This window comes from Ambystoma mexicanum, chromosome 11 (assembly GCF_040938575.1).
Source record: "Ambystoma mexicanum isolate Mex_15411 chromosome 11, UKY_AmexF1_1, whole genome shotgun sequence".
In the NCBI taxonomy this organism is placed as follows: Eukaryota; Metazoa; Chordata; class Amphibia; order Caudata; family Ambystomatidae; genus Ambystoma; species Ambystoma mexicanum.
In genome coordinates, this window is record NC_090934.1 from 160,620,916 (window position 1) to 160,765,094 (window position 144,179).

At 45.7% G+C, this 144,179-nt stretch overlaps 1 protein-coding gene across 1 annotated transcript; it reads left to right on the forward strand.

Moving 5' to 3' along the window:
* Positions 1-21,520: 21,520 nt before the first annotated feature.
* On the forward strand, positions 21,521-107,002 carry GRHL3 (grainyhead like transcription factor 3). The gene is made up of 16 exons (XM_069622686.1): positions 21,521-21,685; positions 50,084-50,270; positions 53,917-53,981; positions 56,331-56,670; positions 58,290-58,369; positions 58,604-58,757; positions 61,491-61,602; positions 64,562-64,656; positions 70,156-70,314; positions 78,446-78,524; positions 82,025-82,158; positions 84,329-84,360; positions 87,055-87,143; positions 91,408-91,493; positions 93,696-93,760; positions 105,519-107,002. The coding sequence occupies exons 1-16, from the start codon at positions 21,657-21,659 to the stop codon at positions 105,631-105,633; spliced, it is 1,821 nt and encodes a 606-aa protein (XP_069478787.1). The 5' UTR covers positions 21,521-21,656; the 3' UTR covers positions 105,634-107,002.
* The last annotated feature ends 37,177 nt before the right edge of the window (positions 107,003-144,179 follow it).

The following is a 144,179-nucleotide window of genomic DNA, read 5'->3' on the forward strand; positions in this document are numbered from 1 at the left end:
CAAATTAGTCAAATTGTGACTTGAACGGAAGACCGAGAGATTCTCCGTCGGGAGGAAGTCAGAAGGTGTCGTCAGCCAGAGGCCTCGAGGAAGTCTGAGGCCAACAAGCTGAAGGGAATCAAACCCCCCAAAAATGAGAAGCAGGCAAGAGCAGTGGTGTGACCCTGGAGGGGTGGACTGGTGAGTATGACAACTACGCTGTGACTGTTGGCGACTTGAAGCCGCGGTGAAGAGTCCAAAGCAGGCAGAATGAGAAATAAATCTGTCTTGACAATGAATGAAGTTGCGCTCCTGCAAACAGATTTCCAAAGCCAACCCTCAAAAAGCAAGATAACGGGGACGACGGGAGACCCGGGAGGGAACACGGCAATAACAAATATTGTCAGCCTACTTGTCACAGTGAATGGCCCGAAGTTAAGAAGAGTGACAAACACTCAGGGACTCATCATACTCGTCCCAGTGAGTGGTCAGAAGAGAAAAACCATTGTGAAACCCATCCTACTTGTCTCAGTCAGATACGAACTGGACAAGAGAATTACTACTAGGTCTACAATATGAATAGCAAGGAGGACGACAATGAGTCAGAAAAGGGGGAGTATGATATCAGCTATAAAGTGCAAAAAGAGTTGAAGAACTGTAGCAACATATAAAATTACGACCATACAAAGAGGGAATCAGTCTCCCGAGTGGAACCAGGAAGAGAGAGACTTTTAGAGACACCGGAGACAGATCTTTCTCCAGGATTTCCAAAGCTAACAAAGTCTGCAATACGATTGGCCTGCGATTGATGATTGACAGCATGGGGAACCAAGCAGAAAGTCCAAGTTTTCCATTTTTTTCCCCATTTATATAGATAAATACAGACAGAAAGCAGACTGATTTCTGTCTGTGATCATGTGTAAAAACCAGTAAAAACAGAAAACGGACAAACTTAATTATAAGTCACCCCTCCTCTGCCACTGACTGAAAACTCTGCATAGCCTTTGAGCTCAATTGCACTATTTGTGTCACATCGCACCCGTCTGTCTCCATGCTACCAACACCGCCAAAATACTGTAACTCAATGATTGAAGAGTCATTGCTATAAACGTCCCCTGCGCCCCCAAAGGCCATACATTCAAATCCTGACAGCACGGACTCATCCCCTAGTCCTTACAATAGCTACATATTCCGCACCATTGACTTCGGGAGGAATTTCATCTGTTATTGCATGGACAACATTGCCACAACATGTTTGTTTTTTTTTAATGTTGGGAGCAGGAGCATCAGTACACCTGGAAATGTGTAGGTCGTTTTTCGAAAGCTAAAACAAAACGAGAAATAGTAAAATCGTGACTTTAAATAAACCAACATGTCACAGTTCATTAATGATTGCTTCCCCTTTTCCCGCCTGCTCACAGATATATTAAAGGCATACTCTAGTAAAAAATGTTATTGTCCCTATGGGTCGGCCATGTTTTTTTAAGGCTAAGTGGGTCGATTTTAGAAAACTTTCCTATGGACCATACTCGAGTTTTCGTCCATTAAACGCACGCGAAAACAAGCACCTGGGAGCCGCCATTTCCTGATAATCCTATCTTTTCCCCGATCGCCCTGGCAGACCTGCTTTTGCGGCACTAAATCAATTCCCCCGCCCCTGAGCCTGACATTATCAAAACATTCATATTCCCCGCCTCTCTCTGTGACGTTACTGTGCTGCGTAGGCAAACGCGCCCAGTCGTCTTCTGCGCGACCCCACACAGAACCCGGAAACCAACACAGATCAACTCACAACACAGCGCGCCACAATTCGGAATATGAAACTGTACTTTAAAATGAAACGGCAACACGGTACATTTGGTAAAGTACATTTATTTGACATTAAATGTTTAGAGAATATTCATCAATTGGCATATGAACTCCGAAAGCCATTTATTTTCTTTTATCTGTATCCGCAATAACTGTTCCGTTTAATCTTGAGTTACGCGCTGTTCCATTATGGCACACAGGGTGTTCATTTTCGTAAAAAGAATCACTTTGTAAGCACGGTGAACCGCAAGGCTGTTCCATCAACTAGGCACTAGTCCAGCCTAAAGTTCGTTATGTTACTTCTAGCCACTAGTACAGCGTAAGGGCATGTGGGCCCTTGGCGATCATTCCCATAATATGGTGATCGTGCTCCAGTTGTTGACACGAAGCTGCAGGTGTCTGCTGAAGAATCCGTCCGCCGGTGTCTCAAACAGGTGGCAGTTGCAGAACGGGATCAAATACCTGTTAAGAAAACAAATAAAAGATAATTAGTCTCGCTAGCCGAACTTCATTAATATTACTCATTTCATTTATTACTGCCGATCAGAAACTATTTGCTTGCAAGGGTAGTTCAATGGAGTATGTCGTTCTCTAACATAAATGCGAAAAGTAACGAGATAAATCGAGGGCAACACACAATGATAAACGACACTCTACATGCATGAGGAATGATATGATATATGATATGGCATTTTTTAACGCGCGTATACTCAAGTGTTTCTAGGCGTGACAAGGCAGGTGGGGAACAAGGGCAGACAGACAACGATCCTACTGGGACAGGTGTCTTTCTGATTGCGCATGGGGAAGGGCTGTACATGGTTAGTTGAATACAATTTAAATAATTGGGCCAGCTGTTGGCAAGTGCAAGGTAAATGCCGGGACAAGGGGCTGAAGGGTACAGAGACAGTCCCGTGGTGCAGGGAAAAGTGGCTGGGCCAAGGAGCGAGATCGGTGACACCAGTGATCATGCATGCCCATGTGCCCACTACGAATAGTTTTAACATCTTTTACAGTCTTCATTCATTCATTTATTCATGCATCCATTCATTAAATCTTCATTCTGGTATAAAAGCGTGTAAAGATTTACTTACATTATATTTGAAATTTCCATTGTGTCTCTTCGTAATGCAGTCTGTAAAACGGACCGTGCTCTTGACAATGATTTTTCGTATACTGACCTAAAACTGAAACTCCGTCTAGTTTCTGAATTTTCTGCCTTATCGTCTCTTACGTTATTGCGCACTCCCTTCAAATGTATTTCTTTCTGCATGGTCCCTGTCTCAAGGTCAAAAAACAATAGACCCTTATACTTCCAGTGCGACTTGTGGGCCTCATCTGTGCACTGTCCTTCGCATTCTTTATTTGCAACATCACGTAGTATAGGCATCTATGAGAACTTGGTTTTGAACCCGTCTATGTAGTGCGCCTCAATGTGCAAATGCGAACTGGCTTCTCTCCCAAATGCCACGGCCTGCTTGGCTGGCGCGTTCTAAGTGCCCCAATTTTTTCCCGGTTGTCTGCGAGCTTTGCAGCCCAAATTGAGACATTTAATTTTTTGCGGAAGGTCAGGGAACGTATAAAGTACCACAGGAGTTGAGTTAAAAGTGAGATTTATTGCTTGTTTGTTTTATTTTTTGCAATACGCAAGCCTCCCCTCCGCTAACAGTGCGCAGCATTTACATTTACATGAGATGAGACATGAGAAAAATATATACATACACATATGTGAGGTGAATAGAGAGAATTCAAAGATGACACCCAGCTTAGGTTTACAGGTACACTGTACAATAACATTTATTTACATTTATTATTCCTGCTGGTGAGGAACATCTAGAAACGTTGTAGATGTGGCGGACGCTTCAGCATCTCCCTGAAAGACAGTACTTGCATTAGTATGGATAACACTAATTATAACTGAAAACAAACACCAGTGGACGATAACTAAGGTGTATATTAATTGGAAAGCAGTAACCAAACATTCGGTAAAATAATTACACGATAGAATAAAACTATTACTTGACATGCATAACACAAGTATGTAGCGGATGGGGGGCGTGGCTTGGATGCCATGTGAAAGGACGTGCCTGAACGGGAGCTCCCGCTGATCCGAACATCATCCGGCTGAATCCGCGCAACGGCCGCTACGATGTGGCATAGACGGTGATGACTGTATATGTGAAGCTCGGCTACACATGTGGATGCATTTTTACACGGGATTGTGCAGCGCTTGTGTACTTAGGAGCCGCGAGAAGTTTTGGTGCCGGAGCTTCGCCGGCAGACAAAATGGCTGCCGCCGCTTGATGTTGGGACAAAGGATCGGGGACCGGGATTCTGGTGGCGATTCCCTCAGTTCACGTTCAGTGCGATCCAGCGAGAGCAAGCCTGACTGGAGGTGGCCGAAACTGTTGAGCCCGAGAGAAGATCTTCGAAATAGAGTGGCGGCGGGGGGACACACTGCCCCCAGGCCTGGGGCCTAAGCGAGATCGAAGGGACGCTCCTGATCGAAGATATGTCGAGCAAGCTCCTGAGGGCGAAGAATAAACAGCCCACGCTCGACGAATTTGCCAAGACGTCGCCTGGCACCGAGGGGACCAGGAGCAAAGAGAAGGCCCAGCCCAAGGAGATGGCCGCAGGAGGAACGAACCAGGAGGTCCTGGCAGCAATCGCAGATCTGAAGGCGACATGGGAGACCAAGCTCCAACTTGCGGTGGCCGAATTGAAAACTGCGATGGAACTGCAGGTTGGGGCGGTACAGGAGGACGTGAACCTCCTGAGGCAAGATGTGCGAACCCTGGCCGAGCGCACAGAGACCCTGGAGAAGGAGATGGGCCCGACTGTGGCGGAATGCACCGCGCACAAACGAGAGATCCATGCCCTGGTGCAGAGGGTAGGCAACCTGGAGAGCAGGGCTGAAGAGGCAGAAGGTCGGGCCCGCAGAAACAACATCCGGATTGTGGGCCTACCGGAGGGAGCTGAGGGCCAGAATCCCACAGATTTTATTGAGACCTTGCTGCTGCAGGAGATCACTGGAGGTGCCCTAACGCAGGGATTTGCAGTGGAGAGGGCACATAGGGCCCTGATCAGAAGGCCACCGCCGGGTAATCCGCCCAGGCCCGTGATCGCCAAGATCCTCAACTACAAAGATCGGGAGAAGATCCTGGAACATTTTCGTAAAGGGGGCACCATACGGCGAGGGGAGGCAACCATCACTGCTTACCCCGACTACACTCTACAAGTGCAGCGCAGTCGGATGAACTTTGGGGCGGTCAAGAGGCGCCTGCGGACGGCCGGTTTCAAGTATATGTTACTCTACCCAGCCAAACTTAAGGTCTTCTTCAAGGCTAAGACGCTGTTTTTCGACACCCCTGAGGAGGCCATGGAATGGCTCGATGTGCAGAACTGCCCTCAGGAGCCCGATGAGCAGATGGCGGACGGAGCAGGGAGAGTTAAGTGAAACAGTGGGCCTGGCTGACTTTCAACATTTGGACTGGAATATAGTCTTTGCCACTTTGTTATGGGGATGCACTTTTTAACTGTTCTGAACATGGTCCGCGAGCGCGGATACAGATGTGTAGGGGGCGTCCGGGGGCCGTTTTATTCGTACTCCAGTGTGTGTTTAGGTTAGTCACTGTGTGGGGTGTGACACCCTGTCGGGTTCTCTACACGGGCTTCCGAGGAGAACCGAACACGGGGATGCCTGAGATCCAGGGATGGAGCTGGGCAGTTGGTTGGGTTAGGGGGGTGGGGGGTGTTAGCTGTTATGTGAGCCTGGGGAAGAAACTGAGAAGGGAAGTAGTCGGGACTGGGGGGAGGCGATCAGACCAGAGGGGGAAGTGGGAACTACGGATAAATCATGGGAGACCTTAAGGTATTAACATGGAATGTTAGAGGGTTGAATAGCTACCTGAAGCGTAATAAGGTCATGTTGTATTTGAAGAGGCAGAGGATAGACGTGGCCTTGTTACAGGAGACGCATTTGACACGGGATAAACTTGAAATGGTGCGGAGAAAATGGAGGGGGACAGTGGTTGGATCCACATTCTCTGCGTATGCTAGGGGTGTGCTGGTTTGGGTTGCACCACATGTCCCGTTCAAGCTCTTGGGGGAGGGTGTGGAGGCGGACGGGCGGCTGGCCATGGTACGGGGGATTGTGGAAGGTAGAGTTGTCTGTATCATAAATACTTATGCGCCCAACCAGGACACAGCGACTTACTTTAGGACACTGTGCGCGAGGCTCGGTGAAGGGATGGGGAGCACAGTAATCTGGGGTGGAGACTTTAATTGTGTGCTTAACCCCAGGGAGGACAGGTCGGACGACAAAATGGTAAGGCCCAGCCCAGCGGCCAAGGTATTGCAGTCGCTGCTAACGGATTTAGGCCTGGTAGACTTGTGGAGAGTGAGACACCCGGGTGGGAGGCAGTATTCACACTATTCGGCTCCGCACCAACTGCACACGAGGCTCGACTACTTTTTTGCCACTCCAGACATTCTTACGGAGTGTGAACAGATTGACTATAGGGCGAGGGTCCTCTCGGACCACTCACCCCTAATCATGCAATGGCAGCTGCGCCCCCCACGTGCGCGGATTCCAACATGGCGCCTTCGGGCGGAAGCGCTACGGGATCCAGTGTTCAAGGAGGACATGAGGGAGGAGATAGTCGCGTACTTTGAGTCGAACACAGGGAGTGTCAAGTCGGCTGGTACTTTGTGGGAGGCTTTTAAGGTGGTGATGAGGGGAGTTGCTATCGCGAAGTCCAAGGGATTAATGGGCGGAATCCTGACTGACCTGCGAGGGGCCGAGATCGAGCTGGAAAAAGAGTTGGAGAAGGGTGGGACTGATATGGAAGTAGTTACTGAACTGCAGCAGCGGTGCTCAGAGCATTGGGACAGACTTTGTAACCTGAATTATACGAAGTACATCGAGAGGTTGCATGCGGGTGGGGACAAGACAGGCAGGCTCCTCGCTTGGCTATATAAGAGCGAAACCCCTAGGGCTCCGATCCGATCGGTCATCACCGAAGGGGGTGCGGAGATCGATACGCAAGAAGGGGTAAATGGGGCATTCGCAGAATACTACCAAACATTGTATGAGGATCGGGAAGGGGGGAGCCGAGAGGAGATAGATGAAGTACTCGTGGATATAGGCCTGCCCAGAATCAGCAATGAAGAGCGAGAGGAGATGGATGCTCCGATCACTCTGGAAGAGCTCAGAGAGATAGTGCGACAGCTGCCCACTTGCAAGGCCCCGGGGGCGGACGGGTTCCCCAGTGAGTTTTATAAGGCGTATGGGGAGGAGGTACTCCCACCCATGCTGGACATGTTTAATGAGGCGTTTGAGCTGGGACAGCTACCAGAATCACTCAGGGAGGCGGTCATAGTGCCACTCCCCAAGCACAATACACCGGGACACGGTTGCGGCTCCTATCGACCCTTGTCGATGCTGAACCAGGACAGCAAGATCCTCACAGCCGTCTTGGCGGCTAGAATGAGGAGAGTGATAGGCAAGCTGATTCATCCCGACCAGACGGGCTATGTCCCGGACAGGAACATTACCCACAACCACAGACGCCTACACAGGGTGGTCGAATGGGGATGTAGCAAAGATGGCGAAATGGCGATAGTGGCGCTGGATGCGGTCAAGGCGTTCGACTCTGTCCGTTGGCCGTGGCTGTTGGCGGCACTGGATCACTTCGGAATGGGGCCAGGGTACAGGAGGTGGGCCGAATTATTATACAGCGCGCCTCTAGCCAGAGTTCGTACGGGGGCAGTAGTGTCGGACAGATGGCAGTTGGGTAGGGGCACCAGACAGGGATGTCCTTGGTCCCCAATGTTGTATATCCTAGCCCTCGAGCCCTTGGCAATTTACCTCCGGCAACAGTATGACCCGGTGGGCATAGAGGTGGGGGGGAGAGCCATCTGATATCCCTGTATGCTGACGATATGTTGTTGTACCTCCAATACCCTGAAGAGAACTTGCAATATGTCTTGGAGGTGATGGAGAGGTTTGCTTGGCTTTCTGGCATAGCGGTCAATCCTCGGAAATCCACTCTGTTCCCGCTGGGCGGCTATGTGGGGATACCGGCTGAGAGGTTGCCAGTATTGCGGATCCCATGGGCGACAAGCACCTTTCGGTACCTTGGCATAGACGTATACCACACAACCGGGGAGGAACACAGGCACAATACTGAATTGGCAGTGGGGAGGATTGAGAAGTGCATGAGGTTTTGGGAGAAACTACCCTTAGCGATGATGGGCCGGGGTGCTATGCTTAAGATGGTCGTGCTACCTAGGCTGCTGCATTATTTCAATAACATTCCATACATGATACCCAAGGGGTTTTTTGCTAGACTACATAGTGTATGTAGAGATTTCTTATGGCAGGGCACGCGTAACAGGGTCGCATTGTGGAAATTGCAGAATGCTTATGAGAAAGGCGGAGTGAGGCTGCCGAACTTTGAGGCCTATTACGTGGCAGCGCAGCTGCAGTATGTGGCCAAGTGGCTTTCGGACGACGAAACCCCGGAACACAGACTGTTGGGAAAGGACTGCTCCCCCTTCTACCTGCGAGAGATTATTTGGGTATCCAGCACATGGATGAGGGGGCGTCCTAAGATGCTAGCGCTGGGCAGGAACATGTGGCGGAGAGCCTGCCGGATGATGGGGGATCCCCTGCCGTGCATGCCACAGCTGCCGCTGGTTGCCTTGGCAAGGGAAGACGGACAGCTTAGGGCCATCCTGCGAACATACTGGGAGTCAGTGGGGCTGGTCACTTTGGGTGACATTTGGCAGGATGGGGCCTTGGCGGAATTTGCAGACCTAGAGGCGGGGGCGGGGCTGCATGCGGGGCAATACATGACGTTCCACAGAGTGGTCCGGGAGGTCCGGAGCACTTGGCCCGAGACCACATTGGCTGACGAGCCGGATGCGACGCTGGAGATTATGTATGACGCATCCGAGGGCGGGCATGAGGTCTCCAGGTTGTACGAGATGCTGATGGCAAAGGGTGGGAAGGATTTGGGGTACCTGAGGTTGGAATGGGAAACAGAGATGGGGGCCCCGATGGCGGATGGGCAGTGGGAGCGCGCCCTGGGGTACCACAAAAAAGTATCGAGGAATGCCAGGTTTAAACAGATACAACTATATATCACGCATAGGGCATACATGACCCCCCTGAGAATTTCCAGATTTCGAGACACTGGGCGCCAGGCGTGTCCCAAGTGTAACGCAGAGAACGCTGACATGATTCACATGTTCTGGGCCTGCCCTGTGATTGCAACCTACTGGAGTGAAGTGGCGCGGAAGCTGGCAGGGAGGGGCATCGTACTTAAGATAGATTCGGCCTGGGCCTGCTTGCTTGGAGGGTACCCCAGGGCACGCAAGCTTCGGCACGTGGAGAAGCTTAAAGATTTGGTTTATGTGCTTGCCAAACGCAGAATAGCCATGGGATGGAAGAATTGTCAGAGGCCACGGGTGGAGGTATGGTGGCGTGACCTCCAAAAATGGGCTGCCGCCGAGACGGCAGCATGGTGGGAGGCCAGCAGGGCGGGAGGGGAGGAAGAGGTGAGCTCCCTCACGGCATGGAAGGTACTATTGGCTGAACTGTTTAGCACGGGGTCGACCTCGGCTGGATCTGAGAGCGACGAAACCCCACCACACGGAACGGACAATGATGGTGGACACCCCACAGGCTCATAGGGGGGAGGGAAGGGGTTTGTTAAGTTAATTCTGTTCTGTTTTTTCTTTCTTTTCTTTTTCATATTTGTTGTTTGGCCTTTGTTGTGGCTTGATGTGTCTATTTATGTCTTGTTGCATTGTGTGGTCGTTACAAAATAAAATATATTTTAAAAAAAAAAGTATGTAGCGGATTAGCCTAGTAAGATTACCTGATACGCGCTAGAAGTGGTTGATAACTGCGACCACGTCAAGGATGTAGAATGTTCTTGCTTCAGATTCAAGGGATAGTCAAGAAGTTGTAAAGGTCAATCAATGATTAATAATGAAATGCCAATATAAAAAATAGCCACGTAAGCAGACAGAATACTTGAAAAATGCTCAATACAGCACAGTTCCCTGTTCCCATATATATACATTGCGTTTGTGGGTTATGAAATCGAAAAAGAATATATTGATAAATGTCATTATTCAAAAAACTATACACTCATATCAATATCGAAATTATTACAAGGGATAGAACACCTACAATATCTATTAGTCCATTCGACTACACACTACCGCAAGGCCTAAAGCTAAATCCGGACACTTGACTCACCGGTGGCGGAATGTGGACGAATAGAGTGGGAATAGCGTTTTCGAGCAATTTCCGTGTAGTTCGCCGTTTATTCTTCTTTGTTACCCAAGAAGTTGTGTACATGTCCAAGTAAAAGTGTCGGCTGCAGATGCGGTATCGATCGCCCCTCTTGTCCTCTAAGACTTGTTGGACTCTACTTTCCAGCTCATCCAGTGGATATCCGCAATGTCTGACCCATTCTCTTATTTGATCAACAGTTTTCGGGAATACATGCATTGTAGTTCCTTCAGATTTCGCATGGGTCTTCGAAGGGCAACCGCTAATCGAACAGGCAGGCATTGTTGATGAATCTGAAAAGTAAATATCGACATTATTATACAATCTTCAAGAATAAAGATTTGATACAAAAGTAAATGAATCATACAATGATCAATGCAAGGTTTGTTTTGGTCGCAGGAACTGTACCAGTTCATTATGTGCGGCTTAGTATTTGCATAAATTGCAGAAATGTATAAATGATGTGACTAAAATCTGAACATGTGACTCATCCCTTGGCTGTTCTGTATTGCACGAGAATGAAACATGCTTACATTATAGACTGGACCCCCAAAGGATGCCATTCGATGACAATAGACACAGAGGAAAATAAATAGATCTATTGATAGCATAGCAATGGAAACTCTAGTCAATAGCAATGAGACCAATGAACATAGCACTATTGTGTACTCTACTCGCAAATAGATAGAAATTTAAAAATCTGCGAAATATGACTAGGATACATGGCCTTACCTTGACCAACAAACAGTTGGATTCAGCAAGCAGAGCAGTATGTTGCAGGAGAATAGGTGGATGGCCACAGGTAGCACACTGATGGGTTTGCTTTAAGCGGTCACAGAAGTTCACGGATAGCACGACGACGACCAGATTAGCGTTGATCTCAGTGGTTCCAGGTAACACGTTCAGGAGTTGACTTGCAAAGCACAAGGATGTTCTCATGAGACATATCAAGTGGTTTATAAAGTATTTGGAACAGGGGTGTGTTGAATGACGTATGTATGTCGTGGTCTTAGGGGGGTGGCCTGCTTCAAGGGGAGGCCTGGCTGGAGACACGGGGTCTGAGGAGGCCATGTGAACGATGGCCCCTTGGCGTGGGACACCTTTTGAAGTGTACATGTGGTTTGGCACCTTAGCCGTTTGCGCCCCGGACAGCCCCCCATGCCAGCGAGCATCCACCGGCGCGAACCGCCTTTGATAGAGGGGGGTGGGATGGATGGGCCTGGGGCGTGCAGATAAGGCACAGGAAGACTGCTGAATGGAGACACACTTATGTGGATTGCAGGTGGGCGGCCTGCTTCAAGGGGAGGCCTGTCTGGAGACACGGGGTCTGAGGAGGCCATGTGAACGATGGCCCCTTGGCGTGGGACACCTTTTGAAGTGTACATGTAGTTTGGCACCTTGGCCGTTTGCGCCCCGGACAGCCCCCCATGCCAGCGCTCATCTCCGGGTGCAAACCGCCTTTGATAGAGGGGGGTGGGATGGATGGGCCTGGGGCGTGCAGATAAGGCACAGGAAGACTGCTGAATGGAGACACACTTATGTGGATTGCAGGGGGGCGGCCTGCTTCAAGGGGAGGCCTGGCTGGAGACACGGGGTCTGTGGAGGCCATGTGAACGATGGCCCCTTGGCGTGGGACACCTTTTGAAGTGTACATGTGGTTTGGCACCTTGGCCGTTTTTCGCCCCGGACAGCCCCCCATGCCAGCGCTCATCCCCGGGTGCGAACCGCCTTTGATAGAGGGGGGTGGGATGGATGTGCCTGGGGCGTGCAGATAAGGCACAGGAAGACTGCTGAATGGAGACACACTTATGTGGATTGCAGGGGGGGCGGCCTGCTTCAAGGGGAGGCCTGGCTGGAGACACGGGGTCTGAGGAGGCCATGTGAACGATGGCCCCTTGGCGTGGGACACCTTTTGAAGTGTACATGTGGTTTGGCACCTTGGCCGTTTGCGCCCCGGACAGCCCCCCATGCCAGCGAGCATCCACCGGCGCGAATCGCCTTTATATGAATATACAGTATATCGCCTTTATATGAATGATAGTATATCGTTGCTTATCAATAACAAATGCCACATAACGCAGATTCTTGTGAGCACAGACCCACACTTCAACCAGTGTATTATAGTGGCCAAGACCCGAATGCCTGTATAATCCAATGGTAATTGATAGTATAGATATATGTGATTCATTTAAAAAATCGAGACAAACGTTGTTAAAATAAATGTGGTGTTTTATTTTGAATCTTATTTTCATGAAAAAAAAAAATTTGAAGACTTTAAAGGTTATACAGGTCAGGTTGCAGCACAGCGAGAGAAAATCCCCTGTACTGACCGCTGTCACTCGGGAACGTGTCTCTAATGGCACGAACGGCACAGGCGGGTATCACTCGTCGAACGCGGTGTCCAAGCCTCCCGTGAAGCCACCATGTGTAGGAACGATAGGCCACCAGCCTGTACCACCTGTGAAAAGGAATGAAACAAACTGTTTTTAAATGACCCAGATAAGTTTAATAAATGTTTGTTGTCAATGACAATTCTTGTAACTAATGGCTTTTTACACGGACAAATGCTATCTAGACAATGCACACTATTCAACGCCTTACATGCGTTACAATGATATGTAGATGTAATTTTGGATATAGTAGAAGAACATGAAATAGGAGTGGCATGACAAGCAGAGTATACTTACTCGTTACTCGGATTACGAGGACGAACAGTTGCTCGAAGTTCGTGCATCAGCACCATCAAGATTCTCAACACGGCCCGTGTGAGGCAGGCTGCCCTGAAGTCTGGCAGCTCGGTGATGCATTGCGGGCGTGGCTCGCCTTCCGAAATGTAGGCCAGGCATCCCGAGTTTTCTCGGCAGCAGCAGTTATCGTCCTCGGTTGGCATTAGCTCGCACCGATTGCATGTGCACCAGGTGGAGACGCCGTCCATGCGACTAGGCCCAGGCTCTTCATCTGTTGAATCGTCCTCCCAACTGCCGTCCGAATCCCCATCGTTTTCGCGTGCTTCCCTTTCCAGTAGTTCCTCCTCGGTATACTCGGGCTCGTACATGTAGGGCATTATTGTAGCCATTGTGTGGTAAACAGAGTAAAATAATTTAGCGAGATGGTACAGGTGTTCACACGGGCTACAAGCGGCGAAGGTAGCTGACCAGAGCACTGAAACGAGTCACAGAATACTCAAAGTAACACAGAGAGAGGAATGGAATCGAAAATCTGCTGCTGTGTGTTGTGAAACGGTCTGTTTATACTTATTGAGGAGAGAGGCGTCCTGCCATTTCCATGGCGACACGTCATTAGCTGAAGCGCAGCGAATGTTGACACGAGACGTGCTTTGGCGTTGGGAAATGGGCGGTACGAGTCTGCTGATGTCAGGCTCAGGGGCGGGGGAATTGATTTAGTGCCGCAAAAGCAGGTCAGCCAGGGCGATCGGGGAAAAGATAGGATTATCAGGAAATGGCGGCTCCCAGGTGCTTGTTTTCGCGTGCGTTTAATGGACGAAAACTCGAGTATGGTCCATAGGAAAGTTTTCTAAAATCGACCCACTTAGCCTTAAAAAAACATGGCCGACCTATAGGGACAATAAAAATTTTTACTAGAGTATGCCTTTAACGCTGACATTCTCCCTGCTTATGTTTCTACGGAACTTCTGTGCTTTGCGGAAAGGGCCAGCTTTAAAAATGACTATTTCCATAGAGCACACATGAACTGAACTGTCTGTCTCTTGGCGCTTCGTCATTATTACCTAAATCAAGTGTGCACATGTTATCGAATTCTGAAGGAAGAAAGGCTGTTTCAATTCATTAGAGATCCCCCCACCCCATTCTAAACCTTCAAGTTACACAACAAACACTGGCATCAACCTTCTGTGCTATCCTATTGGCCAATACAGTGGGCCTCCTTACGAGTCCGGCGGTAACTGAGACGGTAAAACCGCCTGGTTACCGCCGGACTCGTATTACCATTCCGCCTCCGTGATTCCCGGAATTACCGGGGCATTACAACCCCAGTTTTCCGGGAATCACGGAGGCGGAATGGTGTTAATCCCCATTCCCATTGAGTCCTAGAGGACTCAATGGGAATGGGGATCATGGAAACACCGGCAGCATCTCGTAATGCTGCCGGTGTTTCCTCGTCCGCCTGCAGGCGTGGGGTGTTAAACTAGCCAGGTCAAACCTGGCGGGAACATCACCTCCTGCCTGCAGGAGTCGGGATCAGGCGGTCCGGAAACAACGGTGGCGGCGGGTTTACCGCCGCCGTTATTTCCGGACCGCCTTATTTGTAATGAGGCCCAGTGTCTGCAAACTGAACTCAGAAATGGCCGCCGAGCACACCGCAGAAAACATCAGCGGCAAGAGCACATACATTACAGAGGTGCTGGGAAATTTTGCACCAGTGCAGGGATTTTGGGGTGCGTTTGCACCAATCAACTAGAGCAGCAATGACTAGTGCAAAGGTGATATTTTACACGCTTTCATTCTGTAGAAATGCTCGGCACTGATGCAAGTTTCCTGTCACTGGAGCATCTAGCCCCCCCTATAAGTAACAATCTTCTCAAATGGCTGTTCACTTGGATAGGGAGGTGCATATACCTCAATACTATAGCGTTAACCACCCGTTCCAAGGGCTGGAACGGGTGGTTATGTCCCGAGGCCCAAGTTAAAGGCCTGCAAGGGCTTTTAACGGGTGGTTATGTCCTGGGGCCGAGTTAAAGGCCTGCAAGGGCTTTTAACGAGGACCCTGGGACGTGACCACTCGTGCCTAGGGTGGCTAACTCTTTGATGGTCTTTCACGTGACACTTGTCCACAAAGTTGTGATGACGTCACGTCATTCACATTTGGCCCGCCCCTTTTTTAATGTAATTTTTTTTAATGGATCTTAATTCCTGGTTTAATTGAAATGCAAATGGTTTGTCCTTGGGAGGTGATGGTCACGTTTTTTAACGGCAAACATGACCATCAAGACCCCAGGAACAAGGCTTTAGCATTTCAATTAAGCCAGGTGTCGGAGCGTTACAGCTCGACCTGCAGGCTCAAAAGGAGCCAGGGCCGCAGAGCTGCCCAGGGAAAGAAAGCAGCGGGCGGCAGCGCCATGCCGTGTAAATGGTCTCTTCAGTTTGCAGAGTGACTGTGCTGGAGGCAAGTTGTTCTGAAGCAAGTCGGGACAACCTGCGTCCCGCACAGCCACGCTGCAAACTGCGGCACAGAGTCCCTAATTGCGGGACAATCCCGCGAAATCCGGGACAGGTGACCACCCTACTCGTGCCAGCCCTTGTAACGGGTGGTTAACGCTATTAGTGCCCATACCGTAGGCTGGGACAGGGCTAATGTAAAGTATTTTCTTTTCGTGAACATGTCTCCTCACGGTGTCCCGTTCATGGAAAGAAAATTCTTTACTAAAACGGCCACCATGGATTGGGAAGACGGGGCTCCGTATGGAGCCCCTCTTCCATTTCCATTGTACCTAAAATAGACATGCGGAGAGGAAGCAGCAGCTATTGCAGTGGCCAGAGGCAAGTGGGGATGGGGGAAAATAGGGACCGCTGATGGGGAGAAGATGGCGGGCAGGGGAACCAGCCATCAGGTGGCTTGGAACGCAGGCTAGATTGGTAGATTCAGGCAGAGTGTTCTACCTCCTGATTGGCTAACCCCCTCCCCGCAGGGTGCTAATATACAGTATTATATCACAACCAACTTAAAAAAGACATTTCTGTCTGATCTAGCCATCCCTTAAGCAGCATCTTTTTAATCATCAAAATCCACATTTCCCCCACTTTTGTTTCTCAGCACTTCGACCAGTGTGGGCAAAGCTTTTGCAGTTTTATACTCTATGCAGCCTGGTGTGAGGCATTCATTGTTTTCTTCATTCCGCTGCAGGGTGGTCGAGCGCTCCTGGTGTGGGTCGCCAGGGGAATGGTACCCATTACCACGCCTCCATTTTCCTGTTAGGGAAAGGGGAGGGGTAGGCGTTAGTGTACGTTGTTGGCAGCACTGGTGGTGGGCTGGGGAGCTCTCAGCTCCACGCTGGGGACATGGTTGGTGTTAGTGTGTAGCATTGTGTGTGCATTGTGTGTTGTAGGGTGGTACCGCTTTCCTTGCCGGGGGGCTGGTGTTTCCCCTTATGTCGGGGCTCAGGCAGTATTGGAGGCAGTAGGGGGCTTTTTCCTGCTGCCTCCCACACTGTGCTCTTCAGGGAGTTTGGTTTTCTGATGATGATGGGGCTGCCACATTGGGTCCCAGGAATGGCGGAAGGTGGGGCAGAACAGGAAAAGGACCTTCGCGAAGCCCTGGAGGTCATCAGCCCAGTTAGGGCAGGCGGCCTGAGGGGGTTTGTGGGTAGCATGGAACAAAATTCAAGGAGGGAGGTCAGGAAAGCGGAGAGGAGAGTGAAGGGATAAGGCAGAGAGAGATGAAGGCCCGTGCGGTGGGCGTCTGCAAATGGGGTTACGCTGCAGTCCTGGCGGCTTCCGATGGTAACGAAAAGAGTGGAGTCAGAGAGCGAGTGGACAATGGGTCGGTGAGCTAGGCCTCCCCCACTTAAAGTGATGGTGCCCAGGGATATAGCCCTGAGTGACACTGCCTGCCTGAAATGAGCGGTTATAGGAGAAAGGAAGGGAGTAAAACAAGGGGAGAGAGTGGAGGTGGGGTCCAGGGGTGTGGAATGTCCCCCACGGGACAACTTCGGGGAGCAGAGGCATTAGCAAGGTTGCGGGGGCAGGGAATGGGTGGGGCTGTTACCTTACTACCAGAAGGACCCTCCTCACCAGGACAAGGAGCAGCCAGGGATCTAAGTGTATTGAGAGTGGGCTCCGGCTATGTTTTGGAACGGGGCGTGGGAGGCTCAAAGGGGAATTTGGGACATAGTTGACCACCACATGCGAGTGTTGAGGGCAAAGAAGACTGGCCAGGGATGGCAAAGTCAAAGGGGTCCAAGATGGCTCCTTGCTGGAGAAGTAGGACGACTGAGAATGAAGGTACGAGTGTACGGCTGACGATTTGGGGGTGTAGGCTTGACTCCGTAAGCTCATGGGTCTATTGAGGAAGATGGCCGCAGCCCAGAATGTGGGGCTGTGGCTTAAGCTGACCTTTGTGTGGAAGCTGATCATTCCTGGGAGGACTTTCTGTGGGAGATTGGCATGGGTGAGGGTGAGGGCCAGCGAGCTGCATCACAGGAGTAGGGTTACAGCGGCCTTGAAGGAATACCTGAGAGTGTGGATGTCCTTTATGAGGGAGTAGAATGGTGTGCTATCTGGCGCAATGAGGCCCCTAGGGAGTGAAGGGAACAGATGTTTGCAGATGAGTCTGGTGCGGGGGGTTGGATTGTACTGGCAAGGAAGCTGGTGTGGCCAGAGGGCTGGTGGGCCTAGAAATTGAGTATTGCTTTCCTTGAGTTTTTCCCATTGGTGGTGGTGCTGGCAGTAAAGGAGAAGGAGTCGGAAAATAAAAGGCTAAACCTCCACACTGGCAACAGGGCGGTAGTGGCAGTGATGAAGATGTAGCGAAGGAGGAACGGGTGTTGAGGTTCCTGCAAGAGGTTGCCAGTCCGAGAACATTGTGCTCAGAGCTAAGCAGGTTCCTGGACTGGACAAGAGAGGAGCAGGTGCTTTGTCTCATTTGCGGTGGCAGTGGTTCCGTGGTCTGGTGGCTGATGTGGGGGAATTGCTGTAGGAGGGAGCACTAGGAGACTGAGGGCGTGGACGCTCATTGAGGGGCTGTTGGTCTAGTCACCCGTGGCGGCCTAACCATGGACGGGCTATAGCAATGCGAGGATTAGGAAAGGTAAGGGTGTGGTAACATTTCTGTTGGAGTTGATGGACAGGGAGATGTTGAGGTCTTCCATAGCGGGGAAGATGGCGGTGGTCCCCTATTACAGGAAATTCTGTTGGAGTTGATGGACAGGGAGCTGTTGAGGTGTACCATAGCGGGGGAAGGTGGCGGTGCTCACTTATTACAGGAAATGGTTTGGGGGTTTCTGTTGGAGTTGATGGACAGGGAGCTGTCGAGGTCTACCGTAGCGGGGGAAGGTGGCGGTGGTCGCCTATTACAGGAAATGGTTTGGGGGTTTCTGTTGGAGTTGATGGACAGGGAGCTGTCGAGGTCTACCGTAGCGGGGGAAGGTGGTGGTGGTCGCCTATTACAGGAAATGGTTTGGGGGTTTCTGTTGGAGTTGATGGACAGGGAGCTGTCGAGGTCTACCGTAGCGGGGGAAGGTGGTGGTGGTCGCCTATTACAGGAAATGGTTTGGGGGTTTCTGTTGGAGTTGATGGACAGGGAGCTGTCGAAGTCTACCATAGCGGGGGAAGGTGGCGGTGGTCGCCTTTTACAGGAAATGGTTTGGGGGTTTCTGTTGGAGTTGATGGACAGGGAGCTGTCCATGTCTACCATAGCGGGGGAAGGTGGCGGTGGTCGCCTGTTACAGGAAATGGTTTGGGGGTTTTAGGCCGCCATCTGGGGAAATGGGTTGGAGAATGTTGGATGGAGGGGCCAAGGACAAAATGGCAGGCAATATGCAGAAGACGCTGATAATGACGGTATCCGTATAAATGATCGACTATAAAAAATCGTAAAGAGAAATTACCGAATTGTTTTACCTATATTTTTCAAAATTTTGGGTCGTTTTGGTTCAAATATAGGTGTAGAGTGGGGCAAGGGTGTTAGTTAAGGTAGTGGGGTGAGAAGGGTGCGGGTGGGGTCTGGGCGGTTAGAAAAAAAAACAATGTGGTCATTTCTACGATTTTTGACATTCGATCATTTAATGGACATGTGATAATGACTGGTTACTCAAGGGGCTGGGATGCTGAGGGCTGTTGTCTGTCGGATTGGGAGTGACATGGGGGCGGCTGGGAAGCTGAGGGCTGTTGTCTGTCGGAATGGGAGTGATAGGTGCTCAAGGTGTATTTCTTATGGAGGATTTTTGGGGCATTCCGGGTGTCTGGATTGGTCGGGGCGAAGGGGATTGGTAAACTCCAGTGATCCGAAGGGGGGACGTGGAAGTAGGGGTGGACACAAGACAGGGAAGCGGGAACGGGGATCGGAAGGGCAAAGGGGCATGGGTTGGGTGACTCTGGAGCTGGGGCAGTGTGCCCAATTAGCGTGTTTCAAAGGGGGATCAGATTAAGGGGTACCGTGGTTGTTTTAAGGTAAGCACATGGGGGGGGGGGGTAAAAGGGTAGCAGCAGGTGAAAGGTGTAATGAGGAAGGTGCTGGGGATGGTCGGTCTGGCGGGGAAAGGTTGTGGGAACCATTCATTTCAAGGGTGGTTGGTGTCAGAAGGGAATAGGATGGGGTTGTGGGGGGGGGACTTCTAGAAGCTGGGTTGGGGGGTGAAAGTTCAGAGCCTACAAGGGGGAGCTGGGCGGGTAAAAAGGGGTCGGATTATTCATACCGCCCTGGTTGGTTTTTTTCTCCGCTTTTTGTTTGATTTGCAAGTGCAGCCATAAGCAGGGAAGTGGGTGTCCCGAAGATCTGAATTGGGCGGAAGCCATGGTTTAAGTGGCAGGAAACCAGTCTAAAAATGCGGGCAGCAGCTGAGGGCAGCTACAGGGGTTGCATGGTGAGGTGATCGGGAAAGGGGAGAAGGTGTTGGGGCAGCGGGGGTGTGGGTTAGGCAAGCAACCTCGAGCCAGGGCAGAGGGATAATGTAAGCGATCCCTACCCCAGGCTGTGAACTACCACGGAATGGGGGGTTATTAAGCTCCATATGGCGCAAACGCTGTCATTCTCATGCAAAAACGCACGATGGCACATCATATTTAATAATAATAATTTTGCATTTATATAGTGGGACTGGGTATCTGAGAGCTGCTTAGCATTAGCCACGGTTTGTGGTGATCATTTATCGACCTTGGAAAGATGAAAGGCTGAGTTTGGCCCTGCCGGGCTTCGAACCTGCGTCAGCAGACTCTGCACAGATATCAAAGCGAGCGCTCGCTGTGCTATTGGACCCGCTAAGAAAATATACATATCTTGTTGTCTGAAAGAGCATGCGATGAAGCAAATTATAAAAGAAAGACATTACTGGTAATAATGCACTTTTTGCAAATGTATGCTTCCTATAGAAAGACACAATAACTAGTATTTATTTTCTGATTGGACATGGGACGGACCTGAGTCTGAAATCACCCTGTGCAATGGGATCCAGTAATGAAAGTGTGTAAAGAAAGGATAACTAATCGTTGATATGATATCAGCGCTCAATACCCTGAGGTTTCTAAGCGTGGACCCGGGAAGGGAACCTGTTTCGTTCCGTGTCGTCTTGTTTCCAAGGCGTTCACGTTGACCCTGAGCTATCCTCCCGAGGCTACGGTAGGGTTGATCACCGATTGCTCATTTGACCATATTGTGTGCTCCTGGGAAACTATAGCTTTTGGCTCTTTGTGCTTGAAAGAGGAAGGAAGGAAGGAAGGAAGGAAGGAAGGAAGGAAGGAAGGAAGGAAGGAAGGAAGGAAGGAAGGAAGGAAGGAAGGAAGGAAGGAAGGAAGGAAGGAAGGAAGGAAGGAAGGAAGGAAGGAAGGAAGGAAGGGAGGGAGGGAGGGAGGGAGGGAGGGAGGGAGGAGGGAGGGAGGGAGGGAGGGAGGGAGAAGGAAGGAAGGAAGGAAGGAAGGAAGGAAGGAAGGAAGGAAGGAAGGAAGGAAGGAAGGGAGGGAGGGAGGGAGCAAGGGAGGGAGGGAGGAAAGGAGGGGGAGGGGTGGGAGGAGGAAGGAATGGAGTGAAGGAAGGAAGGAAGGAAGGAAGGAAGGAAGGAAGGAAGGAAGGAAGGAAGGAAGGAAGGAAGGAAGGAAGGAAGGAAGGAAGGAAGGAAGGAAGGAAGGAAGGAAGGAAGGAAGGAAGGGAGAGAGGGAGGGAGGGGTGGGTGGAGGAAGGAAGGAAGGAAGGAAGGAAGGAAGGAAGGAAGGAAGGAAGGAAGGAAGGAAGGAAGGAAGGAAGGAAGGAAGGAAGGAAGGAAGAGAGGGAGGGAGGGAGGGTGGAGGAAGGAAGGAAGGAAGGAAGGAAGGAAGGAAGGAAGGAAGGAAGGAAGGAAGGAAGGAAGGAAGGAAGGAAGGAAGGAAGGAAGGAAGGAAGGAAGGAAGGAAGATAGATTTGATCTGGGACTTACGGAGTCCTTTTGTCATATGATTTTAATTTAGTTCAATAAAAAGTTTCAAGAGCGGGAGTGTTTGCATTACGCAACCTCGAAACCCGAGCAAGACAGCACTTGCTTAATAAATGCAGTCCCAGTTCACTGGTCTCGTCTCCCCATGTCTCCCGGCTCTGTTGCGGATTTTTTTCTTCAAACTCTCCTCTCCTTTTTTGTGTTTCCCTCCTCCTGCGGAAGGGCTTGTCCCCTCCACCCTCCCCCAGGCACGGGTCGGCGGCACACCAAGGGTTAAAGGCTGCACCTGCTACGGTGTACCTGTCTCGCGGCACCTGTCCCCTCAGCCAATCAGCGGCCGAGCTCCAGGGCAGCAACCTGTCAGCAGAATACCTGTACACAAACCCCGACAGGAGCCCAGCTAATGTCTGTGCTCTGCTGGAATTAGAGGAGAGAGGTCGCCGCTGTTAAGGTCTCTGTCGCCGTGGGATGCCTGGGAACATGTCAAATGAACTGGAGTGAGTAAAGGCCGCTCTCATTCCCGCCTAGCGCCTAGAAACGCTCGTCTACCTCTAGGTCTGTGTATATGTGGGCAGGTGGGAGTTACATATCGGTTATGTTCTTACATAGTGCTACATGCCGGATTCCATCCGCTTCTAAGCGCTTGGGAACTAGTGACAGTCAGTCACTGTTTATTTTAAACCAGTTTTTGCTGTACCCCGGACGGCTACAACCCTGTTTTGGACTAGCATACGGACCCGTGAGGGAGACGGTCTTCATGTGTGAAATGGTGTTCGCGTGTGTTTCGGGCGCCCCCCGGTTCAAGGGAGTGCACGGCGGAGCACCTGCTGCTGATGACGCGCACCTGCTCAGGGCTTCTCGAGGGGGTCTCCGCTCCGCCTTTTCTCCGAGGCAGGCGCCGCTCCCGGCCGCATTTTTCAGGTTTCCTGTCGCCACTTGCCGCATCCTGCCGGTGGATCCCGGATCACGTGCAACAGCTGGAGTCCCGGCCAGGTGTGGGGAGTGCGGCTAGGCTGGAAAAGCGCGTTTTTCTTTATTTTTTTTCTGCATTTTTGCAGGAGGGGCTGGGCCAATGTTCTGGGGCCGTGGAGGGATGCAGATGAAGTCACTCCTTGGTAACCACGAGAGTCACTTATTGCCTTCACTATTTTAGGGTTTTTAAATGTGTAGCAGGGCCCGCATTCAGCTCTGCGGGTTAAGGCACCCAATATCTTCTGGAACCTACATGCCCTGGGTTAAAAATGCCTGTGAGTGGGCAGCTTCGTGCATCCGTGGTGGGTTAAATTAAAATGCGTGTGTGTGGAAGCCTGCCATCAGCGCCTAGAAACAATTGAATTACTTGCGTGCGCTATAGAAACGAGCGTTTTCTTGAGTGATGTACACCAGTGTTTTCGAAGCTTCTGTTTCGCCCCTTTCTGCCCTCGCTGCCACATCTCTCCATTTGAAACATATCTGCGTGTACCACACTTTAAGAGCAGGCGCCGCTACTCAAGCACACGCTGCTTGTGAGCCACCCCGTGTGTTTGTGTGTCTGCAAGTATGCCATTGAGCCCTGCACGCGTGTGTCTCTGAACACACATGCCATAGTCTGTGTGTGACATTGTTTATTCTATTTCCTGATTTAATATATATCGGAGGGCAGGGGGTGACCTGATTGCACATGTATATTTAAGGAGTATGCCGGTGTGTGTACTAGTCTGCCGTTGAGTATTCCTTGTGTGCAGGATTGAACCCTTTGTACATGTAATGCATACAGGGTGTTCCTAGGTGTGTACTAGCCTGCCACTGAGTATTCCCCTTGTGCAGCATTAACCCTTTGTACATGTAATGCGTATGGGGTGTTCCTAGGTGTGTACTAGCCTGCCACTGAGTATTCCCTGTGTGCAGCATTCACCTTCATTGTACATGTAATGCGTATGGGGTGTTCCTAGGTGTGTACTAGCCTGCCACTGAGTATTCCCTGTGTGCATCATTCACCTTCATTGTACATGTGATGCACATGGGGTGCTCCTGTGCGTGTACTAGCCTGCCACTGAGTATTCCCTGTGTGCAGCATTCACTGTCATTGTACATGTAATGCGTATGGGGTGTTCCTAGGTGTGTACTAGCCTGCCACTGAGTATTCCCTGTGTGCAGCATTCACTGTCATTGTACATGTAATGCGTATGGGGTGTTCCTAGGTGTGTACTAGCCTGCCACTGAGTATTCCCTGTGTGCAGCATTCACCTTCATTGTACATGTAATGCGTATGGGGTGTTCCTAGGTGTGTACTAGCCTGCCACTGAGTATTCCCTGTGTGCAGCATTCACTGTCATTGTACATGTAATGCGTATGGGGTGTTCCTAGGTGTGTACTAGCCTGCCACTGAGTATTCCCTGTGTGCAGCATTCACCTTCATTGTACATGTAATGCGTATGGGGTGTTCCTAGGTGTGTACTAGCCTGCCACTGAGTATTCCCTGTGTGCAGCATTCACCTTCATTGTACATGTAATGCGCATGGGGTGTTCCTAGATGTGTACTAGCCTGCCACTGAGTATTCCCTGTGTGCATCATTCACCTTTATTGTACATGTGATGCAAACGGGGTGCTCCTGTGCGTGTACTAGCCTGCCACTGAGTATTCCCTGTGTGCAGCATTCACCTTCATTGTACATGTAATGCGTATGGGGTGTTCCTAAGTGTGTACTAGCCTGCCACTGAGTATTCCCTGTGTGCAGCATTCACCCTCATTGTACATGTAATGCATATAGGGGGGTTCCTGTGTGTGTACTAGCCTGCCACTGAGCATTCCCTGTGTGCAGCATGCACCTACATGTAATGTACATGGGGTGTACCTATGTATGTACCATCACGCCATGGAATGTTCTGTGTGCGTGGCAGTGTCATTTCTTGCACATGTATCTTACACGCAGTGTCCATGTACTGGCTTCCCGTCAATGTTCTCGCTGTACAGCCCTGCTAGTGATTGTGTGTGGGCGTGTGTTGACATGTAGATCACTCTCCCCGGTGTGCCGTAGTGCCTTTTATTGCACATAGGTCACGCATGCACCGCCTGTGGCCCGGTGTGTCATGGAGTGCACCCTGTGTGTGGCAGTGTGTTCGAATGCCCGTGTATCGGCATGTATGATGTACTGGCATTTCGTATCTTTGAGGAGTGTGCGTGCAGCGGGGGCATTATAGCGTGCGTGCAGCAGGGAATGTGTTTGCCCGTGTGTTGTGCATGCAATGACTGGGCACCTTCCTGTCCGTGGGTACACCCGCAGTGCCACTGTACACATTGCATTGTAGGCGTGTACCAGTTCGTATACTGTGGATTTTCGAACCCATATTAACACCCTTGCCCCGCCCTCTGTTGGCACACATGGGTCCCAGGCTCCGGTGTGGGGTGGGTGAGCGCCAGGAGAGGGCGGGAGGCGCCCACTCTCCGCCGCGCTGAATCCGGCGTCTTCTGGGCGCTACATTTAGATAGATTTCGCTTGTGCCCCTGAAGTGTCCTGAGACTTTGCGCTGCAAACCTCCATGGACCCACGAGAACCGTCTGCCAGCGAACTCCACGTGCCAGGCGAGAAGGGGCGTGTTGCCATGCGTTTTACCACACGTGTATAATTTGGTGAGCATTAGAAACAGGGCGGTTTCGTGTAATGACGGGGTGACTGTAGGCGCTTTGCCCACGTTGTTTCTAGCTTTGTTTCAAAAGGCATAAGCCGGCTGATTAAACCCCTTGTCACCTGTGACAGAAACATGAACTTTTTAAACTGGATGGGGTGTGACTCGGGGGCAAGTTGCAGTAGGTCAAGCGGACAGGAGAGGACGTGAGACTTCTAGGCGCTGCCTTTAAAACGAATGCAAATTGTTTTGTCCTTAAAAATCCTGCCTGAACAAACGCTGCCTTTGAACACACTGCGCTGGGCGTGAACACCAATGCTGTTGGTATATGAAAACACGCAAACTTACAAAAAAATGGAATTCAAATCGTAGAAAATTACAATTATTTTGTGGGAGTTGCGAATCGACGCACCAACAACGAAACATCACATAAGAAATGATGGCATTACATGAACAAGTGTAACAACATATCCCACCACAGCGCCACGATGCCCTACGGCTGCTTTGTGCGCTTTATAAATGTAAAAAACAACATAGCCTGAGACCGCATACCATAACCTAGTGTAGCATAACAAAACACAGCATGACAGCCCAGCACTGCACAGCACAAAGCATATCAAGGTATAACAGCAGAGCACATCGCGTGTAACAGCATACTGTAGCGTCACGGAAATACCATAACGTGGCATAGCACCATTGCATGGAATTGCATAGCCAGCATAACAGCCCAGAACTGCACAGCACAAAGCATAGCAATGTATAGCAGCAGACCACATCACGTGTAACAGCATACTATAACTTCACAGAAATAGCATAATATGGCATAGCACCATTGCATGGAATTGCATAGCCAGCATAACAGCCCAGAACTGCACAGCACAAAGCATAGCAATGTATAGCAGCAGACCACATCACGTGTAATAGCATAATATGGCATAGCACCAATGCATGGCATTGCATAGCCAGCATAACACAGCATGACAGCCCAGCACTGCACAGCACAAAGCATAGCAAGGTATAGCAGCACAGCACATTACGTGCAACAGCCTAATATAGCCTCACGGAAATGGTATAACGTGGCATAGAATCATTGCATGGCATTGCATAGCCAGCATAACAGCCCAGCACTGCACAGCACAAAGCATAGCAATGTATAGCAGCAGACCACATCACGTGTAACAGCATACTATAACTTCACGGAAATAGCATAATATGGCATAGCACCATTGCATGGCATTGCATAGCCAGCATAACACAGCACAACAGCCCAGCACTGCACAGCACAAAGCATAGCAAGGTATAGCAGCACAGCACATCACGTGTAACAGCCTAATATAGCTTCACGGAAATGGCATAATGTGGCATAGCACCATTGCATGGCATTGCATAGCCAGCATAATATAGCATGGCACGGGGCGACCCGCCAGAACCCTCCTGCTGTTTTCATCGGCACAGTCACTGGGAAGTTGGCAGTGCCACGGCCAGTCAGATTTCTCAGGATATAACTCATACATGCTGGCATTAGACTGTCTTCCCGAATAGACCAATCGTACAACGCACTGGCAGAGGGGAAGCCGCTGCAGGGGGGAGATGGAGATTGGCAAGTGCCAACACTGGGCCACCCATGTGCCAGTCGGTAACGCTAGTGTATACCCCTTACTCCCATGTTACCCCTTCAAGGTCCCTTACACTGGGAAATGACACATATCCTGCGTCATCGCTTTCTCCTCTGCGCCGAGGGCCACTAACTGGGATTATTGACCGGCTCCGCAGTCATTAATGCCACGCAGTGTCGCCAGGCGGCTGGAGTGTCCCCCCCTATCGCGCAATCGGTTGAAAGGTGAAGCTTTGTTGCCAGGAGGAACACGCCGCCGCTGGAGGCGAAACAGTGTGAGAAACGGTTATTCTTTGCAAGCGCGGTAATTGCAGGCCACAGCGGAGGCAGCGAGAGATTACAGTCGACAGTCGCGGGGGGAGGGGGGGGGTGAGAGCTTCAAAGGGAGCAGCACCCCGAGAGCGAGGGCAGACGAGACCGAGGCGATAAGTGTAGCCACTTGCACAAAAAGCTAATCCGACAGCCCGACTTAATGAGAAGACCCTCCCAGCAACCAGCACGCGGACAAAGGAGAGGCGAGAGCCCCTCAATTAAAGGGATGCCCCTATAACGCGCCCTATCGGAGAATTCCACGTGGGAACCGGCTTCCAATCGTTCCTCCTTTTCGCCTGCTTTTTAATGGACTATAAATTAGTGTTTTTCTTTTGTTTTAATTGGTAGGAGGGGCGATGGGGTCATCACTCACCGGGCTACCCTTGGGCCCCTGAGTGAAGTTATAATCTCACACCGGACTCCACAGTATGCAAATGCGCCTCATGATGGAGACTGCAACGCGCGCGCTCTGTAAAGCGCTCTACTGCTCTGCGGGGCTTGGGAGGCGCTATATATATATATATATATATATCAAATGGCTGCAAAAAATAGGAACACCAAAAATAAAATGCGCTGTGAGGAAAAGATACTGAAATCCGAAACTCGCAGGGAGCAATTTATGTAGATTTCCCAAATCCATTGTAATGGCAAGCCAACGTTTCTATCATGTCTTTATTTATTTGTAGTTCTTATATAGCGCTTCTCGTCCATGGGCCTCAAAACTCACGATTAGACATGTGTGTCTAATTACCCAAGTAAAACATTTGTTTGTCTTTTTACTTTAGCAACGTCTTAACTTTTCTTTTTGATCTTACGGTAGACTTCCAGTATAAGACTTACTTAGGAACAGCTAGAAAATTAGAAGATTTCAAGAAGTACGCAACCAACCTCTCTCAACTCACCAGAAAAATACCCGCCCCTGATCTGAGCGCATGGCTGCTTCAGTCAAAAAGAAGTGATGGATGATTGAAGGAATGAATGAATGAGACGCCGGGTGCATTATATAACAGCATGCCTAAAATGAGCTCATAAATACGGGCGTTTTAAACCAAGCCGAAGACCCCTCCCGTCCCAATACTGACCAAAGAAGGGGTGTCCCCCGCCCCCTCCCCCCTGTACTCCTCCTCGTACACCCCGCTGAAACTCTCTTGCCCTTCTGAACCTGCTGTACTAATGTAAACATGTATATGTCCAATGGTGCTTGTGGCACCCCAACACCCAACAGTACGGCGTATTTAGGTATGTCATTGTCCTCCCCCATAAAAAAAAAAACACTGGGCCGTTACTATCCTCACACTGTCATTGCTCTGTAAAGGCGCCCTGAAATCTGGCTCTGCTGCCTGCTGCTATGCAATGCACTTCCGGTTCAAGCGCCAACCCCACCACTCTAAAAATGCATACACATATAATAACTTGGGGCCATTGTGCATAACCTGGTGCCCCCCTGTGCCGTTAGGAGACAGCGGAGTATGCCTTCCAAAAAGTAGCCCCCTTTCTCTAGTGCCCTCAGTGTAGTGATTCCCCTCCCTCTTGGGGAGCACCCCAGCATGAAGAGGGAATGAATGGACAGATGTGTGTAGCGCTACACTGCAAACCCTATCATCTCCAAGAGCTGCTCCGGTTTTGATGGATGTATTGGGCTTCATTTCAATGTTACAGCCTCTTTCGAACACCTGCCTTTTTTCTTTTTTACAGGAGAGGGACGTGAGGTAGAGGGCGGTGAAGTGACTTCTCCAGAATCATATGCATTTGGTGAATTCATGGAGGGTGGGTTTGCAGAGGCGTAGACAGGGTAGGGCCTGAGCAGGCAAGAGCCACCCAAAATTAGTAAATTCCCACCAATCAGTACTGAGTGGACTTTTACAGATGTTAATGTGACTGCGATGGGCCCACTACACTATCTTCAAGCCCCACTTGTTAGACAATCCTGGCTACGCCCCTGTGTGTTTGCAATCCATAGTAAGCAATTGAACGAGCAGCCCGGACGCAGACCCCTGTCCCCTCTGCCCCCAGGCATGCCGAGTGCCCGATACACCAGGCTGCTCCGAGTCTGCCCAGAATGAGAACCAGTATGGGACGATCCTGTAGGGAACTCAGGAGGTGTTTTGGAAGGCCCCTAAATCTGAAGGTCGGTCTGGGCTTCCCTCTGGAGAAAGGCCCCAGTTTTCCTTCCGGCCAGACTTTATATGTCAGACACCCCTCTTCTAGGTTGCATGCACTTTATATGTCAGACACCCCTCTTCTAGGTTGCATGCACTTTATGTCAGACACCCCTCTTCTAGGTTGCATGCACTTGGCATGTCAGACACCCCTCTTCTAGGTTGCATGCACTTTGTATGTCAGACACCCCTCTTCTAGGTTGCATGCACTTGGAATGTCAGACACCCCTCTTCTAGGTTGCATGCACTTTCTATGTCAGACACCCCTCTTGTAGGTTGCATGCACTTTATATGTCAGACACCCCTCTTCTAGGTTGCATGCACTTGGCATGTCAGACACCCCTCTTCTAGGTTGCATGCACTTTCTATGTCAGACACCCCTCTTCTAGGTTGCATGCACTTGGCATGTCAGACCCCCCTTTTCTCGATTGCAAGCACTTGGCATGTCAGACACCCCTCTTCAAGGTTGCATGCACTTTATGTCAGACACCCCTCTTCTAGGTTGCATGCACTTGGCATGTCAGACACCCCTCTTCTAGGTTGCATGCACTTTGTATGTCAGACACCCCTCTTCTAGGTTGCATGCACTTGGAATGTCAGACACCCCTCTTCTAGGTTGCATGCACTTTCTATGTCAGACACCCCTCTTGTAGGTTGCATGCACTTTATATGTCAGACACCCCTCTTCTAGGTTGCATGCACTTGGCATGTCAGACACCCCTCTTCTAGGTTGCATGCACTTTCTATGTCAGACACCCCTCTTCTAGGTTGCATGCACTTGGCATGTCAGACACCCCTCTTCAAGGTTGCATGCACTTTATATGTCAGACACCCCTCTTCTAGGTTGCATGCACTTGGCATGTCAGACACCCCTCTTCTAGGTTGCATGCACTTGGAATGTCAGACACCCCTCTTCTAGGTTGCATGCACTTGGTATGTCAGACACCCCTCTTCTAGGTTGCATGCACTTAGCATGTGGGCAGCAGGTGTTTATCTTGCTTCCATCCTCGCCGGCGCTGTAACTCAGTTGGCGGCATGGCTGCAGTCTCTATGTGTTTGCCTGTGGGTCGCGCGGCTCAGTTTTTTGGCATGCATTGAAAGCGCTTCCCATATCTTAGCGATTGGTCTGGTTCCAATCCAAGTCTCTTACGACAAGAGGAGGCGGCTGCCGGGCGTGCATTGGGGGTTCCTTTAAAGTGGGTTGTGTGTTCAGCCAAGGCCGCCATTGAGTGGGCGTCAACATCTGAGGGGTTGCCATCATGAGTGGAAACACTTGGTTTGTTATTGGGTGACGCATATTCTCAAATATTCTAGGGCACCTCAGCTACGGTCTCAAGCTCATTTTTTTCCGGACGCGACCCCAAGCATAAATGGTGGGCCAAAAGTGCGAAGCAATGAACTCAAATTCAAAACATCTCACCTCTGCTGGAAGAAGCAGCGGGGAGTCTCAGAAAAAAACATCCCAGGAAGAATCAGGTCTTGAGGAGGGGAGGAATCCTGGACTGGTAGGAATCTGGATCCACCTAGTCAATTTCTGCATCCAGTGGTTTTTTAGAAAGGAATGCATCTGTTTTCCTGGGCCTTTGCAGCCTTCTTCTCCTGCATGCCACCTTGCCTGCCTTCTCATCCTCAGTGCCAGGATGACTTCTTGGAGTAGCCTTGGTGTGCATTTCAGTGCATTGCAGTAATACCGTGCTGGCCCGGTCACCGGTGATACTAGCACACTGCCGTAGGATTGCAGTACTTTCCCACCTCTCTGTTCCTAGTAATGCAGTGCCGTGAATATCATAGCATCAGCACTTTGATGTAGCCCTGGTGTGCATTTCAGTGCATTGCAGTAATATAGTGCTGGCCCGGTCACTGGTGATACAAGCACACTGCTGCAGGATTGCAGTACTCTTCCACCTCCCTGGAGATAAGAATGTAGTGCTGGCACTTCATGGCATCAGCACTGTTGTGAAGCACTACACTGCATTTCAAGCAATTCTACTAATGCAGTGCTGGTCATGTTATTTATGTATGTGTGTATCGGATTTAAGAAGCGTGAAGCTAGCTGGGACCCAACACAGTGCTTTACAAAGGAGTCGCATCCAAGGGGTCACAAGTGGGGTACAGGTGTAACCGAAGAGCTGGGATGGGCAGGAGGAGCAAGGGGGAGCAAGGGAGAGGGAGAACTCCAGAGGGGAAGAAATAGAATTGAGTGGAGGGATCGGCGATTGGTGGGATGTCCTTTGAAGAGTAGGGTTTTCAGGTCCTTCCTAAAGTGCACTCTTTTTCAGTGGGATGCTTTAGCACATTGCTGCAGGACTGCAATGGTTCCCAGTTCTCTGGAGATAGTAATGCTGTGCTGGGCATGTCCTGGCACCCACAATTTTCTGACGCACTGCATTGCATTTCAATGCATTGCAGTAATATAGTTCTGGCCATGTCATAACAAGCGCTGCATCGGGTTTCAAGAGGTTGCAATTGCACATTGCTGCATGACTCCAATGCTTGCCACCTCTGTGCTGGAATGCTGTGCTGGGCATGTCCTGGCATCCACATTTTTCTGAAGTACTGCATTGCATTTCAATGCATTGCTGTATTATAGTTCTAGCAATGCCACAACAAGCGCTGCATTGGGTTTCAAAAGGTTGTGTTTGCACGTTGCTGCATGACTGCAATGCTTTCCACCTCTCTGGAGGTATTAATGAAGTGCTGGGCCCATAATAGCATCGTACTTTTCTGCACAATTCGATTGCATTTCTACGGATTGCAATAATATAACGATCTCATAACAAGCACTGCATTGGATCTCAAGAGGTTGAACTTGCACATTGCTGCAGGACTGCAATACTTTCCACCATTCTGCACAGCGTAACGAAGTGCTGGGCACATAATAGTATCAGCACTTTTCTGAACAGCTGTATTGCATTTCAATGCATTGCAATACTAGTGTGCCGGACATGTCATTGCATTTACACTTAACTATAATGCTGCATTGCATTTTAATGAATTGTACCAGTTCATTGGACTGTGACACTAGTCGTGCAACACCACCAGCACTTCCCTTTTTGCACTGACTTACTTGTAAGCAATTTAGCAAGTACCTTTCTGTAGGACTGCATAACTTTTCATAATGCAGCACTGGCTTCTCTGCGGAGAGCTAGACACTGTTCATGCAAGAGAACCATTATGCCTTTGCAGAACTGCACTGCCTTTTGAGGGGTCATTGCAGCACTTCTCTGTAGCACTGCATCACCTCTCATGTCATATCACCAGCCCTCCTCCGTAGCACTGCATCCCTTCTCATGTCATATCACCAGCACTTCTCCGTAGCACTGCATCACTTCTCATGTCATATCACCAGCCCTTCTCATGTCATATCACCAGCCCTTCTCCGTAGCACTGCATCACTTCTCATGTCATATCACCAGCCCTTCTCATGTCATATCACCAGCCCTTCTCCGTAGCACTGCATCACTTCTCATGTCATATCACCAGCCCTTCTCATGTCATATCACCAGCCCTCCTCCGTAGCACTGCATCACTTCTCATGTCATATCACCAGCCCTTCTCATGTCATATCACCAGCCCTCCTCCGTAGCACTGCATCACTTCTCATGTCATATCACCAGCCCTTCTCATGTCATATCACCAGCCCTCCTCCGTAGCTCTGCATCACTTCTCATGTCATATCACCAGCCCTTCTCATGTCATATCACCAGCCCTTCTCATGTCATATCACCAGCCCTTCTCCGTAGCACTGCATCACTTCTCATGTCATATCACCAGCACTTCTCCGTAGCACTGCATCACTTCTCATGCCATATCACCAGCATTTTTGTCCGGAAAGGCACTTGCCCATCCTCTGTCTCCGCTGGCACTTCTCACAAATGCCAGCAGTAACTTTAATGGCGCTGCTCAGAAGGATTGGTGTAGCAGAAAGATACCTAGGCTGTGTCAGGGTGGTTACCAAAAACAGATAGCATAACTTACGGTGATGGTAGTGGCATGTCTCTGGAGCACTGCATTCCTTAAAACAGCGAGGACACACCTGGAGCAGTGAAACATTCTGGCAATACTTACTACCACTGTGGAACTTATGGCCCACAATTCGTTCTCGACCTCCTTACTACTGGTTTGTTGACTGTAAGTGGCATCACTTGTGATCATTTAATCACATTATGTGTGGCATAAAAAAAAAGTGCGTATGCCGCTTCAGAGTGCGCAACAGTAGGCACCAGACGACCAAGGAAGTGGCCCTTAAAAGGCGGGCCCGGGTGGGGGATCCGCAACACGGTGATCACAGTGCAAGTTGAACTAGGTGAGATTTTAGGAGAAGTGGCTTCCATCGGCACGTAAGTGGGTCCGGGGAAGTCTTGGAACTTGCACGACAAAATGGGTGCCCCAAAGGTGTCCTTGGGGCGGCATTTAATATCTGGGGCTTCAATGTTGCATCAGTGCAAATGCAATTTTCACCAAGCAATAGCTGTAGGCCAACAATGTCCCTAGTGCAAGTTTGTATTCTTTCAATGCATTTTTGCACCAGTGAAGTATTTGCCCTAAATCTAATCCCCTACCCTGTTGGCACCAGTGCATAGTGCAAAAATGCATTGGAAGAATACATATTTTTGCACCAGATACATTTCTGTCCTAGTACTAATTCAGTTCAAAACTGAATTTGAACTAGTACACGTTTTCTGCAATGGGGCCCCAGGTTGTGTAATGGCGGTTTGTACCCCCCTAAGTGGGAAACATAGACTAAAGCTACAGTAGCCATCATTAGTGGAATGGTTGCTTACAACTGTGAGGAGCAGCTGCTGGCCAACCAGAGCACGGCACTGGGTGGCGTGGAGAGGGGGTGATTCCGCAAGAAAATATGAGTAATTGTCTTACTCCTGACTTAATCCTGGTGAGGACTACTCGATTCACAATGGAAGTTACTAGGAGTAACTCTGATTATGCCTGGAGAGGGCTATTCGATTCACAAAAGAAATGATTATGAGTAACTCTGACTCACTCCTGACTTACTTACTCCAGGAGACTTGTTTCACAACGGAAGTTACTATGTGTACCTATGACTTACTCCAGGAGACAGCCACTTGATTCACAATGGAAGTTACTAGGAGTAACTCTGATCATGCCTGGAGAGGGCTATTCGATTCACAAAAGAAATGATTATGAGTAACTCTGACTGACTCCTGACTTACTTACTCCAGGAGACTTGTTTCACAACAGAAGTTACTATGTGTACCTATGACTTACTCCAGGAGACAGCCACTTGATTCACAATGGCAGTTACTAGGAGTAACTCTGATCATGCCTGGAGAGGGCTATTCGATTCACAAAAGAAATGATTATGAGTAACTCTGACTGACTCCTGACTTACTTACTCCAGGAGACTTGTTTCACAACAGAAGTTACTATGTGTACCTATGACTTACTCCAGGAGACAGCTACCTGATTCACAATGGCAGTTACTAGGAGTAATTCTGATCATGCCTGGAGAGGGCTATTCGATTCACAAAAGAAATGACTATGAGTAACTCCGACTTACTCCAGATGACAACTACTTGATTCACAATGGAAGTTACTATGTGTAACCTTGACTTATTCCTGGAGAGGACTATTCCATTAACAGAAGAAATGACTATGAGTAACTCCGACTTACTCCAGATGACAGCTACTTGATTCACAATGGAAGTTACTATGTGGAACTCTGACTTACTCCAGTAGACAGCGACTTGATTCAAAACGGAGGTTACTATGTGTAACTCTGACTTACTCCGGGAGAGGACTAGTCCGTTCACAGAAGAAATTATTACGAGTAACTCTGACTTACTAGAAGTCGATCATACTGAATTTGCCCCGGACACTACAAATTAAGCGCCCAGCATTAAAAGTGACCATGTATAAGGCTCAGCAGCTGGGAGGAGCCTTCTAGTGACTACTCTATATGTAGTTCATGGATGCGTTCAAAGTTCCACCCAATAAGATACAGGCCCGAAAGAACACCGTAGACCAGACCATCCCAATGCTGACTCAGCTGCTCGTCCTCCTGACGCAGATCAAGTGAAAACTCAGAGGCATGAAACGATAATAAGATGTAAATTGTTTTAGTAAGTCTCTTGGAATGTGTACAGAGAGCGCAGAACTCCATGTAAATCCCATATCATAATTGTCAGCCATAGGTCATCCAAAACAATTCAGCATGCATCCGGGGCAGTGCCTGAAGGGTTAAGGCGGAGGGCCACCTTCTTGTGGTTTTGTGGTCGAAACTATAATTGCCTGCAGCACATTTCTGCCATTTACAAAGTGTTCTGGTAAACCCTTGACTTGCATGGGAGGTAGGGTTCTTTCTCTAAAGATCACAACATCATCTCACGTGCCCACTGGGCTTTAACTCGCTGCATTTGCTGCTTCAATTTGTTGTTTGAAATTGATGTGTGTACCACTTTCAGAGCCACACTCTGTGATTGTGTCGGGACGCCGGTCTGACACAACACGATGCATATTCTCCCAGTTGTGCATGTCCCTGCTTAGTGCAAGCACTCCTGAGACAAAGGGCCTCATTACAAGTTCGATGGTATGGGGAGAAATGACGGTAAAATTGTGGTCACGGAATTACAGCCACTTTACCGTCACTCTCCCGCAATGCCAAACTCCGAGGTTGGAAGTGGAGTGGAGGAATTACCCCCAACATGCAGTCGGATGTAAATCCTCCACTCGTCCACAACATCATTGGATTTACTGTGCCGGAATTACCACTCACGGTAAATCTGTGGATTAGTCCATGGAGTCCTACGGCCTCCAAAAATAGTTCCACTACTTTTGTCACCATTCCGGGGCTGTTCTTTGAGAAGTTAAAGCACACTTCTCCCTTCACTTTAACACCCAATAGAAGTTACAGCTAAAATTAGATCTTGTAACTCAATTGGCTGTCAAGCAGCATGTCTGCAATTCTTGAAAAATGCATTGCACGTTCCTCCCTCTCTGCCCACTCTGTCCCCTGCCTGGCAGGGACGTCATTTAGGGGTCGCCAGAGGTCACAAAAATACTAAATCTAATTTTACCAAATGAGGGGAGCAGTGGATGTGGGGGTGTCCCCCGCTCCCCATGGTCGGTAAAATGGGATTCGGGGATTGTGGGGGACAATAAAGTTTGGAAAAAGAAAAAAAAGGCCCCTTCGGTGGCAGTTCCGACCCACTTTGGGAATAGGGAAGCTACGCCGCAGGAGGAGAGGGGGGAGTCGAGGCACGGGAAAGAAGTCTACCACTGAGAACTAGGGATAGTGGGTATGAGATCATTGCATGATTTTCATGTTCGTCATTTGTGTCCCCGCGTAGTGATCACATAGATTCCATTGTATTGCACCTGCTGTCTCATGTAGAACTCTGTGCATGAAACTATGGCGCGGGTCAATGCAGCTCTATGTATGACAGCATGCTGCCCCATGTAGCCTTCATTCCTCATGCGGGTGCAATGCAGTGAACTATATTGCAGGCTACTCGCAATGTGGTGCAATGCTTTCACGATGATGCCATTTCTGTGCATGCTGTAATGTGGTGCATTTCACTGGTCACATTCAGGCCTCAGTGCAATATACTCTGTGCTGGTGCAATGTGGCGCAATTTTTCACGTCATTTCTTTGCATGCTTGGCAGGTGCATTGTGGAGCATTTCACTATGGCCTGCTGTCCCTTGTGGGCCTTAGTGCCTTACATTTTGTGCTAATGTAATATGCTTCAATGTTTCCGTGGAGACAGCAGTATATTGTCCGTTGTGCAGCAGCGATGCGGTGCATTGCACATGTCACTTGTAAGCCTCTGTGCATTATACCTTGTGGTGCTGCAATGTGGTGCAGTGTTTTCCTTAAGGCCTAATTTCTTTACATGTTGAGCAGCTGCTATGTGGTGCCCTGCACCTGTAACTTGTAGGTCGCGGTGCATTCTATTTTGTGCTGGTGGAATGTGGTGCAAGGTTTTCATTGTATTGCCTGTTGTGCTGCTGTGATGTTTCGCATTTCACCTGTCGCTTGCAGGTCTCAGTGCATCATACCTTGTGCTGGTGCAATGTGGTGCATTGGAGCTCTCCCATGTAGGCATGAGTGCATTTATATTGACGAGACTGTCCATTTTTCATCACGCTGTGCGTGCGTCAGTTACCACATACCGGCACATGCGTCGGAGTCTGGGCACGCGGCCTGAGGGCTGCCTGTGTGTCAATTTTCTGTGTTGGCATCTCCTCACTGATTCAAGCGATTTGGAATCCTCCCAGCTACCCCACCTATGCTGCCAGTAGAGGCGTAGGTTACTCACTGACACACAGACATGGCCTGATCTGAGCCTGCCTCAGTTATTGGCCAGTAAAGCTGTCTGTTTTTATAAAGTTGGGGGATTTATTCGATGTTCATGTCTTGAACATTTTCGTAGACCCCTCGCTATCAGTGTGTGAAAAGAATCACAACTGTGGTGGAATTACAAGGTTCACACATAAATATCCACTACAATCCTTCCAAAAATGATATAGAACTTCGAAAATGTTGACCATTTCTGGGACAATCCTGCCATTCTCAGCAGAAATTGTCGCAATTTCATGGCTCTTTCCTCGCTCATGACACAAACTATTGTGACTTGACCTGTTTGATTCATGCATGACTGGTTCGTAGAACGTGGCTATTATTGTTGCGCGTCTGTACGATCATCACACCAATTGTTAGCTTCCTTATTTTATCAGGAAAACACAACCATCTGCAAATGACTCAAACTCTTGGCCAAAAGGAGTGGTTCCAACCAACTGCGGAGCCATGTCCTTTCTGCACTAGATACCTAGTAACTCCAGACATGTTTCAGCCTCGATGGGCTTCCTCAGGGTGGTGCAGCCTAATCAGACAGATGGTGACATAGAAAGCTATTGAAAAGGACAGGCAGAGAAATAAGCAGCAGGCAGATAGGAACATGCACGTATAAAAACGAATATAGGTCTAATACATTAATCAGATTGTATTGTTTCATGCCAAACCTGGTGACATTTAATTTTACGTGACTCATTGTATTGTGTACATTATTTTGTTGACTCTGTAAATAGGTCACACAGATTCATTGTTCTGGTCACCTAAGGACAGCCGTCATCACATCGATGTCATCGCCATCCTTGTTAGAGAGCTATATTTACAAAGTGTGAGTTTCCCAGGCATGGGTGCGTGGCCAATGAGTTCACACTTTTCTGGTGTCAATCCAATGTTGTTTACAAAACTGGAGCCCTGCTGAGAAACGCAAGAGGAATGCACACCGAGTGACAGCAGGTAACGCAAAGGACACAGTGGACTGCTGTTCCCACAGAACGGCAGGCATGGTGGCAATTTACAACACAGTCATAGAGCAGGAACCGGTAAAGTCGGCCACTGCGGGTAAATGCAACTGGGCGGTGGCAAAACTCCAGAAGTTTCTTATTACCATTATTTTAGAAATGTCAAGTCACGTTTAATGTCAATATTTTGAATCTAGTACCGAGTCTGTTTTTTAAGGGACTGCCATTCTGGGTGGGACCCAGAGGCGTTGCTAGGGGGGCTGAGGGGGCTATAGCCGCGGGTCTTTTGGTTGTAGCCCCGGATAGAAGCTCAGGGACTACAACCAAAAGGCTATAGCTAGCCCCAAATCCCGCCAGCCCCGACATTAGCTTAGCCCCTGATCTTTTCCAGACCTAGCAACACCCCTGATATACAAATGGAATGTATCCTCTGCCAAGGGTGCAGTGATCTAAAACTTGGTAGTAGACCCTCCTGAGTGGAAGGAGTTCCATAGAACAGGGTATTTGACCCTGTTCGTTCTTACTAGAGGAACTCCCACACCCTTGTTCAATTCGAAGAGTTCTCAAACCAGTACCATTCGCGTATACTGATTAGTCACACTGGTGCAAATGCACAAGTAATTAAAAGCAGATGTTCTTGAAAAAATAATCAATCTGACAGCCCTCCCCCCCCCCCCCCCGCTCTGGAAATGATGATAACAATGATTACACCTGACTTACACCTGGAGGGGACTGTGCTATTTACAAAAGAACTCACATGGAGTTACTCTGACTTACACCGGACTTACTCCTGAAGAGGCCTATGCTTCTCACAGAGGAAGTTACACAAATTGCTGATTTAGACCGGACTTACTCCAAGTTAGTCCGTTGTCAGTTAAAGTTACTCAGTGCAACTTGTTTTGTGAATAGCAGTCCTCTCTAGGTGTAAGCCAGGGGTACTCTGTATACCTTCTTTGTGAATTTGGCTCATAATCATTATTAATACATGTTTTTACTAACTGACCAATGTTAAATCGAATCTAAGTCTTTTTAAAAGATTTTTTTTAAAGCAAATGCCCAAAATCATTTATTTTGAAACACATAGATAAAAACAATGGTTTCGGAAACATGACTGTTACATTAATTATTAACTTGGGTCAAACGTTTAAAATTAGCACATCCCCAGCAATATTCTGAAGTTGCTTACAAATGACTATTCTATCTGCTGTCCTAGACTAAAGCAGCGTTTTATAATGGCACAATCCTATAGGAAAACATTCTGTGAATCAGGCCCTAATTGCGGAATCCAAGTGTTTGCCAGAGATCCATGGCGTACTACTTTATATTTTGGAATCCAGCTGTTTGCCAGAGATCCATGGCGTACTACTTTATATTTTGGAATCCAGCTGTTTGCCAGAGATCCATGGCGTACTTCTTTATATTTTGGAATCCAGCTGTTTGCCAGAGATCCATGGCGTACTACTTTATATTTTGGAATCCAGCTGTTTGCCAGAGATCCATGGCGTACTACTTTATATTTTGGAATCCAGCTGTTTGCCAGAGATCCATGGCGTGCTACTTTATATTTTGGAATCCAGCTGTTTGCCAGAGATCCATGGCGTACTACTTTATATTTTGGAATCCAGCTGTTTGCCAGAGATCCATGGCGTACTTCTTTATATTTTGGAATCCAGCTGTTTGCCAGAGATCCATGGCGTACTTCTTTATATTTTGGATCAACCTGACATTTTGTTAAATAGAAACGCACCATCATTAGACCTCCTCATAACTTGCCTTAGTCCACAGGAGAAGCCACTAAGCCATGGCCCTTTAAAGGGACGCCTGAAAGGTTAGTTGCAATTGACACGTGTCAACTCCCCCAAGGTCTGGCTCCTTTGTCATTTGTCTTTTGTTTATCCTAAGTGCCCATACAATGTACACACACGAGAGTGGTCTCAGGTGACCGGTTTCCCTTTAGTCCCCTAAAGGCTTTTAGCAGGGTGGGTACTGGTGAGGGCAGGGGGGAGCTTGGCGTGCACTACCAGTGACTAATGTTATAGCAGGTACACCCATGGACGATTACCTGAAATTAGCCATTTTGCTTCTAGCCACCCACACAATGCATCTGCACCTGTCAGGGCACACACCCTCCTCAATCACACTGGCTCCACACCCTGGCTCTGCTGTCATGCTTCGGTTTGTGTGCCTTCACCACCTACACGCCTTTCAGACAATGCATATTTTTTTAATGCACCAGGTGCTTTTAGCTGGCTTACTTTCCTTGTGCATACACTGCCCTGCTCCACTCCTTCCACTTGTTCAGAAGCAGTCTGCAGGGAACAGGCCCAGAGGAAACTCTATATCTTTTGCAGGGTCCTGTGCTGCCCTTGGGCAATGGAAGAGAGGCATTGGCAGTTGAGGTGGAAATGAGGGTGCTTTGTAATAAATTGCTGCATAGTTTTTCCCCCCGTTAAAGTTTTTTGAGTTTGGGGCACGTGATATGTGGTGCCTTTCTTGGTACCCTACTTCAAAGTGCTCAGGATGTCTGTTCGGTTTGTGGGGGATGAAAGTCCACCTCTTGCCTTAGTTTCAGATCCAAAGGCATGAGTCTATGCCCGCTACACAAAGTCCCTATATCAATACCCGATGATATGAGGAGATTTTCAAGGCTTGCATCAGAATATTTCCACTAGGGCGGGAGGCACTATACGGAGGGACACCAAGAGGTTGGAGGCGTGGAGGGGGGTGGCAATACTCAACTTCAGATTTTAGGAAGCCATCATTTGCCCAAGGAAATCTGCAGGAATGGAGCAAAATGTGTCTTGAACGGCACATATTGATCTCCGGGTGGAAAGGGTAACACCTCTGGAGTAATGGACATTTGTTGTTATCCAATGAAACAGACCTTTGTGATATGGACGAAGGACAGTTTGCACCCTGAAATTGGCTAGAGAAAGGAGTTCCATGTTTGAATATTGCTGAAAAAATATCGCCATACAAGAACATCATGTTTTTTTTTTTCCCAACAATTTTAACCCATGGAACCTGCGGGGGTCACCCCCGCAACCATGCTCCCATTTACCCCATAAATGATCCCCACTAATAATGTTGCCTAGGCCGTTCCCGACGACCATATATATTGTGATATTATTGGTGGGGATAATATTACCTGATACCGACAATGGAACAGTAGCTGAGCATAGCAGCACCCTGAGTTTGTGCTCTGTTCCCCTTGATCTGGACTGATCGATTGCTTGCAGCAAGGTCATGTCCAATAAGCAGTAATGAAGCCTTCAAGGGAATGCTTCTTATTTGGGACACCCTGATAACGCTGGACAAGCTGGCTGTGTGGACGCTAAGGCACTGTCAATGTCTGGTGCTGTCCTAGGGGCCAGGCTGCCATTTTTAAACGGCATCCACCAGCCGCAGCCACATTTAGCACAAACCTGTTCGAGTTTCCTGCGGTCCATTCCGTTTGTACATTTAAAAGAACAGACATTGAGCTGCCTTGAAATGTGACATGCCTGCAGTAGAGCACATACAACGTGTGCACGGTGGTGTAAGAGCACTCACAATCCTGGCAGGGCCAACACAGCCCTTCACCCCTAAAGAGATTGACACGTTGAACCATTTGGGTGATAAAAACTATGATTTCAGCGTTTCGAAGCACGAGAAACCTGCCATGAACATTGTGCTAACACCCGATACAATCCATGCATTTATGCATTCCGGTACAAATCGATGCAATATATTGATCCAAGCATACACGCTGCCGGCATTGAAAAATGCAAGGATTCTATTCTTGATAACTTCAGTCTGGTTTCAGACCCGGTCGCGGGACTGAGACTGCCCTGGTAGCTGTGTGGGGTGGCATCTTGAGGGCCGCTGATGAAGGCGATATGAGCATGGTGACCATGCTCGATTTATCAATGGCCTTGGACAAAGTTGATTTTGGACAACTGTTAACCAGGCCCTTGAAGGTTGCCCGGGTCTCAGACTGGTTCTATGTTCTTTCATCGCCAGTATTTTTTATGACTGGCTTTTTAATGAGTACAAAATTATGAAAAATGTCATCGCATTTTAAAAACGTTTTTTGGGGGAGTTACCTACAAGCCTCCCCAAATCCCCCCTCCCCTCCTATTTTTACCTATTTGCTACCCCCGTAAGCCCTTATGTGCCATTTCCCACCCCCCCTAAAAATTTAGTGGACCTTTTTCGTAATTCTGACCACGTTAAAAAGCCAGTCGTAGAAATTACTGGCGATGAAACAACGTTAAACCCTCAGAGGAACTGCTGAAGTGGTTTTCCTCTTTTTTGGAAGATCGGACACAAGTAGTGAAACTTGGAGGCTTTTATTCTGATAGCCTCCCTGTTTTGTCTCGAAATAAACACTGTACACCAAATCGGTTGTTTTGAGTAATTGGAAGAATAATAACTCGAGCAAAAGAACACGTAAATTAACGACCATGGAGCTGAAAGCTCAGAGCGTCCGCTAGGTATGGTTTCCAATTGGGTTCATTCCAAATTATGAGGAGTGAGCAGACGCCCTCCCCATAGCCGAGTTGAGTCTGAGTTGAATCTGCAGCACTGATGTTTCATGCGAACCCCTCTTATGCCTAGCACAGCACGCAGCGCACATCTTCACCCGTTATCCTCATGTGGTATGATATCCTATTAAGGATTAAAAGGTGACCCTAACAAGCATTAGAAATTGTCAATGTCGGAATCTGATTGGCTAGTGGAGCATTATTGGATCACGTGACTCAAAATGTGGATTGCAGGTCTCCATCTCTAATTAAAGCCCTCATTCTGATTGGTTAATCAGTGAAGCAAAGCCATTTTAAAAGCACAGTAGAATGTAAACAGCTGTTGTGTAATGGCTAAAGTGTGGTTTTATGGTCCAGCCATTCCTTCGAAGCACTCTGGTGACTTGATGACAAACCACGAGTCCAAAGGCCACGTTTTCATAAATTGCCACCAGAACCCCAAGGTGGAATTATAGGGCCATTCCAAATATCACCCATGGTGTATTTTCCATATGACATGCCTCAGGTTGAGGTGCTCATTTATTGAAAGCGTGGACACCTTAAGAACAACATCACACTGTTAATCATGAATTGTGATTTGAAAGAATGGTATAATTCCCTGATTTATTCGTTTTGATACCATTATTTTCATTAAATAGTGTTAGCCACTAGGAACGATAGTGCATAGTCAATACCTTTCAAATTAACTTGAATTTATATTGTCAAGGATTGAGATCTGTTCTATATAATTTAGGTGATGGCACAGTAGAACAATTTACCAAAACATTAAAAAACAAAACATCTTTATAAAAAAAACACGAGAAAGAATGCAATACAGGTGCCTTTCCACTTGGCTGATTCCTTAGCCTTCAAGTCTCTCTGGCATGTGGTCCTCTTTCAGCACTGCCATGCAGTGTGTATTTACCACCACGAAGGCTGCATTGTGAGGCGTCTGAAAAAAAACAGACAAAATGGCCGCCACCAGCGAGGTCACCGAAAGTCAGTCTCGAAACACTCTGAAAGCAAACAAGCTGCACCCTCAGTGAAGTCATGCACAGTCCTCGAGCCCATCGGACAACGAGACCCCTCCTGCCGGCCTTGCCATCTAGTAACAGCACAAACGCAAACCACATTGGAAAGCGACTGTTTACGTTCTGCTGCCGCTCCCTAGAGTCGCTCTTTCAGACTTGACGTGGCAACGGAGCGGTGCAATAGTACACAGGCCCTTGAAAACAAAACTGCTTTAATCAAACAGACATCATCCTTTCATTGTGTTGATATAAACTTGACACATGTCACAGAAAGGGAGTGTGGTAGTGAGAAGCCTATACAAAAGGAGCTATTCGCTGGCCCGGCACTGTGCGTGACAGTTCACAGACTGTCTTAGACGCCTACACTTATACTAAAATAACCTTAAACTGAAATAACAGTTCAGACTGAAATATCATGACCATGGTGATGGATTGGGTTACCAAATGGTTTACTAACAAGAAAAAGGAATTGTCTTTTTTGTGGGCAACATACACAGCCGTAGGACCTATTGGGCAAGTCGCATACCACATGTTAGTGAAAACATTTGGTCTTTCAGATAGAAACGTTGCTCTGACTGCCAAAGCCAAAAAGGCTGCAGTGGCTGGTATGGGTTCTTTGCCAGATGGCACAAGGACAGCCGACAGTGGGTAACAGAAATCACTGACTACCCCTTCAAGCATGCGTCATGCCCAAGACAGCCGGTACCCCAAATAAAGAGGTCACAACCAAACTACCACCCTGCCTGGTCAAAGAAACCATATTCAGAGGTCAATGCACCATCAGAAGCCAGGGCATGGCCATAGTAGAAACAAAGATAGGACAGACCCTTCCATTCTACACTTCAGAAAGGACCTAAAGAGCCAACCCTTGAAAGCACATCTCGCCAATCGCTGATCGTTCCACTCAACACCACCTCTCCCCTCTGGGGCATCCCAACTCCCCGTCTTTCTGCCCATCCCAAGTACTCTGCTAGTCCAGCACCCTACCTGTAACCTCCTGGGCCAGTCACCTTTGTACAGAGGTCAGTTATTTCCTAGCTAAGTTTGCGTTTTTTAAAATCTCATCATACATACACACTAACATACAGCCCTGTCATTCTGATCTGTATGGGGTTAGGAAGAGTGGGCGAGGCCAGACCCCTCTGTAACTGGATGACCTTGAAGATTTGATCATTGGGAAAGTTACTTATATTCGTACTGAGAGATATAGGTTCGTCCGAGGTTTAGGATTAAAATAAGGATATTATGAGGGAACTTGAGTGATTTCACACATTCTAAAACAAAGGCATTTTATTCCCAATGCTTGCATTGTTCTAAGCCAGGTGTTGTGTAGCAGGGGTGCCTTTAAATCTGCTGCCCTTCATATCCGAGGTCCCTACCGGACACTATGCTACAGAGTGCACGCTAAAGTCACCTTTCACGCTGTCATTGTGGGCGATGGTATGTTTTTCTAAGCAACAGGTTTTGGGGTTCTAGAAGGGAATTCTGCTCCACACCACATCTCATAGTCCAGAGTCATTGTGGGCGAACGTTTGTTTTTCTAACCTTAGACAGTTGTGGGTATTGAACCTGTCTCACAATGGCGCTAGGTTGGTTGGTAATTTCCCTTTGATTAAAAGGGTTCTATGATGTGGAAAAAGGTTCAAATGCTCGACGTTTGTGATGTTGTAGGAAACTGTGATATGTAAAAACGCTCAATGTTGTTGTATATATTGGTGATTTTTAATAGCACAGTTTAGCCAACACGTGTTTCAACCCAACAAGGGTCTTTTTCAAGGCTTTGGCAGACATACAGAGAATTCAATGTGAAACATGTAGTTTATCCCATGTGGTTTTATATGGTTTAAGACCAGATAGTGTGAACAGGTGAGTAAATACATGACATTGTGAATAGTGTAGTGGCATGTAAGATAAGTGACGTAAAGCATTGTGATGTAACATAGTGTCAATTGTCCATAATAAGTTATACGTTTTCCCAAAACAATGTAAGATTGTTTACAGTCCGAGCATCATGGTGTTGTATGGTTCATGGACCAGGTGAGCAGTGTAGTGGCATTGCATAGATCACATATCCACGTTTGTCGGTAGATTGACATTGAGCATTTGGGGGGTATCGTTAGTTAAATGCCATGTTTGATAAAATGTGGGTTTAGATACATTAGTAGTTAGTGGTGAACAATTCAATCAGCAGTTTGTAAGATGGAGATTACATTTCATTAAATGGTGGTTCATTTAGAACAAGATTGATCAAATTAATTATCATGAATTATCATGCACATTCAAATAATTGTAGGTGAAACGGACCGAAGAATCAAGGGTGACAATATATTTATGATGGAGAAACAGAAAACACCAAGGAAAGAAAAAGGTCAGAGAAGGAAAGAAATCAGGGAAGGCGACTGGTTAGAAGCTGGCAAGGAGGACGTTAATTAGAATATTCGAAAGGGTATAGTATGTCCTTACCGTAGGTGTGGGTGCAGGTAAAATAGACTTTAAAGAATAATGCTCTAAATTCGTGCCTCCGAATGGGATAGCCTGTGGGGTAGACATAGATGGAAAACATTTGTAATGTGTGCCATCATTGGTCGGTGGGAGCTGAAAGTACTAAGTGAGAGAGTGCCTGAAGGTGGTTGGCTGGTTAATAATGCCCATGTGACTGGACGCTGGCATGTGGCTGGTTAAGGGCCAGAAAGTGGACATGAATTGTATCAAGTTCCAAGGGGTTGATAAGTGCTGTTGTCACTTGTTAGATTCCGCAATAGGGTTCGGGCAAGAGTCAGAAAAGTGTTAGATTCAAAGAATGTGAGTTCTTTGTGACTCTGTGAGATTGTGCGGTCATGCATAAATGCTTGTTGGGCCCGAGCGGCTGTGTGAGTGTTTTTCTAAGCAACATGTTTTGGGGACCTGAAAAGGAAGTCTGCTCCACGCCACATCTCAGAGTCCAAGGTCCAATCCCATAAAAATAGTCTTCCTCCATTTTGATGTAAGCAATAAAGGTGTTCATCCATTGGTTGAATTTGCCACCATGTCAGAGTAACATTTCACATTCATACCCGGGAAAGGCAGATTGACCAATCACAATCTGCTACCCGTGCACGATTGTGCATTCAACTCCTGTGGCGATGACGGTGGCCATTTTCCATGGTGTACGTCATCCAAAAAGGGATCTAGTTCATTTTCCATTTTAATGATGGTGGCCATTTTTTTTTCTTTTATTTCCTGCGATGGAAGATGGGCTTCCACTGAGTTCATCTCCCCTTGGATGAAAAAAAAAATAAAACTATCTGCACCCCGGGAAATCATGTGGTGCGAATAGCTATCATGCCCCAGCTGGGGGATGGAAATGGCACTCCTGATTGGTCAACTGACACATCAGACAGGGAGCGGTAAAGAAACTGCACCACATTTTGAACTTGAGAGCCTTAACTCTCCAGTCTAGACAAAGTTATTCTGTAATGCTAATCCTTGGTACCTTTATTCTGATTCAGAAGTTCACATGATGCTAAACTGAGCAGTTTTCATCAAGTGCCCAAAACATGCCAGTAATGACCCACTAGACTTAAAGTGTGGTATAAATGGCCACAGCCATGACATATTGAATTGGCAAAGTTGTCAGGTTTGAGTATTGCACATGGGCCCTGAAACAAAACTCCTACACTTTAAAGGGAACATCCCACATAAAATAAAATAGAGATGCCTATTTGTGCCCCAGCACCACTCCTTTCACTTTTTTCTAGCTCCAACAACATTTCTTAAAATTTGTCAGTGAAGACCATCTATAAACTGTCAAATTCTCCAGCTGTAGTGTTCTTGGTTTCAGCTAGAGAGCTTGTTCTGGTTATAACTGCACTACCCAGTATTAACCTTTCATTCAAAGACTACTTGTCTCGGGAGGATAGCTCAGGGTCAACGCCTTGGAAGCAAGACGGTACGGAGCAACACAGGTTTGATCCACGGTTCCATGCTCAGAAACCTCTAGGTATTAAGTGTGTTCAAAATAACCATATCATACTAGGGAAGCACAGGCATGTTGCCAGTCACTTTGTTTGGTCGACAGGTGTAGGGTCTATGCAAGAGGAGATGACTTCCTTAGAGGGTGCAGAGCAGAAGTGTCTACTGTATACATTTCCTCTTTGGACAGCCAACAATTTGTGGAAAAGTTCTCAGGAGGTGTACAAAACGGAGTTGGCAGCATATTTTCAATTCATTATGTGGGAAAATAATTTTTAGATGTCATCAAAATGACACAGGATTGTCATAGTCCTACACCACCGAATGGATGAAAGTGTTTTCTCCCTTGAAAATGAACAACAAGTCAAAGTACAAATGATAAAAGAGAACTAACGGTCCACAAAAGATGCATAAATGTAATATATTCCTGTTGATGTAAAGTTGACTCGGTGGGCGGTGGGGAGAGTGCCCTTATTCACGTACAATGAAACTAAGCACATTTACTGCATTGCCATCTGTAAGGGCAGTTGATTAAAGAGGCAGAACACTCTTATAAAGCAATGAAATACACAGAGAATTGAAACATGTTGGAGAGTCGGGGCAGCAGAGCATTGCTACATCACCTTTGCTTCTTGTGCATGAAAAGACTGACATATCTGCAACACACAATCGATTACCGGGAAAAGCCTGGAGCCAAAGGTGCACATCGCCACTAACTGCCCCACCACCATCTTTTGGAACTGATAGGGCTGGCTTGTCTTCTGCGTGTGTGGCAATACCTGTGGACCATTGCATCCAGTTTACAATTGCAGTTTGAAACTGTTGGCGGCATCAAAGTCCATCATTTTGTAAACGTAAGATTATACTGTTGTGGGAAACTATTGACATTCATTCCATTTTTTTTTAAATGCAGCCTTTGGTTGTCGGATATTGCAACTTGTTTTTGCTGTCCTATGTAATTTTGTGTAGGTTGATTTTTATTGGTGTGTAGATATGTAAACTATTTAAACCTATAATTGCCACTGTCCTGTTCTGACTTGTACCTGCTGGCTATTAGCAGAGAGAAAGACTTGGTTTAGAATGCCAAGGAGACTTAGAAAGAATGTAACAAATGATAACTCCTTGTTTCTAACTAGCACTTGCTACACATTCTTTTCAGTTTAGTGGGGTTGTGAACAAGCGTTGATACTATTACCCAATTCAGTGGTACCCAATGTGTATGACCTCAAAAGGATGCAACACTGAGTCAGCCCTTTCTGATCCAAGCCTGACACATGAATCCTGAAAACAAATCTCAATAAGAAGAACTTAACTCACTGAGCTATCGCATCAGCATTTGATTAAACTGGATAAGGCTATACATGGGTCATGGCCATCAATGATAGGACACCTGTTTAATCCCAGCGCATTAAACGGAATAATCTGGGACGCAACTATAGGAAAAAAGTGCACTCGATGTAATAGGGAATTACTTGTTAAATTGACAAAAAAAATGGTATGTGTTGGAGTTCCTGCAGATTTGTTTTCATTTTGATTCAGTAGCCATGTTGGATGGATTCCCTGATGCACAACATTAATGAATCTCATGGGATGGTTAGAAAACCAGCTTTTGGTTTGTCAGTGATATATGAGATCACAAACGCATTTTGTTTGCATCCTTCTTTGATGCACATCATTTTTTTCCACCATTTAAATTCAGAAATTGTTTACATTCCTAATACTCTTTCAGTTAGTCCTTTCACACATTTAATTAGTCATATAGTAATTTAGTGGCATTAATTGTAATGAAACATGGCCGACATCATCTCCCTGTCCCAGAAGTATGAACAGAGGAAAAAACAAGTGACTAAAAAACTCCAAAGGATTTACGGCAGCTAAAGCCATTCACAGAGTGCACATTTAAAGTATCCTTTTACTCTCTAACATTTAGGAGATTAAATTGTATTTGGATAATATATATGGTGGACCCAGAATAAGATAATCATTTTAATAATACTAATGTATTTCCTATAAAGCGTTACCCACCCATAGGTCTCGGAGCGCTGAAATAACAGAAGACATTATTGTCTCACAGAGTGGTACTCAATTTATCAACCTCGGAAGGATGAAAGGCTAAGTGGACGCTGCTGGGATTCAAACCTGCCTCAGCAGGCTGCGCAGCGATGTCTGGGGGGAGCACTTAGCTCACTGTGCTATCTGACCGACTAATTAAAAATTGAGTGAAGAAATAAGTAGTGTCCTTTTTTAGAGCATCCAGCCACTATATTGCTGGTATTAGCTTTGTTTGGATTGGGGGATTATAGATATATCATTCTGTGCTGCTAAGGCCCACCTGCTTATCCAACACCTCGCCTCCTGCAAGATCGTCCCGAAAATTCCTAGTTGTTTCTGTGTCTCTAATGGCTTGGTGTGTTGTCTCCCCTCAGCTTCCGGCCCGTCATGCTGCTGCAGAATGAGAGCGTGAACCTCCAGAAGTACGCCTATTCCAATGACGACGAAGCCTGGAAAAACTACCTGGAGAACCCCCTAACTGTCGCCACCAAAGCCATGATGAGGGTGAACGGAGATGACGACAGTGTTGCCGCTTTGAGTCTCCTCTACGATTACTATAGGGTATTACTTTTTCCTATGCTGCTTATCCGATCCACCTTCAATTGTTGCCTCACAATGTTCTACAAGAGGTGTGTTCAGGAAGCAATTATGGTCTTTTAAAACATATACATGTATGTATATTTCAGAATGCTTTAGTGAGCAACATGTGTATCGTCCTCTAAGGGCTTGTCCACGGTAGGAGAAGTCTTGTTATGTGTCCATGTAACAGCAAGCGATAATGGGTTAAATAACAATGCAGGGTTTTGTCCTTCAAATGGAGGCAGTCTTGAAGTTCTAGTCTGCCATCTGAAGGCTTGGCTGAAGACTGATGTTTTCAACCCCTTACTAAAAGCCCACAATGACCGCTCAAAGGCAATCCAATGCTGTTGGCACAGTACCAAGACATTTCTGGCACAGTGTATCTTCTGCTTGAACCTGGTAGAGTGCAAACAAATGGCTGGATTTTAATTTCTTGCCCCAAGCGCAATGGTGACCAGATTAAGCAGATCAAATGATCAGTTGCTGTAAATCCCAAAGGGAGATGGATTCAATGTTTTGAACGAATCATGACCTCCAGGAATTCCTCTGTATAGCTTCCCATTTCACTAGATTTGAGCCAAATGGGCCACTGCAGAAGGGGACCAAGAAAAGGCAAGTCCGTCTTAGTCGTGCCATCGATGGGCAAAAGCCAGCCCTGACTGCCACATCACACACCCTCTCCTCTACGTGGAAAAACAAGCAACCCCAGACATGTTTTAGGCTCTTTAGGCACCGTTAGTGGGGTGTAGCTTGCGGCACTTTTGAATCGTGCATACTGTTTTGTTGACCATATCCTCCAAATTCACGAATGCAAAGATTTCTGGGCAGCAAGATTCACACAATTTACATTTTAACAGACTATTTATATGTATTGTTTTATATGTATGTTTGGGTTTTAATATCATCAATAATGTTGCCTTGTAGCAAGGCTTTGAGAAATTGTTAGCGTTTTCCTTGTGGCCGGAAAAATGGGTGGGCAGGTGTAGTAGTCAATTACAGTTATGTGTCATTACTTAATTGCCAACATTAGAAAATCAATCTCTCGGGGAATTAGGGAGATAATTAGCATTCCGACATCTGGGGAAAGGGCGCTATATTAATGACGATTACAATTACAATTCCTGAGTATTTTGTGTGATGAAGAGGTTAAATATCAGTACTAGGGTTGGGTGATCCATGGACACGCAAAGATCAGGGGCCTGGTTTGTCTCTGCTATTCATGCTTCTAGAAGGAGTTAAATGGGTATCTTTCTATAGCTGGTAAATGATTGCTCTGTGTGCAATGCAATGTATCATGTGGTCTTCTGTGTATCAGGGGGTCCTTTTACTGGAACATGACAGTGTCAGGTCCCAACACCCCACTCTGAGCAAATGAAAGTCATTTCTCTCATAGACTTAAAGTGACAAGTAATGTGTTGACGCAGGCTGGTGATAATCAACAGACAAAGTAGAAAGGGCCTGTCATGCATAAATGCCTAGGATGTGCCTGACCGATGCATCCAGCCTTATTATAACACTTCACTTAAGAATAAAACGATGGTACTTTGTGTTCTTTGTCTGGCATGTTATCCATCCATTAAGGTGTCCTATCAGCATTAACCAATGAACAGATTCTTAATTGGATGCCGTCAATTTCCCATAACACGTATTTCGCTTTGTTACCTACGTATTTCATTTTGTATTTTTTTGTATTTGGGCTTATTCATAGGTAGGAACCAATGAAGTGCAGTGCGATGTTGATTCAGGATTATAACAAAAATATAGGTCAGCTCCCTGGTCGACAGAATCTGGCCGTCGATCTTGAAGGTCCTGGACCACAGTGTTCCCTAAGTACTCTCTGAAGCGCAGGGTCTTGAGGTTCCTCTGCAACTGCAAGAGTGTTGGGCCTTCCCTAATTGCGACCGAGATAGTAGTCTAGTAGGCTGGTGCATTGCAAGGAAATCCTTGTCTCCTGGTTATTGGTTTGAGTGTCTCGAGCTTTGTAATGGTCTGAGTTTTGTGGTGAGGTGCACAGCTGTCCGGGCTATAGTTGACTTACATGTGATACAGGTTATCTTGTAGTGTATCCTGGCTGGGAGTTAAGGAGTGCCGATCCCTTAGTGCGGGGGAGGTGTACTCAAACATCTTTGTTCCTGTGATCAGACATGGGACCGTTTGTTGATAAGCCCTTAGTGGGGCTTGGTGTGGGACAGAGAGGCCAGCATGGAGGTTGTTCCTGCCATTAATAGTTAGACTAATAGGGCTAGGACCGTGCATCTGAAGTCTTCTGATGGGAGATGGGGTTCATCTCCAGGGGAGCCCGAGCTAATACTAGGTGGTCTGCTAATGTGCTTTAGGAAGGAGGGGTCACTGAATTGGTCATCTCAGTGAGTTGGCATTTGGGGACAGCCAAGGAAGGAATATTCAAGATTCATGTAATTTAGCAACCCCTCTCCTGTTTAGCCGGTTGGTCAAGAAGGACGAATTCTGTTTTTGTAAGATTGAGCTTCATGCAGACGCTTGCCGTCCATTCTTGGATAGGAACAAGGCATGATATTTGGTGCAAGACATCTTGAGCACAGCTCCCTTTGAAGTATAACTGTGTGTGTAATCTGCATATTGAAGAAGCAAGATGTTTGGATCAGTGAGAATTGACCCCATTGGTTCCATATAGAGATTGAAGAGCAATGCCGAGAGGATGAAAATGCTGCTGGCAGTAAATAACAACACACACAAAACACTAACTTCATTTTCTGGTGAATAAACACATCTAAATAACTCTTTCATGCATGATCAATATATTACACAAATGTCCAAAGATCTGTGATAACTCTTCTGTTCTTCACAGCTTGCAGGCTCTAACCAGTGTTCTTCAACTCCAGATCTCGAGGGCCGGATCAACGTCTGGCTTTCAGGATACCCCTCATTAATATTCATGCGATACATTTGCATGCACTTATTCTAAATGTATGCAAATTAGTCCTCATGTATATTAAAGAGGGATATCCTGAAAACCCATCCGTATCCCGGCCCTGAGAGCCTGAAGTTGGACAACCCTGAACCCCTCAGACATGATTCCTGATCAACCCCTTAGTACGCCTTCTCTACCACCCCTCTCCAACCCTCCTGGAAGAGTCAAATGAAGTAGCCATATTGTGAGAAAAGCACAATGCTTTTTTTACAAATTAGGAACTGTAATCTAGAAAGGTTACACCCATATCTGCTGTGTCTCACATGAAAATAAACATTAAAATTGAAGTGACTGTCATCATGCTGGTAAAAAACCGAACCTATATATCTTGTAGATTGATATATTTCATCAACAATGGAAGTGCAAAGGTGATAGGCTTTGATTTATGGAACACACAGGGCCGTTCTTCAGAGTTAAAATCATCGAAAGACGCTCTAGCATGTGTCCTAAAATTTGATGTTTGTTACCTCCTTGTCAAATCCTCTGTTGGTCCAAATCAAGATATCTAGACCCATAACTCCTAACCGAAAGAAAGGACTTCAGTGACCTCTGGTTTGTTTTCTTCCTGATTGCCTACACACAATCCGATCCGTGGTATTTCTGTTTACCATTTGTGTACTTTTAACAGGATTTTCTGCAAACAATCCGTCACCAATACCTCTTTTCTTCCTTTAAAAGGTTCCCAAGGAAAAGAGACTTACCATTCCACCGGCAGCAGGCGGGAGAACGGAACAAGTGAAAAGGTGAGTGATGGTTGTATGCCTCTTGTTGCTCACTTAAGGATAAAACTAATTCCAAATCCTTGGGTCAGTTGGAAATGCTTCTTTTATTGGAAAAAAGGAATCTGTAAATCCAGGAGATGTGGACGGTGCCTGCTTGAACTGGAATTGCATTAAACCCAGACCTACAAGTCCATTGCTATCTCATCGATGTAATGAACAAACCATTCAGGCCTCTTTGTATAAAAGGCTGACGAGTGGGATGATCAGTGATCAGATTAGCTCCCATGTACTCTGTATCTAGTAAGGCACTTGTGGGCCACACTGGGCCCATATTTAAAACCCTTTTGGTGCTGTGACGTTTTCCAAAATGTTGCCCACAGGAATCGGGAACTGGTTGGGCACATCGCGCCTCCTATACCCTTCACTACTTCAGATGCATCTATAGATACCATAAAGACACTGGAGTGATAGTCTTTCTTTTGTTTTTATTATGCAAACATTTTTAAAATACACTTCCTACAACAACAGATTTCGCCTGATTTTCCACTTGAGGTCAAAACATATCAAAAATACTACAAATATTGTTGTGAATATATTGCAGTGTACATAGGGCGTTCTAGTCTATGAAATAATATCTTAATTGTTGGTGTTTCTCCTTCATTTGTGTCATCAATGTCCTATTAAATCTGGAGGTACAGCATGTAAACAATCCTCATTAGGAGTATGGCAATAAAGCAGAGAAAAGCATTGCAGTGTTCTGACTGTCCAGTTAGGTAAAGAGCACAGATGTCTGGGACATAACTTCAACCTACAACCTTCAGCCTATTCTTTGGTTTGACATTTCATGTGTAATCATGTAGGATACTATATGGTATTATTCTGTACTTGACTTAGTACACCAAGTTGGCTTTTACCTATCGAGTTCCAGAAATGTGTATATGCACCAATTTCGGAAGAATTTACTATTTTAAGCAACTCTGTGAACAGTTTTATTTTCATTGTTTCTGTCAGTCACCAAGTGTTTCATGCACATTTAGTGATCCCCAGTACTCAAAATATATTTACAAGACACAAAATGAAAAGGTGTATCATTAGAGTTAATATAGTGAATAGTTTAACCTACATTATCCTGTGCAACCAAGTGCTTAAAAAAGAACAGAGCTACAGCATGTGTGTTATATATGCCACGTGAAGGTTTGATGGCTGCCATCTTAGAAAAGAGATGAAAGAGGGACTTTATGTGTGTCAATATTAAAAGGATATTGAAATTCAATTGAAATTTAGTGATCAAAATATTCGATTTGATCATAATGGAATGTATGGTCCCATCTGGTGTTAAATATATTTGCTTAGTTGGTCCTATTTTTAGGTGTGTATGTACATGTCAATGTGTTAATGTGGCTTTATATATGTGGATGCCAATGGTTGGCGTACCTGATTTATTTTTCCAGGCTCTAAGATCCAAGGACTTTCCTCTCCTCCAAATTCATCCCCCGCTTATACTGAGATACTTTGTTTGGCCTGCCTGATTTAATCTTTGCAGCTTTAACCAAGCAATTAAAGAAGATTGTCCATGCAGTTTTCTTTTTAACTTCTTCTGTGCTGGCTGCACCTCGCTTAATGAAATTTCATTGCATAAAACAGTGGTCTCGAAGCTTCTTGTGAGCCTAAGACACGCAAGATTTTAAAGAAAACCAAACGAAATGACATTCTAAATGGCTCCCAAAACTGTCTTTATATATAGATGTGTTACTGGTGGATATCCCAAAAATCTGAGATGGGTTCAGATATTGGCGAACAGACTTGGAAAACCCCTGGCATCCAATTTTCTCTTGAGTATTGTTCATAATTGTGAAGATAAGCTTTTCCGTATGAATGCGGATTATATTTTTACTTTTCAATGTGTCTGCTGTATAAACTATTGGATGACACCCCAATCTCGATTTACAAAAATGAATACAAATATTAGCATAGTGTCAGGCACTTAAATTGATGGTTTTGTTTTAATCGAATTCCAACTGCTTTAATTTTAATTTTACCACAATTGTTATCTTTTCTTACGACCACAAATTGGGGAAGACTCCACCCATCACTTATTCACCTCCCTGACTCCTCTCTGTCCAATGTTGAGTGACCCTAACCCGCACTTTACCTTAATTTAGTAAAGAAAACAGTAAGAAAAATTGGTCAAAAAGAAATTCAACAGTTTGGGGTTGACAAAAATACATAAACCCCACTTGGACTTCAAAGGAAAAAGATAGGCGTTGTTGGCTACTAATCAAAAAAAGAAATCTGATATTCACTTGTTGCAGTGTTTTCTGGCAGTCTTGGAGATTTTTCACAGAATGTAAATATTTTTCAACTTTGCAGGAATTTCAGTAACATGGACTATGATTCTGATATTTCAACTTTGGAAAGTTCGGCGCACATAATGAAGTTTTTAGCCGAGAACGCCTCCATGACACAGGACTATTGCGACGGACACAAAAAGACGAACTTATTAGGCCTGGATTGCCTTCTTAGCTTGGACAAGCCCGCGCCTCCAGCTAGCACCAGCAAGTTGGATGCGAACGCCAATGAGGACTTTATGGATTCTTCGTGTAACGTGTATGAGAAAAACTCTCTGAACTCTTTGTTTGACACAATACATGTAGCATCACCGCAGCAACGATGGCAGCCGGATAGCACGTTTAAAGACGATCCACCGGAGGTAAGTACCGTTTCTTTGCATGGTCTGTGCATATACATCTTGGTTGTTTATAGGATAGTCTTGCAAATAGTCAATCAATTCAAAGAGTGAGAAGAATGGAAACTTACAAAATATAAATAAATAGTTGTGTGAATATGTAGATATAAAATGAAGCAGTAATACCTGTGGCGGTGGGCTCAATCGGCTACTAATGGCCAAAGCCCAAGTTGGCAAAGGACATGGAGTCGGTGAGGATGACAGGATGGTGAAGATGATGAGAGCCGCTGGGGCCAAAGTTGCGGCCCGTCGATGTTCTGGGTGACAGAGGTAAAGAGTAGGGCTTGGCAGCTTGGCAGGGTTTGCACCTGGGGGGGTGAGAGTGGTGTTGAGGGGTGGAGTGGGAAGCAGAAAGGCAGAGATATAGAGGAAAGCTGTGAGGAAGGCTCAGATCATTCCAAACACAGGCTTGGATCAGTAGTTTCAGCCTGTATTTGAAGCGTGCGGTTTGGTCGATGCATCCGCCATAGGTGCCAAATATATGTTTAAAATGGAATATAAAAGATGAGAATGAAATTTGTATAAAAAGAAAAAGAAGGAGAAATACTAAGGGTAAAACGGGCCTCCTAAAGGATCAAATAAACTTGGTCAAATGCAAAAGGCGACAAAAGAATATAGCTATTTCAGATGCAAGTTCAAAATCCTTAAACAAGGGATTAGAATTATGGTAAATAGACCTAGAACCGTGGAATTAAGATGTTTTTCAGATATGAACTGTTCCAGTATTGCCATTTACTCACAAATACAGTGAAATCAAAACGCTAATTGCAACTTGATGATAATCCTTTTGCAGATTTTAAGATTATTAGGATAAGGGAAACTGTTTCTGGCTTTTCAAACTACATTTTGCTTTTTGGACACATATTGTTATTCTATTCTGGCTGAAAAGTAATAAACGTTTTAATCCCATAAAAAAACAAATAGGTGCGAGTGGGAAAACAATAATTTAACATACAAAAGACAATCGGATGCAACATCCTACACACAAGACATCCGACCAGACCAAAACAGGATGATGTAGTCAACGGTTTACTCACTGGCCAAAATATCCTAGGCAGAGGGGTTGGGGCAAAGGCCTGCAACCTCTGGCTTCTCAGATGTTTGGACTACTTCTCCCTTCAGACCTAGTATTATAGTAGTGATCCTGGGATTCGTAGTCCAGAGTCTAGAGAGGCGCCTTGAGGAAACAGAAGTACTTACTGCGGTTCTGAGTCATTTCTTCGACAGGTGCAATTTCGATGTTTATTTTTATGAGTGTTTCACTGAAAAAACTAATTGAAATTGATAATTTTTTGCGGGGAGGGAAGTTTCTCTCCTATTCCCCCTCCCCTTTTGTTTTTTACCTATTCCTGACCACCTCATCACTTATATATACTTTTCCAACCCCCCTATATATTTCGATTAATTTTTTCAGTAAAATGTACTCGTTAAAAAAAACATTGAAATTGCACCCGGCGGTGAAGGAACGTTAGTTACTGCACACTGCACACGCTGTCTCGAAAACACACCCACAAAGTACAGTAAAAACCACTCTGTGAATAAAGTCGTTTATTTTCTAAAATGCGCATTCTGTTTGTTTGCAGTCGCTCATCTTTCATGATATACTTCGAACGCAATCTGAGCCCACCTGCTCTGAAGACTATGTGTCTTCCGGCACAAAGAGGTTGGTTAAACAGAAAATTGTACTACTAGAGGGTCATTTGGTTTTACTCCATTTGGAGGTTAGCGTATTGCATTCTTGCTGATAATGTTGTCCTTTCTTTTGTGTTGGGTTGGATGTAGTGGTTGGCAGAGTTTCTTCGTCGGTTCAATCTTGCCTTAGAGATAAATGTTTCTCTGGTACTAAGAACAGAGCAGTCATCAGTGCTTACTGAGAATTCTTTCTTTGTACCTTAAGGGATTTTGAGTACACACTGGGATCTCCCAAAGCCATTCACATCAAATCCGGAGACTCGCCAATGGCTTACCTCAACAAAGGGCAGTTCTACCCCGTCACGCTCAGAACCACTGGAGGCGGAAAGTGTTTACATTTGTCTTCAAACAAAGTCAAGGTAAGACTTTCTGATACCTTTGCCTGCACCCGAACACACCCAGAATTCAAGAGATGACGGGCAGCATTTCATGGGGCTAGGTGGGAATGGTAGACAATGTTCGCAAAAGTACACACCTATACCAGCTCTTCCGAGCCGTGTTGTTTTACTGGCACTGCTAGAACATTTCCTGGAGCTCTTTCTTTCCTTGGTTAGAGTTGATCAGGGTGTTGTTTCCATTTCATAGAATCTTAGACATTGAATGCAGATAAACTCTGCCGGGTGAGTCCAATCTGCCATTGGCTAGGATAAAACTGTGGATGTCCTCGCTGGTCGGTGAATAAATTAGAGAATCGCAGTTTCGGATACAATCTCTGGAATGGTCTAACAGCCTTCAGAGGCACTCGCCTGATTTACCATATCCTAATCTTTTTATAGACCTGTCCACTTCTGCTCCAAATTTGGTCTGGCTTCCCAATGACAAGAAGGTTGAATGCATGTTTATCCTTTACAACTGTTCGACTACTAATCGTAACTACACACATATATAGAATTATTCCTAAAAAACAACCCTCGACAATCTGAGTCAACAAGTAGAGGCATACCCTGAGATAAGCCCCCTGCACTCTAAAACTACAAATAGACACGCACACCCAAGGATGGAGCCGCTACAAGCTGAGTCAACAAATGGAGACATATAAGCAGGGATGGGTCCTCTAAAAGCTAGGTAAAAAAATAAAGATGTATACCCAAGGATAAGCTCCCAGCAACCTGAGTACAAAAGTAGATATTTATATCCAAGGATGAGCCCTCTACATACTTTGTCAACAAATAGTGTTTTATACCCAAATATTACCCGTCTACAATCTTAGTCAACAAGAAGAGATATACCAAAAGGTAGGCCCCATTCACACTGAGTCAACAACTAGAGGCTTTTACCCAAAGATGTGTCCTTTGAGTCAACCAGTAAAGATTTCTATCCAAGGATTAGCCGTCTACAATCTTAGTCAACAAGAAGAGACATGCCCAAGGGTAGGCCCCATTCACACTGAGTCAATAACTAAAAAACTGAAGACTCGTACCCAAAGATGTGAGAAGATAATAGAAATTCATTCCGAAGGCTGAGCCCTCAACAATCTTCGCGAATAAACATGGATTTATACCCAAGACCCACATGCTACAGTACGAGTCTGAAAAAATAGAGTTAAATCAAAAGAAGAACCCTCTGCAACGACAAAATGGAGGCCTATTCCCAAGGACAAGTTGGCTCCAATCAATATATCAACCATTTGTCTTATTCTCGTCGATGAGCCTTCTATAATCAGCATGAAGAAATTAGAGATTTATTCCCAAGGACACATCCACTACAGGAGGCAACATCTTCTCCAACCTCCTTGCCCCACCGCTTTCTCCCTGACCATCCTTTATAATGATTTGGGGAATGTGGTTAGTGTACACCACTTGTTCTCACCTTGAAAACTCTCATCTAACTGTTGATTGGTTAATTTATCAGAAATGAACTTTGCCTCGTGACCATCCCTCCCAAACTCCACTACTCCCTGATTGAAATGTGTTCATGGTTACTCACTGTGTGGCCGTTTAGAGGTTTTGGCCTTCAACTCCCATGATCCCTACCTCACGTGGTTAAATTCAGTAATAAAGGATCATGGGAGTTGACGTCCATAACATCTGGTGGGCAATAAAATGAGTAACCATGCCTGTTCGCTTTTGCACCCAACTGAAACAGGATACCTCTATAACAACTAGCTCTAGGTTTTGTAGTATATATTCGTGTGAATATATTTGTTGTTGCAATATTTTGGAAGTCAACATTTTCTGACATGGAACCCTCACAGAGTGATCTGGTGTGACCAGCTTAAAAACCTTTAGTGGAAACCTCTGGAAACCATCCTGGCTGGGGAAATGTAAGCTGTTTTCCAAATACCATTGAATAGGACACTTACATTTCCTTTCAAATATATAAAGAGCTAAGCAAGCATTCACTGTCTTCATCCTTTAACAAAACCTTGAGCGTGCCTTCTTCGTGCGGGTGAAATCCCCCTTTTTTACTGGCAGTCTGTGCACAGCAGCTCTGGGTGTTTTCCCTGCCGGGGGGATTCTGTCTTCATATGGCACAATTACCTAAATTCCCAGTCCAACAGGGATTTCTTTCATCAAACACAGCAGTGACATTTGTTCTACGGTTTGGCACATCATTAATGTCCTCAACGGCAGAAAAAAGTTTATCCCAAAATGCCCTAAAAGAACAACCAAGTTTTGAAACTTTTCCCTCTCCACTTTTGTTTGGGCTTTAGCAACAGAAGCTTGAGGAGAAGAGCGAGATCCCTTTTATAGTAAAATTGACTTAGGAGACGGTCGATAATGCTAGATATTGGCTGCTAGCTGAGTGTTTGACCTGAGTGAGAGGTGAGGGCATCAAAGACCAGTAAGCGTCAATTACTACCGTTATCAACCAGCTATATAGTCAGAAATGACATTAGCACATGCATTTTCCAGCCTTGTCCACCCGCCCTCCCAATCCACACCCCTCTTCCCTCTTCCCTACAGAAGTTCCTGCTCTGGTTATTGGCAGTGCTTTAAATAAGCTATATCCTCCTGCAACAGATTCTACAGGCCTATACCAGTAGATAAGGACTGCATTGTGAGCATTCTCTTTGGTCGTCCCGCTCCAGTAATGCCAATGATCGTACTATGAGTGTTTTTAAACCTGTCTCTTGCTCTTGCGTCACACAGAGCGTCGTCATGGTGGTCTTCGACAACGAGAAGAACGCGGAGGAGCAGCTGAAATGTTGGAAGCACTGGCACTCGCGGCAGCCCACGGCCAAGCAGCGCGTCATCGATGTTGGTACGAGGGCTTGTGGCTTCTTTAAATCTCTCACAATTGTCGTTAATGTATATGTTGCGATGGCCAGTCATCGCTGTTGCATCAAGTGAAAACTATACTGTACATCAATAAATATCCAAACTGCTATAGAAGCACCCAACATAACATAACTTTATGAAGCCTCATCCCTTCCTTTGCTGCTCCCTCTCGCTCTCTAAATCTCCTCCTTCTCTCCCTGTCACCCTGATTGCTTATAGATGGCCTCACAGTGTTTAAAATGCTGCACAAATATCCAACATAACCTATAATAGTTGTTAACAAGTACACTCTGTGGTGAGCTTTGGTACGGACCAGTCTGGACAAAAACGGAGTGCTTCTTGTCCAAGTAACACCAAATCCTTGGGGAATCTTATGCATTGTTTATTCTTCTGCCCGCTATTACAAAGTTTAGGCTTATATTTTTAATCCCGCTATTAAAAAGATCTAGCTGCCGAACAATCAAAGGAGCTATCACATATTTATGTTTCGCTCCGAATAAAGAAGCTTCTTTTAGCTTGGGAGGATAGCTCAGGGGCAACGGGCTTGCCTTGGAAGCAAGTCGACCTGCAGCAACCCAGGTTTAATCCCCAGGTCTGCGCTTAGAAAACTCTGGGTATTAAGCGCGTTATCAATAACCAATCATATCATATTTGTTCATAGAAGGAGCCTTATTATTGAATGAGGTGTGTCTTCAAAAGTAAACTTTTAAATTGGTAGCTTAGAAATGTTTACTATTTTAAATATTGAAAGTTACTGTATATTTAATTTGTATTATGTCTTTATGATGGTTTTAACCTTCGAAATAAAGATTTGGAACCAAAATAAGGTGTACTAAGTATGACTTAAGAAGTGATCATTATAATCACATGTACTCTTATAAAGCGCTACATTTCAGACACCTCCCGCTGTAGAGCGCTGCAATAACAAAAGTTGTTAATGCCCAGTTTAATGATACTTAATTTCCTGATCCGGAAGGAAGGGCTTGCCAAGAATAACAATAACCATTGTAAATAGGTTGGGCTGGTGCAAGGGCACAAGCTCCAAACTGAAAAGTGAGCTAATAAACGGGTGCTATTGTGATATCATTCATGACATAGCTCAGTCTTGTTCTTTGAATTGAGGCCTCATGTGCTAACTGTCAGGTCTGCTTCGTGGCGGCACTGTGTGAAAACCCATCCTCCATGAGCACGGGGTGCTCTAGGTGGTCCTTCTTCCACTCACACTATCGGCGCGATTGCCTGGTACAGCAGCAACCTGACAGCTCGATCCTAGTCACGTGAAAACAGTGGCTACATTTAGCTCGAACTTCCGTTCTTACGGTGGCCTAGATAATCCAAAAGCCCCCTACCAGCAGGGAAAATCAGGATACAAAATGGCAGCGTTGTGGCTCGTGTCTTGAAAAGAGACACGAGCTGCAATACGCGCCGCTGCGGGACAGCAGATGAAAGTCAGTGGGCTCAGAGCTCGGATAGCATCCAGTTTTGTGCATAAAAGACATAATTGCCATTCTAAAGAAGTCCACGACAGGTCAATAAAATGCTAGAAAATCCCTAATCTGTAAACATGGCAAGCTTTCAAGGCGCTCTGTCAAATGGGTCTGGACCACAGATCACACACAGTGCAATTATAATCTGTGATTCTAAACTGTGTCATACTGCCAAATGACTGGATGAGTCCATGTCAGCCAGAAATCAATTTTCCAGTGCTCGGCCTTCCTTTTACCATTCATTGGTAGCAGGTGTTACTGTGCACTTTTCGTTCATGAAACCAAGAACAACCAGAGTGCATCAGTTTATTTAAGCAATAAGCCCATTTCAGGTAATGCCCCGGGGCCCATAGTAACGAAGGCCCTGGGTCATTACATGAAGTGGTAATGCCCCCCCCCTGTGAAGGGCTTACTGCTATTAGTACCTCGGCCCATAGACTGGGGTACTAAAAGCATTTTTTTCTGTTGTGAAACGCTCACAACAGAAAGAAAAAAAAGTTGAAGAAATGGCCACTGGGGAAGGGAAAACAAAGTCTGTCTTCCCTTTCCATAGTGGCCATTGAAAACAATAAAAATGTAAACAAACAAAATGGCAACCATGGAAAGGGAGAAAGGACTACACCTAGTCCCTTCTCCCTTTCACTGGTGGGCATTAAAAAAAGTTTAAAAGTAAACAAAAAAATGGCCACCATGGAATGGGAGAAGGGACTATGTGTAGTCCCTTCTCCCTTTCCATGGCAGGCTGTCGCAGATCGACAGCAGACGCGCTGGAGACAGAAGTGTTTCCAAGGCGTCCACTACCAAAAAGCATGGAAGCGTGGGGGGGAAGGGAAGGAAGGGAAGTGTGTGTGATGGGGAGATGGGAGGTGGTTTAGAAGACCGTCTGGTAATGCCCACCCCTCTCGCCGGGTACTAGTAAATGAAAGTCCATGTCTGGAAAAGAGTTGTGCCGGCTCATAGAAATGAAGGTAATTAGCAGACCTATTGTTAGCGGTGATCCCAAGCATCACTCCCCCACTGTCTCGAGCGTGCCATAGGTATGAACTTTTATGTGCAGAAAATCTACTCTCAAGAACATTAATGTAAATGACTACAAACATTGAGAACATCTTAAAATAATTATCAACTATGTTTTAAACAAATTCTTATTTACCGCACCAGATGTGAGTTGCTCAAGTATTTCATTTCTTTCCATTCTGGGACTTGTCGTGTATTTATAATGGGTGAAGCAAAACTACAAGTCATGGAATGCAAGGTCTAAAGCCAGGACTGGATGAGTTACTCAGGCCCGACCTGGGGCAACATGGCAACCCTCCATTTTACATTTTGATGTATATTAGACTTGGTACCCAAAAGGTTAACAAATGGGAACGCTTTGCGTCATTTAATGTAGGACAACCAACCCTAAACCTTAAAGCATTTTGTGTGATTGAGCTTTTCCCATTTTGATTTCAGCCGACTACAAGGAAAATTTCAATACCGTGCAGCACATCGAGGAAGTGGCCTACAACGCCTTGTCTTTCGTATGGAACATTCACGAAGAGGGGAAGGTACGTGCGGCCCAGGCTATAGAAAGCAGTCACTCCCATTGACTTGGTGCAGCGCAATCCTACTATGTTTCCTTGGGGCCTATCCCCATGGTGTTATTTTAAACCTTCTTGTTTCCTTCAGATTTTGAGTATGTGCACCCTCCTAGCCCCAGGGAGCTTATGAGGGTCGCGTCTGCGCATTCAGTGGAGAGTGCTCAGAGCAACAGATTTCTAATTTGTAATGTCATGTCGGCCTTCTTGAATGCATCCTAAAGCCATTTTTGGAAAGCTAACTTATTTCAGCTTCTAAACTTAAAAAGATTGCATGCTGCCAATAATTAACAGACTGAGAGTGAGATACAAAATCAGGAACATGTTTTCCTGCCTTCGAAAATTTAATTGCAGCTAAATCTCATACTAACCTTCAGTGATTAATGAAATCGCTCACATTTTCTTTTATGGGGCAATTTGTCTGAAATGTGTTGTGAAACATTATGATTTGGCTCCTGAATACTTGACTCAGAAACATAGGATGATCAGTCCTGGACTTTCCTTTACCAAACAAATGCATTCTGGGAGTAATGGTCTTGGCTACCTTCAATTAAACAAACTGGTCTTAAGCACCAGATACCAAAGAGTTGTTGAAGAAAAGCTCAGGACTTCAAAAGCAATGTCCACTATGGGCTCCCGTTCAGATTCCATGATGAGCCTATTTCCAACTTTGTTTCCCTGCCCCATCCCCTGGTTCCCTTTTTAGGGGGGGATACTCCAGCATACACACGCTTGGCCTCCCACTATCATCCTTTTAACCCTAACCGTCAAATACTGTCTGGGAGTAGTGGTGGAATTACAATGGAAATGTAACCAAAACACATTTTTTTGTTTTTTTACCATGATTATCTTTTTTTCATTCTAAGGTCGTTTTTGTTCATGTTACAGTTTGTTCCTGGGAAAACATGTCTATCTGTAGCTCATTAGCCACATGTATTCCATTGTTTTTCCCCCTCCATACACACAAGTTGTTTTTGACAAGCTTGTAATTTATTCAACAATCCACAGAAAGACCACAAAATTGCAGTAGGTTTTTTGTTTTAAAAATAATTCATCAGGCGACTAGCAGTCTCTGCAGCAGACTGGCCTCTGTGAAAATGTTTTAGTTTTACAGCCAGGACCCTTACCTGGGCCGGCAGGATAGCTCAGGGGCAAAGCGCTATCAACAGGTTCAGTCCCCGGGCCCGCACTTAGAAACCTCTGGGTATTAAGCGCGTTATAAATAAACAATTACAATTACCTGGCCGCTTGAGATAAGAATAAGGTTAGTCCAGGAATTACCCAATACTTTCCCACCCATCCCACCGTTCAAAAAGCACCTGCTTGGCAGAAAATACCCAATTTTGTTAATTTTCCATTCATAATCTGATGATTCCACGTTGCTTTTTAACCATTTCCTCCCATTATTACCCAAATCGTGATTCTGTTTTTGGGTGGGCTATATCTGCTCCTCCGAGGTGCCTAGAAATGACACTCGATGTTTGGGGTTCAAATCTTGAGATATAACACTATAAAAACCTTAAGAAATGTTGGGTGTGCGATAACATTAAAAGAGACCCTCCTTTTATTCCCTAACAAAACATGCACATATAGAACCCCAAATCCAGTGCTCAGATTATTCAGAGGGTGATCAATTTACACAAGAGAGGGCATTCTGAGTAGTATTAATGCTCACAAAAAAAAGTACTTTGCTTCTCAGCATCAATCCCGCCCTCCCCATGTAGTGTTATTTTGGCTACAAGCTGGTGCTAACGTGCCACCATGTGTGCCAAAACCAAAACCCACGTACACTTCTCTTACAATAAAAAGGTGCGCACTTGTTACTGTGAGCACACGCACATAACATCAGAAGTCCATTCTGCGTCTCTTTACAGTTACAGGCACCCCTCTGCGCACTGGAAATGGTTGAATTGCCTTGGCTAGAAGGACATTCTGAACATGAACGCTTATTTGTTGATGACTGCCTGCAGAAAGGACCGGTGCGGTCCTGAAAGCTCGCAGTATTATGTTAGCCCAAGAAATGTATCACCAATGCAAAGAGCCTCTGTTGTGTTATCAAAAAAGCAACCTGCACTGTTTATTTAGCCAACACGGGATTCCAGCCTCCATTCTGGGTTAAGCCTTAATACCTATCGTCATCGTTGTACGCCCTAACACAGTCAAATTGCCACCGCGCAGTGACTGACCCTGGTTGTTACTCTCTGTCACAACGAGGTCAAGGGTTGAACGATGAAGACATCTTGAGAAATGTCTCCTGTCAAAGCAGAGCCACAGAAACAGCAGAACTCCGTCACTAGTAATTACTGCTCGCATTGTAACTTTCCTTGTCTGAGGCACAGCCCTGATGGCAGAGGGATAAGCCAGTCCACCTTAAATTAAAGTTGTGACTTGGAAGGTTCTAATTTGGAGGAATAGGGGCCTTTTTGTTTCCTTGTGAACTGTGCCCCAAGGGCAACCATGCCGGTTTTTTGTTTTTTTACAACCCTGGGTCGTTCATAAAGGAGCAGGCTGTAGAAACTGTCAAACAAGGCAAACATTTCTGGTATGTGGCACCAGCCCCCTGGAGGGCAGCTCTTGATAAACGCACTGATGGAGCAGTTACCAGGATCTTTGTCTGCAGTGTGGCCAGAGGGGCTTCGGCTGGGTGTGGCAGCCGAGGTGGGGATTGTCTGGGAGATGCTAGCAGAGGCCCAGGGATTTGACATCCATCAGCGTCCTCTTTGGCACCTGTTTCACAACCCACCCAGCTCGGTGAAGAATTAGAACAACAGATCATTCCCCGCCACGCCCCCTACACCCCTCCTCGGTGGTGTGTAGGTATGTGACACAAAGAGCCAGGAGCCCTGACTACAGATGACAGGCATTCGCCTTCTAAAGCCTTAAGCCCTTCTGCATAGCTGACTATCTCCCTGAAGAAGGCGAGGGAGAGAGCCGAAACATGGCGAACCTGGAGGCACAAAAGCGGGTTTCACAACTCAACACATATTCTCATAAGCAACATTGGTTCTTGAGAGGATGGCGAATGGGAATGTTCTCAAAGTTTTTAACTTCACTTTCATGGACTTGCGAAATGAAAAAAACGTCTTCACTTTAGGCAAGGAGCTGGCATGAGTTCGTGAATTCAGCGCTCTTAATGGGAGGGAGCGCATTTAAGAATTGTGGTGTTGATAGAACACTTACAAGTCGTGTTGTCACGCCTCTAATGCCAGAGGTATGTGAAGACCTCTTCTGGGGGCCACCACCGATGTCAACAATTGCCACAGTGCCTCCATGGGCATGGATGACTGCCATTCGGCTGGGGCAGCGTCTGTGTCTTTTCCTGGCCTCTGAAAGCGTGTGTATTGGGAGGGAGGCGGGTGAAGGCTCAGGGGTCTCCCTCTGCATTTTATGGCAAACAAATCGACCAACAAATGTGGTAAGAAACATTGTGGTAAAAGGTATGCAGTAAAAACACATAGACGTGACATTCTCACTAAGCCTGCATACCAGAATGAGTTGCAATTTATTGAGACGCTGTAGGTCTTGGAGCCTGGCGATGGGATCCTACGGCCTTGCCGATGCCAGCTGAGGGCATTGTGGCATTGTGTGAGTCGTGTAGAACATCTGGCACAATCCTTAGCACCTGAGGAAGTGTGATTCGCCAATCAGGTGCCTGGAACATCGGGTGAGAATACACATTCTGTGCCCACTGCAGGGGAGTTGCTAGGTCTGGAAAAGACCCGGGGCTAAGCTGCTGTCGGAACTGTTGGGACTGGGGGCTAGCTAGTCTTTTGGCTGTAGCTCCTGAGATTCTATCCGGGGCTACAACCAAAAGATCAGGGGCTATAGCCCCCTTAGCCCCCCCCTAGCAACGCCCCTGGCCCACTGTTTCACTCTCCGTCCACTCTTTCTAGCCACCCGAGGTCCTTCCCTGGATGGCGTCATTAAAAAAAAATATGAATGGGGGCAGGCCTCCATAAAACTACCCAAGCCTCTTCCTCACTCCCTCCCCACTTACCTGCTGGACCGGAGCTTTGTGGACCCGGATAAACACTGTGGTGCGAATGGCTTTCATCCCCATGCGGGGAGTGGACATGACCGCTAACAGCCCCCAGCCCTGACCGGTCATGTCCGCCTGCCACCGTGGGGGTGAAAGCCATATTCTAGCCCACCTACAAAGTGCTGCAGATATTATACATGAAGATATAACTATTTAAGAACTATGTGTGGATGACCGGTAACTATTTAAAGAACATCCCCTGAATGTCAATGGTTAGAACAATATTGTCTCTACACATGTACTGGTGTGTTCACGCTGGCCTCAAGCTCCCAGAATCTAACTGAGAAACAAACCCATGCTTAGCAAAACTGTCTCTAACACTCCTGCATGTGTCCTTCCCACGGTTACACCTGAGAACCGCACTGCTCTCATATATTGGGCCCTGGTTATGTGTTTTAAAAAATAAATAAAATACATTCTGATATTTGAATGAACATCACTCAATAAACAGAGATCTGGTCTTAGTGGAATCCAGAGGTTATGTCTTCAGTCCGGAGGGGACCTGCCACGGACCACAGCCACCCACAATGCCCACTCATTGCTCTGCCTGTGGGCATCGAATTCCAATCTCACTCAATTGGGGTTACATTTTCAACACAACTGACACATCACAGCAGCACTCTTCTGAGCACCTAAGTGTGCTGGGAACTTCGGATCGCTTGCACATGCAAGTGTGGTACTGTGGGTGGGTTGCCGGATTAGGGATTTTGGGAAATTCGGCCCTACTCCAGAACTGTTCATGATACATTTCAGCGGCATCATGGAGTTGTCCATTTATATTGTTCGATTCAAACCTTAACAATTGATTCAGCATTTTAACATGTCTCTTTCATGCCCTCTTGAGTCATGCTGTCTCTTAGGAGCAGACAGCAGGCCGCTTTGGGGTGAAGTTGGGTAGGTGCTATTACAAAAAGGAATGGGAATTAAAAACAATTAGGCCTCATTATGAGTTTGTGTTTTCCTTGGCGATAATACCGCCAGGATATCGGCAAACGGTAATACCGCTACCGGCACTTGGTCCCATTGGACTCCATGGGGGGATTTGCCGGTATTACCGGCACTGGTGATACCAGTGCCAATAACACTGGGGATATTTGCCAGTAAGGGGCATGTTTTACCTCCAGCTCTTAGCTGGAGGTGACTCAGGCACATCACCAGCAAACTCGTGGTTGGCTGGTGCGGTAACGTGCCGTATACGGTAATAGCAGAATGCTAATACCGCATCGGTCAACTTATAAACTTATAATGAGGCCCACTGTCTTGTATACATTATTTTCTATTAAGAAAAACCTAAATTTGAACCTCTCAAAGGTGATATGCTTTCAGAAGAAAACTGATATATTGAGTGCACGTATTTTAACAACCCTGAGTCAAGGAACATATATAACTCCTAGAATCTGAAGCACTGACGTGTATTTTTCTCTCCCCAGATGTTCATCGGGATAAATTGCTTGAGCACAGACTTTTCCTCACAGAAAGGGGTGAAAGGGGTCCCTCTGAACCTCCAGATCGACACGTACGACTGTGGCACAGGGACCAACCGGCTCGTGCACAGGGCAGTCTGCCAGATCAAAATATTTTGTGACAAGGTAGGTTACAATGTCATGCGTGAGTAGCGCAACCATTCTTGCTTTTATTCCTGAAATGCTGGTACTTGTAGCTTTGCTCCTCCCAATGTACATTTAGGCTTACACTTTTCAGATTGACAGTTAAACCCACAGGACTAGCTGGCCCCTTTGCACGTGCCGTGGGACCACCCAGGGGGTCCCTCGCGAGTTCTGCTTTATTGCAACTGGTCACTATGGCATGGAAATCACTACTGATGATTTCAATGAAAGTCAAGATGTCGGCTCCTTTTATATGTCTTAATGTGTGTGGTGTCAAGTAGAAAACAAGCATTGTCCATGGGAAGGGTGACCACACCCTGGTCTTTCCTTGTACAAGGCAGTGGCATCAGTTAAGCCAAGTGTGTTCCCCTGAAGTTCACCCCCTGCATCCCCATATTCAAATCGCTCCCAAAAGGGGCGGAGATAAGAGCAGACTTGAAACACTTCTTTGGACCTTACCTTTGTATTTTAATGGTATTTATTCATATAGTCCAAGCTAATTCTCAGAACATTTTCATAATCTATAATGTGGCTCAAATGTTGCTTTATCAGCCCAATACAGCCACTCTTCAAAGATATTCCATAATCATTGACGTACTTTGCCCTGTCTGGGTCATCTGTGTGATGGAGTTGGCACACTTCTTGAGTAAGATAGCTAGGGAACCCTAATGCAATACAACTCAACTGTTAGAAGACACTATGACCTGGTGATGGGCTTTTGCTTGGAATCTGTGAGGCGTAAATGTTGAGCCTTCCACTTCGTGTTCCTGGGCAGGTTTATGGTCTTTCCATCGAAAACTTTCCAACAAAAGTTTTTTGCATCGAAAATTATTCATCGACATTTTTTGCACCGCATGAATTTTTTGGTATGTTTTTTTTGGGGGGTCCCTCTCTAACCCTCTGTTATTTACCCTTAAAAACCCACCCCAACGAAAATTAACCCTTTACCCCACACATATGCATTCGATGCATATTTGTTCGATGGATAATTTTCGATCGAAAAAGTTTTGTTGGAAACTCTTTAGATGGAAAGAGTGGATCCAGACTGTGCATAGGCGCTAACCGGGCCAGTGTCTGGGGTTTCTCGTGGTCTTGTGCAGAAGGAATGTGACCTAGCAGTTTGTGGTGGACTGTCTCCTTTTGGGGTGGGGCCAACCCTGTCTTGCATTTGATTTTTGCCCTTCTGTAATTGCAGGATTGCCAGGAGCAATGGCAGAGGTTATGATTAATTCAAAACCTTGCACACCCCACTCTTCTGTTTTCCGCTAGCGCTTTGAATCTTGGGCACTGTGGACCCATTCTTATAATGGAAAATTGAAAGTACAAGTCCCAGCATGCAGACTGCTGCAGTGAAAAAGGATGGACTGGATAGAAGAAGCCACTGCTTATTGTTAGCAGCTGTGCAGAGGAAGGCAAAGCCATGGTTGTCAATATAATCTATTCCTGTAGTCCAAGTTTTATAATGGGAAAAGTGAAACTACAGGTCCCAGAATGCAAAGAAAAAAACAGAACTGGACCGGATAAAAACCTACAGATTGGAAAGGGTCATGTTGGCAACTATACAAAGCAGTTCATAACTGGCCACAGGGAGCCTTTTATTTTCTATTGCACATGGGAGTGATCGGTTTTTCACTTTTTTCCACCGTGATATTTTTTACTTTTAACCACAATTCGAACTTCCTTTCTTTCAAAACAAACCATCTTCAGCACGGGGTCATGTCCCAAACTGGGACAACCCTATGCATTGTTGAATATTTCTGTTTGCCTTAGAGTGCAAAGAAATCTAGCCAGCACACTGAGGTTTAAATGCGCAGAGTGCACCCGCTGCTCCTGCCTGCCTGCCCTCCTTCGGAGGCATCACCCACGCGAGAGGGCTGCAGGCCTCTGGACCTTCAGCTGGTCATGTGCACCCGCTGCTCCTGCCTGCCTGCCCTCCTTCGGAGACGTCACCCGCGCGAGAGGGCTGCAGGCCTCTGGGCCTTCAGGTGGTCACGTGCACCCGCTGCTCCTGCCTGCCTGCCCTCCTTTGGAGGCGTCACCCGTGCAAGAGGGCTGTAGGCCTCCGGGCCTTCAGGTGGTCACGTGCACCCGCTGCTCCTGCCTGCCCACCCTCCCTCGGAGGCGTCACCCGCGCGAGAGGGCTGCAGGCACCGTGCCTTCAGTTGGTCATGTGCACCCGCTGCTCCTGCCTGCCCTCCTTCGGAGGCGTTACCCGCATGAGAGGGCTGCAGGCCTCTGGGCCTTCAGCTGGTCATGTGCACCCGCTGCTCCTGCCTGCCTGCCCTCCTTCGGAGGCGTCACCCACGCGAGAGGGCTGCAGGCCTCTGGGCCTTCAGCTGGTCATGTGCACCTGCTGCTCCTGCCTGCCTGCCCTCCTTCGGAGACGTCACCAATGCGAGAGGGCTGCAGGCCTCTGGGCCTTCAGGTGGTCACGTGCACCCGCTGCTCCTGCCTGCCCACCCTCCCTCGGAGGCGTCACCCGCGCGAGAGGGCTGCAGGCACCGGGCCTTCAGGTGGTCATGTGCACCCGCTGCTCCTGTCTGCCCTCCTTCGGAGGCGTTACCGGCGTGAGAGGGCTGCAGGCCTCTGGGCCTTCAGCTGGTCATGTGCACCCGCTGCTCCTGCTTGCCTGCCCTCCTTTGGAGGCGTCACCCACGCGTGAGGGCTGCAGGCCTCCAGGCTTTCAGGTGGTCACGTGCACCCGCTGCACCTGCCTGTCCTCCTTCGGAGGCGTCACCCGCGCGAGAGGGCTGCAGGCCTCCGGCCCTTCAGGTGGTCACGTGCACCCGCTGCTCCTGCCTGCTTGCCCTCCTTCGGAGGCGTCACCTGTGCCAGAGGGCTGCAGGCCTCTGGGCCTTCAGCTGGTCATGTGCACCTGCTGCTCCTGCCTGCCTGCCCTCCTTCGGAGGCGTCACCCACGCGAGAGGGCTGCATGCCTCTGGGCCTTCAGCTGGTCATGTGCACCCGCTGCTCCTGCCTGCCTGCCCTCCTTCGGAGGCGTCACCCGCGTGAGAGGGCTGCAGGCCTCTGGGCCTTCAGGTGGCCATGGGCACACGCTGCTCCTGCCTGCCCACCCTCCCGCGGAGGCATCACTCGCGCGAGAGGGCTGCAGGCCTCTGGGCCTTCAGGTGGCCATGAGCACCCGCTGCTCCTGACTGCCCTCCTTCGGAGGCGTCACTTGTGCCGGAGGGCTGCAGGCCTCTGGGCCTACAGGTGGTCATGTGCACCCGCTGCTCCTGCCTGCCTGCCCTCCTTCTGAGGCGTCACCCGCGTGAGAGGACTGCAGGCCTCTGGGCCTTCAGGTGGTCATGTGCACCCACTGCTCCTGCCTGCCCTCCTTCGGAAGCGTCAACCACGCGAGAGGGCTGCAGGCCTCCAGGCTTTCAGGTGGTGACGTGCACCCGCTGTTCCTGCCTGCCCTCCTTCAGAGGCGTCATCCGCGCGAGAGGGCTGCAGGCCTCCGGGCCTTCAGGTGGTCACGTGCACCCGCTGCTCCTGCCTGCCTGCCCTCCTACAGAGGCGTCACCTGTGCCGGAGGGCTGCAGGCCTCTGGGCCTTCAGGGGGTCACGTGCACCCGCTGCTCCTGCCTGCCTGGCCTCCTTTGGAGGCGTCACACACGCGAGAGGGCTGCAGGCCTCCGGGCCTTCAGGTGGTCACGTGCACCCGCTGCTCCTGCCTGCCTGCCCTCCTTTGGAGGCGTCACACACGCGAGAGGGCTGCAGGCCTCCGGGCCTTCAGGTGGTCACGTGCACCTGCTGCTCCTGCCTGCCCACCCTCCCGCGGAGGCATCACCCGCGCGAGAGGGCTGCAGGCCTTCAGGTGGTCACGTGCACCTGCTGCTCCTGCCTGCCTGCCCACCCTCCCACGCAGGCATCACCCGCGCGAGAGGGCTGCAGGCCTCCGGGCCTTCAGGTGGGCACGTGCACCAGCTGCTCCTGCCTGCCCCCCTTCGGAGGCGTCACCCGCGCGAGGGGGCTGCAGGTCTCTCGGTCTTCAGCTGGTCACATGCACCCACTGCTCCTGCCTGCCTGCCCTCCCTCGGAGGCGTCACCCGCGCGAGAGGGCTGCAGGCCTCTGGGCATTCAGGTGGGCACGTGCACCCGCTGCTCCTGCCTGCCTTCCCTCGGCGGCGTCACCCGCGCGAGGGGGCTGCAGGTCTCTCGGTCTTCAGCTGGTCACGTGCACCCACTGCTCCTGCCTGCCTGCCCTCCCTCGGAGGCGTCACCCGCGCGAGAGGGCTGCAGGCCTCTGGGCATTCAGGTGGGCACGTGCACCCGCTGCTCCTGCCTGCCTTCCCTCGGCGGCGTCACCCGCGCGAGGGGGCTGCAGGTCTCTGGGTCTTTAGCTGGTCACGTGCACCCACTGCTCATGCCTGCCTGCCTGCCTGCCCTCCCTCGGAGGCGTCACCCGCACGCGAGAGGGCTGCAGGCCTCTGGGCCTTCAGCTGGTAATTGGCTACAGTGACTTCTCTATGGAGGGAGAATTCCAAATATCTCCATTGTTGGCGTCACTCTCTGAACACAAACACGCTAGCATTGCTTGCATTGCCCTTGATCCTAATTGGGGTGCATATCAGTTTACAAAGCACCCGCACTTTATCTCGCCACTTTCATTATGCACACGCAAAAAGGAACACCCTCTTAAGAACGGGCGGGGCCCCTTTCATTCTCAAAGGCGACAAGTCCCACGCCCCTCAAGCTGTTCCCGGGTTGTATGGGACCCCCTTGGGACTAATGGGGTGGGTTCATGGGACATCGCTGCCGCCCAAGCCATTAGAGGCCCCGTTTAATCAGTCATTCAACGCTTAGCATTACGGGACTTTTCCTTTAAAACTCCCTACATGTAAAATGGTGTTGGTTGTAGCTATGAGTCGTGGCATGGGGCCACTTGATTACTAAAGGTTAAACAATGTAACATCCTTCCAGCTCTTGACATGATATTCATTGAACGTTTTCATATAGTGCTTAATGCTGGACTCCTCCTGCTTCTAAGCACCATGATTATGATTGGTTATTTATAACGCGCTTAATTCCCGGAGTTCAGACCCGGGTATCGAACCTGTGTTGCTCTGAAGGCGAGCGCGTTGCCCCTGAGCTATCCTCCCGATACATGGGAGTAGGTGTTATTATTGCCCTATTTGTTGAACGCTGAAAGCGCTGAATCATCTCTGCCTACATCTGAACCTTTGAGGCACAGATCACCTACTCTGTGAAAACGGCAGTGGAATTATGCATCATTGTTTTGATGGGAGTCCAGGTTCCTGATCAAAAAGACATCTTCATTTTACATTTGTTCAGTCTAAACCCCCCTATTTGCAATTTCCATGAAGGGGATAAGGGATTGAGCCATAGAACAGATCAATCCTGGCTGTGGCGCTTGCAGGGCAGATTAGGGCTTTAAATCGGCCGGGGCTAGCAGGGGCCAGAGCCACGGCATGCTAAAGAAATCTCGTTCTGAGGTGGAGCCCTGCCGGGGCTCACTAATCTCCCCTAGCAACCTCAGTCGCTACATGACAAGATTTCTTTTCTAAAGCCTGAAGCAATCGCTCATGTGTGAGAGCTTCAGGCTTCAGAAGAAATGCCTTTATTCCATAATGGTGGTGCCATACCTGTGAGGAATCCTTTCAAGCAAGAGACGGCCATGGGCCGGCACCACCATTATGGAAGAAAGGTGAGGCCGCTGGAAGCAGAGGCCTTTTTTTTCTAAAGCCTGAAGCTCCCGGTCATTTGCGGGAGTTTCGGTCTTCAACAAAAAAGGCCTCGGCTTCCAGCAGCCTCACCTTTTCAGCCTTAATGGTGCCGCTGTCCCTCCCCAGGCATGATGCCTGGCGATGGGCAGCGCCGCCATTAAATCTGCAAGGGTGAGGCGCTGTCCCCTGACAGGCAAGCCTTAAGCAAATAAATGCAGAGATCAGCGTTAAGCCACGCAGCCTTGATTAACTTCACCCAGTGAGCACCCAGAGCCTGGAACACCCTACCACTCCACATGCGCACCCCGCCCATCACCACTTTCCCAAAAAGCCTCAATTCAAACCACATTCCCCACTCCTAATGCAGCCACACCACCTCCCCTGCCATCCCCTATCCCGCCTTTCCGAAAAAAGTAGTAACTTCTGGTTCACCTTCCACCTTCTAAGCTACTCCGAGACCCTTTGGGTAGGTCTCGATAAAATTCAAACAAAAAAATATAATATAATAACGTGGCCCATGTCTTTCAGGTGAGGCTCGTCCAATCCTGTGTTTTTCTTTGCATTGCATGGTTTGCAGCCCAGGATTTATAAATGGAAAATGCAAAAATACAATTCCCAGAATGCACAGAGAAAGAAACCAGGACCAGATAAGCAGTTCCTGCATGTCAATAGACCTGTTGCCATGTAGTCCCCTGGGAAAACAGCTGCTTTGCGATAGGCCTGTGAAAAGAAAGAGCTGGTTTATGAATAAGGTGCCCTTCTGCACGTGCAATTAGTTTATCATGAAATCATCTTGCAGGCAGACTTGTATGATCTATAATCTGGGGGGGTTTCTCCGCGGGGCTGTCTTTAAATTGCAGGCCATCTCATACTAGGGCAGTAGGCAGGTGAGACGATAAGGTCACTATTATCCCAGAGCAGACAACCTCTGATTGTGCTTAACCATTAATGGTTTCAGTGCTTATTTTGTAAAACATACAAGTGCCAGGGCCCAAATATGTTCTAGCACTCCAGTGACACTGCAGGAGTGGGGTGGGGGGACAATTCCCCAACACTGCTGCCACCACACATAGCTACTCCCCACAGTGCTGACATATTTTGGGTTTCACCGCAGCTCGCACCTGCTGATTGTGGTTGATGGATGCTCTGACTATCATCACTTCATAATTAAAGTGAGTCTGAGACAATAAGTGACGGGGCTCAGAAATAAGTGCCAGGGCTGAGCCCTGGCAAACACCCTCACAAATTGAGCACTGTTTTGTTTCCTCCCTGTGCTGCTTGTTGCTTCATTGGAAGAGAAGAAGAGGGGACGTGGCTGGTAATTATCCCTTCTTTACTTAGCCAAGTACCCTGTGTTGTGCATATTTATGAAAGGGAAATACTTTTAGTTTTGGTTCCTTGGTAGCACAGCTATCCATTGACAAATGTCCTATGCATGGTAAAGGGCTGAGGAGATGAACTGGGCCAAAGGTTGAATTCCAAGGAACTTGTGCCATGCCTCCCAGCATGCAAAGTGATGCATAGCATGGAATGTTGTGGAGTGCATGTTCCTTGAGGCAGTCGGAGTGCCAGGGGCGTCTTTAGGGAATACAGGGGTGAGCTGCCCTGAAACCGCTATGGCCATTCTACAATTCTCAGCAAACGTCATATAACCTGTGCAATCGATGCCCATCTCTAGTAATTAATTGACTGAGTGCCTGGGCATTTGATTGCAAAGCCTGGCAGTGATGCCAGTACCTGTGTGTGTTATGGCAAAGTCTCCTAGGTAATCGCAATACATGTTACATGATGTGAGTAGCAGAGAACATGATGCCAATGCCGGCATAAATGGGGGCCAATTTAAAATGATTGTAAATGCCACTATAATGCCCAGATGAGGCCTAAAAGATTGGCTTGGTCGGTGGCTGATTGCATTACTGCCAACCTTAAGTAGACTTCTGAGCACGATAGAATAGTCCATGTCATCAGGAAGTGCAGACGATGTTGCAGGAAGGCATTATTTAAGGGCCAGGATGGATCTGAGCCTTGAATTAAGGTTTCACATCCAACCTATTCTTGAATCACTCCCTTGGCTGTCATTTTCCCACCAAATTGGCACCTGGATCATGTCAACCAGTTGATTTTAAACCGACAGTACTTTGCATGCTGGGACTTGCAGTTCAGCTTTTTCCTTTATTGTGCGCCAACAAGTCCCAGTATGCAACACGTTGTTGGCTAAGATCCCTGGGTTTGATACAGGTCATTGTAAGGACATGAGACCCGTGGCCACCCTCTGCATGCAGGGGTTCTCTTCTGATTTGACATGCTTTTGTGTATTATTTTGACCTGTGTGTTTGTGAGATGGAGATGGGTAAGATGTTATTGCTTCTTTGGACCTTAAGTAGGATACGAGTGTGATGAACTACTGTCTCCTTCCTCCACAGGGTGCAGAGAGAAAAATGCGAGACGAAGAACGGAAGCAGTTTAGAAGGAGGGGGAAAGTGCCAGACTCCAGCAACAAAGGTGAGTGCACACTTTCAGTCGAGTGAGATCCCCGAATCTGTGGATTGTTGCTGAGAATTGAGCCATTTTCTTAAGCATTTGTTGACATCCGTGGCGGGTATGGCAAAATGCATCGTTAGAGGTGTAGGTGAAGAGAGGCACAACATCAGGCCTGTTGTTACTTAAGAAATGAGGGCATGTGGGGTTTTGCTTGGTATGTCCTGAAATGTAGTTGACTTACTGGTAGAATTTAGACAAGCATTGGCAAAGCCAACGTTTTGGCTTTTGTGTGGGCATTTGCCAGGCACTGCAATAATGGCTGCAATAATGGCACTACCTGGATAAAAGATGGCAACCTCTGGAGAATGTGACCTTGACATATGGTAGCAGTGCCATTCTAATACCAATACACAAGGTAAAACGGTTGGCTTTGTCAATGCTTGTTTTTCGCCGGACTTCAGTGCAAGGAACACAAATACACCAAGTAGCTGAAGAAACACTTGCTTAAACCAATTCTATTGTACCGGTAGCGTATTTCATGCTCCAGGTAAGCCATCAGCTCTGAGCAGACTGCTTAGAAATAACACTGGCAGGCCAACGCTAGATGTTACAGCTTGACAGCGATAGCGCAAAGAGATCCCAGTTGGGTGTGCCTGGGGTGGGGAAGGGGCAGGTGGGGAAGGGGCAGGTAGTGGGTGGGCATGCCCATGGAGATTAGAATGGCCATGGGCAGTCAATCAGTGGGTAAATGACCAAACAGCACCTACAAGCTATGTGTCCCTCCTCAACTACCATCTCCCTCCTAGGTGCACTCCAATGCAATCGTTTGGGTTGTAGCACCTCACACTAGCCAAAACTGATCAGAAATGCTGATGATGAAAATACCATTATCAATAGTGAACCCCTACAAAAACAACAAAAAAGTCAGGTGCCCTCATTACGAGTTCGGCAGTAACCATGCCGCTATTGGCGGCATGGCTGCCGCCGAAATCGCGTCGGGGTTCGGCTCCTTGGAATGAGGACTTACCGGGCCATTCCGAGTTCGGAAGGCCTGGTAATTCCTCCCTCCAAGGACCCGGACACGGTCCTTCCCCAGTCCCCCGTAGGGCTGAATGGGAATGGGAGAGCGAGCAAACAACGGGCCATCACGAGATGGCCCGTTGTTTGCTCCCTCTTCCCCTCGTGGGACCCGGAAAGCATGCCTGGTTTTCCCAGGCGTGCTTACCGTGTCCCGCGAGGGGAACTCGTAATGCGGCGGTATAGAGTGAACGGCGCCAGCACCTTTTACGGCGCCATTCACTCCGTACTGCCAGGGTCGTAATGAGGCCCAGGGACTATGTTTAGTGTAGATCTGCACATCGGTGTATGATGCAATGCGCCACGATGCCTAAGGGCCACTTTGTGTGCTTTATAAATGTAAATAAATAAATAAATGAGGCAAGGAGGAGTCAGTAGTGGCCATGGGGGTCCAGCTAGCCACCTAAACGAAGGTGGGGGGACATGCAAAATTTTAAAATTGATACAACCAAATTTGATAAACTCAGTATTTGCTGAAACCAGATAGACCCAACTGCATAAGCCACACATTCTAGTGCTATAAGTCGCAATGTTTAATATGCCGCCATCTAGCTGAAAATAACACCCCACATTTTGCTGAGTATGCAATTTCTGCTCCAATGTAATCCCCATGGGTGGGGACCATGGGGGGGACCATGGTGCAAGAGCTATATTGCCCCCAGTATATTGCGACACAGTTCGTGAAACACTTATCCCAGCAGGGTCTGCGTAAAAAAAAAACTCCTGTTGCCCCCTACGCTGTGTCCCGTGTACACCAGTAGGCCACTAAGTCTATGATTTTAATTTTTAATCAGCCCCTACAATGCCCCAGCGAGAAAAAGGGGGAAAACCTATATGCCCTCATTTGACAAACTCAGTAGGGCGATTTGTCTGCCGACAAAGGTGCTTTTCAGGCCTTTTGAATAAAATAGAATGTGTAAAAAGTTTTCATTTTTGAATAGAGAACGTGTGCATGTACTCAGTAGAAAAGCAAAAGACCACAGGGGCCTGTGAGCAGCAACTTCAACCTGATGCTCAACAATCTTTTCACACAACACAGGAAAACGTTCTTAGAGATTTTAGTTCAATAACTTGTATATCTAAAGTGGCCTGCAGCTCACTAAATTACACTGTTAGAAGAAAGTCACTGCCCCTAAACGAAACTCTGCCTAGTTGGCGCTGCTGTACTATCAAGAGTAGGGGATAGAGAAGAGGGTGTCCCTTAAATCACTCACTACTTTCCTCAAGCTAAAAAAACACTTATGCAAGTTATTTTTGCTTTTAATACTTCTGTTTAGTGTACCAGAAACCATGTTAAAAAGGTTTCCTCTTATTATTATTCAAGAATCCAATACCAGTAATGCTGACCCCAGTCGACCTGGTGGAGGTTCAGGCTGATTACCTGAACCCCAAGACATATTGAGAGCTTGGTTGAAGTTCATCGTTTTATCCACAATAGCAGGTTAGTCCTGCATAGTATTCTTGAATAATCATAATAATAAACCTTTTTAACATGATTTACCAAGTGTTTTTTAGCTTGAGGAAAGTAGTGAGTGAGTTAAGGAGCAGTCTCTTCTCTATCCCCTACCCTAGATAGGCAGTACAACAGCGCCAACTAGGGACACTTTACATCATTTCGGGGCAGTAAGTTTCAAGTACTCAGTAGACCACGAAGAGTAGCTGTCATCCCTTCATTAGATTACATGTTTCCTGGTCAAAACCTCTAAATCTATGCTCTTATCCCAACGATCAATATCGATCACCCTTATGTTTTCATTTCCAAACATGTTGTGAGTTAAGTCTACATGTTTCTGCTGCACCCTCCCACCCGAACCCGCACCTCCAGACTTTCCCCAATTTTGCCCTTTTCCACTTTTCTTGCCCCATTCTCTTTCAACCCGCAGTGCACGGTCACACTTTGACTCTACACGGACAGGGCTCTGCACCTTAAGAACACTATGGTGGTGATGTGCGCAGTATAAAAGACCAGGAGCACACCATCAAATACAACTTCTCCTTGCACCGTTCCGCTTGGACTGAAATCAGTCTTTCTCACTCCTTACTGCCATGAGTACATCAACACCTGAGAATTTACCACAAACGACACACCTACACAGCAATGCTAATCGCCCAACCACGCACTGACGCCACTCGTCCATGCATATCCACCAGGCCCTGTGGCGGCCAATAGAAGGGGGTGCCTCTCGATGGCACTAACAGACAATAAAGACACATGCATGACATGCTCAGGTTGAGTATCAGGTACATTTGAACCCAGGGCCCAGCCTTTGCGACGGCCGTGCTTGGAATCTCAGTGCATTAGGTTTCATCTCAAGATGATGGTCTCCTGTCAACGCCGCCTTGAGGTGTTTTTTTTATTGAGTCACGCGAGTCATACGTTTTTGATCACGTGCCCAAACAGCAGCGATTTCTAAAATTAGAATTGTGTTTTTCTTGTTGGGTAGACATGAAAGGATCGTTGCTCTCCAGCTACCGAGGGAACGACATCACGTACCTGAGGCCGGAAACAGACCTGGAAACTCAACCCGTGCTCTTCATCCCCAACGTCCACTTCTCCAACCTGCATCGATGTGGCGTGGTATGTATATGTTGGGGCACAAATGACTAAGGAAGTGAATGGATGAGATTTATTTAGCAATCAATTTTCAGACATGTATCTGGCTACAGTTTATTTGACAATATTGTCAATTTTTTGACAAGCTCTTACCAATTGAATCGCAAAAGTCATGCGTTTTTGATCCCATGATCCAACTGCTCACGAGTGGTTCAATTAGAGTTGTGTTCCTCATGCTGGATAGACATAAAAGGTGGATTTCTAGTTACTGAAAGATTGACAGCGTCCATGTTTGGCTTTACACCAAAGCACAGGTCACGAATTGGGCGATCTTCTAAGGGACACCAAATTATGAAAGTTCCTGGCCATTAAAGCAGGGGTCTACAACTTTTGGCTTTTCAGACATTATGGACTACAACTCCTATAAACTGTAGCCACCACAGTACACGTGGAGGAATCATGGGATTTGCAGTCCAACACATCTAGAGAGCCACAGGTTACATACCTATGCATTAGGGGCACCAGTACATCTGCATGGTTACATTATCCAACTCCCTCCCATTACATCCTTCACCAAGGTCTATATCCACTACTCAACATCGGCTCAATAGCTTACAATGTTGTCTACCTTTCTAAGAACTTGTAGAACCCAGGTCTTCTCATCAAGTCCAAGTTTTCTGGAAACCTGGTCAGGTGTAGGTTCTGGAATACTGCACTCGCAGAACTATGCTGTAGTTGGATATGTAAACCCTCTGGGGTGTAGGGCCCCATGCCAGTCCCAGGTGCATTGCACTGGAGCAAACATTATCTCTCCCCCCTGCTAGGAAACCAATCAAATGTGTAGAGGGGGCTCTGTTGATAATGTTACGTTTTGGAAACTGCTTCTGGCAAACAAGGCAATGATATTTCTTCCCAAATTGTCATTGCGTAACAGTTCATTGGAGCATTTCTCTGTATGGGAGGTGGGACTCCTTTTTCGGCCATGGAAATAAAATGGTAGGCTGGAAATGGGTGGGATCGTATGGGCTTATTGTAAAAGGATCTTAATGAACCATCCTACGTTTAAGGCTTAAACATTGATGGCTTTATGTGTATCGCTGTGGGTTGAATTTATGGAACTTAAACCCACCATTCAGACTACTTCAAAGCGCTGCAGGGCAAAGGAATAGAAATGCTTCATTCATGTCCGTGAGGAAGGACAGCTCAGGGGCAACACACTTGTCTTGGAATATTCTGCAGACACGCACACAGGGAACTGAATGCGAGCATGCAATATGCACACCTCCAAACGAGGATGGACAGAAACTCCATTCATTTAAAAGTAGCAAATTGCGTGCTCTTTTTCTGTCCGGTGAGAATTTGTCCCTGATGCAACCGGGCGTAAGCCGAATTTGCAGGAACTATGTCCACATTTGCTAACATTTATTCCTAGAAAGTGTTTCACTTTCCCCATTCCTTTGATACCACTTTCAGCTAAATTTGTTCAATCCGACACTTTTCACTTTTCACTTTCCGTGCGCAAGTTTCCTGCCCGGGAGCAGTGCCGGATTAAACCGTTCAGAGGCCCCTAGGCAGTCAAAATGTCGGGGCCCCCCATGCAAATTATCTCTTAATACGTTTTTAATTTTCTGCACTGCTTTATTTTGATCCGTTGTCGCGGGGCCCCTAGAAGGAGTGGGGCCCATGGGCCGGTGCCTACTTGGCCTAATGCATAATCCGGCACTGCCTAGGACTCGTCCCTGGAGATTTGCTCCTTTTCATGCAGTCGCTATTTGCGCCAGGTGCACATTGTTCACTGGTCAGATTTGAATGTCTTGTGAACCTCCATGCACTTGAAATGTGTGTTCGAATGTGGGCACACTTAGCGCTTGGCTCAGTTGGCGGCCGGCCCACAGATACCTATGTTAATCCGGCGACTGTTTGACGGAGGCATAGCGATGTCTTCAGAGCTCACCTGTCATGAAGAGCGTGAGTCAGGTGAGGGGGCAGGGGGCACACCCTTCTCCTGGCATGAGCGCCCAGGAATGTCCTAACGCACGCCCTTCTCTCAAGGCTAGGATCATACTGGAGAGAAAAGAACCCCGAACAAGAAAAATGCATGCCTCAAAAAACACTGCATAGCAAACGTTCTGCAAACATTGAATTGCTGCAGTGACTTTAACCAAAAATGCCTATTTTTCTTTTCCTCCTTCAGGTCGTCCCGGCTGCTCAAGAAGAGAACGACAGGTACATTGAAAAAAGCTGTACTGGATAATGTCTTTTAAAAGAAAAGATATGCTCTTGTTAATGTATATTTAATCGCTGCAGATTTCTGCAAACGTTCACTCTCTAGTGTGGACTACAACTCCCATCAACTCTATGTAGCATATTCCATGGTGGGGGATCATGGGAGTTATAGTCCAAAACATTTGTAGAGCAGCAGCTTGAAGGCCCATAGAACAAAGTTTATTTGAGATGTAAGAGAATAATTGTATAAATCAAGCGATTGCTATAACACGTGCTACTATTATCCAATGGAGTGGTAATCGATGCATTCATCTCAGGAGGATGAAAGGCTGATATGAGCCTAGTATTGAAAGGATCGATGTGTTCTGCTCAAATTCTGACTGCTCAAATATTTTTTACAGATTTCTTTTACCATCAAAATCCCGGGGAGACCCCCACATCCTTACTCGACCCCCCTTCTCATTCTATATTGCGTGACCCCAACCCACCATCTGCCACTATGAAGTATAAAAAAAGTGGTAAAAAATATGTGGTAAAAAGAATTCGACCAGTCAGATTTCAATGAAAAAGTATATTCCTTTTGGAACCTGTGACGATCAGTTCAAATTGAAATATGCACATTTCATTAAATTGCCTTTTCACAACCACCCACATTGCATAGGACAAAAGGCATTCGCCTTCCATAAAATCAACACGTTAAAATGTGCACATGTATACTCCAAGAACCAATACAAAGCTTTTCCCTGAATTTTGCAGTACCGAACTTGAACATTTCGCCTTAGTTGTTTTTCATCAGGTTATGTAGTGCAGTGGTGAGTTGTCCATCCTGCAAACCTGATGGCTGTGGTTCAATGGGGCCCGAGTCCACCCTAATCTGAGCAAAAAGAACGTAAGCAAAAGAAACGCGCGTTCACATTGAAAGTCGGTAAAAAAGAATGAAAGGTGAAGTAAAATAAATGTGCGTTGTTTTGCTTCACCTGTATTCATTTTGCCAATGTGCTGGAAGCCTTAACATAACATTACAAAACAAAAAAAAGCAATCAGTGAAAGCTTTCCCCCTCCAAAATTCCTGAGGTTCCAGGATCTTTCCTGGAGACCTCAGGAAATGGTTAAAATTCCTGAGTCTCAAGGAAAAATCCCGAGGTTAGGCAGGTATGCTTCACCCCATCCTGAGACATCCCATAAATAGCCCAACTCCATTTCCTAATTGGATAGACGTCTACAACATTATGCCTTCCCCAACCTTGGAAGTCCAGCAGGTTGAAAAGGCTGTGTAAATGGAGCCATCACAGGGGAGGGCCGGGAGCTAAAACAGGGGTCTTCCACCTCTGGCTCTCCAGATTTTTTAGACTACAACTCCCATCAGGCTGAACACGCATAGTCAGTGGTAAGCGATCATGGGACTCGTAGTCCAAAACATCAAGACAGAGTCGAAGGTTGCAGACCATACCTGCCTAACCTCCAGAATGTTTCCAGGGACTCCGGAATTTTAAGCATTTCCCCGGGTCTCCGGAAAAGTCCTGTGAATCTCAGGAATTTTGGGATTCTTTCCGGGTCCCGTCATATTCTCCACCTGATTGGCTGCTGCCGGTAGCCAATCGGGTGGCGAAGTGGCCGGGACCCGGAAACGGCGCTCAATGCGACCCCGACCCCCGTAACACGTGCTTTCAATCCATATCATTGGATTGAAAGTAGTATTATTACGGCGGCGGTGCCACGTTCATTTTGCTTACTATAGCACTGAAAATCATTCATTCAATGCTATAGTAAGCAAAATGAAGGCGGCGCCGCAGCAGAAATAATGCTGCTTTCAATCCAATGACATGGATTGAAAGCACTTCATTTTGCTTACTATAGCATTGAATTTATTATTTTCAATGCTATAGTAAGCAAACTGAAGCCTACAACAACCGAGTTTACCTTTTGGGCATGTGGGCGGAGCCGTGTGCAAATGGGCGGAGTCTTGAGTGGCTGTGGGCGGGGCATAAATCTCAGGAATTTTGATTTTCAAATGTAGGCAGGTATGTTGCAGACCCCTGAGCTAGAATCTCCCCAAGGTGCTCTTTGGGGCCTTGGTGAAGCATAGATCTACCAAGGGCCATGTTAAGGTCAAGTTTAGGGGGGACCTATAGAAACTCATAGCAACAATAAAGCTTTAAGCTTCGAGAGAAGAGCGTCATAGAAGGTGCCTATCACATGTCGTTTGTGAAAAGAGGTGCTGGGCGGAATCACTAGACCGCTCCCTAACCACAGGCCCCGGAGTCCACAGGCTGTGGTGAGCAATCATTCCAAAAGCTGGAAGAAGGGGGTCGGCAAGCAAGTCTGTGAACTGCTTTTCCTGCCCTGCTATTGCGCCGTGGCAGTCTCCACCCAGCGGCTCCTTTCTCTGTATCTCCTCCCTAATAAAGTATCCGCCATCTTGGATTGGCGAGGACCCCACTGTAACAGGTACAGGGTCCTTTATAAACATTGGTTTAAACGTTTTCCTCATAAAAAAGAATGGTTAAGAGCCTGTAAATAACTTATCAGAAGGACAAATGCTATTTACAGCACCCTAAATTGACCTTTTCGTACAGATAACGAGTTCTTTACGGCGCACAGTTTGGTCCCTACGTATAAGTCACTTGGCTAGCTCTGTTGCATGAAACTAATCATTAAATGCGGCTTCTGACCAAACTGAATTCTTTTTCCCAGGTTATCTTTCAAACGAAGCAGCTCGTCCTTCTCCGACGACTACGACCCTTCCCCGTCCAAGCAGCACAAGGCCGACCATCAGCAGAGAGGTATTTCATGTTGGCACCGCTCGCACGCACCGCTCCCGGCTCTCTGGGGTTTATGCGCTTATAAAAAGGCCCTCTCCACTTGTCTATTAAAAAAAGCATTGAGGTTTTTATAGCCGCGGATCGTTAATAAACAGTCCGCGGCTTTGTGAGTCAGGTAAAATAAACACACTTAACTTGTTGACCCACTTGAAAGCGCTCTTTTTCTTAACAATCTCTCCACAAGATAAACCCAAACAGCCCACTCTAATGAGCCTTTTGTTCAAATATGGATTGCTTTTTTGGGAAAAACATTTTGAAAAAGCCTGGGTACCGGGAGATTGGGTCATCAAGAATTGGTCATTTTTCCCCAATTTTTTTTTTTAGGGATGCATTGTAGTGGGCATATGTGGTTTTTTGCACACGGATTTCTCAGCCCAAGAATGTCAGTGCACTCCCCATTTTGCATAACATGCCCCCTACCCGTGTAAAATGGCCCCTCCCACTAACTCCCCTGTGACTACCCCGCCACGTACTCCTTAGTCCACGCTTCCCCACATGGCCTTTCTCCCTCTCCTACACCCTGGACTGTCATTGTTTTCCTCGTCCAAGGGGACATCGCCCCCAGTTCTGCCAGCACCATTCCTTTACTATGGACTATGCCAGGGATATGTAGCCTTTGGCTCGCCATATGTTTTGGACTACCACTCCCATCAGCCCTAGCCACCAAAGTCAATGGTGAGGGATCATGGGAGTTGTAGTCCAACACATTTGGAGAGCCGCAAGGTTCTAGCTCACCTGCAAGCTTTTTGGTTGTTCACATGAGCTTGAACTGCCTATTGTTTTTGGAGTGAGTTGTGTGAGTCAGCTTGTGCACACTCAATCTACCTCCGAGTGACACGCCCCCATCACCTATGGGACTTGCACACACCCAGGAAAGGGAGTTGTTCAGTGGGCTGGTTCTGCAGCAGATGTTTGAGCTTTCTTCTTGGCAATCCCCAGATGCGGGGCAGGCCAACTGCCGGTCAAGACTTTTTCAGGACAACCTGAAAATGAAATGCTCCCATGCTTGGATGTTCCATCCCCTCTGGGCCAGAGTCTGCCCTGTGTGCGAGAGGGTGGTCGCGTCTCTCGCTCAGTGACTTTTGAGATGTTCGAGCTAGGAGTGAAGAGTTATTTCATCTTATTGCTGGATGGGGTGGCCCTGGCAACAATGACAACCAAAACTGCAATGAGAGCTGTGGTTCTCTCTATGTTGCGTTTATGTCTACACTATTGAACGTAACATTAAAAGGCCAGAATTCACCTACTCAAAGATCCAAGAGTCATTCTGGTGGAGTTCCTGCTCCTTGTCATTCTCTCTTGCTCTTTCTCCCTTGCACTCTATCTCTCTGCCTCATCCATCACTTTTCTCTTTATCTGCCCCTCGCTCTCTCTCTATCTGTCTCATCTTGTCTCCCTCTCTCTCCCCCACAATCACCCTCTGTCTTTCTGGCCCCCTCTCACTCCATGTCCCCAATTGTTGCCTTTCTACATCCTGTCGTTCCCCATTCTCGCTGCTCTTTCTCTCCCTCCCTCGCCTCTATCCTTCTGAAACGCCCAATCCCCTTTCTTCTCTGTGCCCTTTCATTCTCCTCTCCCTCCCTTTTCCTCATTCTCCCTCTTTCTTCTTTCTCTATTGATCCATTCCGCTCTTTTCGAACTCTCTCACTGTCCCTCTCTTTCTCCGAGTCCATGCCTCCCTGTCTCTCTTCTCCCACCTCTGCCAATCATTTTTCAGTCTCTTCTTTCTCCCGCGCCATCTTTCTCTCTCTCCTTGTTCGCCCCGCTCCCTCTCTCGTCCTTTTCTCTCTTTCGCACCCGTGAAGGCAGTTCAATGACGCGTTATTGCCATGACTCAGCACGACTGTCACCACGTTTTGCAGACTGCAAGCCATTGCGTGTGAGCCTCTCGTGTGTGATCTTGTCACAGGGCTGTCAATATGCTACTTTTTTTTTTCCTGCCAGCTCTGGGCTTTCCCGGCAGCATTTGAATATTGCGTCTAACGCTCCTCTCTGTAAAACTGGTCAACCATGTAGCGATTTCCCCATAGTGCCCGTTTCCTGCTTCCTCGTACTTCGGGAGTGTAGGCGGAAGTGCATTTTATGTTCTCTGAGGCCGAGGGCGCATTTCTGATCAATACACGTGTGCTCTGCTATGGGGGGCCAGGATCACAAACCTCGGCTGAACAGTGTAGCGGGGATTTTAATCCACAGTGCAAAATTAGCCACATACCTTCCAAGCTTTACTCGTTACAAATAGTTTGGATTTCAGGACCTACAGTAATAATGTCTTATAGAGTTTACTTACAAAAAACACACATTTCATAATACATGGCAACATGTCCATCCTTATAGCAACATGTTAATCCAAAAGAATATCACCGGGGCTTTAATTTTCACATCCTGAATGGTAAACTATAAGTCCCAGAATGCAAGATAATGCCAACCTGAAAAATCTAGTTAACCCCCCACTGTACTATCAGTGATTTAAGACATGTCATAAAATAAGTTGTGTAAAAAACCCAGGTAGAAATGGAGATTGGTTGCAACCAACCTCCAGTTGGTTGTTATTCATGACGTTGAATCATTTGATCAGTGACATAAAGCAACTTTATATTTTTTACATGTCCAGATAGTAATCATGTTATAAACAAATCTTTAAGTGGGCGCTTTGTGTTGCTTGCTTTAACTATCACAGATTTGGGGGGTAGCTGGTGCTTTGCGGGCTCTCGGAGTTAGAAATGTTCCATCATGCATATGAAATGTTCTGACTGGCATTGATGAAAGAAAGGTGTTTGCAACCTGAGCACCTTTCCGACCTGCAGAGCCCCGGATGGACACTGTGTGTCTGCCTGCCTAGATGGGACTTGGGCAACTGGCCGTGCTTGAATGTCCGGCCTGAGCCCATTCTATATTTGGCTCGGGAGAAAGAAAAAGCGTCCAGGAGGTGTTTCGTTCAGTAAAAAGCAAACCAACTCGTGGTATGGCGTACCAGTGATTTATATAACACTTCTGTCTCTGCTAATCTGAAGCATTTCACCAAGGCTCTGTTTCTGTATCTTTATGCACACATTCTCAGTCCATTTGCTCTGTTTGCGCCCGGGGAAGGGCGCTCAGCCGATCAGGTGGCTGGAACAGCGGACGAGAACACACGTTCTCTGGGTGCTGTCCCAGCCACCCGAGGCCCTTCCCCGGGTGGCGACATTTCTTTTTGTTTTGGTAATGTGAGGAGGCAACAGAGAGCCCCTCTCTGTTGCCTCCCCACCCCGCCGTCCCCAAGAAATCCCCAATCCCCTTTCCTACCCCCTTCCACCATCCCCACTTACCTGCGGGACCAGAGCCCTGTGCACCAGTCCCTGCGCTTCTCCCATCTCAAGGCCGCCCCCATAGATATGGAAAAAGGACTTGGTCCCTTTTTCATATGGCAGCAGTCATCTTTTTTTTTGTCTTTTTCCTCGGGAGATCAGCTTTGCAAGCAGTGCAAATCTCCAGAGGAAAAATAATGAAAGTCATTGTCACCCCGGATGAACCCTGGGGTGTGAATGACTTTCATGTCCGCTCAGGACGGAGGACAGGGCCGGTAACGGCCCACAGCCTGAGCTGAGGCCCTTGCTTTACTCAAGCCTGCCTTAGCCAGGGCTGGCAGACCGTTACCAGACATCTCAACCCACCTGAGTGGGCACGAATGCCATATTTCTCTCTTCTTGCCTCCATTTGCTATTCTCTCCTCCTTCTATGTATCTCTTTATCTCTCTCCCTCGCCCTCTTTCTGTCTTTCTCTTTCTCTCTTCTCCTCTGTCTCTCTGTATACCTTTTTGTCACATACTCTCTCACCACCTCTCACTGTCTCTTCTCATCTCTTTCACTGTCTACCATCCTTACACTTATTGTCTTTCTCACTCTCTCTCTCCCTGTCGCATTCTTTATCTGCCTACTTTCTGCCCCCACTTTCTCTCTCTCTCTCTCGCTCTTATCTGCCTTCCATTCTGTCCTCATTCTCTCTTTCTCTCTCTCTCCACCCAGACTAATTCAGACTATTTCCCGTTGTCTTTTCATCTCTCTCCCCTCCTTAATTGATAGACTCTGTTTTTTCTGTATACAAACCCCTTCACTCCACTTCCATCTCTATTTATTTCCTCAGCTACCTTATTAAAACAATGATATATTATTAAATTTCACCAGCATTAAACCATGTCTATTTTAATCTATAAAATAACTCAGAAGGTATTTTGTACTTCATTTTCAGTATTGCTGTACGTGCGTCAAGAGTCGGAGGAGGTGTTTGATGCCTTAATGCTGAAGACGCCGGACCTTCAGGGTTTAAGGAATGCTGTAAGTCAACAGTAAATATGGATTTTGATTAACTGTAAATGCACCCTTTGAGGACCTCTCGTTTAATATACTGATCTTAAACAGAACCTAGGTATCAGGACTTGAAAAGAGGGCATATCAAATGAAATAGTCATGGATCTACTTTCACAGCACTGTGGCCCCATTTGGGATGAACGAATAAATAGACTTATCTCTGATTGGAAGGTTTTCTAGTCAACTTTAAAATGGAATCTCACATCGGGTGGTCAGTTCCAGGAAGTACATTTAGTACCCGTTGCAGTTTGTAGGTAAGCCTATGTGGTCTATGAAGCAGTGTTCATGCCTCACTCCTACAGTCATCGCGGATGTCTCTCACTATGTGTCACAATGATGGCAGTGGGATTCAGGTACCAGGGATAGGATGGGAATGTCACAAAAGTATGCTTTGGCTCTACGCGCGTGCAGTGATAGTCCATAATGCATGGGGTATAAGACAGAGAAATAGGTAACGCATTTACGGGAAGCTAGCAATGATCCACTCTATATTGATGCCACCCAACCTTGGGGTACTCCACAATTCATGCAATGTTACCAGCCTGCATACTGAAATATAAAAACTGGGCATGGCTTTTTCTTTACAATGTGCTAGTATTAGCAGATGGGTGTGTGTCAACGTCATTGGTCATAGTTTGTCAACTTGCTGAAGCCACAAGTTTTAAATATTTTGTTTTAAAGTCATTTCATATAAACTGTATTTGTTGAAAAGTCCTGTGAAGTCCCGTTGTGTGATGTCACCAGTGGTCAACGAGTGTGTGAGGTTCTTTCCTCTAACACTAGGAATTTGCTTTGACAGCGCCACCAAATACATGGTTTCGCCATGAACTCAGAGGCGGCATACACCCCTCTATTTGTGAAAGGATGCAAGATTTCCTAGATCCACTAGCAATAGAACCGACTCTCACTGTCTCAAACAAGAATCCAGTGATACATGGCATATGTGGCATGCCGACAACCGACTCATAAGAGACAAAATGGCCTCCAGCGACTTTAACGTGCGTGTCTCAAACCATTGTTCCTGGACCTTTTACCCAAACACTTATGGCATAATCATCTTGGCAGCAAGACTGGGGTTTATTGGCTGGGTAAGACTGGTTTCTTGAACTGGTTTGGCTCTGTGACCTCTTCACTTCTAGATCACATTCTGACACAAGGCTTAGGTCTACAGTGATTAGCCGGGTGCATAGATCAAGCGCAACGTGATCGTCTTAGGAACAGGACGAAGCCGTGCATCATGAGTTTGGTGCCCCTGTCAGGCCGACTTAGCCTTTCACACCCTCCCAACCAAAAACCTGAGTACCAAGTGGCAACAATTATGAAAACGTGTAGAAACTGGAAGAACCCACATAAAACACTATATTGGAAGCTAGACGATGTGGTGTAACACAGGTTCGATCCCCGGGTCTGCACTTAGAAACCTCTGGGTATTAAGCGCATTATAAATAATCAATTACAATTACAATATATAAATCAACACATTTGTATTTCTTTTATTCCAAAGAATGGTCCCATTTGAGTATATGAAGCCATTTTGTTTATCTTACTATAAGTCTCTCTTTACGAGGACCAGGCTGTACACAAACCACCATCACCATTCAGCACAAATCCCCAAGCTTCACTGCCAATATCTCTTGGAAAGCCAGTACTCTGAAGTTATGGCACCTTACCAGAGTACTGTGAAGAAACCTGGTCCCTTACTGTAATTTATAACATTTCGGGGGAATCTGCCAGATTCGTGGGAGGTTCTGGGGGGCAGGTGGCGTATATCGCGATCAGATAAAATCTGCAGACTATGTCAGAACAAGATGATGGATTTTAAAAGCTTATTTGTGGAGAGAAAGTCTTACGTTGAAAGATTTCGTGGTTCAGATGATTTTTAGATGCTCGGAAGGACATGAGATGCCTCTGTCCTGTGCATTGCTTGGGTAGACACATGATGACATATGATTGGTTTCAAGGTGTTCATTAGATGTAATGTAGACATTTTAAATACCTCATGATATCGAATTTTAAAATGTGTTCTTTTGTTTGTGCATTTCATAAATCTGCTAACATTTAGAATGAGGTTTATTTAAAATCATGGCATACTATTTTTTATTATGACATACCTACAAAATAAATATTAAAAATATAGTATTGACATAAACAAAACATTTTCTCCTCCAGATTTCAGAAAAATACGGGCTGCCAGAAGCCAGAATTCACAAAGTGTATAAAAAGTGCAAACGAGGGTGAGTACACAACCGTATTTTTACAGTAAGCTAAACACACCATTTACAACCACAGAAGCTCAAAGCTGTGCATTCCCTCATGCTCGTGTAAAGATGCCATTGAGTAACATTTCCTTGTGTAAAATAAATATCTGGTATTTAAAGTACTGTAAAGCCACAGGAGGGTGGAAACAATTAGCTCTATAAAACAAATTCTTGTGTAATAGTGTAGCTTCAGCTATTGTTACTTCAGAATTGGTTTCGTATCTCGTGATTCATAGGAACAAAACATCACATCCAGGAAATAAGGGCCATTCAATCTGGGATACGATGTTATGTCATTCCCGTGAATTCCGAGATTTCAACCAGTGTGAAGCCAAAGGAAAGTCATTTTTACATTATGATCCTATCACGCCCGACATTTACATAACACTCAGCCTCTAGGCCAGTGTTATATTATCATGTCACAATATTCCATCAGTGCCAATGTAACACCACAGTAACCAGTTATCCATTTTATATTAAGCTGAATTAATTTCTTACATATTGTGACTGCGATCTATCAAAACTCATCCTTCAGGTTTCACCCTTTTTCTCATTGTGATATACAATCGTGTCACACGACTCCATCAGTGCCACTGTAGCACCGAAATACAGTCAGCCATTTTATATTTAAGCCAAATTCATTTGTTACATATTGTGACTGTGATCTATCGAAACTCATCCTTTAGGTTTCACCCTTTTTCTGTGATCTATATAACACTTTCACAAGACTCCATCAGTGCCACTGTAGCACCAAAATACATTCAGCCATTTTATATTAAGCCAAATTAATTTATTACGTATAGTGATTGCGCAATCTGTCAAAACCCGTCCTTTAGGTTTCACTCTTTTTGTGTATTGATGCACAGGCTGTATTCCCCTGTACGTCTCTCAAAGCGCTAAGAACTAACCTCTCGTGCGTGTCAAGGATTATGTTACAGCCACACCCAGTTGTTGATCCTTTTGAGCTAAATCTTTAGAGTGCTGTTCTGATTCCCAATGTAGAGGGGAAAAGCACAGGTGGCTGCCTCGGCTCCTAATATTTGAAGGATTGAGTGGGATGACCTTAAAGGGTTCTTTGACCTTTACTAGGTGGTCAGCCAGGTTACGAAGCAATTTAAGTGGCATGTAAATAAACTGGTTCCTAATTTATCATGCAGGGCTGCTGGGAGCGTGCTTAAGTGACAGCAGCCGGTCTACATTCCCCAGTCCCCTCACTCAGGTTTTTGTAAAGTGGGACAATTGACTAAGCAAACACAACCAGAAAAAATATGTGTGCTTTGAAAAGGACATATGGGCAGCAGAACTCTATCTGAGTTGTTATAGTGTAAAAATAACGCTGCAAAAAGGAAGAATAAAACGATACATACAAATAACTAACCAAAAATAAATAAGCTAGAAACAAAGAAACTGAAAATAACCCAACTTTAATATTTATTTTTAGAGCATTATAAAATGGGTCAAAACAAAATGAAAAACACTTCTGGCCAAGAGCTGTATGGCTTTGAGCAGCTATGAAGGGTGAAGAGGGTAGGGAGGGTGCTTGGGGACAAGGTGGGGTTCTCCACTGGTTTGACAGTAAACCTTCCGAATGGAAATCAGGATGTGGAAAAGGAGTGCAGGTAATGTACAGGAGGCTCCCCCAAACTACGAAACCAAAACACTTTTTTAAAAACAAATGTGTTGATCAGTTACACATGTTTTTAATAAAGAAACAAATAAATGTCTTGATTTTTTACTTTCGTCATTTAACCTGTCCTTGTTTTATCTATTTTGTAAAATGATTCCTTTTTGGCTCTTCATTTTCACTGCTTCCTTTTCTCTCGGGGTTATTGTTTCTGGCAAACTCTTACATACAGCCTCTGAGTTTGCTGTAGGGTTAGGACACATTAAAGGCATCAAAGTCGAGGGAAACTACCCTCCCCTTTGCATACAAACTAAAAAGGACAACATGAGACCTTGCAAAGCTGAGGCCTTTAGAAGTTTAACTCAGACATTTGCCTGCTAACCTTCAGGACTGCCAAAGAGCAGCAATGTTTAATATAGGGGATAAAGTACCCCCACTATATGTTGTAAGGTCACTGAGGAGTACACTTTGCATAGTTCCATAAATCATGGTTTGTGTCGGCAGTGCAAAGTCACTTTTCAGCCGTGCAACGTCACTTTGGACCGTGCAAGAAATTCTACGAATCGGGCCCCAAGTATACAATGCTTTATAAAGAATAACACATGTCCTACCACATGTAACAAGCATTGGCAATGTAAGAGTTTGGGCTTTTGTGTAGGCATGGGAAAGGCACTTGCCAGGCGCTACCACAGTGGTATTGACTGGCTCCGGATGGTAGCAGCTGAAAAATGGTGCAAGTACCTGGGCACCCAATATTCGGCAATTGCCTGCCAAATGTCTCATACTTATGCACCAGCACAAACGGTTGGCTTTGCCAATGCTTGTTTGAAACATGATTTCAATGAAAAATGAAGGACATACATAAGGTTTATAAATCGAGTGGCTGAAGGCAGACCTGGTCAAGACATGTTCATAACACATGTAGCTGGTTTACTACTCCAATTAATTCATTAACTCCCTGAAGACTGCTTTCAAAAAACACTGGCAGGCACTTCAAGTGCAAAGTTTTCTGGTAAGGCTTGATTAAAGTGGGCTCAACGAGTTCCCAGGAGGGGTAGGCAGCTAGTGGGAGTGGCCATAGGGATTAACATGGTCTTGGCCAGTGAATGGGTGGGTTAATGCTCCAACAACACCTACAAGCTTTGTGTCCCTCCGCATATGCCATTTCTCCCTATCTGTAGTCTAATGAAATAGTTTCAGCTTATAGAGGGCACTTTAGCGCCACCTAATAGCCCAAACTAAAAAGGATATTGCGAGTCACCAAGGAGTTCTGAGACTTTATAAAGAAACTCGCTACTCCATTTGCGCACGGAACGACTCAAGGACTTGCAGTATCTTCATAATGTGTAGTCGGGGGCACTTTAACCATATATATATAAAAATAAAAAAATGTGCACATCATTAATAAAACACAACCGCAAAGCTACCTTTCATCCTCCATCTCTTCCCACTAACCTCAGCCACCCACTTCTTTTTCAGATTTGCCAGAGTGCCTCGAGATCATGCAAGTGTCATCTCTACGCCTTATAAATCCCAGTAACATAACATAATGTAACATACATATCATGGGCACGCCATCGTCATCCAGGGCATACTACGATACCCCAGCGCCATTGCGTGCTTTATAAATTCAAATAAATACAATAAGTAAATAACTGATCATTGGGCTTTGCCGGTGATGATATGATATGATTGATATGATTGTTTACTTATAACACGCTTAATACCCAGAGGTTTCTAAGCCCAGACCGGGGGATCGATCCTGTGTTGCTCCATGTCGTTTTGCTTCCAAGGAAAGCATGTTGCCCTTGAGCTATCCTCCCTGGGGCAAAAATAAGTCCGTCAAGGGCTAACCTTCAAAGCACACAAAAAGAGTCTCTGTTTTTTGTAGGTCATGTGGCACATAGTTTTAAAAAATGTTGTGAGCATTAGTTATGTTATGGTATCGAATATTTATACTGTGCCCATTAACTCAGTAGTGGTCTTACCGTGCATTCCTCTATGCAACATATCTATGAAAGCCTCCACACTACAAGGGCCCACTGGAGCACATCTGGAGACCATCACGCAGCCACACACCAACTACATCTAGTACCATGCAGCTTCCGGTCCAGATATGGCATTCACAGTAAAGCCATTGTTTAGAACCAAACTTTACTGTCCTGAAATTCTCTCTCCTGCTTCCCAACAACCAATCACAGTTAAGGAACATGCATCCCTACCTCGCCCTCATCCCACAAATCTTTTCCCTTCTATATCTCCACCCGACCCGCAACCCTTATCTTTGCTATCCACGGACTAAGGTCCGGTAACACCATGCAGGGTTACAATACGCTACCTCTCGGATCCGGTTTACATGTCGGGTATCGTGTAGTTTCATCATGCCCTGATTTGAAACCATTTATCTCATGCGGTGGATTAGATCACTTTAAGTGATACTGTGCACATGAAAATAAAACTTTGAACCACTAAGTAGCGCAGATGCTTTTTGTGTGAATTAGGCCCATTTAGCGTGGTGCAAAGAGTACGTTTGCAGTGCAAAGCCACTTTGCTCCGTGCTGAGCCTTCTGTGAATTGGGCCCTAAGGTTTCATCCTAAAGGCCAGTTTACCTTAGCGTGCTTGCGTCAGCGGGCATGGCCACATTAAAGAGCTAAGTGGGCCCTTTGATGTGCGTTGTGGCGAGGATAGCGTAGGCCCACGGCATGGACGTCGGCCAGTGATGCTTTCAGAAAGATCGTACTGTTGTTCCTTAAGGGACAAATAAGACACACTGCATAACCAAATTGTTTTCCCTCACACATCGTAAGCCCGCCATAAAACAAGAACTGCAGTTTTAGGGAAACACATCCCTTGACACAGTTAAAGGGCCTTCATTTGGTTTTTAGCCGCATGCTGCATCCCTGGTCTTGCATGTGCTGCCAAAGAGCGTGGGTGCAGCACAGTGGAGGCGATGGTTGAACCACAGCTGCGGAGGCGCGCAGAGGCCTGTGGCAGAATGGCAACTAGCCAAGTGTAAATTAACGCAAAGAACTCAACAGCAGGCGAGTCAGGGATTTGCCCGCACATGCCAAGAGTTAGCTCAGCCGCCTTTGGAGCACCACGCTTGCCCTGTACCTGCTCATGCACAATAGCCTTCTTTCACCGCCCGAAGAAGGCCTCGAAAAATGTGGAGTTTCTCACACAGCCCTGCCAGTCCTTTTTGGCCGGTTCATCCTTTAAACATTTCCAAACGTTCTTCTGGCCAACTCCAAAGTTAACTGAAAGTTGTCCTCCTGGCTGCCCCAAAACTGACTGCTCAATCATTATAAACTATGCTACTGATTGGGTAACATGGCCGTGCCAAATGCAGATGGTTTATAACCAAGTGCCAAGCCAAGTGCAAGCAACAGAACATAGATTTTGTGAACGGAGGATAGCGCAGGGGCAACACCCTGGTCCTGGAAGCAAGACCAGCAGAGCAACAGAGGTTTGAATCCCGAATCTGCGCTTATAATCCAAACTCGGGTATTATGTGCATTATAAAAAACGAATTAAATAAATTAAATACATTAATTGCCCTCTGGAAGCAAGGGAGGGGGATACCTGCAGAAGATGTCTGACAGAACTTACTGACAGGAACCTCCGATCAACAGACCGGTGGACATTTGCCAACCATAATTTAAACATCAAAAACCCAGAGGGACAGATTTCTTGCAGTCTAGGGTCCTGGCCTCCGGACCACCCTCAGCCCATCCATGAGTGGGCCCTTAAACCACATGCGCTTGTGCACGCGAACAAACGAGTCTGTTATCTGTTTAGGCCTTTCGACTGTTAACTAACTACCAACGGAGTAATGCCCATATTGGGGCGCTTCACCGTATCCTGGCCAAACTTGTAACTTTATCAGGGGTATATGGCAGAGGAGCGCTGTATATACGTCACAGTATATAGGCTGCCTATACCCCCTGCTGTAGCAATTGTAATGGCCTGTGCGGTTACCTTTCCCCATGTTGTGCATTCTCCCCAATCCATGCAAATTATTACCCCCATCCCACAGCGACTCAATGTGCCAATGTTCATCTGTGAAGTTGGCGCCAGGCTAGGGTGACCAGACGTTCAGGGTTTGCCGGGACTGTCCCAGTTTTTGGTGCTCTGTCCCCCTTTCTCAAGATGATGTTCCCATTGGAAACTGCAGTGCTCCCCATCCCACAGCGACTCAATGTGCCAATGTTCATCTGTGAAGTTGGCACCAGGCTAGGGTGACCAGACGTTCAGGGTTTGCCGGGACTGTCCCAGTTTTTGGTGCTCTGTCCCCCTTTCTCAAGATTATGTTCCCATTGGAAACTGCAGTGCTCCCGGTTTTTGTTAGCCAATCTTTATAGCTGACCGCCATGAAAGCACAATCTCGCACAGAAGAAATGCTGCATTTTACAACTTAAGATAGCGTTACTTTGTGATAAATTAATTATAATATGTGTTTATTTGAACAGTAACACTTAAATCCCCTTCTCCTCCAACCTCTACTGAAGTGTAGTGCCTTGACAGCCACTTTCAAGAGTTAGTCCTACATTTGTTACATACTTGCCAACCCTACCGATTTAGGCGGTAGGATACCGCTTTTTAAGCAGTCCTACCGCCTACCGATTTTTTGACACCAAATACAGATTTTTTTTGTAAAAAAACAAATTAAAAATTTCTTTTTTTTTTTTACATTTTTTTTTTTTTTTTGCCCACGCCAGCTCGGGGGAGTCTTTCAAAGGCTCCCCCGAGCTGGTGTACTGGGAGAATGCCCGGCATGCAGGCTTTTAATGTCAAAGGCACCCACAGCGGTGGGCTAAAGCGCCCTTCCGCCGCGGGTGCCTTTGGCAAAAGGCACCATTAGTCCCCCACCACGACAGCTTGGGGGAGTCTTTCAAGGACTTCCCTGAGCTGGCGTAGCGGGAGAAGGCATGGCATGCAGGCTGTTAATGTCAAAGGCACCCACGGTGGTGGGCTAAAAGCGCCCCTCCGCCGCAGGTGCCTTTGGCAAAAGGCGCCATTAGCCCCCCACCACGCCAACTCGAGGGAGTCTTTCAAGGACTTCCTCGAGCTGGCGTAGCGGGAGAAGGCGCGGCATGCAGGCTGTTAATGTCAAAGGCACCCACGGCGGTGGGCTAAAAGCGCCTCTCCGTCGCTGGTGCCTTTGGCAAAAGGCGCCATTAGCCCCCCACCACGCCAACTCAGGGGAGTCTTTCAAGGACTTCCCCGAGCTGGCGTAGCGGGAGAAGGCGCAGCATGCAGGCTTTTAATGTCAAAGGCACCCACGGCGGTGGGCTAAAAGCGCCCCTCCACCGCGGGTGCCTTTGGCAAAAGGCTCCATTAGCCCCCCAACACGCCAGCTCGGGGGAGTCTTTCAAGGACTTCCCCGAGCTGGCGTAGCGGGAGAAGGCGCAGCATGCAGGCCTTTGATGTAAAAGGCGCCCACGGCGGTGGGCTAAGGGCGCCCCTCTGCCGCGAGTTCCTTTCACAAAAGGCGCCATTACCCCCCACCACGTCAACTCCGGTGAGTCTTTCAAGGGCACCCCCGAGCTGGCGTGATGGCAGAAGGCGTGGCAGGCGCCTTATTGTCATTGAATGCACCCGCGGCGGCGGACTCTTTCAATGACAATGGGCTGCTGACGCGCCCTATTCCTATCATTACCTCCTCGCCTGACTATTTTTGAAACTTTAAGATTCCTACAGATTTTTGGTCACAGAATGTTGGCATGTATGTTGTTAGTTGTCCCGTCCCGTTTTTTAAAAACTTTTAAAATCTGGTCACGCTACACCAGGCACCATGGCCACATCTTGTTTAAACAAAGCATTATAAAGTATTAAACAGAGTCAAAACAGCACAATTTAAATACACGAGCAGTATACTGTGTGGTTTGGGGTGGAGGGGCGGATTGAGGAGGCAATATGGAGGTTTACTGTGAGAAGGGGGCAGTCCTTCTTTTGTGTTGTTGTTCTTCCCGGATTTTGACCTCGAACATCCGGGCACCCTAATCATGGGTCAGAGGCCGGCCGTCAGTAGAGACATGCGGTGATTTTTCAGGTAGCACAGAAAAGCCCATGGTGCTGTGACAGGGCGAGTCACGTGACCCGCCGCGAGGCCGCCATTGTCCCTCTGACGCCTGCACGCATTATGTACTCAGAGAAGCTCCACCTAGAATCTTATTCAAACATTTGTTTGGCTAAAACACGAATGAGACGCGTGTAAACAATGAAGGCCCCTAACATGCGCAGGGTGCACTTAAGCGAAAGAGCTCGGCCCGATCCTATTGTGCTATTGAAAAGGGAATTCCTACCCAATCAGCCAGAAGAAATACTTCAGAATTACCTCGGGTGTATCATTTAATGTGGAGTAATTGCTATTTTCCAAACCGGACTCGATGATTCACCCAGTGCACAAATGCACTCCCTTAATCTGATGAGCAAGAACTCCAGGAAATGGCAAAGTTTATTTTCATAAATCCTACCCAGAAAGTCTTCTGGGCATCAGATAGGATCGGGTTGGCGAGCACGGCTGATTGCGTGCCGGATTAGCGGGTGCATTGTGTGTCCTTGGCACGAGCCCAACTCCTCTCTGTGCCTTTCATGTAAAACGAGACCGGAGGAGTGAAATGACAGCAGGTCAGGCATTGTGCGGGGCTGTTGCTTGAGGTGACAATGCCTTCCCGGCAGGCAGCACATCGGGGAGCTGTCATGCGCCCGAGCCAAAAGGGTGTCGACTGTGGCTGCAGTCGTGTTGGCTACATCCAGAGCCTTCCCCCTTTGTTCGCATTGATTTTCAGGTAAGGAGATCCCCCAAGACTGCAGACCTTGAAACACAAGCGCCTGCAAAGCGCGCAGGCTTGGCCCCCAAGAGTGCGGCGTTTGGCAATGTCCGTAATTTGAGATTTCATGGAACGGCACCTTATTTTCAGCCAGCACCCCCTGTTCCCACACAGCCATAGAAATTATGTTATCGCTATTATCCAATTAAAGGTGGATTAAGCTGGGGTGCACATGGGTAACGTGACATGCCGATTATCACAGGGCATGGTTGTCAGAATTGGAGGCCTCTCTTCCTGCACCCATGCATCAGCCCCCACCATTTATGTGGCAGATTGGCTAAGCAGGATTTTGGGGACAGGATTTTGGGGAAAAAAAAAACAGTCCCAGGTAGCCCGAGAGCAAATGCTATGCATAGAAATATAATAACATACATTTTAATGGCGGGTATGGATCACTAGCCCTTCGCTCTACTTACAAAGCAAATGCTACTTAATTTATATCTTTATAATGATCATGTGTTTTTTATTAGATCTGTGTCTCCTAGAACTGTCCCAGAACATGTTGGTGTCATTCCTGTTTTGCCCCTGGTGCCATGATGGGTTGGAGCGTGCCAGGACAGCTCCCATCCTCCTATGATGATCATACAAGCCTCAAGATAACTCTTTGTGGCATCAGGAAATTATAGCACATCAACACATATAAGAGATCACATTTTAGAGTCATTGTTTCATGATATATTGATACAGTTTTCACTCTTCATATTGCCTGTTTATAATCGTATGCCCCCACTGGATAATATGGCAAATATTTTGATGTTGGCTGTTTGTAAATCACTAGTGTCCTAGGATTTCTAAGAACTCTAGGAAGAGAGAAATTGGAGAAATAGGACATACTACATAATTTCAAATCACCTAGGAATGTTTCTTAAATAAATCTCTAAACAATATTTTAATCAAATAGACTTCAAAAGTGTATGAAACTTTTGGGGAGGGAGTTTCAAATGGTGGATCCTATACAAAGGAAGGAGCATCCGTAAAACAATGGACTCTAGAATGAACCAATCTAACACTTCTCACAAAAAAAAAACAGCAGTTAAAGGAAGGTATTAACTACATTTGGAAGTTTTTGGAGGAGATTTTATGTCAACATATTAAAGTGAATCCTGGCATTGTTGTGTAACCATTTTAAGGTTTCAAAACTCTTGTGATACGACAAGTCTGGTGATTAACAACCAAGCATTGGAATTTCAGACAATTGTCAGTTTTTCTTTTGCATAGTCCGCTAATGACCACATAAACACATATCAGTGATGTTTTGCACTGGTGCCTTTGTTCTATTAAACCAGTGACAAAAGTGAAGAAGCTTGAAACGATAATGTATATTTACATTGGAAATAAAAAAATATGTTTGTGATGCATAGCACTTAAACAATGCATAGCTGGGTTTTTATAGGTGAAACCAAAGTTTAGTGCACCAGGAAAACCTTGGGTCTCGGCAGGAAATATTGAAAGGCACTGGCAAAACAAAAACCTCCCATCAAAAACAGGCTCCAGTTTCACCAAAGTTTGTTAACAGAAAAGCAAATTATAGTAATAAAGCCAATAAGTAGTTAAATGATGTCCGTACAAGATTAAATAGCTGGATATAGGATTTTGCTGTAAAGCTTAACTCAAGTGGCATTTAAATGTTAATCATCCACTGAAAAAATGATTATGGTAAATGATGTGGAAAGTTTGAGCTTTTGTTATTGAGTATGAAACAAGTTTCACGACTAGGCAAGAGAGTGCTGGAAATTCTTCAGAAGCACAAATAAAGGGGCACAGAAAGGTGACGTAGGAGACACATTATATCTCGTCCATCCATCCATGCAATTGACGCAGGTGACATATTGTAGAAATCATAGGGAATTGCAGTGCTTGCACAAATTCTTCGTAGAAACCGCATGCCGTTGTTTTGCAATTACCCTGTTATTTACTTCAGCAAAACAACATAGAACCCTTATGAAGATATACTGACTACATGTTACATGTCATTGAATATTATGGCACACGACAACATGATATGGTTTCGCTGTGATGAGTTAAAGGCAAGGGGAGGGGGCATGTTTGGTGTTGGCCGTTTATTTTTAGGATGGGGAGGGCGACAAAGCAGAGCTGCTTGAGGCATAGCGGGTATTTCAGGACAACAGCATTTTTTTCAGCACATTTTTTTCTGGATGCATTTGGAAGTAGGTTGCACTCTGTTGTTACTGTTAACCAGAAGAGTGCATGCGGTCTGACGTTTTTTTTCTGGTGACCGGCATGTGCCTTAGAAATGTGTGGATGATTCTAGAGGACCCTGTCACACACTGGAAAGCTGTAGTGGAATGTTTTTCTAGACCCCCATCTCCTCTTTAAGCACGTATTACTACTACGACTGTTCCCACCAACCTTAACACTTGATGAAAAGTCCTAATTTTTAACAGTTTAAAAATACGTTTTCTAGAGTCTCCTAATTAGTCATGATTTGTTACTTACAATGTGTGCAACAGTGTGTCTAGTTCAGTAGGCAGTACCGGCAAGAAAGTTGGAGACGCAAAAAAGGAATAAAGTGAAATGAAACATTGTTGAGACTAGAGTCAAGTACACATTGGAGATGTAGTAGAAGTGTTGGAAATTATAAACATATGTTCAGAAACTGTAAATAGACGTATTTGAATAGACATTCAGAGAGGATATTGGTTTGTCCTAAGGCAAATCTTTTAACTTTACGGATAGAATGATATTGGGAATTCAGGTAATTACCCTGAAGGAAACAGACAAAGTTGCAAAGCAGCAGAGTGCAGACACCGCGTCAATTACCAAAAGGTGATTCTGCACAACTGGCTAAGGATAAGCAAGGCTAAGCCCGCATTTTAGAAATGGCTCCCAGGCGTAACAAAACTAGTCTCCGGGTAGAAAATTGCAAAGAATATAAAAAAAATCAGGATATACATAATAGAGAACTCTATTGCAAAGTATGACTGATGCGCTGCCATTTTTAAGGAAGGAAGAACTTCATGGTAACATGTGACAGCATTGGTACTATTCTTGTTTTGAACTCAATGGCAGACTCGTGTAAAAACAAGTATGAACTATCAACATACATTTTGTTATGTAATATTTCTAAATCATTATGATTTATGATGATTATGTTGGTTTAAAGACAATTGTATGAAACATAAATTATGTTTTCATAAGTAATATGTTTAATTGTTTTAGAAAAAAGAACACCCAAAATAGTTTTTTAATAAAATCAATAACTGAAATCTGGCATTACATACTTCTAAGCAAGTCTTTCTTCCCTTTCTCTTTTAGAATCCTCGTTAACATGGACAATAACATCATCCAGCACTACAGCAACCACATGGCCTTCTTGCTTGACATGGTGGAGCAGGACGGAAAAATACAGATTACGCTAAAGGAGCTTTAATGACATGCTGCCTGGATTTCTTGGACCTCTTAACAGAAACTCTGCCAGCTGTGGATGAAAGACAAAATTAAAAACGGGCTCAAACCTCAGACGCCAGAAGCCTCAGCCTTTTGCTTTCATGCACTCCCGCAGGCACGGTGCCACCAAGTACATAATGGAAGTATTCTGAAGCCACGTTAACAAAGTGACTGTCGAAAGGCAAACACAGAGCGTTTGCTTCGTCGGAGCATATGTTGAATTTTTATATTTTTTTAATACATTTTGTAAGTGCAGTAGGTATGAACGTTTGACTGTTCTGAAGAATCCTATTAAAAAAAGTCCAAGAAAGCGGATGTGCCACAATGGCGACGAAGCCAGCCCTCAGCCGGAGTAACTGAACATCTTGGTTCAACTGTTGACCTTGGCATCGCAGATCGTGGCATCTCAATGGCGCCTGTGCTAATGTTGTCACCTATGCTAGGCACATTTACACTGTCAAAAGAGACCACTTGCTTCAGCAACCAGGACCGCAGCAAGTATATTGGTCTAGTTAACTACCTCTTTTTTTAGAGGTTCTTACCAAATGTGGAAGCGTATAAGGGAAAGAACAAGCAGGTATAGCAATCTGTACAATAGTGGCATAGCAATGGCACAGATAAGGTCAGTGGGGGGGAATATCTCTCCAAAGCTACTGGACATTGACCTATCTGAGCAACTCTTTAAAGCATCAAAGCATCAAGGCTCATCCTTGTTTCACTGCAAGCAAACCTGTCTCAGCGTGACGCGTCTCCGAATAGCAACACACCACTCCATTTTACACATTTGCCATACGGTCACAAAATGAGGACAGACTTGTGTCCCGATGAGCGTTGCCAAAAGGCCACGTTCGCCAACATAAGGACATGGCCATCTCTCGAGACACCTAAAGTGCTGTGTTTACACAAGTATCCTGAAGGATGCCGCAGCCGGTTGTGTGACCCGGAAGTGCACATCACCCGTGGAAGCATGGGACGTGGCTGCAAGTCGTTGCCGCAGGCATTTACAGTTTCTATCGCAATGGTCTGTGAAAGCTCTTACCGTCACGTGCAACACTCCTGTATTGCATCGCAAGGGCCTGCTTGCCCAACTTGTCAAAACACTCCTGACTTCCCAGCAGGCTGCACGCGGTTTGCAACATTGTTTGATACATTTCTGACCGCCATCTTGTTTTATATATTTTATGTTTGTATAAAGAAGTGCTTCTTTTTTATGTTTCACCAACAACGCTGCATTTATGTCATTTCAAGAGATACTTTTTTTTTCAAAAGTTGTATTGTCTTTTCTATTTTAAATGTTTTTGTATATTACATAAAATTGTTCGGTAATAAAGGTAAATAATATGTAACGGATACATTTGTAGTATTGCTGCAGTTTTAACTTTTTACAGGCAGCTCGAAACAACAATGTTCTTCACTGCAATATTTGTTACAGTTGTCAACAGCGTGCCTATGTTGCTGTGTTACGGCCACGGGGGTTTCCTGCGCAAAACATGCCAGAACTGGTTCATTTAACTAATTGCAGTGTTGCTAAAAAGTGCTGGTACTGTCCCAAAAAATGTACAGCAGTCCTTCTGAGAAGCACAATTGCTATAAAGCAGGTATGGTGAAAAGTCCTAATACTGTCCCAAGAAAATGCAGAGCAGTCAGTCCTTCCGTGACGCAGAACTGCTATAAAGCAACTCTGATGAAAAGTCCTTATACTGCCCCAACAAATGCAGAGCAGTCCTTCTGAGAAGTAAGAACTGCTAAGAAGCAGTTCTGGTGAAAAGTCCTAATACTGTCCCAACAAATACAGAGCAGTCCTTCTGAGAAGTAAGAACTGCTAAGAAGCAGTTCTGGTGAAAAGTCCTAATACTGTCCCAAGAAAATGCAGAGCAGTCAGTCCTTCCGTGACGCAGAACTGCTATAAAACAACTCTGATGAAAAGTCCTAATACTGTCCCAAGAAATTTACAGCAGCCCTTCTGTGAAGTAAGAACTGCTAAGAAGCAGTTCTGGTGAAAAGTCCTAATACTGTCCCAAGAAATGCAGAGCAGCCCTTCTGTGAAGTAAGAACTGCAATAAAGCAGCTCAGGTGTAAACTCTTAAAAAATGCAGAGCAGTCCTTCTGTGACGCAGAACTGCTATAAAGCAACTCTTATAAAAAGTCCTAATACTGTCCCAAAAAATGTACAGCAGCCCTTCTGAGAAGCAGAACTGCTATAAAGCAGCCCTCATGAAAAGTCCCAATACTGTCCCAAAAAATGCAGAGCAGTCTTTCTGAGAAGCAGAACTGCTATAAAGCAACTCTGATGACAAGTCCTAATACTGTCGCAAAAAATGCACAGTATTCCTTCTGATAAGTAGAACTACTATGAAGCAGTTTTGATGAACAGTATTGGTACTGGCCCAAGAAATGTACATCACACTTCTGAGAAGGGCAGCTGCTGTAGAGTAGCTCTGATTAAAAGTGCTACTACTGTCCCAAGAAACGTGCAGAAGCTCCTATAAGAAGTGCAACTGCTGTATAGCACTTTTTATCTGAGCTGCTTCTGTCTCAAAAGATATACAGCAGACCTTTGGAGAAATGGAACTGCTATAAAGAAGCTGTGTTGAAAAGTCCCAATACTGTCCCAAAAGATGCATAGTTGTACTTCTGAGAAGTAGAACTGCTACAAAGCAGCTCTGGTGAAAAGTGCTAGTACTGTCCCAAGAAATGTACAGCAGCCCTTCTGAGAAATAGAACTGCTATGAAGCAGCTCTGATGAAGAAGTGCTGGTACTGTCACAAGAAATGTATAGGTGCCCTTCTGAGAAGTGCCGCTGTTGTATAGCAGCTCGGATGAAAAGTGCTAGTAATGTCCAATGTCTTCAAGTATCAATGCAATGGGAATAAATGCTAGCACATTCATGTTAAGTGCTTAACTGTCCTACCCGGAAGTGCTGTTATTGCCCCCAAAGATAAACATAGCAATGCAAGTTCAGCTGAGAAGAGCCGGCACTGAATTCTCTTGCAACAATTCCCTCAATGGCAATTAAAATTCATTTGAAAATTAAAGGATCAGTACCAATCTTTAAAGCAATAGTACAATGAAATATACTTAGGTTTTTGTTTATATTATTGATGATGGCAGGATTTTGTTATAGGGGTTCACTCAGGAATTCTCCTGTTATTTAACTCTGTAATAAAATGCAATATTACTTCCCAATGTAGTGGTTCTTAGTTGGGCCTGCCTGCGACCGTCCAGCGTAGACTTTTCTCATGTTTAATTAGAAGCACAAGTAAATTGGGTTATAATAGCGCAAGTGTTTATGATATGATAGGTGATTTATAACGTGCTTAATACCGAGAGGTTTCTAAGCACGGACCCGGGGATCGAACCTGTGGTGCTCCGTGTCGTCTTGCTTCCAAGGCAGCACATTGCCACTGAGCTATCCTCCCGAGTTTCCAGCGATTCGAATCGAGGGAGATCCCAGCATGAATTGAAATTTAAAAATGACATATTTGAAATAACAACTAGTGTTTACGTTTCCAATGGGGCTCTTTCACACAACCTTTGGGCCCAGGAGATGTCATGGAATGTGACCTCACGGGAAGTGACATCACAGGAAATGTCTTGAAAGTCATGTGCCTCTGGGCGACCCACTGTCTAGGCCCATTATTTTTAATTGCACTACGATTTTCATCAATGCTAAATAGCGATGGAAGGAAGGTTTACGTTCATCATATCCCCTATCATTAGTTTGGGCAGCCTTCCATACCATTATTACATTTGCCCCCCTGCATCCGCACATAAGGAGATACGTCATTTGCAAACCAATCTTGATCCTGCCACCAATGGGAGAAGTCCCTCCTAGCCTGCGTTCCCATTGGCACAGCGACACAATAACTCAAGGCATTGTTGGACTTATGAGGTCTAGCTTGATTCCATCGCAGTAACAAGCAAAGCACCCACGTCTGAGCATAGATGCTCTCCTAGGGAGTCAAAGCAATGCAAAAAGGGATGGTGTGAAGGCTTGGAATCAACCATAACTAGTGGAATTGATATGGAGCAGCCTTCCATTCCATTCAACTGTATGCAAATCAGTGTTGGTCCTGCCACCAATAGGAGTGTTCTAGCCTGCACTGCTAGACCACAAATGCTAATAATGGCTGTGGTGGTTTGTGTTTCAGTCCAGAGGGGGTGAAACGTAGCAGTTCAGACTAGATTGTACCTTTTGTTGACAGGACCAAATACTATTTGTTTATGGCTGGTAGCCTTCTGTAATGGTACCGATGGGCTAAAACGGAAGATATGTGAGGCTTTCCAGAGAAGTGATAGTGGTAATGATTAATTCATGGCCTTGTATACATCCCTATTGGAATTTACTCATCTTTTCCCTCCAGAGTTACATTTCCTATTCCTATCCTTTTAATTATCACCTATCCTTGCGTAGCTAAACCCACAGAACAGCGTTGCATGTAATGTGGTGTTAAGCACCCGTTCCAAGAGCTGAAACGGGTGGTAACGGCCCAGCAGCCCAAGTTAAAGGCCTGAGCGAAGCTTCGGGTGCTTAACCCCACAAAAAAACCTTAAATGCTTCAGAGATCTTCAATGAACTGCAAAATCATTGTATCCTTCTGTGAGGCTGATAAAATGAGTAACCATTGTCCCAGCCCCTCAGCAGGGAAAGGTGGGAGAAGTAGGTTCTACCAACATTGCTGGGATTTTAGAAGAGGGAGGGCGAAAAAGCTCGATTAAAGCAAGCATTCCCGTGACCAAGATAAGTAAGACCCCCGTGGCCCACAACCACCACACTTACAAACTGAGGAGCACCTGGAGAGCCCATATTCACAGGCCTTAGGCCAGGGAAGAAGAGAGTGAAGGAAATCACAATACGGAATCGTGATATGGCCAGACAAACCCCCTCAAAACCGCTACATTGCAGTATATTATTTATTTTCCTTTTCTGACATTAGAGAGCTTTGTTTCACAACTGGCAGTGCCATGGGCAATGAGAAGCCACTGAAGCAGTTCAGCCTGTGGTGTGCACTATGCGAATGATCATTACCATGTGTGGAGCCAACACTGTCATTTATTGATCCATGTATGAAGGGGGCGTTTAGAGCAGTGCACACTCAATGAATTCACATTTCGGTGATCATATTGTTGGCAGCGAAAGTAAGACCCATTTAAGCAGAGTGTTTGCCCAGGATGACATATTGTGGGCAAATGGGGAAACCTGGCAGTGGACCTAGGTTTTCTGCTTGCACAGATTGTAATTTTGTAAGCTTCAGATGGCATATTTTCACATTGCATCTTTAGTTTTGCACTAACATACTGTGATGACTGCATAGTAGGTTCCTAAGCGTTAAACCAGCACCTTGTGTATGGGTTCCAACTTCTACATTTTCCTGCAGGGTAGAGGGAGCTCAACCCTAAAGCACACCCTCAGATTTAGAGGAAATTGACAAACACGAAGGGCCTATCTGGCCCAAACTGTTAAGGGTAGACATAAAGCACGGCTGATGAGTGCTTGGGTTTTAGAGTTGTCCCTTATTAGACTTGACATACACATGTTCTGTAGTTCTCCATTTTGACAGTCACAAATATCCCAAAACTCAGGACAGAAACTAAAGAATAAACCCCTAAAAGCGTTGTGCATTTTCACTAATTTTATTCAAAAATGTTATAATATAATACACAGTCACACATCTCTCAAATTGTCCTGGGTAAGGGTTGAGATTTTGTGCAAATACTAACCTTTCAGCTCAGGACATTCGGTATACGTGCACGTTATTTGCAGTTTTACAAGACTACTTGAACCAGCATTCAGTCTGATGGGAGCCTAAACACAAGGATTTGCTGGGCCTATCACACTGGACATAGGCTATCTCAAGATGCATTTACTGTCACTCCTTGATTATACATTTGTGATAACATCATCAATTGTAGTCATTGTTTGATGAAGTCGTGCATTATATTGTTATGCATGATGTGAATACAAGTTTTATTCCCAGAAAAAGAAAGGTATGTCAACAGCCCAGCCTTCCTCCCCCTCCAGTGTCTAAAATGTGCCCTTCATAGCAAAGAGGGGCACCAAGTACAGGCAATGTTTTATGGGGCTTTTAAGTAGCTCTTTCTCTGAACCTAAGGTTCTTTCCTCCCATAACCCTTAGCTGCAGCTTATGGTAATTCACTGGAGATGGCCCCTCAACTACCAACTCGTAGATGCTTGTTTTGTTGCACATGGGATACAATGTATCAATGAGAGAGAGAGAGAGAGAGAGAGAGAGAGAGAGAGAGAGAGAAAGAAAGATAGTTATTTTAGGGCACTGAAACCTTTTAATTTGCATTATTCTGCTGCTTTTATCCATTTTATTTTTATGATTTTAATCGTGCTAATTGGAACCTGACCTAAACATAGAACACCTATGGCATTTTAATATACTTACACTGTAGTGCTGTATTCTTTTTTATACACCTTACGCGTTTCTTAACTTTAATTGCTCCTTGCACGCTGGATCCGGCATGATTGAACTACAATACCCTTCGGTCTTGTCGTTCTCGTGCTTATTTGTTTGATTTTTGGCGCGTTAGCGCCGGCGTGTTAGGAACAAGCTGGTCTGTGCCGGTATTCAATTATTTCACCTTTTGTTGTTCTATGCACTGAAACCTTTTAACTCATATTATTCTGCTGCTTTTATCCATTTTATTTTAATTATTTAAATCGTGCTAAATAGAACCTGCACTGAAAATAGAACGCCTATGGAATTTTAATATACTTACACTGTAGTGCCATATTCTTTTAAAGACCTTAAGTGTTTCTTAACTTTAATTGAATTGCTCCTTGCAAGCTTGATCCGTCACGCTTAAACTACAATACCCTTTCGGTCTTGTAGTTCTCGTGCTTATTTGTTCGGTTTCCGGCACGTAAGCGCCGGCGCGTTAGGAACCAGCCGGTCTGTGGCGTTCATGCAGGAGTGCAGCCTCTTCTAATAAGGTATTTATTCTCAGTGATGTTATACTATTTCAAAATTTACTGTGAGGATTCTTTCTTCTTTGACATAAATAGGCATCCTCTAGAAGCCATTCAGGTTGCCTAAAGTAACCTAGGTATAGGCTCCTCTAATGTTAATATGTATTATACACACGCTCGCTGTAACTAAATAGTGGAGCGGTACATGGCGCATCGTGCACCCACTCCGATACCAAGATATCCAAGCAATTTTACCAACATTACGATTAACCCTGCTGATGTGGAAACTAAAAACAATAGTATTACACAGGCCTTAGTAGCTGACCTGTCAGAATCCGATATGTCTGAACATTATCAAAGTTTTCATCCGCCTATATCAGTAACCTCACCTCCTAGGCAGGATGGAGACAGCACTGATAAGAAAAACTCGGGAGCATGTTATCTCGAGTACCATACATTTCTTAAATGCTCTGGGCCCTGAAGTGAATAGAACTGGCTTCTCAGACACAGCGACTAGTGATAGATTAAAAATAGCCTTATTGAATACTCGCGCTATTGGAGAGAGGTGGCAGATCTGATCGCGAGCCTAGATTTAGACATCATTTGTCTTACTGAATCTTGGCTCACTGGCACTACAAACCAGGCTGCCCTTTTGGCTATTCCATCAGGGTACAGAATCTTCAGGACTGTCCGTCAGCAAGGAAGAGGCAGCAGAACTGCTTTTATCCTTAGAGACATATTTAATGTACACATGGGTACCCTTTCTGCACTAGAAAACTGTGAATACACTTTTATTAAACTATACACTGACTATAATACTACTATTTGTATTCTTATTGTTTATTGAGTACGTATTAGCACCCCTTTATTCGAAGAACAATTTACCTTAATAGATGACTTCATTAAGGTCTCTTCATACAGTTATTCTCTGTGATTTTAACTTTTGGGCTTATAACATCAATGACTCTGAGGCAGATTCTCTTCTTACAACCATCTCTCAAATAGTTAAGGACACCACACACAGAGAAGGGCACATCTTGGATTGAGTGTTTTCTAACAATCTTTGAACAACATCCCCTGTTATTTCTGCCAACCCCTGAACTGATCATTTTTTGATTTCCTTTGCACTCCTCCTTCCGATAGTGTGCAAAATAGCTAACTGCCACCTAAGATCTGAATCTAAAGTAAGAAATATCCACAGGGACTCTCCAGAAATATTTGTGGAATTGGCTTGCCCTATGATTAATAACCTGGTCCAGTCTAATGAGACGTGTGTCCTTGTGAAACAGTTTTGTGTAATCACCACTTCAGTCATTGACACACTAGCTCCCGTCACTATCAAAAAGTTAAAGACGGAAACCATGGATAAAACCTGGTTCTCTTAGGATATAACAGAGTGTAGGAGATTCAAAAGGCTCTGTGAAAGGTTATGGCAGAAACAACCTTGCCAGGAGACCCTTGCCACGTACCACAATGCTGCAGCTAAATTTACAAACGCCATTCTCAAAGCCAAAAGAGATAATCTTCAAAGCAGGACATCCAAGGCTGAATCCAATCAAAGAGAACTGTACTCTATTCTCAGAGAGATCTAGGGGTAAAAAGTTCTGGTCCTGTTAGACTCAAAAACGCCACATGGTGCGCTGAGATCCAACTTGGTTTCTCAATGAAAAAAAAATCTCATCGATATTCTGTGGATGCTCATTGCATGAATCCACTTTATTTGGGTAACAAGAACTGTGTGAACGAGTATCATAGTGTGTCTCTGGAAATTAGGCTCAGAATAATTTCTGAGGATGATTTGACAAACATTGTCAAAATTCTGAAGCCCTCTGCTTGTGTTGGAGATGTGTGTCCAGCCAGCATCATTAGGGATGCTATTGGGTGTTTGACGCGTCATTAAGATAGTAATCTCCTCATTCCACACGTCGGTGGTGACTCTGGACCTCAAGTATGTGTGGCTCACCCAGATTCTGAAAAAGGAAACTCTAGATCTTGAGGTTGTGGGTAACTAGCACCCTATTTTGGACAGGGTGGCATACCTGCAGCTTCAGGAACATATAGAAAAATATGAACCTTGATTATCTGACAGTCCGGCTTTTGTGCTATGCACAGTACGGAACACACTATGCTTGATCTACGGGCTAATCTTGCTAATATTCTTGATTCTGGCCAAGTTGCTTTATTGATGCTTCTTGACCTCTCAGCAGCATTCAATCTTGTTGAACAAGCTCTGCTGCTCGAGAGGTTGAACACAAATTGTAAACTGCTCCGAATCTGCCATATCTTGGATGGCCTCTTTCCTGGGCCCACGTACAGCCAGGGTGGCCATTCATGGCTTCCAAGCCCCTCCTGAATTGCTGTCCTGTGGAGTCCCCCATGGGGCCTGCCTGTCTCCCTCTCTGTTTAATGTATACACCGCCCCCTCTTTGATCTCCTGGATGGGGTCGGTATTAAATACACCAATTATGTCGATGACACCCGGTCTTTAAACTGACCAGTGATTATGAGAAGGATATAAATAAAATGTATCAGATATATAACCTAATTCAGGAATGAATGACTACCAACTTGTTGGCTCTAAACAACAAGACTGAACTGATGCTGGGAGGCTCTAACCAACGAATAAAAAAGATAGAGGCCAAATCCAGTCAATTTAAAATTGCGTACTCTACTAATACAGTTAACCCTGGGGTGAAACGCTTGGAGTATATCTTGATATGAGTTTAAACATGAAAAAGTATATAATGAAAATTAAAGCTTTATGTGCCTGCACAACCAAACTGATAAGGCATATTAAGCCATGCCCATCTGTCCCCAACGTTTCAGTGCTGGCCCCAGCACTTATAAACTCAAGAATCCACTATTGTAATAGTCTTCTCGCAGGCACATCTAAAGCTGTAAGAGCTGTATGTGGTCTAGCCAGAATAGATCACATTACCCAGGCTAGGAGATCCTTGCATTGGTTGTCCGTTCACCACTGCATCTCTCACAAAATGCTATCACTTACACACAAATGTCTTACAGGAAATGTGCCTGTTTGTCTATTGCAGAGGCTACAGAAGGCCCCGACCACACATCTTCTCCATTCTAACAGACTTAATAATGTACTTCCCCATAGATACAAGTTAAAGAACTTTGGCGGCACCAGTTTTGATACCTGTTCGCCTGATCTTTGGAACTCTATTCCACCCGACCTGAGAAAAGCTTCATGCCTTTCTAACTTTAAAAGGACCATTAAGACCCTTTTCTTTAATTCCAAAGACTATGTGCCCTCTTATGGATAGCTATAGCCTCATGTTCTCCTGACACTGAATCCTTATTCTGGCTTCTCATTTTCTGTGTATTGTAAGTACTGTCTTCTGCTATGTGCGCGCACTGAGGCCCGTGAGTTTGCAGCGCATGATACAAATGTTTTAATTATAATAATAATAGAGAAATGGGACCTGTAGGCAAGAGGCCAGTGGTGGGATTGAAGAGTTGCAGGTTGTTTTGCCGTGTATGGCCTACTCCCCTGTTCCCTTGACTAGCCGTCTCCCCTCTAAGATTTCCTACCACCTTACACTACAGACACAAATCCCCCACAGAGGGACACCACATGCCTAGTCGTGAGCATAGAAACACTGCTACCACGACTAAGCTCTCCCCTTTAGCCCTGTACCACTCTCGCACATTGACATCTAACTAGACCCAGCACGCTGTAGTCTATTAGATCTTGAGCTCTTCCCTATGGATAACATACTTCCACAGTCTGTCAAACCCATAGAAAGCAGATTGGCACTCAGGAACCGTGTTCTTCTGACCTGCACCCATCTACACCACAGGTTTCGCATCCACCTATCCCACTGTAGCCCCTTTTTAAAAAAATGAAAAAAATATCTTACAGAGATACGCAAAGCAAGGCCACCGATTGTGGCAAACAGGCTGTGAGGCAAGATTGTATGCAGTGCCCTTTGGGTGCACTACAACAACCCTGACCTCCTAGCAATAGCAACCCAACCTTTGGTATAGGTCTGTACTACACAGGTTGGTAGTGTGGACGAGTAGCCAGGCTTATCTCAAGAGGGGTCAATGTGAGCTGTAGGGGGGTTACACAGAGGTTCACAGTGATAAGTATTCAAGAAAACACTTACACACAGGGTTTCTTGATAAAACAATTATAAATTTATTTACCAGTCAGTTAATATGTTAATATAAGCCTTCTTCAGAAGGGAACACTGCAAAACACCACACAAATATACTTCAAAATAATACACTCTCTTAGTTTCTAAATCAGCAAATACCCATTTGGGATGACATACAGCAGGACCTACACCCACAGGTGACTTCAATAGCTAGGGTGCTGTTGACAGTAAGGTAGACCACTTTACTCTGACCAATTCGACATTTACTTGCCTTTATGGTCAGATGTGCCTGCTCGAGAGCCTGCAATACATATCCCAAGTGCTCAACATGTTCCATCCAAGTAGGGCTGAACACTGCAATGTCATCCAAGTATGCCATGCAGAAGTCCTCCATCACATTCAGAACATGGTTGACCATCCTTTGGAATGTAGCAGGTGCATTCTGTATTCCAAAGGTCATAACCTTAAACTGGTAGAGGCCTCCTGGGGTTGAAAACACAGTTTTCTCCTTGGCATGGTCTGTCAGGGCTATTTTCCAATAGCCTGAGGTCATGTCAAATGTACTGAGGTACTTGGCTAAACCAAGTTTGTCCACCAGCTCATCTGTCCTAGGTAAAGGATGGGCATCAGTGGTGGTGACTGTATTCAGAGCTCTATAGTCCACACATAATCTCAATTCCTTGGATCCTGCCTTTGGCACTAGTACAACTGGACTAGCCCATGGACTGGTAGAGGGTTCTATTACCCCAAGATCAAGCATCTTCTTGACATCTTCCTTTATGAGGGCTCGTACATGGTCTGACATCTGTAACCTCTGCTTTTAACAGGTAAACAGTCACCAGTGAGCATCTCATGCTGGCCCCAAGGGGTCAAGCCTGGTGTCAGTGAAAACAGGGATGCAAAATGATTTAACAAAGATTTGCACTCCTCCTGCTGTTCCAGTGTCAGATCAGAAGAGAGATTAACTCCTTCTATCTTCCCATCTAAAGGGTGTCCCCTGAGGAGATCAGGTAGAGGCTCACTCTCCTCCTCCTCCTCCTTCTCCTCCTCCTCCTCCTGAGCAGATGCTAAGACTAAAGCTCCCAGTTCTGGTCTAGAGACATAGGCCTTTAGGCAGCTGGTGTGAAAGACTCTGGGGGCCACCTTAGGTCTGCCTACGTCCACCAAATAATTGACCTCTCCAAGTTTTTCCACAACCTTGTAGGGTCCAATCCATTTGTCCTGCAAGGCCCTCTGCCTTGTAGGCACCTTAACTAGAACTAGCTGGCTTTGAGTAAACTCAACCATGTTGGCCTTCTGGTCATGCCAATGTTTCACCAGAGCCTGACCCTCTTTCAAGTTATCAGTAGTTTCTGTCATCACATGTGTCATTCTCCTTCGGAGACCTATCACATAGTCAGTAACTCTCACTGGCTTGTGGGAAGGAGCAATCTCCAACCCCTCCTTGATTAGGGCCAATGGACCTCTAACCCGAATGACCATAGAGGAGCTCAAAGGGGCTGAAGCCAACCCCTTCTTGAGGGACTTTTCTATAAGCAAAGAGAAGGCATGGCAGTAGAAGGCCCGACTTTCTTCTAAGGGGTTCTTCTAAAGCACCTCTTCATAGTTCTGTTAAACCTCCCCACCAACCCATTGGTTTGGAGATGGTAGGCTGTTGAGAACTTGTAGGGTACTCCACAGTTTTTACATGTGGCTTGCATGTAGAGGGGCATAAAATTGATCCCCCTGTCGGAGATCACCTCCTTAGGAAAACCTAATCTGGTAAGTAGGGCCTTAGCCACTGCCCGGGCAGTAACAGTCCTCATAGCTATTCCTTCAGGATACCTGTAGCATGGTCTACCACAACCAATATAAATCATTTACCTGAAGATGTGGGAGGTTCCAAGGGACCAAGAATGTCAATTCCTACCCTCTCAAAAGGGACTCCCACCACTGGGAGAGGCAACAAAGGTGCCACATTCTTGGCTCCACTCTTGCCAGATATCTGACAAGTGTGACAGCTTCTACAGAATTTATCTAAATCAGATCCCATCTTGGGCAAGTAGAAATAAAGGGAAATCCTTTCCTTGGTCTTCCTAAAGCTTAAGTGACCAGCTAGAAGAATCTCATGGGCTAACTGTAGAAACTGGGGTCTCACCTCCCGAGGCACTACAAGTATTCTGTAGTCCCCTGGGGTAGACTCAAAGGTTCACTGTAGAGGAAGCCATTAAGCCCATTATAATCTATGCTTCCCTGGCTCTTGCTGGGAAGCCCTTCAAGAGTAGGACACTCTCTTTGACCTCTTCCGAAGTCTGCCCTACAGGGGCCACCTTCTGCAAGCAAAGTCTGCCACTCAGGATGGTCTTTAGGATCTAGATCTCCAACAGGAGGAAGGTCTTCTTCCAGCTCTGTATCATCAGTAGCAGATTCACCATCCTCTGGTGGTTTCTCACACTCATTCTCAGTTGGTCGGGGAGTCACGGGTGTGGCTTGGGACTGTCCTCTCGGGGATGTCCTGGTTTTGTGCAAAGGAGTTCTGCTCTTCTTGCTTCCTGATACCTTGGGTTTCCCCTTTGTCTCTTTCTTCCTGGAAGTAGACGTTTGTCCTTCCTGTGGACTGGGTGTTATAGGTTCCTCTGTAACAAATCACTGGGAGTCATCCAAGGTGAGCTCTCTGCCTTCTTAGTCTGTTCCTGCTTTCTTTTACTGGGAGGCCTGAGGGTGCTTGATACAACTCCAAGAGTCTTTAAGACATTCCCCAACAGGACTCTCCCACGCACCTCACTCTGAAGACTGACAGGTATTCTTACAGTCATATTGTTGCACTGGATGAGAGCTGGTAGTATTGGAACCATCTGGAGAGGGCCTCCAGAAAGCTTTGTGGGGCCTTTGGGTTCCTTAGCAACATCCTCAGGTTTGCAAAAGGTTTCATCCACCACTGTGATGCTGGCCCCAGTGTCTCTAATGGCAGGGGTCTCCTGACCATTTACAAGTACACTGTCCTTGTATTATTCTTTTGTGTTATCTGGTATAGAATTATACACATCTAAAGTCTGTTGTTCCCACAGACCCAGGGACACTAAAGAAACACTGGCTGAGATCCCAATGGGGTCTTCAGCCAATAGATGAAAGTTTCCACTTGCCATATGTACTTCTCTCTCAGGGATGAAGGCTAAGGAGTCAGTGTGGACCCCTGAGGGTTTACCCTTGCATCTGGGATCCCCTTTCTCATGGTCAGTAGACCCACAAGCATAGCAATTTCCAAATGTTTTCTGGAATGGGAGTTAGTGCTGACCTCCTTCTGGTTTGGCACCAGAGGTATCACTAGACTGACCTGGCTTCCCATGGTATTTACCCTTCTTATATTTGTGGCCCTCTTTTGGATGGGAGGTTTTAGAATTCTCTTTGTCATCTTTCTTGTGTTGTTTCCCCTCATCCTTTTTATGAGTGGCCCCAGAATCCATGTGATTAGCCATGTTGCCAACCACAAATCGACAGCTTTTGCCAGCTTCTTAGGATCAATCTCTTTAGAGTCAGCCATGTGCTGTCTCAGCTCAGGAGAGCAGGCATCAAAAATAGATTCCAGCAGAGACTTCTCATACCTTCAAAAGTAGTTACTCTGTAACCCTTAACCCAACCATCTAAGTTTTTCAAACATTCACACACCCAGGTAGCCCAAGGGGTACCATCAGTTTTTGTTGAGGGTCCTATACCTCTTAAGGTACTGGGAAGGAGTTTTCCCAAATCTAGCTATCAAAGCTAGCTTCACATAGTCATACTCCAATCTTTCAAGTTCCCCCACCTCCATTACAGCATCAGTTGCAGCCTGGGGGAGCCTAGACAAAAGCCAAGGAATCAACTGATTCCCCGTGTAACCCTGAATCCCATTGATATATTCAAAAGCACACAACCAATCCAAAATATCAAGTTTGGCATCATACATACTCACTGCTTCTTTAGGCATGCAAGGTCTTTTGGAAGGCCGAGAAGACTCTGGGATAGAAACATTTCCAACAGACAATTTCTTCATTTCACAAGCATGCTGCATTTCCATTTCCCTTAACCTGATGTCTTGATGTTTGGTTTCAGCTTGGACTTGTAATCTTTTGAACACTAACTCAAGTCTCCTTTTCTCAAGAGACACACATTTTGGACTCAGTACTGGACCTGGTAGGGTCCCAGTGGCTAAAGGTTGAGGTAAAAGGGCTGGTTGAGGTAAAAAGGGGCTCTCTTCTTGAGACTCCACTTCCTCCTCTAACTCTTCTAAACTTTAGAGTTAGACTCTGAATTATCATCCTCAATATCATTATCCACATTTCCTGGGTTAGTAGGTGTGCAGGCCTACTACCCAGACTTGCAATTAATTCATGTTTCTTTCCTTTAACAGGGAGACTCCTGACCTTACACAATACTTTCAGTTGTTCTACTGTCAAAATGACATGGGCTTCCTGACTGAAGTTATCCATATTTGGCATGTTTATACAATTTCTATTCTAGTGGAGCTTAGCCTTGTGAAGGTTTTAGTTGAACAAAAGCAAAGCAAAATCTTAGTGTAACAACTTGACAATATATCCTCACTGCCTGCCACCAGTGTTAGGCAACATTGTATGCAGTACCCTTTGAGTGCACTACAACAACCCTGACCTCCTGGCAATAGCAACCCAACCTTTGGTATAAGTCTGTACTACACAGGATGGTAGTCTTGAAGAGTAGCCAGGTTTATATCAAGAGTGGTAAATGTGAGCTGTAGGGGGTTACACAGAGGTTCACAGTGACAAATATTCAAGCAAACACTTACACACAGGGTTTCTTGATAGAAAAAATATTAATTTATTTACCAGTCAGTTATTATAAGCCTTCTTCAAAGGGAACACTGGAAAACACCACACAAATATACTGTAGCAATAAGACCTGAGGCGACGGGCTAATACCGCAGCAAGTAATGCCCCCGGGCTGTAGTTAGCGAAGCACCGGGGGCATTACCGTGGGCGGTATTGGCCCTCCACTGAGGGTCTTATAGCCATTAGTACCCAGGCCCATTAGACCGCGGTACTAGTGGTATTTTTTTCTGTTTCGAAACGCTGCTGCTGCGTTTCGAAACAGAAAAAAAAGGTGAAAAATAATGGCCGCCGGGAAAGGGAAAACGTAGTCTGTTTTCCCTTTCCATTGCGGCCTTTGGGAGCGGATGCTTGGAACAGAAGTGTTTCCAGCGCGTTCGCTCCCAAGAAAAGAAGAAAAAAGAAGGTAAGTGGGGTTGGGAGGGTGGGGTGGGGAGGGGATTGTTTGTGGGGGAGAGCGGTGGAGGAAAAAATAAATTACCTGAGTCCCTGGACGAAGGCAGCCTCCAGCCATGGGGAGGCTCGGAGCAGGGATTGCCCCATTTCGAGCCTCCTCATTGGCTAAGGGGCTGCCATGCCCCTCGCCGGGAACAGAGTACCCGGCACACGCAGGACGCACTGGCGTACAAGGGAATACCGTGTTGTATGGCTCGCAAAAGAGCCAATCCACACATTGTATTCCCGGTGTGCAGCGCGTGCCGGGTACTAATTCAAAATGATACAGTCTCTTAGTTTCTAAATCAGTAAATACCCATTTGGGATGGCATACAGCAGGACCTACACCCACAGGTGACTTCAATAGCTAGGGTGCTATTGACATTAATATATAACTGTTAGCATTTAGAACCAGTTTTAGTTCCAGTTTTAGTACCAGTTAGCATTTAGTACCAGGATTCAAACTGTGTTGGTCTGCTAGTATTGTTATTTGATCAATACCTAAAATGGGTAGATGGTAAAATCAGCGGTATTTGCCAAATACTGCTGCTCTTACTGTAACCACCCAACTCTGAATGACCCCCTTAATCTGTGATTGTTTTTCATTGTTTTGTCCAGAACATCCTGCGACCAACAAAAGACATACATGGAAATCAACAGCAGATTTATATATATAGAAGTCACATGAACATAGATACATCCTTCCACCAATACTTTACACAGTCACAAACGCACTCAAAAATATCATCACTGTCACTGAAACAAACACTCACACACACACGTGCACATAGTCCACCTTCCTTGGAAACACAAATAAATATAATAAGATGCTCTTGCTCCCTCGCCATGAACTGATCCAAGGCAGTCTCCTTTCGCAGTTCCTTCTGCTTCCATAAATTGAAATATGCAGCTGACATTACAAGAAAGTGCAACTTGGGAGCACAATGAAAGTCAAGTCCCCTCGGCATCATTCACTCTGCGTTGTCCAAGTGCAGACCCCATAGGCCCTATTTCCAGCAAGATTCTGACCACCGCGTCTTGTTGTGTCTGGCATAGGCTTAATGGCAAACCAAGGTGGTGTATTGCCTACATTTGTACCAAGACAATGGAAGGGGGTGAGTAACAAAGAATTGATGAATGACCAATATAGCAAGAGAAAGGGAATTGAATTAAGGGTTAAAGGATAGACTCTTAATTGAAAGTGGTGGGGAAAAGTAGCATTGATGATGTGGTGTAAGGGACAGACACCAGAGGGTAGTGGCTAGTGAACATAGGGTTAATAAGAAGGAGGTACAACTCTGGAAAGGTAGGTCAGCAGGTCTATTGACAGTTGCTGAAGTATGTGCTGCATTGGCATGCCGCAGCACCTAACTGTGGCACAGAATCAACCTCTTTCTTTTTTATGACAAAGTGATGCATACTTGTTTCATGAACATGTGTAAGAATGAAGACTTCTCTTAGATGTTTGCAGGTTGCTTTATAATGTGGCCTGGTGCTGTAAAAGCACACACAATTGTACAGAATAAGATTGGCATTATAACTATAGTCTTAGTGCGCAATATTGAATATTCTTTAAGATGTTTTCGAGTTAGGCTACAGATGATGAGTAGGTAGGCTTTTACGATTTCAGTAAAATCTGAATCTGATTTCTGCCCCCCGGAAATAATTTCCCCTTTAAGGGGTTTATCCAAAAATGTCCACTAGCTGACAGTGCTTAATTGCTATACATGGATTCTCATATTAAATTGAAAATTTAAAGCAAGGTCAGTTCAACCACCTAGTGGACATTTTCAGGCATTTTTGTACCTCAATATGGACCAAACAACTGAAGTAGGCCACATGACAGGCTTCCCATAATAGTTGTTTATTGTATGGCCCATGCATTTTAAAAAGTAGCAATTTGGGGTTAATGATTGGATTCTGAAAGCTACCGGGGTGAAAATCCTTTGTTAGCCACTCGTCAGAGAAGATCCAAATGGACTATGTGATCAAATGATGTCTTCTATTCCAATGATTCTCTATCAAATACAAGTCAATTGAAGTTCTATTTGTGAAATGGACCAAAGAAAGAAAGGTTTTCATCAAATTCTGGTAGTACAGATCAGTTACAAAATAGCAGAGGTACATCTGTGATTAGGAATCCCAAATTCCCATCTAAAAAGCAATCCAGCTCTTAATATGGTTCCGGCCCTATTTAACTATCCATTTAGAAAATATGCAAACTTTATATTTTACCAAGTGCTTCTTTGTAATCTGTGCATTGGGAAGCTTAGTTCTGCACAAGCAGTTTTAAAAAGCAAATGTTCTCACTTTTTTGTCCTGCATGCAGATTTAAAACTGAATATACATATACACCTGCTTCTATCCCCATGTGCCTTCCCCTTCATCTCATGTTCACCATGGTCTATTTTAACTTCGGCTAGGGCATGTCTTAGGGTTCACTGCAAAATTAAATTCAAACTCTTATTTTGCCTCAAGGGGCAACTGGAGCCCATTTAGTCCTTATTTAATTTTTTTGCATTTTTGTATGTGTAGATTTTCATTCCCATTATAAATTCAGAACTCGGATCAAGGAACTCAAAATGTGAAGGGCTTCATCAGCTTAGGATGTGATTTTATTTTTATTCCAAAATAATTATGCATAATATACCTGCAGCAATAAAAGATACATTTTTGTTTATACTGGGAAAACACAGTTGCCAGTGATTCTATGGAGGGAAACAAATGGTAAGCACTGATAAACAAGAATTTTAAGGATGATTTGAAAACACAGGAAAAAAATCCACCAAAACTGGAAACACATAAACACTGACAACAGGAAACCCTAGGCTTCAAATTGGAAACCCTATCAATAGGTTTCCCTCTTGTGAATACATTGTTGCTTTGCAAGTGGGATAAATTGAACAGTGTTCTAGTTTAGTCCTTGAATAACAACTTTTCCGAATTTTTTGTCAGTTCTAATATTGCAGATGGAGTAGGAGAAGATGAAGTCTCATGTGTTCTATACATTGAAAACATTGGAACCAGGAAGCAGGCTACAAATCCACACCTTCCACACTTCACCCATTATGTGATCCTAAGAAAATCACTGGTCATCTCTTTGCCTTATTTTCTTAAACCTTCTGTAAGGAAGGTCTCACTCATACGGGTTTATAATCTATAGCGCTACTACATAAATAATTATAATGTTTGCAATTTATACAATGCATACTGATGAGAAGTCAGGATGCTACATGAAGGTCTTATTTTGTGGAGGGTGGTTAGTATCACAAATCCAAGGCTATTGTCACTGTCAGCATGGGGGAAGCCCTTCCCATAGGGTCAGGAAGGTGAGGCTGCTAAACGATTATTCCCCTGGGAGTGGTACTCAGCTGGTGGATCTCATGGGAGGGAAACCTTTCACGGGATCAGTGATGATGGCTCTGGGGAATGCAGTATTCACTTACTCCTTTGGTGTCCCCACTCTCCTTATACCCCACTCAGTCCCCTCTAGTCCCCCTTACCTCTATGTGTTATAGTGGAGCAGAGGGTTTCATTAACCATATTGAGACGAGGAAGAGTGTGACTTATCCAGGCTTAACACAAAATACCACTGAGACGAAGAAGATGGAACAAGGAGGCAAAAGCCCACTGTGGAACCAACACACACAGTACAGCTTTCAAGAGGCAGCCTCAATAATAAACAGGGAAGAAGGACTGGATGACTCATCAAGCCAGGCATGGAGGAGTGAGATGCCCATTCCGTGACCTGTGACCTGAAGGCTGGATGCCGGGACGTAGAGAGGCGTCATATTCCAAGAGGTCCAAGAAACACATGCCTGGCCAGTGGCAGAGATAAGAGAAGCTCGGCTGGAAAAAGCAGATCAAGAACAAGCACACAAGCAGTCAAAGACTTGAGGCAGAGTCTGGAGCTGTGGATTCATGATAGACAGAACGCGGAGTGCGACAGCAACACACTAGCTCAGCTTCATCTCCGGAAGACACCGCAGACCACCCAGAGACTTTCCAAAGGTAGGGGAAGTGTTGCACCAGTTATTGGGGAATTAAGGGAGCTGTTTGATTTGGAAAAGCATGTAAATATATCCAAAAAGCGGATAACAAAGGAATCATACAAGTTGATATGAACTTTGAGAATAAATCTATGTGGGACAGTACCTGGCAGGAGAGTATATCATGTCTGTCCAAGTGGACAATTGGTGAAGCCGGGACAGGGATCCCACAAAAGCAGAAGAACAGTGTCTGGGACCCAAATGACAGCGGGGAGGGCCCGCCAGCATACATCAGGGTCTGGGACCCATATGGAAATGGGCAAAGCCCATCAGTGAAGTATATAAGGTCAAAGACCCACATCCGTGAGAAGACACCTATATCCAGTGTGCTGGAGCCGAGAAGAAGTCGAGAAGACCCAGAGGAAGTGTAAAAGGATTAAAAGAGAAACCAAGGCAGAGCAAATATTTTGGAACTCAAAATGATGTTATCAAGCCTGGCAGTTTAGTGAACCAGACTTGATACCCCATTGCTAATTACAATATTGATTCATTTGGTAAAGTATACAGTCAGGCCTGACAGGTTAGTGAACCAGGCCTGATAAAGACTGGAGAACTACATTTCTTTTCACAGACAGTGGAAGAGGATTCCTCCAGAGTAAATGGGGGGAACTGTGTTTTGTTTATGCGTTGAAGCAAGAACCAAGAAAGTGGTCCCCCCTGAATATTGGGAAACTGTGTTTTCTTTAAGTTGGATTGAACATTCAAGAAGTGGCATTGAAACTAAATATTATTTGTCAGGAACTGAGCCTTGGAGTCTATATCCAGAATGATAGGGCCCTCCTTCTGGATTAATGAGACATCCAGTTTTGTTTAGTGAGTTTAAAAGTGTAAGGGACAGAAATAGTTTTAGACACAGGATGGTGGCCATTTTACATTGCAGACATCCTGACTTGGTCCTTAGTATTTCTGTTTAGGCAGGACACCACCTCATAGTAATAGGACATGATAGGCTTTTCTTTTACTGTTGTAAACCAAGGTCTACGCCAATCAATATGCCACTTCATATGCCACTTCTATGTCAGACTCATACTTCTGCACCTTTACAGTATACATGGTGACAGGTATGTGGTTTGTGTTGTGGGCTGGGGAGGCAAAATGCCAGGTATGGGTCTTTTTCTTTGCCAGCTCATGTTTGGTTTTGAGAGTGAATATCAAGGAAAAGACATGCCGCGTGGAAAAGCACTAAGAATGTACATAATATTAAACAGACTTCAACTGAACGGCTGAAAAGAAGGCAAAATCAGAACATTGCATACCACATATAATCAATAAAACAATTTGTATTAATATCTCATAAAAAACATATTAAATCTGACAATTGCGCCCAAATGTTTATAAAAAGCAGCCTAGTGGTTTTACCCTCCCTAACAGGTGGCATAACAGTCCCAATTAGACCTTTGATGGTTTACAGTTAGCTGCAGCCACTGGTAAATGGTAAAACAGAGCTTGAATTGATTGTCACTGTCCTTTCTACCCTCGGCCGGTTGGCAGCAGAATGCATTCTTTATCATTCTGTTATCTCCCCGCCTCGACCAGGAGAACCTTAATACCATTGTTACTCAAAAGTACTTCCGAGTATTAATATACCTTTTATGAGCCTCAGAAGAGGTGGTCTGGACTTTGCGTCTACACTTGATTAAGATCTTAGGAAAACAGGTGTACATGAATTTAAACATATAAAAAATGTGTCATTTATTTACTTTTTTCATTCAATCGTGTCAACAGGCTGGAGTGTTTACCTACGTTATCTACGCAAGCTTAAATATGGATTGCCTGCATTTTCTTGAACTATGAAGACTGATTTTTAGAAAGACTGTTACAGCTAGATTATCATATATCATAGAAGTGGTCACGGGGTATGACCAGGTGTGTACAGGTACTTAGGTTAAGAAGGATGTGCTTGTTTCCTTGACAGTAAGTGGAACGTCCCCTGATGTTTCCTCATCTCTTTTTGTGACATGTTGCTAATGAATGATTTTGTGTGATGTCGACACAACATACTTATTATTGGGTCTCATGCATGAAACGTTTGACAGATATTATTTAGTCATAGCTTGTTACAAATTTTGAATTTTGCCTTGACAAAGACCACAGAGGTTGAAACACGTGTTGGCAAACGGGCTATTGATTACAGAGGCGAAAGCGCAAACTATTTGTTCAATCACACAATTTATGAAAGCCTCACTTGTATATCCAATTCATGGTGAATTTATGAGATCATATGGATACCATTATATGTTGACACACTTACTGTTTGGACAAGTGCATTGATACTGGCACACAGTGACGTGTTATTTTTTTGCTGTACATTCAAGTTCTATTTTGTACAACGTTTGATCTTACACTGTTGCATTTTTCCACTGTTTCATCATTATGAGTGGTAATCCTGAAATAAAGCTTGTCTAACTGACTGACAATTAGACCTTTGGGATTGGAGCAGTGCTCTTCTTTACCCTCCCATCCAGTGGTAGTCTTTCAAGTTAATCACTTATCCTACAGAATTCCACAAATGAACACAAAGACACATAGTTTTGTTTAGAATTGTGTTTTCACTACCTTTCAACTCCTTCGATCTTGTTGTTGTACTATAGTTAAAAAAATAGAAGTTAACATTTATATTCGAATTTTTAAAAAAAATCTCTCTCTTAAAACTATGCATTGAATTCCAGTGAGTGCAGGAGATGCAAAAAGCAGAGTGCGAAAAGAGCAACCGGACAGTCACCCATGCTTTTAGTCATCTAGGAGCATCTGGGAGAACTGGTCACTGCTCATGGTCGGTTTGTGACTTAGGGAAAATCCTTCTCTGCAAATGTTGAGCAGTATTAAGATATCTGACCACAGGCTGAATTACAGTCACCAAAATGTCCCACTGAAGAAATACCAGGGTTAGTGCTCAAAGAATATAATTAATTCCAAAGCTAATTACGTTTTTGTTTGTTTCAAGTTTGCTTGACTGGCGAACTGTGAATCAGCCCAATTTTGCTTTCAATGTCCATTCTGACAGTAACCTTTTTTTATAAAATATATTATATTTAAAAAATGTAACACAATTATACCAACACATTCATTAAAAATGTACAATTGATTTGTTGAGCTAAAAATAGTATTTAATTAAAAATACATATTCCTTTGTCTCGCCCTCATAACTGCAATCACTCCCGGATCTTTATGACGCTTCTTGGTCAGAATCATCAGAGCACTTTTCCACTGGAGATAATGAAATGAGCAGGCAAGAATAATAGGCCTCATTTCGAGTGTTGCAGTGTGGTCAGTTTTAGGTAATAACTGTGACTTTTTTGGGCAATAAGGCAATTGCTGACAGCTTTACTGCACCAACAAATTCCGTGTCTGAAGATTTCACCATGGGGATATATCGTCCACTCACCTCCAGCAATTCATCGATTTACCATAGTGGGATACTCCCTACAATAAATTTGCCAGAATCCCTATTGAGTCCTACAGACTCCAAAAATAGGGATTAAGACCGATTTACCCTCACTTCTAATCGACCGAGCAACGGTACTTGGAATTACTGCCAAAATCACAATGAGGGACACTGTGAGGTAAATCTTTCATTGTGTTCGGAGGATTAAAACTTCAGCCCTCTGGCAGCCAACTCTTCCTCATATTTAGACAAACACACGCAAAGACGGCCTGAACATGGCAGCAGCTTGTAAGAACAGAGGCACTGACGTGCCCTGATTCAAGGGCAGCCACTCTTGTTTGCTTTTGCAGAGCCAAACACAAGCATGGTGGGGTCGGGGGGGCTTGGGACATCAGGACCCATTTAATCCATTTGGCAGGCCAATTTTGCAGAATCCCATTTTCTCTGGGCATGGCTTTGATGGTGCAGGAAAACACCATACCTCCTACCGCTCCCCCTCCAACCCTCCTCTATTGTGGGGGCACACCACCAACGCCCATTCTCTCCACAGCCCATGCCCTCACCCATCTCTGTTGTCTTGTTACATTCCTCCCGCGATCCTGCCCTGTGCCCCTAGCATGCCCCCCAACTCGTAGAAACCCAAAATTTTGCCCACTCTCCAACTACATCCCAATGCCTCTCCTTGGCTTTCGCGTCTCTTGCTAATTCGCAAAGGTGTTGAAAAGGGGCATTTGAATGTACATATCCGTGATCTATGATGTGCACATGCAAAGGCCCTTTCAGAATAAGTTCCATATTTAAGGGTAATGATGAGGAGATGAAGCTTTGAGAATTTGGCCTATTGGCGTTTCCTGTTTATTTGAAAACTGTCATATAGCCTTTTTATTATTGCAATAAAAACACACTTTACCTTTGCATGTACTAAGCATGTCAAGCAATTGCGTGACTCCATTACAATAGCCCGAGAAAGCAGCCCCTGACCATGCAGTAATTCCAATGGATACACAGAATGCAACTCACAGTACTGCGCTACTGTAAAAAATGCCAGGCCAAACGCTGGCTACCCAAACCATGTATGTACAGCGCTCCACTGCTCCACGCTAGGTCCTCGCTTTAAAAAATCACATGAAATGAATAATCCTGCTGTTTCCACAGTAAGGCTCCCTCATTGCCTGGAATGCTTTTAGGTGTCTCATCACTGTTTTTTTTAAAGCGCGGCGCGTAAGTAATGGTGTCAGCATGAAGCCGGCATGTTGTTGTCATGGCCACAAAACTGACATACACCTTTTGTTGTGATTCTGTTATCAGGCCAAATCTCCGAGAGCTCCACCGACCAGATTTCATTCCTTGATATTGGGCACATGCATTCATAACAATGTGAAAGGTCACACGGCTCTGGATTTTGCAAGCAGCTCTCTTTACCTGGAAATACGGCCGCCATTTTTGGTCATACTGTTACGTTTTGACGCCATTCGTCAATTGACGTCGAAGCGTAGATTCCAACCCAGGTCACTAGTAGCAGGGACACTTATCTACAAGACCAGTTGACTTTCTGATCATGATGCCTGGGAAATCGCTTTTTAGAACTGTACTCGGCAAGACATATTTAATTAAATCTGTTTAGGTTTAAAATGTAGCTAGCAACATTTCCCCCTTTCTGGCTCCAGCAGTTCTTAACATAATACACTAGCACCCGCTCTAGAAAACGATTTTGACCACGTTCTCCTTTTGTGAATTTGTCTATGATTGAATAGTGCAACTCGGATATTGTTAGGACTTGTAAATAGATTTTATCCTGGCCTTCAGGCCTATTATACCAAAAAATACTATATTTTACCAAACAAATAATAATAATAAAAATATATTTGTTTAAATGTGTAGAGTGATAGGCTCGAAATTGCGGGTGGGATAGGGGAAGCAGTGACTTGAAGTAAGCAATGTATAATTGAAGTGTTGATATATGCACTGCCTGTTTGGTTTGTATTGTTTGGTTGAAATGTAATAATATGTTTTATAAACATTTTTTTTTAAAACTGATGTGACTTAACTATATGATATATGATATGACATTTATAACGCGCCTATGCACAAGTGTTTCATATATGTGAAATATTTGAAAGGCTGTTTTAATTCAGCTATATCAAATAAAAAAATTAAATAAAAAATAAATAAATACAATTTCCCTAATGTTGTACTCTCAACTTCATATTGAAGCTATAGTACTGCGTTCTAAAGAACCAGGTGGTAATGATGTGCCAGTCAAGTTAATAAGTCAGAGCAAAGTAGTGGACTTTACCTAAAGCAGGCAACCGTACATTACCAACCGGTATAGCGCTGAAAACAGCCATTATAGCTATCAGTTTCCGGTGCCAAACACCCAGGGAGCTAAGGGCAAGGGAAGGAAATGAAATCATAGGTAGTGGCATGCCCACGACTCGTATATTCAGAGCAGAGGTCGAAGTGAGCATGAGTTATCGGGAACAGGGTACTTTTATTTTTCTAAGTTAACAGTCCCACTACTCATTACAACCATTGTTACATTTCTGGACCACCACATTTCCCCTTATTTTGTCATGTCGTTATCACAGTTGAAATGCTGAGATGCTTCAGTTGTTAAAGGTCCAGTCCATTTCCACAGGATTTTATTTAGAAATGTGGTGGCTACGTGTGATTTGCCGCTTCATGCTACTGGGCAAATGCACAGTTATTGTAGAAGTCTCAGTGACTATTCACTTGGACTACTCTAATGAACCACTTTGGGATACTTCAGGAGCACACACTGTTAATCCCTCAAACTCTGTCAGGCCAGAGCAGATACAAGATTTTCAGACTTGGGCTCCAGGCTTTGAAATAATACATCACCAAATTCGATGTATGACAGCACACATTGTACTAGTGGCAGGCAAAACAGTTCCTTTTCCGGTTGATGTTAAGTATGGACTCTAGCAGCGTTTAGATCAATGAGTAGAGGCGATTGATTTGACAAAGGGAATATATAAATGTCCCAACTGACTGACCAACTGAGAAAAAGTCATGAAGAACAATAGAGGGCCTCCTTCTTTTGGCTATTCCACCCACTTGGCTGTCACCCTGGCCCATACAGAGCCCCTTGAAACATGTGTTAGTTACTCCCTCCCGTTTGCTCCATCCCCTGCCGGATTTACAATTTCACTACTTTCTTTGGCATGCTTCTACCACCGATGTAAATAGAATCAGAGTTAGTGCTGAGTCTCTCTTCCATTTCATGGGTGTGTGTGTAGGGAAGTGCTGGCGAGTGACAGGGTGCAGGATGTAACAGAGAGGTCCTGCAGAATGCAGTGTTAATGATGGTAAACAAGAAAGGAGATGCTTTTGGGAGGATAGATTCGGGGAGGGACACAGATGACGTGAGCAGAAATGTGGCAAGCACCTAGGACCAGTCTGAAAAATAGAGGCCAGGGTTGAAGCCACCAGCCAGCCTGGTAGAACACAGTCTTTGATCAGGAAATAAAGCCTGTGTTTCTCTGATTCTGATTGGCAAGCACCTAAACCCTGGATGTTAATGTTGTAAACCCTGTGTTGTACTAAGCAGTCTTTGTGCCCTTGCTTTCTGTATGGTGCACCACTTCTCATCCAAATAACCATTTAAAAATGAAAAACAAATTAAAAAACATGTGTCAGAAAGAAGGTAGGGTTAGAGATAACAGTCCTGAATTATCCATACATTTACAAGACATGATTTCTCGATAGTTTAACATAATACAGGAAAAACACATTATGTTGTGATTTTACATTCCTTTGTTCCATGGAATGCAGTCAGGTTGTTCTTGGTCAGTTGGTGAAGGCCGTGGCAAGAGGAGGTGTTATGCTGTGGCACTCCGCAAGCTAAATAAAGTACCCGCCTCTAATCCGGGTGCTGCCTCTTTTGTACACTGGTGACGAGCAGGTGGGGGTCGTGAGGTTCAGCCGAAGCCAGTGGAGCCCTTGAAGCCGGTGGCACGGAGCAGTGGGCTAGCGGTGTCCCTGCACTCCGGGAGACCATCGGGATTCATCCGGCGTGAGGTCTTCAAGCGAACACAGCGATGCATCACCACCTGGGGACTTTCGGAGCGGAGAGAGCAGCGACTGAGGTGTTGGAATTTCTTGGGACCCTTTGGGGGAAGAGATTGCGTGCCTAGTTATTGGAATGGACCACAAGGCGTGTGAACTACTAGAGCCTTAGCACCCAGACGCACGCAGAAGCAAGTGTTCCCAAGCCAGTAGGCTGCAGTGGGAGCAGTAACTGGCAAAAACCGACAGGCCACATCCTAAGGAAGAAAAGTTGATAGCTCATAGTCAATAAAGAAGCCACAATGGCAAATCATGGCTGCACCGTTTTTGGCATAACCAGGAACACTCCCAGTCAGGTGGGGCAGGTGGAAGAAGATTTCTGACACATAGTCGATAGCCATCGGTGGTGACACATTTTCTCCCGGGAGGAAATAAGCAGTTCTTTTGCACAACCTTCGAGCAGGAGACCGTAGTGTCTATGATGGTCTTCCTGAACCAAGGAAGGAGAGCCAAAGAGAAAGAGATGATTATGCCACAGAGGTCAAAAAGCTCCAAGATCCTTTTGAGCCAAAAAAGAATGTCACGTTTGAGCAGCATAAGTTCTTTTAAAGGGTTCAGGACCTGCAAGAACCAGTGGAGAATTATGTGGCTGCCTTAAGGACATTGGGGGTAATTACGAGGTTGGAGGTAACCATGGCGCTATTAGCGCCATGGCTGCCTCCAAAACCTCACCAACTCCGCCCTGGTGAATGGAGCTATTACCGCCCCATTCCAAGGTTGGCGGGGGCGGTAATTCCCCATTCACCAGGGCACTTCCCCATTCCCATTTGAGCCCGATAGGGCTCAATGGGAATGGGGAAGGCGCTAATAACGGTACCGTAAATTGCGGTACCGTTATTAGCACCAAAGTCCCTTTGCGGGTCCCGTCCTTAACGCCTGGTAAAACCAGGCGTTAAAGGAGGACCCGCAAAGGGAACTCGTAATAGGGCGGTAAGGGATTACATGTACCGGTGCCTTTACCGGTACCGGTAATCCCTTACCACCCGGGTCGTAATGAGGCCCATGAGCCGCAAGTGTGACTTTGTGCCATTGGCTAACTCCCTCATCCGAGATTAGTTGGTGTGTAGCACTAATGCACCCACAGGTGCAAGAAAAACGTCTTACCAACGATTTATCATTAGAGAAGGCAGTAGAAGTAAAAAGGAACATGGAACAAATGGCGCGCGACATGAAAAGCATGAAACTAGAAAAGCACGTTAAGGACATTTGTGCACTCAAAACCTTTAGAAAAGGAAGCAGAAGCAGAGACTTAAAATCTTTTAAAAGTGGGATCAACAGACACTTGTCAACACGCTTGTTTTGGCCAGATAAAATTGCAAATTTCTTAAAATGTAAGAGGGAAGGAAATTTTGCACAGATATGCATAAAAGCTGTTGTCAACACCTTAGATACCGTATTACAGCATCCTGAACAGGAAGAATTGCAATCAGGCCAGTCACAGCCGCCTGTATCACAAATTCAGCATATGTTTGAATTTACTGCCATAACAGGGGACGTGAAGGACCCAATCAATGACTTTGTACTTAATGTTAGGTTGGTGTCTACAAACGTTGATTGTGACTCACCTTGGACTATTGTTTCTTTGGAAACATGCCAATGTGTTAGGAGGCAAACTGGAGGATTTGTCAGAGAATGATATTGAACCGTATGCACACGGCAAAGTAAAGATTGAGCTGGTAGGCAAAGTTCCTGCTCAGGTTGAGTACAAGGGCAGAAGATGCACAGCAAAAATGTATGTGGCCGCCAAAGGATTGTCACTTTTGGGATGGGATGAACAAGATGTACTGGGAATTCAAACTCAGGACAGCTCCACGGAGCCAGTGTCAGTGGCTGAAGTCGAAGAAAAGTGGGCGAAGGAGTTCCCAGAGATGTTCACTGATGAACTGGGCAAGCGAAGAGATTTTGAACACCACATCAGAGTCAAGGAGAAGGCTATCCCAGTTATCCACAAAGTGAGGTCTGTTCCACGTCAATTAAAGGAGAAGTTAAGAAATGAATTGGACTCCCTGCTCCAGAAAGTAATCGTACAAAGAATGGAGAGTTTAGATTGGTTGTCTCCCGTAGGGTTAGTCACCGAGAGCAATGGGAATTTGAGGGTCTGTGTGGCCCTAAGAGACCTCAACAGAGAAATCTGGATAGATCAACAGGGGCCCTTCAAATACTGCAGAATGCCCTTTGGACTGACCTCAGCAGCCGCGATCTTTCAACGCGTGATGAAGAAAGTGTTAGAAGGGGTCACTAATAGTGTGGTTTTTCAGGACCATGTGCAGCTTCATGCTGCCACTCGAGAGGAGCATGATTGTGTGTGGAGAAATGTCCTCCACGGGCTGAAGGATGCAGGTTTAATGGTTGAGCACAAACAATGCAAGATAGGAGTGAAGAGTGTGGAAGATCTAGGGCATTGTGTGTCTGCGAAAGGGATTAGCCCAAAAATGAGTCTGGTGGAGGCAATTAGCAAAGCTCCAGAACCCAAGGACAGGAATCAACTCAGATCTTTCCTTGGCCTGGCGAAATATTATCATAAGTTTGTGCAGAAATTCGCTATGATATCCACTCCACTTAGATCTCTTTTGAAAAAGGGAGTCAAGTTCAGTTGGTCAGAGGAATGTGCAAAAGCATTCAGGTAGATAAAGGAGGACATAGTCAGAGCACCCTCGTTGGGGATGTTCTGCCTCAAGGACAATACTGTTCTCACAGTAGATGCTCAGTTTTGGGGCATCATCATCTCAGGGTTGTGGAGGCCAGGAGGAACGTGTTATAGCTTCACTTCGAGACCCTTGAAGCATGGTGAAAAGAATGATTCAGTTGTAGAAAAAGAAGATCTTGCTGTTTGCTGGCAGAGCCTACATTTGAATTTGTTCTAGTGGTGATGGCAGATCATTGTACGGGCCGATCATAAGCCCATGGTCCAAATGCTATCAAGTGTGGGGTGGAGCAGTGGATCGCCGATAATTAGTAGGTGGTTGTTGGGTTTGCAGAGATTTAACCTCCAGGTCTGCTACCTTCCTGGCATTAAGAATGAAGGGTCCGATTGTTTGTCATGACTTCCCGTGGGCGTGTCTGAGCATGTAAAGAAGCACTGTGATAAGGAGGTTGTGGCTAGTGTGGACATATATGCTGGTGGGAGATGGCAGAAGATGGAGATTACATTTTGAAGTGTGTTAGGGAATGGATGGTGTCAAGGTGGCCAAGGAGAGGTGTTGGATAAGACGTTTTAAGTATGATGGGAGGTAAGAGAGTAACTGGGCCTCATTACGAGTCCAGCGGTAACCGCGGCGGTAAAACCGCCTGGTTACCGCCGGACTCGTATTACCATTCCGCCTCCGTGATTCCCGGAATTACCGGGGCATTACAACCCCGGTTTTCCGGGAATCACGGAGGCGGAATGGTGTAAATCCCCATTCCCATTGAGTCCTATGGGACTCAATGGGAATCGGGATCATGGAAACACCGGCAGCATCTCGTAATGCTGCCGGTGTTTCCACGTCCGCCTGCATGCGGGAGGTGTTAAACCCGCCAGGTCAGACCTGGCGGAAACAGCACCTCCCGCCTGCAGGGGTCGGGATCAGGCGGTCCGGAAACAACGGTGGCGGCGGATTTACCGCCACCGTTATTTCCGGACCGCCAGGGTCGTAATGAGGCCCACTGTCTCTTATTGGTGGTAGGCTTAGAAGGGGAGCCAACATCATTCCACCAGAGGGACTCAGGGGAAGTTGATTAATTTAACTCATTAGCGGCATTAGTGTGCCAATAGAATCAAAAGAAGATTGAGACAGAGCTTTTGGTAGCCGGCAATGGACAGTGTAGCGGAAGGAAAGTGAGAGACCGTGTGACAAAAGCAAGGTGGTTTGTGAGACTCCCCTTATTCCGGTGTTTGTCCCTCCCCAGCCTTGGGGCAAAGTAGCAGTGGATATAAAAGGACCCATTCAAGGTATGGGTGGTGGTCTCAGGTTTATTTTTGTAATGGCAGATTACCACACCATGTGGGTGGAGTGGAGTTCGGTCAAGGAGGCGTCCACTGGGGGAACTGATATGTTTGCTGGAAGGGGTGTTTTATAAGGAAAGGTTTTCTGTTGGAAATTGTGACAGATAACGGCTTACAGTCCTGTTCTGAGTTGATGAAAACATTTTTGGAGGAGTATTGCATCAAGGATATTTGTACAGCTCTCTATCACCCAAGGGCTAATGGCTTGGTGGAGCGTGTCAACAGATTCATTAAGGGGGGGTATCCAACTATTTGTGGCTTAAAATGTAACATGGCAAGGAGTTTTGAAACACATGATGGGGGATATCTCACCACACCGCACTCAATAACAAAGATTTCACCCTTTGTGTAGATGAAGGGCAGGGAGCCAGACACCAGGCTGTGTCCCTGATGGTCAGGTTTGGCCACTCTCATGTAAGTGGATAGGGTGGAGGTGGTTAGAGCTATCAAGGAGCAGCAGGAGCATTACAAAAGAGTTATTAATGAAGAGGAAAAAGCTAAGCTTCGCAGCTGGAACGTTGGGGATTTAGTGTTGATTCGAAATCCCAGATTTGGTCACAAGTGTCAGGAGAATACGTTTTTGGGCCCTAAGAAGATTTCCGCTGTGAGGAAGAGAGTGGCAATTGTGGAAGGAGGAGAGGTTTGGTCTATAGGTAGGTTGGCTCTCTACAAGGGGCGGATATCAGGGTAAGTGTGGCGATTTGAAAGGAAGCAAATGTGAGTGGTGATCAAACTAGGGAGGATGTCAGGGGGCTGGTAGGAGAGTAAGTTGAGTGTAGGTGTGGCTCAAGCATTATGTGTGTGCAAGGGAGCCTGCTCTGCATCTGCTTTCATGATTGCCTTTTCGGCATGATTGGCTCCTTATCTTCATTCAACCTCTTGGTTACACATGGGCGCATTCAATATCACAGATGCTCAATTTCAGTGTTTTTCAAAGGCTTCGTCTATCTGCGTTTTTGGACAGTGTGCCGTTATATCTCTATTTCCTAATAGTCCTGTTTTAGCGTTGCTTCTATATATATCCATTGTTTTATTGATGTCTGTTGCTTTAAGGAGGGGGATATGTTATGTTGTGATTTTGCGCTCCTATATTCCATGGAATGCAGCCGGCGTGCAGTTTCTTGGTGGAGGTCATGGCAAAAGGAGGGGTTATGCCTCGGGACTCTGAAGGCTATATAAAGTACCCACCTCTGATACGGCTCTTGCCTCGTTTGTACAATAGGCTTAGAAATAACAGTCCTGGATTATCCATACAGTTACAAGGCATGATTTCTAGATAGTCTTTATGCTGTTCTTTTAGTGCAGACAGTGGATTGAGTTCTTAGTGCATATTTTTAAATCATGAACTGATGATTGTTTGGTTTTAGATCACATTGTTGACAGTTACCAAGATTATTAGTAATGCTTTGAAGCATATTTGCCAGAGGGTCAAGACCTTTCAGAATTATGCTGGATTTGGACCATCTTTGATCGAGCTTTACATCTCAGGCCAAAAGGACACTCAAAACATGGGCTGTCCAAGGTGCAGTTCTTATTTTATGCAATGTGGATCTCAAAATGCTGACGATTGGATGAACAAATCAGCAGGTTACATGGAAGAGACACTTAAATGTTTGTTTCATCAGGTTGGCCATGTCTCTTAATTCTTATTGATGATGTGAACAAATACATTATAATTAATAGTATAACCCCTGTTTTGGGAGCATTGACTTCGTCTAGGCCACTAGATGTTGAAATTGGCAAATATGTTTTGGGGGATTGGTGCTGACTGTCAGACCAGCTGAAAAAACTAAATCCATTTGGCAATCATCAATTGTCTGTTAACGACTCTACTAAGTGAGCCTCATCAGCCTCACCAGGGCTTGAATACAGAAAATGAGTATGTGGTGAGTGAATATGTGAGTGAGTGGGTCAGTGTGGGAGTGAGTGGGTTAGTGAGTGAGTGACAAAGAGGGTTAGTGATTGAATGAGAAATTGAGTAAATGTGTGAGGGAGTGAATGAACGAGTGAGTGAGCATGAGTAAGTACCTGAATGAGAAAGAAAATGAGTGAGTGAGAAAGTGAGAGATGAAAAAGGTGAGCGAGAGGGAAAGTGTGTGAGAGGGAAAGTGTGTGTGAAAGTGTGTTAGTGAGTGAGAAAGGGAATGAGTGAAAATTATTGAAAGCAAGTGAGTGAATGAATGAGCGAGGAAGTGAGTGAGTGTCCTCGCTTTCTCCACGCTTATTTAATCTTTACCTTTTAAACCTTCCCATCTTTTTGAGATCACTCAACCTAACAGGCTGTAACTATACCACCAGCACTCAAATAAGTGTTAAGTCTCACTGTCTGACATTTTGTTTTGGGGAATTCCTTTAGTCAGACCTAAAATGGATGTTGGGTCACTCTGAGCCCACACCTGCATCTCTAGAGTAGTTTTGACTGGTGAAAACTGGCCCCCGTCACAATCAGCCCCAATATAGGAGTGAGCAGTCGAATCTGTAGACAGAAATAGAATGGGAGATTAAGAGATGGACTGGAGAGAAGGATAAAGCTGACGAGATAGTGCTCATGCAGAACGAATGGATGGGAGGACAGATATTACTTAAAATAGATGGGAAAAGTATTGAGGAAGTTAGGCAAAGAGAAGATAAGGACGAAAAAGAAAGAAAAGACAAGGAACTAGAGAAGAGATTGAAAGAAGATGATCAGAAAATGAAAAGCAGGAAGCAACGAGAACAGATATATCAGGAGGAGCAAGAGAAAAAAGAACAGGCAGAAGAACAAAGAAAGATTGACAATAGTCAGAGAGCAATAGAAGATGGGGATAGAAGGGAAAGGAGGAGAGAAGAGGAGGAATTGCAAAGACCGAGGGACAAAAGATTACAGAGACGAAGGGAAGAAGGGGAAAAGAGGGAAGGAATAAGGAGAGGAGAAGAACGAAGGCAAGAGGAAGAAAGAATTAGAATGGATGTGAGAAAGCATACACAAATAGACGAAGAAACTGAATGAAAAAGGAGACAACGAGGTCTTGATACCAGTCTCATTCGTTAGGAACCAGTGGTGCCAAGCCCGGAAATATGATGGGACAGAATAGAAGAGATGCTTCCCATAAGGGAAGCAATTCCAGCAGCATCTAGAGTAGTATTGGAAGAAGAAAGATTTGATGCGACAAGCATTCGAGAAAGGATCGACAAGGCCTAACAGTCAAAGGAAGGTAGCAAGTATGGAATTCGAGGGAAGAGTGATCAATCCCTAGTATTTCAATTATGAAGCGAAGAAGAAAATCCGTTCAGTCACGGACGTAGAGCATTGTCTTTAAGTAGACTGTATCTGGATAAGGGTGAAGGGGAAGATAGTCTCACTAGTTGGGGAAAGGACACATCGGACGAGGAAAGAGAATCCAGTCTTAGGGTAGAAGGAGGGAGTGCATGCGCCCCTGAAGGAAGTCTGGAAATGGATAAGGAAGTAAGATGGTCGGATCTGGAACAGCCTAAAGATAGCCAGCCAGATCCCATAGCCTATCCAGAGTGGAACAGCCTAAAGATAGCCAGCCAGATCCCATAGCCTATCCAGAGTGTACCCGAGGACGATTGTATAGTGATAAGGGAGAGTCGCCGCCATATATGAGCAGGTTAAAGTCGTTACCCACAAGGAGACAGACAGAGAGAATCATACCGCCCATGGATAGACTAATGATGGGATCCGACTTGGGGATGGGGGTCACTCAGTTTCCCTTATTGGAAAAAGGGGGAGCAAGACCACAATATAGCCAATGGCCGCAGATGGACAAGAATCATTTAAGGTGTAAGCTCCCAAGTTTGACTTCGGGCCCCGGGAAATGGATATACAAATTAGAATAAATGACAGGAGGAAACACGATGGCCATAGGGGACATCAAATGTCTTCTGACAGCTATTGTTGGGGAGGAGGGTTGATGACATATGGAGAAGAGCGGGATATTCAAGTGTGACAGCACAGAATGCAGTGCATGATGGAGCAAACTTTAATAATTGTTGAGCAGATGTTTGGAGAGCTCTCAGTGTACAGTACCCCAATACATCGGATATGGGTGCAATTATGACAGGTAAGATGAAGGAAGATGAAGACCCTATTGCTTATGTTCAGGATATTCAGGAGAAATGGCAACATGAAACTCGCAAGCCGTGGGAAAAGTCAGTGGCATTATTTTACCACATTTTATGCCAGGGGTTGGCTGAGCCCGTACAGAGGCAGATGAAAAAACAAGTAGGGATGGAAGCGAAGCCATGGGCTGAGATACAGCTGATGATAGTACACCCTTGTCGGTTATTACAAGAGAAAAATAAGAAGAAAGATGAGAATAGGAAAATTGAGGAAGTCAAATAAGTTTCCGAAAAAATTGTCAAAATTAGCCATCGAAGGGCCGGTATTGACAAGTGGAGAACGATTGGGAATGCAGGAAGCAATGGGTGCATTGCAGGTGAGCAATCTGCTCCCGATGGATCAAGGTGGATATGGTTTTGTGCCACAAGGTAGAGGTATAGGCCATAGAAGAAGAGGAGGTGGATTCCAAAATAATCAAAGTGGGTTTCTGGGTACACAGAATGAGAATCAGAGTACCCAGGGAGGAAATAACCATGGGGGGCTTGTCAGACGGGCACCCCCAGTATGTTGAACTTGTGGGATGACAGTGCATATTGGATGCGTATGTGGAAGCCAAGGGATTGTACAGAATGGCCAATTTTCAAGAGCAGGGATAGCTTATCCTCCACCATACAGCACACAGACTAGAGAAGGGTACGCCCAAGATCACACATTTTATCAGACAAAAGCACCTTGAGTACAGCAGGTACAGCAAGAAGAACAAGTGCAAATTAATCCACACAAGGGCAGTCGCTACAAGACCCTATGCAGACACAGCAGTATGCAAACACAGGACAAGTACTGACACCCAGAATAGGAGGCGTAACTGTGGTAGGAGTAAATAGTTTCACAGGCATGGGGATGAGCCTGTGCCCACAATACGACAGCTCACAGGGTGACTTGATGTCTTCAGTACTATCTGTGACACCAGACCCCCTAAGAGGAACCAAGGGTCGATGTCACGATAGGAGGCAAATCCTTTTCCTTTCTTGTAGACACTGGAGCAACTCGTTCGTGTATACGAGAAGGAAAATATCCAATGTCAGGAATTGCCATGAATGCTCAAGGGTTCTCCGGAACTACGAGTCGAGTTTCTTTTACCAATGAATTACCAGTCTCTTTAGGGGAATGTGACATGTCTGTTCCTTTGCTATATTCACGACAGACACCAGCTAACATTTTTGGAAGAGATTTAATGACAAAACTAAACATGACAATTTCATTTACTGATCAAGGAATAGTGTGCTCCACTCCAGTAATAAACTATTTAAACGTGGGAGAATTTAAACTGGCGTTCACAGGGCAAGTGGCTCTACGAGTCGTTACAGTACATCCAGATATTTTTCTACATTCAATAGCCTCCCCCTTTTTTTGACATTAGGAGCCATCCGGGACCACAACCACTGAAGACGGTCGTTCATATTTGTGCCTACGGTTAACTAATCCCTTAGGTAAGATGTTCCTCCATGATTTTTCCTAACATGGCACAATAAATATATTCAGTTATTCTTAAATTACAAATTATATAATTTGGGCACTCACCCGATTAATTCTCCCTCTCCCTATCCACAGCACTCCACGTATATTCATCTCATACAGCCCCCGTCCTGATGAAGTCCGTGTCAGATACGAGGCTCATTTAGCCTGCTCAGGCGGCTAAAACAGCCCGGTTTTGATGCATCTTTTAAAACCACAGTGTATTGTCACTGTTCTCTAATAGAACAATTTGTTATTTGTTTTGCTATCTTTGTTGGAAATGTTCATTAATTCACTTTAGTACACTGTCTATCAAGTTCTGGAAGTAACTGATGTATTTTCATGTTCTGATACATAATCAATTGGACTAATCAGTGTTTATGTTGTTGTGTTCTATCTCCCTGTATGATGTTTATGAAAAACATTTGACTATATGCAACCTGTCAAACTATAAAAATCAAGAAGTTACCCACACTGGGTACCACGTATGAAGTGTTGTGTACATTTATTAGGTGCATAGGACTAAAGGAGAGTGCAAAGAGTGATTGTTCTCAACCTATACAATTGTATTTTTTTCTGGGGAGCATTCTACTGACATGGCTACCCGGCTTGGTGGAAAAAATTGTGAGGCTACCTGATGAGATTTTGTTTAGACTGCGAATACCTATGGACGAAGAGGGGGGACATTCTATCCCTATAGAATTGGAAGCAGCCATAGTACGAAGGGAAATGGCAATGCTCAAAGGAGTAGATGATGAGGGTAGACCATGGAGAACAGTAATAGCTCTCGAGGAAGGGTAAAGATTGACTGACATAACTGATGACGGCATGTTCAGAGAAGACCGAACAGATGATGAAGTGGTGTTCTTCATGAGCATCACATACTGGATAAGGATAGAAAAGAGGGAAGTCCCACAGCGAATGGCAATAATGCGGCAACATCTAGCATTTCTTCAGGAAGACTTGGAGAAGGGGTCAAGCGTCCTTTGGACCACAGGCCCTTATGACATAGGTTTATTGAAGGGAATATGGGAAGTTAAAATAAAGCTTAAACCAGGAGAGATTTTACCTCAAGCGAAACAGCACCCCATGTCTCGAGAAGCTGATGAAAGTATACCATTTCAGCATTGATG

Coding starts and splice junctions, on each gene's coding strand:
- GRHL3 (XM_069622686.1), top strand. CDS start 21,657: ATGCCTGGGAACATGTCAAATGAACTGGA. Junction 70,315..78,445: donor TCAAAATATTTTGTGACAAG/GTAGGTTACAAT, acceptor CTTCCTCCACAG/GGTGCAGAGAGAAAAATGCG. Junction 93,761..105,518: donor TATAAAAAGTGCAAACGAGG/GTGAGTACACAA, acceptor TTTCTCTTTTAG/AATCCTCGTTAACATGGACA.